The sequence below is a fragment of the Leptodactylus fuscus genome, chromosome 3 (assembly GCF_031893055.1).
Source record: "Leptodactylus fuscus isolate aLepFus1 chromosome 3, aLepFus1.hap2, whole genome shotgun sequence".
Classification (NCBI taxonomy): Eukaryota; Metazoa; Chordata; class Amphibia; order Anura; family Leptodactylidae; genus Leptodactylus; species Leptodactylus fuscus.
The window spans coordinates 187,691,184-187,835,362 of NC_134267.1; the positions used below are offsets into that span (position 1 = coordinate 187,691,184).

At 42.0% G+C, this 144,179-nt stretch overlaps 3 protein-coding genes across 3 annotated transcripts; 2 read left to right on the top strand and 1 right to left on the bottom strand.

Annotated features, from left to right (window-relative positions):
* The first annotated feature begins 29,268 nt into the window (after positions 1-29,268).
* Positions 29,269-66,594, top strand: SGPP2 (sphingosine-1-phosphate phosphatase 2). The gene is made up of 5 exons (XM_075268888.1): positions 29,269-29,552; positions 47,773-47,931; positions 55,217-55,396; positions 61,142-61,231; positions 65,910-66,594. The coding sequence occupies exons 1-5, from the start codon at positions 29,316-29,318 to the stop codon at positions 66,450-66,452; spliced, it is 1,209 nt and encodes a 402-aa protein (XP_075124989.1). The 5' UTR covers positions 29,269-29,315; the 3' UTR covers positions 66,453-66,594.
* Positions 66,595-68,413: 1,819 nt separating this feature from the next.
* On the bottom strand, positions 68,414-116,495 carry FARSB (phenylalanyl-tRNA synthetase subunit beta). The gene is made up of 17 exons (XM_075268883.1): positions 116,360-116,495; positions 115,732-115,787; positions 114,113-114,267; positions 111,874-111,946; positions 110,765-110,880; positions 108,654-108,804; positions 108,348-108,456; positions 107,422-107,492; positions 107,282-107,343; positions 106,615-106,666; positions 105,967-106,028; positions 103,067-103,274; positions 102,372-102,452; positions 102,148-102,240; positions 97,725-97,842; positions 88,691-88,843; positions 68,414-70,105 (listed from the first exon to the last, which is right to left on the bottom strand). The coding sequence occupies exons 1-17, from the start codon at positions 116,415-116,417 to the stop codon at positions 69,954-69,956; spliced, it is 1,770 nt and encodes a 589-aa protein (XP_075124984.1). The 5' UTR covers positions 116,418-116,495; the 3' UTR covers positions 68,414-69,953.
* Positions 116,496-120,173: 3,678 nt separating this feature from the next.
* MOGAT1 (monoacylglycerol O-acyltransferase 1) lies at positions 120,174-142,940 on the top strand. The gene is made up of 7 exons (XM_075268890.1): positions 120,174-120,230; positions 123,590-123,704; positions 133,659-133,837; positions 133,968-134,172; positions 136,625-136,799; positions 138,296-138,495; positions 140,754-142,940. The coding sequence occupies exons 2-7, from the start codon at positions 123,611-123,613 to the stop codon at positions 140,906-140,908; spliced, it is 1,008 nt and encodes a 335-aa protein (XP_075124991.1). The 5' UTR covers positions 120,174-120,230; positions 123,590-123,610; the 3' UTR covers positions 140,909-142,940.
* The last annotated feature ends 1,239 nt before the right edge of the window (positions 142,941-144,179 follow it).

A 144,179-nucleotide genomic window follows, 5' to 3' on the forward strand; every position in this document is an offset into this window, starting at 1 on the left:
TACTGATCCCTTGCCGATTCTTAGCCAATGCTGCCCAGATTCTTGCTGGTCTCTACTCCCTGGTCCCGGTTTTACACTCGGGAAATGCCTGATAAGGGCTCGTTCACATCTGCGCCCGATCTCTGTTCTGCAGGTTTCCGTTTCCTGCACAAAACAGAGCAGGAGACGGAAATCTGCAGGACTCTTTCATACCCATTCATTTGAATGGGTTTGAAAGATGTCCGGCCGTGAGCGGCGGTGAGCGTTTTATGCTCTCCGCCGCGAAACCGTTTTTTTAAAATCGGACACAGAGTCGGACATGCAGTACTCTGTGTCCGATTTAAAAAAAAATGGTTTTGCGGCGGAGAGCATAAAACGCTCACCACCGCTCACGGCCGGACCCGCTCTGCATGCAGAAGACGGAAAGCTGAGAACGAAGACCTGAACGCTAGTGTGAACCTAGCGTTAGGCTGAAATCACACTTATGTTGGAGCCTCTGTAGGTGAGATTGCCACAAAATCCACTTAAAATCGGCAGAGAGAAAAATCTGGCTGGTTTCAGTATAAAACATGAAGAAACCCAGCAGACCCCATTATAGTCTATGGGGGCCTCTGGTTTCCGCGTGTAACCTCTTTTTAAGCAGACAGGGTCTCCGTCTTTCAGGTCCCCAAATCACGGAAACAATGAATGCTAGTGTGAACCTAATATCGACCAGTCACTGGCTCCAGAAAGGACCCATTAAAATGGCGGCCAGAAAATAGAGACCACTGGGGATGCAGATAGAGGTGGATGAGTAGTGGGGGAATCTGTGATATGAATATCAGTTCCTTTATATTTTTAACCCACTCTGGACCTCCTAACACCATATTTTTCCACCCAGCACCCATACAAATGCTGCAGTTTATCCTACTCCATAAACATGTCCTCTTCATAGACATTCACTTCAGGAAGAGAAGAATTCATCCAGCCATCATAACTTGTACGATGCAATACAAGAAGAATAAAAATGTTCCCTCTTCAAGAGCAAAGCAAATGGAAGATTTATGATGGACATTTCCCTGTGCTGTATCTGGTTTAGATTATATAAAAAAGTTATTAAAAATTCTATTTAATATGTAAATGTCTTTCTGTTTCCACAACAAATTCTCTTAAGAAGTCACTCCACCCAAACGGCATAATTCCTCTGTGTCATGGTAGTTTATCCTTGGTTTGTCTCTACAACTAGTCTAAAGTGTAATCGGCCATTAGTCACATGCCACTTACCGTATATTGTATCCTTCTCTTTCATGAAAAATATTCAGAGGATTTCACAGACAAATTCTTCATACTAATACTAAAATACTAGTATCTTATACGCCATAGGATTGTATAAGGTCCATGGTTATGCATTGACTTCATTGTCCATTACAGTTGGAGGGCAATAAGCAAACTTACGCTGGGTTCACACCTGCGTTTGGGGTCTCCGTTCTATGGTTTCCGTCTTCTGCATGCCAGAAGACGGAAACCATAGACCGGGTCCGGCCGTGCGCGGCGGTGAGCGTTTTAGGCTCTCCGCCGCGAAACCGGATTTTTTTATCCGGACACAGAGTACTGCATGTCCGACTCTGTGTCCGGATTATAAAACCCGGTTTCGCGGCGGAGAGCCTAAAACGCTCACCGCCGCGCACGGCCGGACATCTCTCTCACCCATTCAAATGAATGGGTGAGAGAGACTCCTGCAGGTTTCCGTATCCTGCCTGTGTTTTAGGCAGGAAACGGAAACCTAAGTACGGAGTGCCGGGCCGCAGATGTGAACGAGCCCTAAGCAGAGTTTTTACTTTCATGGTATATGTAATCAATACACTGTATATGTGTATAGTGGAGAATCCCTTTAACTTCTGGCTTTATGTATAGGATGGAAGACTGTCGTTCTGTATCCCAGGTACAATGAATAAGCCACATGTCTCTTTTTTTTGTATTATTGTACCCACGATATCATGGGTAAGTTTCAGTCAACTTGCCTATGATTTAGTGTACCGTATTCCTCATGTACTGAACTTGTAACAGCTCAGCCCACCTCTCCCTGCCTCGTGTGCTTATGTTGTTGAGCTTTTTACTTCTAATCTCATGTTTATTCAGTTGTCCCTGCCTATCACTTGCTGATGGTGCCAATTGCCAACAGTCCTGCTAACCTCTTCCTTTGTGACACAGCCATCTACCTGCTCAATATCTGGTAGGGATGGACCTGGAGAGACAGTAGCAAGCTGTTAAAGGTCTTGCCCAGCTAATTTTTTTTATTAGGCCTAGTTCACATCTGTGCATGGGTTTCCGTTTGGGGAGTCCGCTTGGGGACCCCCAGAATGGAAACCTAATCCGCATAAAAAAGTGGTTACCTTATCAAACTGGCAAACCCCATAGACCAGGGGTGCCCAATACGTCGATCGAGATCTACCGGTCGATCGCAATGGACGTATGGGTCGATCGCGGGATGCAGCCAGGCATCCCCGCTGTCTGCTTCTTCACAGTGCAGGCTGAGAGTTATCTCTGGACACTGGCAGGCTGGGGCTGCGGCAGCCCCGCCTGCCAGTGTCCGTAGATGACTCTCAGCCTGCGCTGTGAACAAGCACTTGCAGGCGGCTCTTAGGGATGGAGGGGGCCGGGTTGCTGCTTCTTCACAGCGCAGGCTGAGAGTCATCTACGGACACTGGCAGGTGGGGCTGCCGCAGCCCCAGCCTGCCAGTGTCCAGAGATAACTCAGCCTGCGCTGTGAAGAAGCAGACAGCGGGGATGCCTGGGCGGCCACCTCTCACGAACCGCCCAGCCATGCCCACACACCCAGCCCCACCCACAGACACACCCCTCTCCGCCTACAGGCGCGTCCCAGCCCCGCCCACAGGTCCGCCCTGGCCCTACCCACAAGAAGTGGGTAGTCGATCTTAGGGCTTGGCCATTTAAAGAAGTAGCTCACATGCTGACAAAGTGTGAGCACCCCTGCCATAGACCATAATGGGGTCCATGTGATTTCCGCACAAAAAATGCGCAGAGAAAAGCACTGCTTGCAGGACTTTTCTCCACATTTTTGATGCGGAAAGGGGAACGGAATGGCCTGAATGCAGATGTGAACTGGGCCTTATTTAATACTGCTAATGAGGGGGTCCTTAAACATAATAACCTTTATTTACCTGTCACTGGTCCTGTGTCTACAACGGTGGCAGTTCCATGCGTCTGTATACAGGTTGACCATTAATGTCCCATTTGTGCTAGGAGACTACTTCAGCAAATCATAGGATTCAGCAGTGACCTCTTTACAGATGGCTTGTGACTGCCATGACATACCATTTGTGAAGAGGTGACCTCTGTGTCCAGCATGGGACCTATATACAGATGAACAGAGCTACCAATGATAGAAACAGTCAGTAGTAGTATTACATAACAACTTGTACAGTATAAAACAGAGAAAAACTCAACTGCAGTCTGTGCTGTTGGGACCTCTGCCTTCCAGCTCTTTCATTATGACAACAGCTTGAAGAAACATTCATTTCTAGCTCGCTGTCTTCAAGCCTTGATCCCTTGCTCTAGCGGCTGCAGAGATCGGTACAGGCATCAGGGATGATTGCCAATCCCTGCTGCCGCTTAGTGTAAGGGATCGGGGCTTGGGGATAGCGACTGAGAGACAAATGTTTCTGCCACATGCTGTTAATGTTAAATATGTGTGGAGGCTAGGGTTGAGCCAATCTTGAGATTTCAGGATCGTTTTTAAAATCCGATTTCCAATCATTTTCCATTCGATCCTGATCCCAATTCCGATCCCAATGCAAGTCAATGGGATTTTTTTTAATAATCGAATATCGGATTTTAAAAACGATCCTATTCACTACATAGCATGGAGTCTAAAAATTGAATGCTTTAATTGTTAGACTCCATGCTGTGTAGTGATTAAAAAAAATCCTCTGGCTACTTAGTCCCCCCTGTTGTCCACTTACCTGCACAGATAGCTGGTTCGGTCCCCGCTGTTCTCGCTCCTCTTCTCCTGTTCTCGCTCCCCTGTTCACTGGGATGTTGAGCCATGCTAACTCCAGTGCCGTGGCCAGCTGCGTTAGGTTACGTGGTTGAGCATGCATGCCGTGAACAGCCCGATCGAGGTGGTCCCACAGATTCTCGATTGGGTTCAAATCCGGGGAATTTGCAGGCCAAGGGAGTACGGTAAACTCCTCCTGGTGCTCCTCAAACCATGCACATACACTGCGAGCTTTATGACACGTTGCATTGTCCTGCTGGTAGATGCCATCATCCTGAGGAAAGACAATTCTCATGTAGGGCTGAATATGGTCCGCAAGGATAGATGCATACTAGTGTTGATCCATCGTGCCTTCCACAATGATGAGCGCACCCAGATGGCTGATGACACGTGCCTGCTGCGATTGGTTATTTAACGTTGACGTCAAAAGTAGGCGCTGGTCACATTAATATGACTGGACTGTGTAGTATGCTACTTGGTAAACAACATACAATATAATGCCACATTAGGAAATTATTTTCCCTATTTTTTCTTGTGCGTCTTATAGTCTGACGCATCTTTCTGTCTAAAAAAAATACCGTAAATATCATCATGTTAAGTTCGGACTTTTACTTGAAGGCAGAACGCAGTCAATGGACCTTTACTAAATGTAGTTGAGTACATCTAGTCTAGAAAGTGGGTTTTTGAAGTCTGCTGTGTTTCGCCATATGTATGAACATATAGCAAATGTCACAATTCTTTTTTTTTTTTTTTTTTTTTTTTAGCCAAGTACATATATGATAACTTAGAGCATTTATACAGACTTATCCAGTACAGGTTGCCGTAGCTGAATTTATATCGGAAATAAATAACTAAAATAAATCTGTACATGACACCAAATCTTGATAGCTGGTTATAGACATAAGATAGCTGTCGGGCAAAAGGAAGAAATCCTTGACATTTTTGTTTTTTTGTCAAATAAAACCTGATAGACTGGACTCCCACAGTGACTCAATGCTGCAAGCAATTTGTGCAACATAATTTATTTAGGGTTTTTTCTTGTGAGGGTCAGAAGATGGCTTGTGTCTTTTATTCCTCATTTTTCATTATGGCCCAAGAGCTTCAAGTTACACTTCTGGCTGCCACCATATTTCAGTATTAATATTATACTACAGGACTCCAGACACAGCAGTGGATTTATTGCTTTATATAGAACATAAAGCCATACACCTCCAACCTGGGGAGATTTATGAAATGTCTTTGTTGCCCTTAGCAACTATTCGCAGCACAACCTTCATTTCTTAGGGTAAATTCACACGGCAGAATTTCTGCGGCATAATCTGCAATTATTTCAATGGGAGGCAAAATGCTTCATTTGAAGGAGTCCTGTCCTGTCATCAAGCGGATTCCGCCTGATTGTCCTATTGAAGGGAATCTTTATGCCGCTGGCAGGAAGGTTTCCATCGCAGATTGTGAGTGATCCAATGTGTGAACTTATCCTTAGGCCCCATTCACACGGAACACGGGATGGTGTATTTTGGTCCTGATTTTGACGCGGGAAGCTGCATCAGAATAGGACCAAAATGTGCCTGCCGCGACTGTCGCAGCTTCCGACAGTCGCGGTTTCCCACTCTGGAGTAGGCCCAAATGAATGGGCCTAGTCTGGAGGGTGCTGCCGCGAAGCGGACGCCGCGGCTGAATCAGCCGTAGAATCTGCCTGAAAGAAAGGGCAGCTCGCTTCTTTTTTCCGCTAGTGGGAACAAACCGTTAGTGGAAAAAAGAAAGCTAGCGGTCTGCATAGACCTCTATTGTGAGGGGGTGGATTTTGAGGAGGATTCAGCGCCAAAATCCGCCCCCTCTTGCCCTGTGTGAACGAGTCCTTACAGTGCTCTTGAAATATAATAGATGTGCATCAAGTGGTTGTTATAGATAGTTTTTCTTTAGACAATTTGCCTATAATCTATACAGAAAACTGGCATTGCTGCTGTCTTTGTCCTGGCTATGGGAGACAAGGACAGTTTTTTTGTGATTTAATATTGTATCAATACTATTAATATATAAATATAATAAAATACATAGTAATTTAGTGGACAGTATTGTAAAGAATTGTTCTATATAACACTAGATCACAAATGACATTGCGTAACTTTCCTACTAGGTGTTGTTTCATCTACTGTACACTATGACTAATCCAGAATATCCATATCACACAGAAACAATAGGGAACTTGCGCCAGCTAGATAATGATGTGACTTTATACGTTACTGTGCTTAGCTGTTCATAATGAGACCTTTCACGTAGAAAACAGCGATTGTAGCTGCTGGCAGAAGACATCTATTTGTATCCTGATAAGATTACTCATGTAGTCAATGGGAGCTTGGCAATAAATGCACAGTCACTCCGACCTCAACGCTTAGCACAGATATGAAATCCTATGAACCTATTTAATCTATCAGTCCGATTTTCTCTTACCGCTTTGGCAGAATAATTACAGGTTGGGAGTATTCCCTGATTTATACCCTGCAATGTATGCTATTGTATAGATATACAGAAGCATATGTCTCTTATTGACTCCCATTGTAAAAAAGAAAGATATTATTTACTGTAGACTCTGTATAGGGAAATGCAGCAGATTATATTACCGTATATTCTCGAGTATAAGCCGACCCGAATATAAGCTGACCCCCCTAATTTTACCACAAAAAACTGGGAAAACTTATTGACTCGAGTATAAGCCTAGGGGGGAAATGCAGCAGCTACTGGAAAATTTCAAAAATTAAAATGGTCAGTGTTTTTGGGTGCAGTAGTTGCTGGGTGCTGGGGAAGGGGAGGGGGTGTTTTGGTTGTCTGTCTGCCCCTTCCCTGAGCTTGAGGACTGTTTTTTCTTCCCCCACTTGGAATTCAGTCTGGCTGAATATAGGGTATCTGCAGTGCTCTTATTAACCCCTTCCTGACGGAACAGGAGCACTGCAGATCCCCTATATTCAGTAGACCAGGCACTTTCAGACACAGGAATACCTAATGTGTTTGTGTTTCACAGTCATTTTCTACTTTTGTATGTATTCTAGGGAAAGGAGTGATTTAGAACTTTTATTTTTTTATTTTTTTCAAATCTTTTTTTTTTTTTTTTTGCAGTATTTTATGGGAGATTCTGTACATCAATATTGTGGCTGGTCATAGACCCCCACTCCTTGAAAAAAAAAAAAGGGGAGCTTTTTCAGCTCAAAAACTGGGCTGAAAAATTTGGCTTATACTCGAGTATTATACAGTAATTCAGATTGTGACAAAAGGCTGGGTGCATATGGTCCTATGACTAGGTTTATTGCACTAGAAGCTTTCCTTGTGCAAACTTATTCAGATAATGAGGTGTAAACTGAGCCTTGATGGCTTAACTTACTAGCGACTGATGTATAGACTTTCTACAATGGTCAATAATGGGCCTTATTCCGACAAAATTGGCTTTCTACATCAATTGCATAGGAATAGTGTGGCATCTACCATATTGTCTGAAGTAGGTGCCTAGCTGTGTACTCACACTATACTCACTCATTGCTTGTCTAACTCCAGCCCTCCATTACAATGGACGACAAAACAACCTGATTCTCCTGACCAATGGGGATCTCAGAAGTCGGTCCCCCACTGATCTGCAAGTGATCTTCTACCCTGAACTTGCATGAATGGGAAATCCCTTTTAATGGTATTTTCACATCTGTGTTGGAGTCTCCATTGTTGCAGTGTGCGCCCAAAATCAGCAGAAGAAGATGCCCTGCAATACCAACTTTTTCATCTAGTGGTTTCACTTTTCAAGAACGGACACAGAACAGACTCTTTTATAGTTAATGGGGATCATTGGGCTACGTATGTGACCTCTGTCATAGCGGTCTGTCTATCCATTGTTCTGGTCCTCCGACAGAACAGAACAACAGAAAGGTCAACGCTTGTGTGAACCTAGCGTAACCAAGATCAAGCGATGCCTGCAGTATTATATTGGAACATTTCTGATGCATGAGGAGATCCAATTTCTGATGCATGTACTCTTCCCATAAAAAAATAGATTTAAAGTGGGTAAAAAAATAACACAACAGAAGTCACTGATTTCTATATACGTCTATGATATAAAGGGGTAGTCCCTGAACATAATCAGATGTATATTTGTAGAAAATTAAAAGTTAAACATTTTTGCAAATGTAAGTCGTTAAAAATTCTGCAGAGTTTTAAAGATTTTCTCGACTATCTTAGTGGTGACAGTGTTGTGTCTTGATTGAATGACAATGGATACGACCACAAATGCAGAAATTTTGTATGGTCTGGGACTTGTCAAAAACTTTTCTTATTGTAGCAGGGTTATCAGGCAGGGACACTACATGTATCAGAAGATATCCCGGCCACAATAAGGAAATCATAACTGATTCTCTGACCTTAGAAAGTTCCTGCATTCATGGTCAACCGATCTAGACAACAACTTGTGACCACAAGATATTTAGAGAAACTTTGCAAAATGTTTAAATACTTATATTTGCAAAAATGTTTAACTTTTAATTATCTACAAATTGAAAAATGGTTATGTACATGGGAATACCCCTTTAACATGCAGGCTCTCATAATCAAAGTATACTGTTTATCCTTCCTGCCAAGATAATAGTGTTGGTCCCATTTAGTAAGGTTGTTGTGAATTGATGTATAAAGGTGTGGGTAATTTTGTGCATAATGTGTATCAATGGCAACTAGTAATTTAATTGTAAATTTCTTGGAAGAATAACAGAGGAACAGCACAAAACACATTTCTAGGAAAAGATGCTCCAGAATTGTTGTTTCATGTGGATGGAAAGTGTTTACTAAAACAGACGTGTCACAAGAGGTTCACGGTCCTCTCCTCTTTAATGTCTATTTTGCAGTAAAATGTTATGTTGCTATGGTTTTCAGTAGCCATGCCTTGGCTGAACCATTGCCAGCTTACCCTTAATCATGTCCGTTTAGCTGTCAAGCACCAAATGGCAGTCTATACACCCGCTGGTCTGCAATGGAGCATTTGATGGCTCTCCCCCCTACCCCCTTTTTTTTTTTATAAAAAAAAAAAAAAATTTTAAATTTAAAATTTCATTTTAATTTATTGATCAAATACAACAGGATATAATTTGTATACACATCATTTAAGGAGAATACCCAGCAATTGGTTGAGTATGTGACAGTAGCGGTTTTAATTACAAATTCAGGTAAGCTATCTACTGTACGCTGTCCTGACTATGAAGTCCAAGAATATTCCCTATAGCCATGCACTGTCTGTGAAATAAACACTCAAGACCCGGGCAGGTTAAAATAGTGGGTAGGCTATGGTAGGTCAGTGCAAGGTGATAATACAGATTTTGTCCATTCATTGTGAAGAATACAACTATGTGGCTCCGAATTTACATGGGATGAAAATGCGTGAGCTGCCTTCACTCAATGAGAGGATTTTCATGTATGCTAGCTCATAAATATTGCCTTGACCTTCTGGAAATGGGGTGACATTATTTCCATCTATTTCTAATCTGGTGCTTCCATGAAACAATCTATATAATTCACATATTGAGAAGAAAATATCTCCTTAGCAAGCCATCTCTAAGAAAGGCAATGCAGGCCCTCTCCTGTAGTATATTGTGTGCTAGCACTGTCTCTTGTTATACTACTGGGAAAGCATTGACCCTAAGGACATCTACTTAAGTGGTACTTTTAGGGATTCCATTTTGAAGAAGAGTGGTTTATTTGCATATTTGTCCTTGAACATCATCAGTTCTGTAAAATGCCAAGACAAAGAGGGAGGTTTCATTCTGAAGACTGGGCCACTCATAATAACAAGTGGGTCTACAGTGGCCTTCACATATAAAGATCTAACCCAGCACAATGTGTATGAATGGGAACTTACTCCAGCACAAACTCAAGGTTGTTCTATTCACATCTTTGTGTGTTTAAGGACCTCTTGATAGTGTACGTGGACATCAGAAACATACCAAGTAGCCTTAAATTAGGGGCCTTTATACTATTAGAATAATACAAAAATGACATAATTGAACTTCATGGTCTGGGACTTGTCAGGAACCCAGCCATTATTGTGGACAGGTTATCAGGCAGGGACCCTACATGTAAGAGAAGATAACCTGGACACAATAAGAAAATCATTGCTGGGTTTCTGACAAGTCCCAGATCATAGAAAGTTACTGCATTCATAGTCGTATCTGTTGACAACCTAACCAGACAACAGACTGTCACCACTAAGATGGTTAAAAAAAATCTTTAAAACTGCAAAATTTTTATATTTGCCAAAAAAAAACAAAAAACTTTTAAGTGTTTATAAATTTAAATATGGTTGTGTTCATGGCTAAACCCATTTAAGGTCCAGGGCCCCGGGTGATGTAAACTCCGCAGTTTGGCCGCAGCGGAAACAAGCATTTTACAGTACCTGCAAAATGGATGGGATTTTTAGCAAATCCCTTCCACACATTGCAGAAACATATATGCATCAGGCATGCTGTGATTTCCGAAACCATTACGTTTTTGGAAATCGCAGCATGTCAATTACACCTATGGAAACACTGGCAGTTTACCTATAGGTATAATCAAAGCAGAAAGCCCAAAGAGGAAAACTGTGTCTACCGCAGTTGTTCCTATCGCACTTTTTGGCTGCAGCCTCTTATGTGGAGCCTTAGCCTAAATCTTTTTATTTTCATCTATTACTGAACATGTCCACAGATGACACTCTTAGTATGATTAAAAATGTTAACCCCTAGATGTCGCTAATCTGGCTATTGACATCGCTCTATCTGATGCCCTCGAGTTGCAGTCACGTTAGTTAAAGACAGGAGCAGTAAGTTCCGGCATCTCCACGCTGAAGTTACTGTTGGGGAGTTACACTGTGATAAGAGAAGCTTTTAGGAGTTTTATCATCACTTTTAGCTACAAAATTTAACCCTTTATAGTAAAGTGAAACAGTTTTTGCATTCACATTAATGCTAGCAGAATTTTCTCCTTTGCCAGCCCCCATCATCACCTACGTCCTGGATGTTTGCTCTGTCTCAGCAGGGAGTCTAGCTAGAGATAACACCAGCAGTTTACAGCCCTCTACTATACTAAACTACTGGTTAATTTAATATAAAACCAATATTTTTTGTTGAAAACTATGATCTGAAGAACTAGACAGTCTAATTTTAATATGTTTATATTCAATAGCATATATAAAAACTATTTTGTTTTTAGTCAAAAGAAGCAAAATTTAGATTTTTTTTCCCCATTTTATAACATTCTTCCACTTCTAGCGAAAAAAAAACTTGGTTAACAAATAATACTACTTATTTTAAGCCTTATGTGTCCTTAAAAAACATGGTAAAAATAGTTGAGATAGGCAAATACAAAAGATACCAAACATACCAAAGTGCTAAATTTGGCCTGAGCATTGGGGCATCAATGAGGCTTGGTCCTGAAAGGGTTGAAATTCAGCAGTCCAGATACCATTTCATGACCAGTCACACTGTGACCAAACTGTCAATCCAAAAACATGTCGTTCCTTATTGCTCCCTGATTTGTTGGTTCTAGGTAGGTTGATACTTTCCTTTGAATAATCCTCAAGATATGTTGTGCTTATCTCAGATATCTTGGTGAACTCTGAACATTATGTCATGCACTATAAATGACTAGAAGTCTAACAGCCTGGAATGTTCTTTAGATATAGATATCTCCTATGTACAGTGTTTCTTTGAAAATTAGGAACACAGAATCTCTGTACTGTTCTACATGGGGCATCATCTTTCTATGTCTCTGTATACTTTGGGGATCACTAACCCTAGAAATGTCAGTCTGCAGCCTTTATTACATGATCCCAAAACAAACAGTATTGCAAAAACTTGAGGAAAATAAATAGTTAATATTCTTCAGCTTTACTCTTCATCTTCAGCTGTAGCTTAACAGGAGCAGAAGATAGAGTTGGGCAAAGCATTAAGGTTTCTGATCTAGCCAGTTATCTTCCATCCTGTGACATGAGTGTGATGAGGAGGAGAGGAGACATGGATGATCTACTGGGGCACATAGAGAAGATTTCATTATATATTTCTCAGTTTTAAATGCAATATGAGAATATTTGGAAAGAATTAGGCTACGACTAAGGTACACTTGATACCGAAACGCATCAGTCTGAACGCTCCTCCACACCATGTGAGTTAATTGTTTGTTCATAGCATATTTCTTTGGAATCTGAAAATGTGCATTCATGTATACTTTTAAAGAAGCATTTTTGTAAATAAAGTAGAAGTGATTTTTTCATATAATGGAGATTGCTGGTCCTCTTCTTGGAAGAATTGTTTTGTGTTTATTGCTCCTGGCCGTGGAGCCTTGACCGCTGCAAATCCTTTTTATTGTGGGGTGTAACACATACAACTGCAGGATTTTCTCTGTCATCGAGAGATATAGTGGGCTGTGTTTCCCTTCCCTCCCCCTTCTCCTTATCTTGAGAAGATAGAGTTGGGCAAAGCATTAAGGTTTCTGATCTAGCCAGTTATCTTCCATCCTGTGACATGAGTGTGATGAGGAGGAGAGGAGACATGGATGATCTACTGGGGCACATAGAGAAGATTTCATTATATATTTCTCAGTTTTAAATGCAATATAAGAATATTTGGAAAGAATTAGATTAACAGAAGAAGTTCTGAAATATTTTTCCTATTATTTTTGCGCTGCTTTGACTTGCACGGTTATGGTCAGTGCTCACTTCATTAAGATTTTACTTTTATGGATCATTATACTGCTCAAAACATCTTCTACCAGAAACATCCCATTTGTTTCATTAGATTCTACTGTCAGTGTACTGATGATCTGAGAGGTATACAGTAGTACAGGGAATAAAATCATTGAGAATATAGACATACATTAAATTTAGTGTCATGATCTGGGGTTTTCTGTACCCTAATGTGAAAGATATGTCATCACAATATATCCTACAAGCCACTTTCCATTACTCTATCATACTTTATTCTATATCGGTGAGTTCCTAAAAAGAAAGAAAAATTATAGCACAAATAATTCATGTTCCTGATAATTGCCCTGAATATCGGGCAGTGTAATAGAGGCTTTATACTGCATGAGAACAAGATCTCTATTGTACCAAGAAGTAATGCTTTAAATCCATGATTGACCCGGTTGCTACTGGAATCGTACGGTTTAATCTCTACTATTTTGTTTTTATAATGAGAGTTCTAGATAGTATTCCTGAAATCTCTGCTATAAAAAATGAAGTGTCTCTCAAGTTTTACCTTTTATACTTACAAACCTCAGCTGACCCAGATGAAGGCAGAAGCCACCTTTGAACAGCATAGACTAACTTGCCACAGAGAAGAAAAATTCCAGCGTGAAGATGGAGCACACAGAAGCAGCCAAAAAGGGGACGGTCCTGAGAAACATTCAGCTTCACTGTTAGGCAAATAGCACACGACGGGGTGCGGGACGCGGGCCCCTGATTGAATGGTATGGATGTCATCCGTGTGCTACCTGTGCTTTCGCAACCTCAGTCATACTTGAGTTTTGCGGCCTACACACTGATCCATGTAATATTCGGTCATGTGCATGGGTTGATAGAAATTATAGGGTCAGGGTATGTTCACATGGAGTTATGATAGGGGCTATCATAGGCATCATGTGGTAATCATTTCAGTTAGCTGTGTCTAACTATGTTAGTTTAGTCTAATCTCACCACTGTGAGCAGGCATTCTAGTATTTGTATACCTTCTAGTACTTTAAAGTCCCCTGATGAGTGGCGCAACACGGTGCCAGGAAACGCGTAGGGACTAGGGATCTATATGTATACCAGGGATACGTAGGGGCAGCTGTGGACTGCCCTTGTCAGGGCGGGAGTTATTTGGGCATTGAGGGTCAATGTGAGATTGCATTATAGGTAGAAATTCCTTGTTGGACCCCTGACCCTATCAAATTCTCCTAGCTGCGAGGCGACCCTGGTGAGACCGTTTAAAATTACCTTATATGACAGACGGTTTTGACTCTGCTACATTGGTGAGAATTGAACTGTGTATTTATTGAGTCCATTTGTATATTTGACTACTCATGGGTATGGTCTTAACATGAGGACCTTGTTTAAGGGACCTATTTTTTAAACAATATAAATAAATGTTATGTTTTAATATTTGCATCAGTGCTTTTGCCTATGTATCACAATATGTTGCATTTAGTGTGCTATTGACAGACTCGACAACGCACACTATAGCTCCATTTTTGCTTTATTTCCATTCATTCTGGCCTAATCAGGAGAACGATGCCACGACAGAAGCTGATGCGCTGCAGCGGAGGTTCACACAGCGGAAATTGGTTTCCGACATCTGAACATACCCTAAGAGTGCTGTTTGAGAAAAACTAAACTCACTAAACTAAACTCACATATAGTCGTGTGCAAGGGGCCTTAGTTATACTGAGTGCTTTGCACAGTGATAGAGGGAACTGTGTGTTTTCCACACTGGCCTTGATATTCCCTTCCCCGCCAGAGTTTGCACCTAACTTATTATAAGATGAAAGTTTTGTCATACATAAGGCACGTCCTCTGGACATGTAAACAGTAATATACACCAGCTCCATATATGGATTTCAGGTATAATTTACATTAGAAAACTGGTGTAAATGATGATGAATCTGATGGGGTAGATGTCCCTGTCCTCACCATGCCTGCACCACGCCCCCTTTGAGTAAACAAGTGTAGGGGAGCATAGAATATAAAAAGATGCCATTTTTGCACAAATATTCCAACTTGCACTAAAAATTGCTAATTTTTCATAGCTTGTATGACAGTATGCTGGCCCACAACCCATGGTAAATCAGCTCCATAGTGTGCTGTCTTATGCTCTGCACTCATCTTTTATAGCGAGCCTGGGAAAATGAGCAACAAGTAACCCCTTCACTGCCCTAGATCACCAGGCAGCACTTAGGGAGGGTTCACACGGAGTTACGTGCCGCGTGAAGTGGCACGTAGACACCGCGTGAGCTTTTGCGGGCCGTTCACACTCCCATTGATTTCAATGGGAGCGTGAAACATATACGCGGCGCTATTTTGTGGCCGTGATTTTGCGGCCGCAAAATCACGGCCGCAAAATAGCGCCGCGTATACGATCCACGCTCCCATTGATTTCAAAATCACGGCCGCAAAATAGTGCCGCGTATACGATCCACGCTCCCATTGAAATCAATGGGAGCGTGAACGGCCCGCAAAAGCTCACGTGGCGTCTACGTGCCACATCACGCGGCACGTAACTCCATGTGAACCCTCCCTTACAGTGTATGGTGCTATTATTGTAAGGAAATTGCAGAATAATGGATTATGATTTGGATAGTGCATATTATTTTGGCATTATATGGAAGTTAGAGATGAGCGAACACTAAAATGTTCGAGGTTCGAAATTCGATTCGAACAGCCGCTCAATGTTCGTGTGTTCGAACGGGTTTCGAACCCCATTATAGTCTATGGGGAACAGATACTCGTTAAGGGGGAAACCCAAATCCGTGTCTGGAGGGTCACCAAGTCCACTATGACACCCCAGGAAATGATGCCAACACCTCTGGAATGACACTGGGACAGCAGGGGAAGCATGTCTGGGGGCATCTAACACACCAAAGACCCTCTATTACCCCAACATCACAGCCTAACAACTACACACTTTACACACTCAATACCACCTCTCTGACAGTAGGAAAACACCTTGAAACATGTGTATTTGGCACTTGCAGTGAGGAGAGCTTGTCACCAGCAGTGAATTTGGCCCTTGTAGTAAGTTGAGGTTGGCACCAACATTTGTTTTGAAAATCAGGGTGGATTGAGCCTCTAACCAGCAGAGTTTGGGCAAATTCATGGTGGAGGGAGCCTCTAAAAACCCCAGTTTGGACCAATTCATGGTGGAGGGAGCCTCTAACCAGCCCAGTTTGGGCAAATTCATGGTGGAGGGAGCCTCTAAAAAACCCAGTTTGGACCAATTCATGGTGGAGGGAGCCTCTAACCAGCCCAGTTTGGGCAAATTCATGGTGGAGGGAGCCTCTAACCAGCCCAGTTTGGACCAATTAATGGTGGAGGGAGCCTCTAACCAGCCCAGTTTGGACCAATTAATGGTGGAGGGAGCCTCTAACCACCCCAGTTTGGACCAATTCATGGTGGAGGGAGCCTCTAAACAGCCCAGTTTGGGCAAATTCATGGTGGAGGGAGCCTCTAAAAAACCCAGTTTGGACCAATTCATGGTGGAGGGAGCCTCTAACCAGCCCAGTTTGGACCAATTAATGGTGGAGGGAGCCTCTAAACAGCCAAGTTTGGACCAATTCATGGTGGAGGGAGCCTCTAAAAACCCCAGTTTGGACCAATTCATGGTGGAGGGAGCCTCTAACCAGCCCAGTTTGGGCAAATTCATGGTGGAGGGAGCCTCTAAACAGCCCAGTTTGGGCAAATTCATGGTGGAGGGAGCCTCTAACCAGCCCAGTTTGGACCAATTAATGGTGGAGGGAGCCTCTAACCAGCCCAGTTTGGACCAATTAATGGTGGAGGGAGCCTCTAACCAGCCCAGTTTGGACCAATTAATGGTGGAGGGAGCCTCTAACCACCCCAGTTTGGACCAATTCATGGTGGAGGGAGCCTCTAACCAGCCCAGTTTGGACCAATTCATGGTGGAGGGAGCCTCTAAAAAACCCAGTTTGGACCAATTCATGGTGGAGGGAGCCTCTAAACAGCCCAGTTTGGGCAAATTCATGGTGGAGGGAGCCTCTAAAAAACCCAGTTTGGACCAATTCATGGTGGAGGGAGCCTCTAACCAGCCCAGTTTGGACCAATTAATGGTGGAGGGAGCCTCTAAACAGCCAAGTTTGGACCAATTCATGGTGGAGGGAGCCTCTAAAAACCCCAGTTTGGACCAATTCATGGTGGAGGGAGCCTCTAACCAGCCCAGTTTGGACCAATTAATGGTGGAGGGAGCCTCTAACCAGCCCAGTTTGGACCAATTAATGGTGGAGGGAGCCTCTAACCACCCCAGTTTGGACCAATTCATGGTGGAGGGAGCCTCTAAACAGCCAAGTTTGGACCAATTCATGGTGAAGGGAGCCTCTAAAAACCCGTTTGGACCAATTCATGGTGGAGGGAGCCTCTAACCAGCCCAGTTTGGGCAAATTCATGGTGGAGGGAGCCTCTAAACAGCCCAGTTTGGGCAAATTCATGGTGGAGGGAGCCTCTAACCAGCCCAGTTTGGACCAATTAATGGTGGAGGGAGCCTCTAACCAGCCCAGTTTGGACCAATTAATGGTGGAGGGAGCCTCTAACCACCCCAGTTTGGACCAATTCATGGTGGAGGGAGCCTCTAAACAGCCAAGTTTGGACCAATTCATGGTGGAGGGAGCCTCTAAAAACCCCAGTTTGGACCAATTCATGGTGGAGGGAGCCTCTAACCAGCCCAGTTTGGACCAATTAATGGTGGAGGGAGCCTCTAAACAGCCAAGTTTTGGGAAATTCATGGTGGAGGGAGCCTCTAACCAGCCCAGTTTGGACCAATTAATGGTGGAGGGAGCCTCTAACCAGCCCAGTTTGGACCAATTAATGGTGGAGGGAGCCTCTAACCAGCCCAGTTTGGACCAATTAATGGTGGAGGGAGCCTCTAACCACCCCAGTTTGGACCAATTCATGGTGGAGGGAGCCTCTAACCAGCCCAGTTTGGACCAATTCATGGTGGAGGGAGCCTCTAAAAAACCCAGTTTGGACCAATTCATGGTGGAGGGAGCCTCTAAACAGCCCAGTTTGGGCAAATTCATGGTGGAGGGAGCCTCTAAACAGCCCAGTTTGGGCAAATTCATGGTGGAGGGAGCCTCTAACCAGCCCAGTTTGGACCAATTAATGGTGGAGGGAGCCTCTAACCAGCCCAGTTTGGACCAATTCATGGTGGAGGGAGCCTCAAAACAGCCCAGTTTGGGCAAATTCATGGTGCAAGGAGCCTCTAACCAGCAGAGTTGTGGGAAAGCAGGGTGGAGGGAGCCTCTAACCAGCAGAGTTGGTGGAAATCAGGGTGGAGGGAGCCTCTAACCAGCAGAGTTGGGGGAAATCATGTTGGAGGGAGCCTAGTATTAGCAGAATTGTGCAACGCTTATGGTGGATGAGTATGAGGATGCGGAGGAATTGGAGAGGTTGAGTACAGACATGGAGTTTCATGTTGGGGTGCTTTACACAGGTGGGCACAAAAATGAAGGCTCTATCCAGTGGTGGTTCATTTTTATCAAAGTGAGCCGGTCGGCACTCTCAGCTGACAGACGGGTGCGCTTGTCAGTGATGATGCCACCGGCTGCACTGAACACCCTCTCAGATAGGACGCTGGCGGCAGGACAGGACAGCACCTCCAAGGCATATAGGGCAAGTTCAAGCCACAGGTCCAACTTCGACACCCAATACGTGTAGGGCGCAGAGGGGTCGGAGAGGACAGGGCTGTGGTCGGAAAGGTATTCCCGCAACATGCGCCTATACTTCTCACGCCTGGTGACACTAGGACCCTCCGTGGCGGCACTTTGGCGAGGGGGTGCCATCAAGGTGTCCCAGACCTTAGACAGTGTGCCCCTCGTTTGTGTGGACCGGTGAGAACTTGGTTGCCTACTGGAGGAACTGCCCTCCCTGCCGCCAACGTCACATGCTGGAAACATCTCCATCATATTCTGCACCAATTGCCTGTGGCAAGCATTGATGCGATTGGCCCTCCCCTCTACCGGAATAAAAGACGAGATGTTGTTTTTATACCGGGGGTCAAGGATAGCAAAGATCCAGTACTGGTTGTCCTCCATGATTTTGACAATACGCTTGTCGGTTGTAAAGCACCCCAACATGAACTCAGCCATGTCTGCCACAGTGTTAGTTGGCATGACTCCTCTGGCCCCACCGGAAAGTTCAATCTCCATTTCCTCCTCATCCTCCATGTCTACCCATCCGCGCTGCAACAATGGGACGATTCGAAGTTGCCCGGAAGCCTCCTGTATCACCATCACATCATCGGACAACTCTTCTTCCTCCTCCTCCTCCTCCTCCTCCTCCATTAAACGCAGTGAAGCGGACAGATGTGTGGACCTACTCTCCAGCTGTGACGGATCGGATGCTATCCCTAACTCCTCTGTGTGATCTGAGTTATCCCTGATGTCAATCAGGGATTCTCTCAGAACACACAAGAGCGGGATTGTAAGGCTCACCATCGCATCCTCAGAGCTCACCCTCCTTGTGGACTCCTCAAAGACCCGTAGGATGTCACAAAGGTCTCTCATCCATGGCCACTCATGGATGTGAAACTGAGGCAGCTGACTTTGTGGCACCCTAGGGTTTTGTAGCTGGTATTCCATCAAAGGTCTCTGCTGCTCAACCACTCTATTCAACATCTGAAACGTTGAGTTCCAGCGTGTGGGGACGTCGCACAAAAGCCGGTGTTGTGGCACATGCAGGCGTTGCTGGAGAGATTTTAAGCTAGCAGCGGCTACTGTCGACTTGCGAAAGTGGGCGCACATGCGCCGCACTTTCACCAGTAGCTCTGGAACATTGGGGTAGCTCTTTAGGAAACGTTGCACCACTAGGTTGAAGACGTGGGCCAGGCATGGAACATGTTGGAGTCCGGCAAGCTCCAGAGCTGCTACCAGGTTCCGGCCGTTATCACAAACGACCATGCCTGGGCCCAGGTGCAGCGGCTCAAACCATATTGCCGTCTCATCGAGGAGGGCATCCCTCACCTCGGAGGCAGTGTGCTGTCTGTCCCCCAAGCTGATCAGCTTCAGCACAGCCTGCTTACGTCTACCAACGCCAGTGCTGCAACGTTTCCAACTCGTAGCTGGGGTCAATCTAACAGCGGAGGAGGAGGCGGTGGCGGAGGAGGAGGCGGTGGCGGAGGAGGAGGCGGTAGAGGAGGAGGAGGAGGGGGGTGTTCTTCTCGTGTCCCTGCCAGGAATGTTAGGCGGGGAGACGAGGTACACCGGGCCAGTTTGGGAAGCAGTCCCAGCCTCAACTACATTCACCCAGTGTGCCGTCAGTGAAATGTAGCGTCCCTGTCCGCATGCACTTGTCCACGCGTCGGTGGTCAAGTGGACCTTTGTGCAAAGCGCGGAACTAAGGGCCCGCCTGATGTTGAGTGACACGTGCTGGTGCAAGGCGGGGACGGCACACCGGGAGAAGTAGTGACGGCTAGGGACGGCATAGCGAGGTGCCGCAGTTGCCATCAGGTCCAGGAAGGCGGGAGTTTCAACAAGCCGGAACGCCAACATCTCCTGGGCCAGCAGTTTAGCGATGTTGGCGTTCAAGGCTTGCGCGTGTGGGTGGTTAGCAGTGTATTTCTGCCGCCGCTCCAATGTCTGAGAGATGGTGGGTTGTTGTAAAGAAACGCCTGATGGTGCCTTTGATGGTGCAGGAGAAGGAGATAAGACAGGACCAGGGGAGGATGAGGTAGAAGTCAACAAAGTGGCGGAGGCAGATGAAGTGGTGTCCTGGCTCGTCCTCTGGAGTGCATCGCCAGCACAGTCAGCAGTGGCAGTGGCAGAGGCAGAGGCAGTGGCAGAGGCAGTGGCAGTGGCGTGAACGGCAGGCGGCCTTTGTCCTGCCGTTGCTGCCTGCCACTGATTCCAGTGCTTGGATTCCAAATGACGGCGCATTGAAGTGGTGGACAGGTTGCTCTTCTCAGAGCCCCTAATCAATTTCGAGAGGCAAATTGTGCAGACAACACTATATCTGTCCTCGGCGCATTCCTTGAAAAAACTCCACACCTTCGAGAAACGTGCCCTCGAGGTGGGAGTTTTTCGGGGCTGGGTACGAACTGGAACATCTTGGGAGATTCCGGGTGTGGCCTGGCTTCGCCTAAGCTGCTGACCTCTGCCTCTGCCTCTAGCTACCCTTTTTGGTGCTGCACCTGCCTCAACATCCACACTACTTTCCCCGCTTGACATCCCCCCTGTCCAGGTCGGGTCAGTGTCCTCATCATCCACCACTTCCTCTTCCAACTCCTGTCTCATCTCCTCCTCCCGCACAATGCGCCGGTCAACTGGATGCCCTGACGGCAACTGCGTCACATCATCGTCGATGAGGGTGGGTTGCTGGTCATCCACCACCAAATCGAACGGAGATGGAGGAGACTCTAGTGTTTGAGCATCTGGACACAGATGCTCCTCTGTTAGGTTCGTGGAATCGTGACGTGGAGAGGCAGGTTGAGGGACAATGAAAGGAGCGGAGAACAGCTCTGGGGAGCAGGGACAGTTTGGGTTATTGTTCTGTAAAGCTTCGGAATTTTGGGAGGAAGGAAGACAAGACTGTTGGGTAATAGGAGGAGAGGAGGCAGAGTCTGACTGGCTGCTGGACAATGTGCTGTAAGCGTTCTCTGACAGCCATTGCAAGACCTGTTCCTGGTTCTCGGGCCTACTAAGGTTTGTACCCTGCAGTTTAGTTAATGTGGCAAGCAACCCTGGCACTGTGGAGTGGCGCAATGCTTGCTGCCCCACAGGAGTAGGCACGGGACGCCCTGTGGCTTCACTGCTACCTTGCTCCCCAGAACCATTCCCCCGACCTCGCCCACGGCCTCGTCCACGTCCCTTTCCGGGAGCCTTGCGCATTTTGAATTCCTAGTTAGAAATTGGCACTGTATACCAGTAGTAAAAATTGTGGGTGCACGTAACCCCAATATATTCTTTGAATTCCCAGTCAGACACTGGCACTATATGGCAGTAGCAAGAAATGAGGGTATTTGTATTCCCAATATACTCTTTGAATTCCCAGTCAGACAATGGCACTGTATACCAGTAGTAAAAATTGTGGGTGCACGTAACCCCAATATATTCTTTGAATTACCAGTCAGAAACTGGCACTATATGGCAGTAGCAAGAAATGAGGGTATTTATAACCCCAATATATTCTTTGAATTCCCAGTCAGACAATGGCACTGTATACCAGTAGTAAAAATTGTGGGTGCACGTAACCCCAATATATTCTTTGAATTCCCAGTCAGAAACTGGCACTATATGGCAGTAGCAAGAAATGAGGGTATTTGTATTCCCAATATACTCTTTGAATTCCCAGTCAGACAATGGCACTGTATACCAGTAGTAAAAATTGTGGGTGCACGTAACCCCAATATATTCTTTGAATTACCAGTCAGAAACTGGCACTATATGGCAGTAGCAAGAAATGAGGGTATTTATAACCCCAATATATTCTTTGAATTCCCAGTCAGACAATGGCACTGTATACCAGTAGTAAAAATTGTGGGTGCACGTAACCCCAATATATTCTTTGAATTACCAGTCAGACAATGGCACTATATACCAGTAGCAAGAAATGAGGGTATTTGTATTCCCAATATATTCTTTGAATTCCCAGTCAGACAATGGCACTGTATACCAGTAGTAAAAATTGTGGGTGCACGTAACCCCAATATATTCTTTGAATTCCCAGTCAGAAACTGGCACTATATGGCAGTAGCAAGAAATGAGGGTATTTGTATTCCCAATATACTCTTTGAATTCCCAGTCAGACAATGGCACTGTATACCAGTAGTAAAAATTGTGGGTGCACGTAACCCCAATATATTCTTTGAATTACCAGTCAGAAACTGGCACTATATGGCAGTAGCAAGAAATGAGGGTATTTGTATTCCCAATATACTCTTTGAATTCCCAGTCAGACAATGGCACTGTATACCAGTAGTAAAAATTGTGGGTGCACGTAACCCCAATATATTCTTTGAATTACCAGTCAGAAACTGGCACTATATGGCAGTAGCAAGAAATGAGGGTATTTATAACCCCAATATATTCTTTGAATTCCCAGTCAGACAATGGCACTGTATACCAGTAGTAAAAATTGTGGGTGCACGTAACCCCAATATATTCTTTGAATTCCCAGTCAGAAACTGGCACTATATGGCAGTAGCAAGAAATGAGGGTATTTGTATTCCCAATATACTCTTTGAATTCCCAGTCAGACAATGGCACTGTATACCAGTAGTAAAAATTGTGGGTGCACGTAACCCCAATATATTCTTTGAATTACCAGTCAGAAACTGGCACTATATGGCAGTAGCAAGAAATGAGGGTATTTGTATTCCCAATATACTCTTTGAATTCCCAGTCAGACAATGGCACTGTATACCAGTAGTAAAAATTGTGGGTGCACGTAACCCCAATATATTCTTTGAATTACCAGTCAGAAACTGGCACTATATGGCAGTAGCAAGAAATGAGGGTATTTATAACCCCAATATATTCTTTGAATTCCCAGTCAGACAATGGCACTGTATACCAGTAGTAAAAATTGTGGGTGCACGTAACCCCAATATATTCTTTGAATTACCAGTCAGAAACTGGCACTATATGGCAGTAGCAAGAAATGAGGGTATTTGTATTCCCAATATACTCTTTGAATTCCCAGTCAGACAATGGCACTGTATACCAGTAGTAAAAATTGTGGGTGCACGTAACCCCAATATATTCTTTGAATTACCAGTCAGAAACTGGCACTATATGGCAGTAGCAAGAAATGAGGGTATTTATAACCCCAATATATTCTTTGAATTCCCAGTCAGACAATGGCACTGTATACCAGTAGTAAAAATTGTGGGTGCACGTAACCCCAATATATTCTTTGAATTACCAGTCAGAAACTGGCACTATATGGCAGTAGCAAGAAATGAGGGTATTTATAACCCCAATATATTCTTTGAATTCCCAGTCAGACAATGGCACTGTATACCAGTAGTAAAAATTGTGGGTGCACGTAACCCCAATATATTCTTTGAATTACCAGTCAGAAACTGGCACTATATGGCAGTAGCAAGAAATGAGGGTATTTGTATTCCCAATATACTCTTTGAATTCCCAGTCAGACAATGGCACTGTATACCAGTAGTAAAAATTGTGGGTGCACGTAACCCCAATATATTCTTTGAATTACCAGTCAGAAACTGGCACTATATGGCAGTAGCAAGAAATGAGGGTATTTATAACCCCAATATATTCTTTGAATTCCCAGTCAGACAATGGCACTGTATACCAGTAGTAAAAATTGTGGGTGCACGTAACCCCAATATATTCTTTGAATTACCAGTCAGAAACTGGCACTATATGGCAGTAGCAAGAAATGAGGGTATTTGTATTCCCAATATACTCTTTGAATTCCCAGTCAGACAATGGCACTGTATACCAGTAGTAAAAATTGTGGGTGCACGTAACCCCAATATATTCTTTGAATTACCAGTCAGAAACTGGCACTATATGGCAGTAGCAAGAAATGAGGGTATTTATAACCCCAATATATTCTTTGAATTCCCAGTCAGACAATGGCACTGTATACCAGTAGTAAAAATTGTGGGTGCACGTAACCCCAATATATTCTTTGAATTACCAGTCAGACACTGGCACTATATGGCAGTAGCAAGAAATGAGGGTATTTGTATTCCCAATATACTCTTTGAATTCCCAGTCAGACAATGGCACTGTATACCAGTAGTAAAAATTGTGGGTGCATGTAACCCCAATATATTCTTTGAATTACCAGTCAGAAACTGGCACTATATGGCAGTAGCAAGAAATGAGGGTATTTGTATTCCCAATATACTCTTTGAATTCCCAGTCAGACAATGGCACTGTATACCAGTAGTAAAAATTGTGGGTGCACGTAACCCCAATATATTCTTTGAATTACCAGTCAGAAACTGGCACTATATGGCAGTAGCAAGAAATGAGGGTATTTATAACCCCAATATATTCTTTGAATTCCCAGTCAGACAATGGCACTGTATACCAGTAGTAAAAATTGTGGGTGCACGTAACCCCAATATATTCTTTGAATTCCCAGTCAGACACTGGCACTATATGGCAGTAGCAAGAAATGAGGGTATTTGTATTCCCAATATATTCTTTGAATTCCCAGTCAGACAATGGCACTGTATACCAGTAGTAAAAATTGTGGGTGCACGTAACCCCAATATATTCTTTGAATTCCCAGTCAGACACTGGCACTATATGGCAGTAGCAAGAAATGAGGGTATTTGTATTCCCAATATATTCTTTGAATTCCCAGTCAGACAATGGCACTGTATACCAGTAGTAAAAATTGTGGGTGTATATAGCCCCAATTCTATTGCTAGGGGACTTGCAGGGTATTTCTGGGGTGAAGGTGGGGGGGCACACCGTTGGAACGGGTATCGGGGTATATATCGGGTATACGGGAATACACTGACAGTGTATTCCATTCAGGATCCTGGGAAAGCTGGGTTGCGGCGATTGAGCCCGTCAGTGCCACGTTACACTGACAAGCTTCTCCCTGGAATTTAGCTCTTACAAGAGCTGTTGGTTGTCTTCTCCTTCCTATCCTAGCCTGTCCCTGCCTACCCAGAATCTAAGCCCTAGCTAGCTGGACGGAAACCTCCGTCCTCGGTGAATTGCAAGCTCAGAATGACGCGAACCTGGGCGGCGCTGTTCTTTTAAATTAGAGGTCACATGTTTTCGGCAGCCAATGGGTTTTGCCTACTTTTTTCAACGTCACCGGTGTCGTAGTTCCTGTCCCACCTACCCTGCGCTGTTATTGGAGCAAAAAAGGCGCCAGGGAAGGTGGGAGGGGAATCGAGTAATGGCGCACTTTACCACGCGGTGTTCGATTCGATTCGAACATGCCGAACAGCCTAATATCCGATCGAACATGAGTTCGATAGAACACTGTTCGCTCATCTCTAATGGAAGTATGTGGGTTGTATATATGGCAGTATTATTTTAGCACTGTAATGCAGGTTGTTCTTGCATTTATTAGTCAATACTTTAGTGGGGAAATATTATTGGGACCTTCTATGGTAATGTTGGTAACTGAACAATGAATGGCAGTTAATTCGGGCATTATTATGAAATTGTGAAAACACTATACAAACATAGAAAATACACAAAATTTATAAGAGCCCGGTAAAAACAGCAATATATTATATAAAAAAAATCACCAACTCTTGGCAATTATAGAAACCTGTCACATCATCAATGTAATGGAGGTCATTGAAATGAAGCACAATCCCTGGTAGAAAGCCATAAACGTGTTAAAGATTTGTTCAGTGGCATCATTCTCATCTTATCTAACACCAGGCGGTATCATCTCCATCTAAAGAGCAAAGTGCATATTTACACTTGTAGGAGGAGAGAGAAGCCGTGACTGGAAAGAGCTGCTTCCCTATGATGTCAGTAAACTTGTCGTCTTTAGTACATTGCTCTCCGATATACTGACTTGTAGATTATTTCAGAAACTGGTGGAAGAAAAAAAAAAAAGCAGTTTTTGCAAATGCAAATTTTGAAATAAAAAAGCAGACAAAAAGAAACATATATACTGACATAAACAGCAGATTTCTGTACAAACAGTTTAGGAGATGTGAATTTATCTCTTTATCTGAAGAGCAGCTGTCACCTCTCCTGACAAATCTGTGTTAGGAAATACTTATGTCCCCCACAATATGAAAATTTTGGAGCGACGTTTCTTGGAACTCTACATTGTGTCGTTCCTCTGTTATTCCTCCTAGAATTTCTGAATAAATCGATAACTAGGTGTTATCATTGTCCTTATCAATTGGAAGTGTACCTACACAGTATGTTCACACTAGCATTGACCAGAACAATGGAGAGGTCACATATGGAGCCTGATGGGCCCCATTATCTATAATGGGGTTTGTCAGGTATCCGTTCTTTAAAACTAAAATCAGTGGATGAAAGTCAGACTTGCAGGACTTTTTCATATGGCAATTTTGGACTCACACTATAACGTAGTCTCTAAACTGAGACTTCAACACAGATGTGAACGTATACTTATGATGTCAGCGACACTGACGGGACACTGTCAGATGGTGTAGGGACATGCCAATCATTTGTGCGGGCAATGAGCGGCAAGCACACGGACCCCATTATAGTCTATGGGGTCCATGTGCTTTGACAGAACAGCACATGCAATTGCACTTGAATTCCATTGGGGGGGGGGGTCTCCATGCGGACTCCTTCCGGACAGAATACAAACGCTAGTGTGAACCTACCCTAACAAGCTGCAGAGAAAATGCAGCACAACATGCACTGCAAGTTTTGGACACAGAGAGTGTCCGCTATTGCTGCATGTCCGGCAATGAATTTCAGCCTTTGAAACCTGGAAAAGCCACAAGGGAAACCCGTATTACAAACCAGGCAATTTTAGTTCAAAGTGTCTTTTTGGCTAAGAGTGAGTCTTTTTGCCGAACTGAGCTGGGGAATGTGGGGCTGGAGATTGGGGAAGGGGCGCAATGAAAATGGGGGTCTGGGGGTGCAGGGGGGAAGGGGCAAGGGGGAATGGGTGCGAGGGGGAAGGGACATAGGCGAGGGAGGGCTGGGCCATGGGGGGGGGGGGGCTAGGGGCAGAGGAGCAGGAGAGAGGGGGGGCCAGGGGAAAGCGGTAGGCAGAGGGGCCAAGGTAGCAAGCAGAGGGAAAGGGGGGCAGGGGCGCGCAGGAGGACAGCGAGGGGGCACACGCCACGCATCATACACAACACGCGCCAACACGAACCCACAGATGAAGTCGCAGGTAGATAAGGCTGGATTCACACCAGTCCTCACTTTCTATTTGGGGAATCTGTCCCCCATTCTGCTTGAAAAATGTGGAGAGAAATGTCCTGCAAGCATTTTTCGGACAGAAACCTGATAGAACCCATTATAGTCTATCTGCGGGTAACCTGATTGGGTTTCCAGGTTTCAGTTTTTTGGGTTCCCAAGTGGGTAGGTGGAGCGCAGGTGTGAAGTTTCCCTTCTGTTATATCCAGTTTTGACTATGTCTCAAAAAATCGCTACAAAATCTGCAACAAAATATGCTGCGCTTCCGCAAAGTGGGGCCTCAGCCTTTCCCCCATTTTGTTGGCTTTTTAAAAAAAAACAAAAAAACAACACTTTAGCTAGAAAATATACAACTTTGTATGTGCACAGCTCAGTAATTAGACATCTGAACTGGTAATGAGCTGTGCACCTGTGTGTACATGCCCATGGACTGTATATCACATGACCATGGACTGTATATTACATGCCCATGGACTGTATATCACATGACCATGGACTGTATATTACATTACCATGGACTGTGTATCACATGACCATGGACTGTCTATCACATGACCATGGACTGTATATTACATTACCATGGACTGTGTATCACATGACCATGTACTGTATATCACATGACCATGGACTGCATATCACATGACCATGGACTGTACATCACATGACCATGGTCAGAGTTTTATCCACTAGAAGTAACAGAATGAATGACAACAAGCAGAAATCTAGAAAACTGTGAGGAATTGATACAGAAAGTATATTGGAAAATTGTATAACTTTTTATTATACAAACAATAACATTGGTCTCTCAATATTGGTCTGAAAGTGGCCAACCCCTTTAACCAGTTCAGTACTGGGCCCATTTCTGGTTCAGGACCAGACACATTTTCAGGTTTTTCGTATGTAGGGTTTTGAGGGCTATAATTTTTTTTTACCATTTGAGTTATCCAACTAATTTCTGCGTCTATTTTTTGTTGCCACATAAAGCTTTATTTTTAAGTTTTTATTTGTGTATGTTTTTTTATTAATTCTATCTGGAAAAATATAAACAAAAGAGGAGGGAAAACATGTCCGGTGGAAGTAGAAAAATATGACGCTGTACATTGGCGGGTGTGCTTGGTATTTCTTGTCAATCCATTCATTTGAACAGGTTTCAGTTGCTACATGGTCACATGGGCATTGGATGTGATGTCACTGCTCCAAGAAGAAGTTGAGTTCACCCTACATGGTCTATCTGAAAGATAGTTCAGCTGTACGATAGTCCTGCATAATCTCTTTAAACTGAATTTAAATTGCTTATGTGCTTTTTTTTATTTGTGAGGGAAATTCTCCTATTTCATGCAATGTGATTGTAAACCTGATCTAAGTAAGCCAAATATGAGTTGTGCAACAAAAAAACATCAGATATTATCAAACCTTTCCAAGTAATGGTCTGACATCTAACTATTGCAGCATGGGGAATGGGAATGAATGAGCTAGCTTTATCTCGCTTGCTCTGGTATAAGAGGACTGGTTGGACTTGTCTTACCAGAGCGATAAAGATGACAGTTGTCACCTAACTTATGTATGTAACCTGTGAATGTAATAGCCCTGGCAGTGAATGGGTTACTGCCACAGATTAATCAGCAAGGTGAGTGAGGTGTGTGCAGGCACTAGGACCGCCTTGTACACCTGTTTCCCACGGTGTGTACTCTGCTGTATCTATGCTGATCAAAGGGCAAGGTAAGCTCTGGATCTATTCTGCTGCCTCCTATCCAGTTTCACTCACATAGATATGGCCCTGCATCTGCTGAAAACTTTACAGGACCCTCAGCTGGTGGCCCAATTCCAAAGGTTTTGTGGTTTGACCCTACAGCCAAAGGGTGAGGCTAATGGAGCAGCTCCAGGGTATAGCACTCCACAGACCATCCAAGGAGGCAAAGGGAAGACTGCAGGGGTCAAGGGTGTTCCCCAGGAAAATGGCCACAAGCCCTACATCAATGGATCATATACAAATGGAACACACAAGCAGGTAAGAAGATTACCTTAGGTGTTATTAATAATAATATTAATGATTGAGCACAGGTGCATGCCACTAGGTGATAGTCTACAGAATTTTTATTATAGATGGCTTCTTACACTATTTGCTGTGTCATGTTACAATGACATTTTTGTCTTTCTGTGCTGGAATGTACCCGCAGTCCATTGAGTGTATATTCCCTGCAGCCATCAGCCCATTTACTGTATACTGACTGACACAATTTGTCACTTTGTAGCAGACCTGTGTGTCCTCATGCAATGGGTGTTACATGGTGACAAACTCTACTCAGTACTTTGTAACCTAAACAATAGTTATATAGAGGTGTGTTTATTGGGATCTGATCCTCTCTACAAAGTGTCATTAAGATTATATGACAGTAAATTAAAGCTGGGTCATTTCACTGGTTGTAAATGTCACTTTCTATTAATAAGTAAAAGCAGAGGTCAATAACCCGTAATACTGCCAAATCTAAACCTCCAGTACAAATGCCACACTACCCAAAGGTACATTAATGCGTACCGAAACCTTCAAATCGCTATCTTTGGCACTCCCACCAAAATGAATGGAGTGGTGTGCGCTGCCTGACCACTGCTCTATTCACAATGGGGGACTGATAAGTGGGGGTCTCAGTAGTTGGACCCCCACTAATCTATAGAATGAGAGATAACTTGGTTTGTAGGAAAGTCTTTTAAGGGTCCATTCACACGGAGGTAAATGGCGATGTATTTGGTGCTGAATTTTCCACGCTGAAAAAAAAGCCACCCCATTGATTTCAATGGGTTCTGCTAGCTTTTTTTTCCACTAGCGGAATTTTCAATGGGTTCCTTTTTCTGCTGGCAGGAACCCATTGAAGTCAATGGGAGGCTTTTTTTCAGCGCTGAAATTCCACTGCAAATTCCTCACCATTTTCCTCCATGTGAATGGATCCTAACAAATATTGTAATACACTTTTAATGGATTTTGGCTCCTTTCCCTGAAATCCTGAGCTGAAATCCACTTCTCTCTCTTTTATATTTTTTTGCCATGTTTCTCTCATTGGCCTCTCAAAGGAGTATGGGGGCTCTTGTATTATGCAGGGAAAAAGAGAGTCTGGGGAGGTCACATCAAACTGTTATATCTCAGTCATTATAAAATGTAATGTCAGTGCTTTCGGTGTCCTATGATGAGATTGTGATATTGGCATAACTGATGATATATTGGGAAATAATACAGGTAACTTCACTCTTGGTGTCGTATGAGAGAAGAGAATCTTATATGACACTAAAAGTGCTATTCCACATTTTATGGCTGAGATATAAATGTTTATATTGAACCTCCAGACTAGTTTTCTTGCTGTATTAGAGCCTGTATACCGTACTCAAGTGACAGAGACCAGGCAAAGAATACAGAAGAGACAAAGTAGATTTCAGTGCAGGATTTCACAACAAGGAGCTAAAATCCATTAATAAAATTCATTACACTATTAATAATGTTGCAAATTGTGGCAGAAAATCAAAAAGTAGGTACACCTGGACATGTCAGTATAGACCAGGGGTAGGGAACGTACGGCTCTCCAGCTGTTGCAAAACTACAACTCCCAGCATGCATACTTGCTCTGTTGTTCTTGGAACTCCCATGAAGGTGAATGGAGCATGATGGGAGTTGTAGTTTCACAGCAGCTGGAGAGCCGAAGGTTCCCTATCCCTGGTATAGACCATTTCATCTGCTTCATTTCTGTCAAAAGGAGTGGTGACCGAATGGCTGGTGATATCACCTGCCACCATATGTCATGCCGCACTGTCAAGGCCTCTTATACCGTATTGAAATGACTCCATAGGAAGTAGTCACTTGTATAGTGAGATAACCAAAACAGAATAGACATGCAGAGCGTGCAGTTCACATTACATTGCTCATGGACTTTTTGTCTCTTTGGTGTTTTTGTTCCATTTTTTTGGATCTTTTCAAGGTACTTTTGGACACATTTCATGATATTTCTGAAGTTTCATAGGAGAGATTTAAGAGGTGTGTGCAGATTCCACCCAGGTGGTTTATACATATATCATACTCTAAAGCTAAGCTTGCTAAATACTCTTTTGAACACATGGGAATGTTGCAACCAGGATAAGTAGCAGCATAAAATTCTCTTCACTGTGCACTTTATAACCACAGTTTGGAAAAAAGATTTGTTCTTTGCTAGATGCTTTTCATAAGTGTCATGGCAGAATGGTTTGATTTTTGACCAGACTTACAAATACCAGATTATCAAGTCTCTTATTACTACATCTAAACCTTCCACATGTCACTAAATGCTACACTATAAATATATATATGGGAGTGCAATGTCAATAAAATGTATATAAATAATCAAACTACAACATGGGCGTGAAAGTGCATCCAAAGTACACATTAGCCAGTGACTTTATATAGTATACACGCCCATGTCATTGTAAAAAGTTCATCTGGGAAACACGAGGTCAGCATCTATGTAGCTTGATGCAAAATGTGGCAAACACAGTGGGGAGAATTTATAAAGACTGGTGTTTCCTATGCCAGTCTTAATCAGAACCCCTGCTGTTACGGGATGGGATAGAATTATTAGGGTTTATTCAGACAGTAGAAAATAAAGAGGAGATAAGAAGGACTTCCATCTCAGATTCCTCTTCACGTTCTGGTCCTCTGTCTCTGCTGCAATTTTCACTCGCTGAACCCCCCCAATATGAATGGTCTGCTGATCAGTCGCAGAATCAGCTGCAAGATCCAGCGGGCCCTTGTTTTGTTCTGTTTTCATCTCCGGTAAATTCAGGGCAGGTTTTGCTGCTGGTTAGAGATGCGTGAACTGAATCGTAATGAGCTGAATTCGACTGAAATGTTCCAAATGTTTCGGGTTTTCACCTGAGACCCGGAAGTGAAATGATTATGTTCTAGGGTCTCCTCAGACCTCACAATATACTAGGTGGAGGCCCAGGGGAGGTGTTAAAAAAATAAAAAATAAAAAAAATAAAAAAAAAATCAATTATACAGTATACTCTGGATAGAGTGACAATATGGTACCGGTTGTAAGAAAAACAATTTAAGACTAAGGCCCCACTGAGCGGAAACGCAGCGCTAAAGTGCTGCAGAAAGAACCGCCGCGTGAACGCATTGTAGTTTTTCCAGCAGCATTTATAACAGAAAGTTCATGGAGTTCTCCACCACGGACTTTCTGTTACAATTATATCTATAGGAAATGCCAGCGTTTCCGTAGATATAATTGACATGCTGCGATTTTCAAAACCGCAATGATTTTGGAAATCGAAGTGTGTCCGCGCTGCTTCCCCCCCCCCCCCCCGCAAAGTGGGCATGGGATTTGCATGAATCCCATCCACTTTGCAAGTACTGTAAAACGCCATGATTTTTACCTGTGGCCAAACCGCGGCATTTCCGGCCAGTGTTGCAGAAAAGCTTAATAGTGGCTTGAAAAGACATGGAAATTCTAATGGAAGCTTTTATACTCCTCCCTTTTGCTATATCCACTTTTTAGTTTGCCTAAAAAAAAAACCTGTAAAATCTGCAACAGAAATAAAGCAGCTTTTACACAATGTGGGGCCTTAGCCTTAGGGTGAATTCACACTGAGTAAACGCTAGCTTATTCTGAACGTAAAACACGTTCAGAATAAGCGGCGTCTAAAGCAGCTCCATTCATTTCTATGGGAGCGGGGATACGAGCGCTCCCCATAGAAATGAATGGGCTGCTTCTTTCACTCCGTGCAGTCCCATTGAAGTGAATGGGGAGTGCCGGCGTGTACGCTCCGGCATGAGCAGAGCTTGCCGTATACGCCGGCACTCCCCATTCACTTCAATGGGACTGCACGGAGTGAAAGAAGCAGCCCATTCATTTCTATGGCGAGCGCTCGTATCCCCGCTCCCATAGAAATGAATGGAGCTGCTTTAGACGCCGCTTATTCTGAACGTGTTTTACGTTCAGAATAAGCTAGCGTTTACTCAGTGTGAATGCACCCTTAGGCTGGTTGCACATGTCCGTGTGCTGCAAGCAAGCCGTGAATTAAAGGAACGGGTGGTGCACGGGGGAAACGTGGATGTCTCCCTTGTGACGTCCGTGCACTTAAGGCTTTGATTTCAAAAAGTAGCAAATTCTGAACAACAAAAACAAAACAAAACAGCTTTTCTGCAACATTTGGTCTCGGGTTCAAATGCTACTCTTGTCATATCCCTTTTAGTTCTTGCATACCACGTCATTGGAAATGGTTCTAAAATATGTATATAGGTGACATTATTGGTATTCTACTGGGACAGTAAATAGGAGCTATAATTTAATGTACTATTATGAGGATTCTTCAGCATAGATGACATCCCGATGCTTGTATATACAGAGGTTTTGCATGATGTTGCCATGGTACTATATAATCTTGCTATGCCGTCCACTGAGGGGTCTCCTCTGTGTCTGCCACTTTCTAACCTTGCCAGAGGACAGCTTAACGTCTCCGATCACATAAATGAGGATAGTGTTTGATGGTTGAGACTACACAATATCCTTTTCACAATGAGAGCAACAAGAATGTCACACACCATTGCTGGGTAATGGGTATAGAGCAGAGACTAAAGGATTGCCACACTCCCCTTGAAGTAGTGAAAGTCTCATTCTGATCACATGATCACCTTCCTGTCTTCGTGAACTCTGTCACATCTCACAACGTATAGAGTAAATGCCATTTGGGTATTTCATCTTCCTTGACTGAAATGCCAGGCGTCTCTTCCGTGCTTCCTGGTTGACATTTCAGAAAACAAAAAAAATACAGTTACAGGTTTATGATCATATGTCGGAGATAGCCATTATCAGACATTGCACTTGGAATTAATATATGGGGGGGGGGGTTACAGGTTTATCATATTTATGGCTTCACAGTCCTGTGTATGTTGCATTTAGGTTTCCTGCTGGGTGACATTATAAATTGTGTTTTGTCTACACCAAAGATACCAATCCGCAGGGTACCATGTAATGTGCTCGGCTCTTCCTCGTCTTGTGGAATGTGGTTGAAAACCAACCTTTCTGGTCTGGTCACAGAAATTTCCCCTTTATAAAAGTTGTCGAGGTGTGTACCTTGTGCAAACACATATAACTGTGTATGGTTAAAGGAATAGTGAACCTAAAAGAGTAGCTGTATAATAAGAAAGTTCTTTGCAAAAGTCATAAACATATATCTAGAATTCACCCTGCCCACTAAACTTGTCTTTACTAGTCGTATTCTTGCTACACAATACATTATGGAAAAAGAAATCTTTGCACAATGCTATATGGCCATGTGTTACTCGTGTGCTATTTTGGTGCACCTTGAAGAGGACCTTTCACCACCTCTACCAAGCTTTGAGTCCTTTAATAGTCACTGTTCCACCAATTCTGGCATATCTGGCTTTTTTTTTTTCTCTAGCCCCCATCATTCCCAATTAGGTTCTCGACTGTCAGATGAGTGGTTACAAGCAAGAGCAGGAAGCTCAGAATCACACCCCCTTGACTGTTCTGGCCCAGGACCACCCACCTGACATTTGATGCCTATATCAGGCACCAAAACTAACAGCATTTACTGCTTGATGACAGTGTAGGCTATTGTAAAAATTCCAATTGTGCCAGAATCCATGGAACAATGCTTGAAATAATGAAAGAAGCTGAACATGGCGGCTCTGAACGGTCCTTTAAGGATAACTAGCTACAGTGTACTGTGTGGCTGCCCTTTGGAAACTCCTTTACAAATTAGAAGATGGCTGCTGTGTATATGGAATATATGATGGAGTACATGATGTGTGTCACTGGGATGAAGTTTTTCGGGTCCATCAGAATAAATAATTGTAAGGTCATACTGATTCTCTTGTGCTTATAGACACATGCAAAAGCCAAACTTATCTTTTTAAGGATGCACCTCAGTCGCTTCCTACAGGTGCAATACTTATGGCATTGCATAATCCACTTCGCTTTCAGTGCATGCCTCAAAGACAATGGTCCCTACAGAATGAAACTTCTCCTGCAGGATGACATCCACGAACACTGGGGGGCAATTTATGAAGACTGGCCCATCAGACGCATGGGTGTAGCTCTATTGAGTATAGCGGTATCATTCACGATCGGGTCCTGGACCCTGTGAAGACCCCAAAGGGTAGGTGGGGACCTTATTAAATATTTTGTAGTGGGGCCAGGAGCAAGTTATGACTTTGTGCATATGCCAGTCTTAATAAAGTCTCCATATAGTGCAAAGCACGACTGAATTATTCAAAGGTCCCAGCCTCTTAATATATTAGACCCACTGCCATGTGCTAGAATGGTCATTTCAGCCAGTCCGGAACTTGCATAGAGTTCCAACGTAATCTCAGTTTTCTGCCATACGTTATAATGAATATGTCAGGTTGAGGTATCCCTGCCTTTCTCTGCCCACTGTCGCAAAAAGTGGAAATCGAGATCCAGAACGAGGGATGTGGCATATCTCTGGTGCAGAAAAGGGCCTTGCTGAAAACTTATATAGATGGGTTAATAAATTCCCTCCATTGTTCCCGGTCTGGTCCAGTAACTAAACTGAATCAATGGTCTGCTGTTATGCTAGGTGCTTGGGGGTACAAGGGGTACATCGTGCAAAACAGTGGAGAACAGTCATCATACACAAAGGCATAGCCATTTACAGTGTAACACAACACTATTAAACAGTGCCAGTCCAACCATATAGAATTAACCCTTAGTGCTGGGGTCATATAGCAATGAGTGGGATCTGTATACATTATACATCACAACGTGAAAGGTAAAACAAATCCTTGCATCAGTCAACATGACCCATCATACGGCCTAAAATACCGATATTGACTTTGGTCTGTTCTAGGATACACAGCCGTCCACTGTTATAGGGGACTACGCAGCTGTATTCTGTTACACTGTGTTCAGCTCGGGTTGTGACAAGGGGTAGAAACCCAATAATATAGGGCACAATATGTCTATGTATATGGATTCCTTGTCTATGCCCTGGCTGAACATAAGCTGTGGCTACATGACACTTCCCACAATAGCTCCCTGTGCTGCTGCTGCTACTTTGCCGGTCTCTCCAGTGTATTTATAGCATTCGTTCTACATTTTGGGATCCATATGAGGGAGTTATAAGTGGAAATGATTCGGGTCACAGAGCACAGCATTAATGGGGAATTCATGGCAGCCCTCTTGTAGCATGTATTCTGCTGACGGTGCAGAAAGCCCAGCAATTGGGAACACAGCAAGACAATGGGTGCATGTATATTCTTTGTGCTCCTTTGGATCGACCATCCTAACATTTGTAGCTGAAGGAAACTGCCGAGAGCTTGGAATAGCAGATCCTCAGTGTTCTGTCAAAGTGGCTACCTAAGGCTGTGTTCACATCTGGCTGTAGGCTGGAGGAGGTGCAGTCTGTGCTATTTGGCTGGTAAAATGATGGGCAACCATTATGGAAACCTGTTGGCTCCCTTTATCGTCAGTATGGTGTGCTATGTATGGTTGGTTTATGTTATATGACTAATTCAGCAATGCCACCTATAACAGAGCTGAATCACAGAAATAATGGTGTGAACCTAGTCTTACCTATGTACATAAAATTACTTTTTGGCATAGACTAAATGCACCCCTGGTGTCTGAACTATATGCTCTCACTCATACTGTATGTGTTTCTTAACTCCAGCTAACCTTCTGTCTAGCTCAAGCTGGGATCACATCTGCGCTGAAGTCTCAATTGGAGACTCCGAAACAGAAACGGCCAAAAATCAGTGGATAGAAAAGTCCTGCACGGATGTTATTATGGTCAATGGGGTCCGCCTGTGTCCATGTGTAACTGCTGTTTTAGTCGTCTGCCTCTCTGTCATTCAGGTCCCGCGGCGGTAGAATGAAGCTAGTGTCACATTGCTGAGGGTTTGCTGCAATATTTCAGTGTAGACATGCACTAACAACCTAAAGAGGAATTTCAGCTTTAGTGTGTATAGCTTAGATAGCTTAGGTAATTGTCTGCACTAATACACTGTAACACACCCTTCGCTGTATGAGCAATTCTTGATTTAATTTTACTTGAGAGCTATGTGCTTCTTTAAAGACTTCTTTTTTTATGCTTTGTTTGCTGACCAAATAAATAAACTGAAGCAATTTTGCAATAGGTTTTAACCCTGCTTGTCACGGCAATGGAATGCCAGCCCCAGATCTCGTTCTGCATGCCGGCAATACTACCAAAACTGGCTGTGCCCATGTGCTGCTGGGAAAATGGCGCCTTGGTCAGCTTTGATCGAGACACCAGTGGGCTTAATGCCTGTGGTCAGTGTGGGCACTGGGTATAAATAGCAGACACCACTATCTATTCCCCTCATTCTTGGTTACTGTCTTGTATGGTAGCCATACAGCCATAACATGTCTAACATGCCATAACACAGAGAATGCAGCAGAATGAGCAGAACATGCAGAGCTGGCCTTAAATTTCCAGTTGGCTCCATTCATTGCTTTTAGAATAAAGGGAATTCTGAAAAACACATCGGTGCTAATGCTCCAGTATTCCTGGCTGCTGTGATGGAGTATTTGACTATGTAGATCTTGTTCTTGGCAGGGAACAAAGCCTGAGCCTGGAGCTGTCACTATATCATACCCCATCACTTACAGCTGGCAATATATCAGGATGTGGAACAGGTTGAACTGCTTCAAAATGTCATCATTCCCCAGGGGGACGCTGTCACCATGCTCCAATCCAGGATGTCTAAAGGCCTCTCTAACAAACCCAGTGGCTCTTTTAAGGGTCACCAAATATGTAATAAAATAGAACTAATATCTTATAGTAAACCTGCAAGAGTTTGCTCACAGTGGTGCAGATACACTACGACTATTCTATTGTCAGGTAGTGGAACAGGAAGCATTTGCCTCCCACTGAAATAAATGGGTAGCAGATTTATTTATTTATTTATTTATTGTATTTAATTACTCCAACGTAAAAATTCTACTGTGTAAACTTACCCTAAGGCTTATTCACGTGACTTTTTCAGTTTCTCAACCATAAAAAAAAAAACAGACAAATCAGTTTGTCTTAACTGACCGTTTTTTTCCTGTCCATCAAAAAAAAAACGTACCAACAGTTGTTTTCAAGGAGGCAGCGGAAAGTTAAAGAGGATCTTTCATGCCCGCAGGTACATGCGGTTTTATATACTGCTAGAAAGCCGACAGCGTGCCCCACTTCAGGACTGCACGGCACCCCCAGTAGCCTAAGTTAAGGATGTCTCATCCCAAGTCCTTTCCTTAGGCTGCTGGGTTTTGTTTTTTTTTTGCTGGACAACCCCTTTAACTCTCATTGTTTTTCGAAACTGTAGTGTGACTGCTGTTTTTCACTCTTGTGTGAATAGGGCCTAAATCTGCTCTAACCTTGTGGCGAATTAACCAAGCCAAGGAAGGATGATTTATTGTCTCCACATGCAAAAATTGCCTCCCTTTCCCTTGGCTGCTCCAATGGTGCAAACATTACCCCTCTCTTGCTGCCGCGCTACAGGTCTCAGTATATCCTGAAGAGTAGCATAGCCATTCACAAAGCATATACAGAAGAGACATTAACCAGTGATCTCTCTCTTCTGCCTGGCCTCTGACCAAAATGTGAAGGAAGAATACATGCAAAATAATGCTGAGCTACCAGTAATGCTCCACCGTTAGTGAATTGCAGAAAAGCAGGGGTTCACTTTAAAATCTTTTTCTCGTCTATGTATTGTACTGCACAGTATGTCTCCTGGCATCTTTCCCATTGTATTTATATTATGTAGAGATGATGCAGCTAATGCTTTTAGAGCCGGGCATTAACAGTAAAGCATAATGCATAGGTTAGAGCTGCAGCTCTGTCTTGATGAAGATGGATGCAGTCTGCATATTGTGCGCTTACATGATTTTCTTGTGGTTTAATGGAGTTAGGACCTCATTTTTTTCCCTTCCACACCTACGGAGTCTATATTTGTGCTTGACTAGCCATGTATTCAAAGCTCTCTTCTAGAAAATCAGCCAACTAGATCTATATAATGGACATCAGATACTTGCACTTAAAGGGAAACCATTAATAAGGAACCTGTAGTTACTAAACTAGAAAGGATTGCAGCGACACAAATAGAGGTGCTGCATATGCTAATAAGTGTAATAAAACATTTCATCATGGGCTGTGCTTGCTAGGAAGTGTCCAAATATGTCCAACTTTGGAGTATGAAAGGTAATGGTAACAATAAATCTGAAGAATCGGATTTCTGTTTTGGTGCACATTTCTATTTGAGCCAACCATCGGTTGTAAAAGTACAAGAATCACATCGTGAAATGGGTTTGATCACTTTGCAGTACACATAAGAGCTTATTACAATGGGGTCCACTGTACATGTTTAATACACATGGGTTAATTGGCGACAAGGGCCGTGTTGTAGAGCGGGGGCACTTCATATGACTGTCAATGAGCTAATCCTCTGTCTGAAGATAATACATCTCTGTGCTGCTGTATGCTACATTCATTATGTACCATTAAATCACATCTGTCATCCTAAGTATAAGATAACAGTGCAATTATTAGGCTGACTTCAGCATGTTCTAGTCTTCGTCCACTCCCTTCTGATACAGTATCCTCTTCAATTAACTCCTTTTATGCTGCTCAGTCGGTGGTTCGTGACAAACCACAGCAATGCATGTCTTTTGCTTTGTAAGTGTCTGCAAAGTTAAAAATCGTGACCATTTTCTTGTAGAAACCGACCTCCAAGGCAATAGTGCAAACCACTGAGCCACCAAGAAACTAACCGCTGTCTAAGGATTGTGTCTAGTATTGCAGCTCATCTCTGCTTAAGTGAATTAAAGGAATCCTATCATTCAGAAGTAATTTTTTGTTCCTAACATGTCGGAATAGCCTTAAGAAAGGCTATTCGTCTCCTACCTTTAGATGTCTTCTCCGCGCCGCTATTCCATAGAAATACTGGTTTTTGCCAGTATGCAAATTAGTTCTCTCGCAGCAATGGGGGCAGGCCCCAGTGCTCTAACAGCACTGGGGGGTGTCCCAAATGCTGCCAGAGAACTCTCCAGTGCCGCCTCCATCTTCTTCAGGAACATCGTCTTCCTGTGTCTTCTTCTGGCGCAGGCTTTGAAACTTGTAGGCCTTGGGCAGAGCCGACTGTGCATGCCCACAGGCCACAAGAAAATGGCCGCTTACTTACTGTGTAAGTGGCCATTTTTCTTGTGGCCGCGGGCACAAAAAAATTACTTCTGAATGATAGGACCCCTTTAAGTTTTGTTGCAATACCAGACAGAACCCAAGGACAAAAGAGCGCTGCTTGGGGAAAAATTGTTGATCCTTATTGTGAACAACTTGTTGAATAGGAACAAACAATTTAAGTTCCCCTGGATAGAAAAAAGAAAACTCACTCTAGCTCCAGCTGCTGCAAGGTAGTTCCTTATAGATCAATGCCTGGTTTTCTAAGAAGCCTACTGACACTAGGATTAAATAAAACCAAAACAGCTGTTCTAATAGAAAACGAGACTCATTTGCAGACGGCTGTTTTGGGATTATTGCCCCTCATCAGTGCAACTAATTTGCATATTCCTCTCCCAGAATTCCTAGTGAGCATGTATGGTCTGTGAGACTCTACATCCTGAAAGGTGGCCTGTAAAGGGGATGCCTCCCTAAGGAGACATAGGGTAAAAAATATGCAAATCTATTCTCCAGGATGTAATTAGAACAGTGCCTCTGTATGCTGTTCTCTAGGGACAGCCCCCTTAACATCATGCATGATGTAGGTTAATAAGCCTACTGACATGATGCGGGGTTTATTGCAAAATTAGTATTTCTATTCCAAAAGGAACAGATTCCAATAAGACATAGTACTCCTTCCAAAACCTTGACAAACATTTTTATTGCACTTTTCTCACAATGCTCAAAATGCAGGGAGGGCTGTGGAGCAGGGGAATGGCTGCCATACAGGTGCTCGTTCACAACACCCACAAGGACGTTTTACAGGAAAACAATTTATATATCAGTATATTTTATCATGTGGGACGAAACTCATGCAAACATGGAGAAAACATACAATGTTCTTAAATGTAAACCACCATGGAATTAATGGTGCTATATAAATAAACAATAATAATAATATACAAACACTCAGGTATCGCCTTTGCTCGGATTCAAACCTAGGACCGCCAAAACAACAATGATAACCGCAGAGCCACCTTGAAGCTAACCTAGAAGAAGATACTACCATTAGGATCAGACCTGTACGGTTTTAGTTTAGGATCTGCGCCAATGCTGTATGTTGTGCTTCTATACTCCTTTGTATATGTGTGATGTTTTTGTGCCGTGATCCAATTTGCACTGGACACGGCTCCATGCTTGTGAACTTGTACTGTAGTCTGCTATGTTATTTTTTTTTCTTATAGAAGTCTATGGGATCCATTGTACTGTTGATCTGTCATATTCATCATGTCTTCTGTAATACCAGAAACCCTAACACCAGCCTGAACACCGCCTTAGAAACATTCCTGAAAATATCTCCTTTAGGCTGATGCCCCATGTTGTAGAAACACAGATTTATTTTTTTTTGTTGCGTTTTTTTTGAGCCAAAGCTAAGAGTGACTTCGAAAATCTGCACAATTCACTCCTGACTTTGGCTCAAAAACCACAACAAAATCTGCAACAAAAAAATCTGCGTTTCCACAATGTGGGGCCTCAGCCTTAAGGCTCTGCTGCGTATGGCTCACATTACTGATATAAATGCTAGTAAGATCTTATTAATCATATTATTACAATTAATATAATTTCCTGAATCGTATTATAGATCATGTTATGCAGGGCTGGACTGGCACAACATACCAGAGAATGCTCCGGTGGGCCCCGGCTCTGTCTTAGAAATACCGACCCCCAGGGTCTAGCGGAAGGCTGACCCATTTGAAGCTGATCTGGAGTCTGTTTCTTACCACTAAGGAAACTTCTTAATGTAGCTGATTCACAAATAATCTATATTATTGACTATGTGCTATGTGTATAATAACAGCAATGTGCTGAAGAGTGGACATGCATGTTATATATAGATGGAGAATAGGTCAAAGGAATCCCAGACCGACGCTGTCTTTATGGATCATTTTCCACACTAATACCACATCATATCCATTTTATATATTACATCTTATTACATGCAATTCCTCTTGTAAGATGCTTGGCCCTGCTCCTGATGGACACATTATAAGCATACTAATAAATTTGTCTTGCAGTGTCCTTTTCCATCAAGCTAGTAAAATTTCTATACAAAAATATATTCATAGTTATTGGGTGACGGGAAATGGTTGTCGCACTGTGTTCTATGTATGTGCCATTGGATGTAGTGTTGGATTAGTTATTCAGGAGAGGTTTGTCAATCAGGAGCTTGGAAAAGTTTGGTAACAATTTCAATACATTTTTAATCTCCTGACAAAAGAGGGACAACTCAAGGACAAGGGATGTTTGGGAGTATGATTATGTAATGCTTGTCTCTGAAAGTTATATTTTTATGTTCTATGAAATCAGTGGCGTAACTAGGAATGGCGGGGCCCCGTGGCGAACTTTTGACATCTTAGTTTGAATGGAACAAGGGTCCAGAGACATGATATTACTCCACTCATTTCTATGGCACTGCTGACATGGCAGACTCCTAGAAATTAATGGAGAGGCAGCAAGGCTGGCCCACTACTCCTCCATCCAGCCTGGGGTGCAAGGCAACACTGTTTCTGTGATTGGTAGGGGTCCCAGCAGATGGACTTGCACCGATCTGCAACTTCAGGTTCACAAGCTGTTGAACGGCCAAGTGCAGTGTAAAAGACTCTGCAATCAGCCCACAAGCAAGCAAACGCCCATTTGTCAGCTGATCACATGTTTTTTGTGGTATTAAAAATGTCTCTGTTTGGTAACACATCGGCCTGGGTATACAGGAGAGGTGTTGGCAACAATAATGGAAATAAACAGCCACATAAACAGAACAGTCTTAAGTTATGAATAATTGTTTGTGTGGCCATTCACCCTCTAACAATTGCCCAGTGTCACAGGCAAACCGGACTGGAAAATCTGGTCCATCAGCCAAATTTCCAGCCTGAACCCAGTCATGAGGCCAAGGCTCCTTGTATCACAGCTTGTTATGCTGGGAGTCTCTGTCCTTGGCTTCACTGTCCGTACTGTATATAATATAGACAGTAGGGCCATGAGGAGCAGGGACTGCTAGCATTACAGTTCACTATGATGCATGGAGTCGTCATCCTATCAATGAGATGGGGCCCAGAAATACAGCTGATGTACAGGCCAGATTTTCTGCTCTGGATTGTCCCAGGTAGTAGTAACTAATAATATATAATAATAATTAATAATAACTTGTATAAATAACATGAACAGACAGTATCAGATTTACAATGTGAGAATAATCTAACATATCAAACAATAAGAAGGCCCTGCTCCTGAGAGTTTACAATCTATGAGGAGGAAATAGGTAGAAACAAAATAGCTCATGACCTTATTTTTAATAAGGTCATGAGCTATAATAAATAAGCTGTATGAGTCGGTCACCAGCCAGTATCTATGAAAATAGTGCATGGAGTGCTGAGTAACTTCTAGATGGCGGGGACAGGATCTGTGGAATAAAGTAGGAAGGATCTGTGAATCTGTCACTCTGCATTAACCCCCTACATCCTGGTGCTTCAATAGATGCATTGCGAATTTGACATAGACTGCAATACAGTATTATTGCAGTCTATGACACAAGCGATCTGAAGATTGTATGCTCAAACCCCGTAGGGGGTCTAAATTGGTCTAATAAATTGTAGGCCCTTGCGGGCAGGGCCCTCTATCCCACTGTGCCAGTCGGTCATTGTTAGTATTATATTTGTTAATATATTTTGTGCACTGTATGTAAACCCCCAAATGTAAAGCATCATGGAATTAATGGTGCTATATAAATTAATTATGTATGTGTATATATATATATATATATATATATATATATATATATATTGAAAAAAACATAAAAACCTAAAAGTTTAAATCAACCTCCTTTACCTAGACCACATATAAATCTGAATAAATAAAGTAAATATAAATAAGTAAACCTAAACACATTAAAAATTCCTAACAAAAAAAATACCCAAATTATTAAAATATAAAACATTTGCTCCATGTGGTAAATGCTGTAGCAGAAAAAAAAATCAGACTGAATGTGATTATTTATTTATTCATTCATTTATTTGGCTGATTTACCTCCCTAAAAAAATGGAATAAAAGAATCAAAAGATCCAAACCTCATACCTTCCCCAACATAATACAGGGTTAGGCAGAGAGGTATGGATGATTTGAAATAACAGTTACACACTCATTTTTCAAATTTTATTTTTGCAATGTGTAGCTTGGATGTTGCCATTACAAAAATCAAGTGCTTGTTTACCACTCCTGACAAATGAAAGTGAGCTTCATCACTCATAATCAAAACAATATTGTCAACCATGTTTTCCAACATTGTGTCTGCAAATCTGAATAGTCTTCCTAGTTCCTAGTCGCTTTGCTGTTGGACAACCATCAGCTTATAGGGATGAAAATGCAGGTCCAGGTGTGAAATCCGGCGAACTGATCGGTTCTCAAAAAACCTGTTTGTTGAACGTTATTCACTCGCTTCATTATCGTGTCAAGCTTCAGAACACGACCATGACGGCCATCGTTGAATTGATTCCGGAAACGTCTCTGTGTTTGAATGACAGAACGGCCCGTTTCGGTAAGGGTGTTGTACACAAACACACGATGCTCTATCGACCACGTCTCCATTGCTACTGAAATGGCGGCTCCTGGCGAGCAGATACCCCCACTCTTTATCCACCAAGGTTATCCGCACTTTGCATGGCGCCCCGTTCAAATCATCCATAGCTCCCTGCCTAACCCTGTATCAATAAATACTACATATTGTTCCACAAAAAAGACACCTTACACAGCTCCGTACACTGAAATATAAAAAAAAGTTTTGAGATTTTTTTGTAAAGTTATTAAAATATGAAAAAAACTATATAAATTTGGCATCACCTTGATCATACCAACCCAGAGAATAAAGCTGACATAGCATTTTTACTGAACCGCAGAAGCCGTAAAAAAAGAAAGTGGTGATACTGCTTTTTTTCTTTCAATTCCACCTTAATTAAAATTGTTAGATTGTACAGAATAATAAATGGTGCCATTTTGAAGTACAACTTGTCACGTAAAAACAAGCCCTTGTATGACTACATAAATGGAAAAATTTGAAAATTCTAGCTATGTAGGTAGTAAAAACCAAAACGCAAAAATTAAAAATGTCTGCATCACCTTTCACCTGTCATTCCCTTGTGTTCTATCCTCTAATGGGCTTAGATATTGCAGAAATGGCAGCCTAAACGATTGCCATGTGTTGGCTGCATTACCGCATCCAGCCACCGGGGACATAAAGTGAGACTTGCATATACAAATATCTATTATTTATTTTATAGATTTAATTTACAGGAATAATATTTATGAGGTCGGTAAATGGCTTAGTAAAGTGTTTGCTTTCAGCGTTCTGTAAGATTGATAAATGTAGCTGTTTTCTTTCTTTGAGCATAGTGTTAAATGCCATTAGTTTTGCTCTGACAATGAGCAGCTTTATGTGATCTCTAGTGCTATGGCCCTGGCATCAGTCATGCTCCCATAAAGCCGTCCCCACCCTTTCCACATAGATCCTTGTTATCTCTAATGTCTTAAACTGATCCCGAGACTTCCTGCCTATTTGTTCAGCAATTCAGATGAAGTCTTGGAAAGGAAGGAATTAATGTGCCAGCAGCTGACACTGTGCTTCCTGGGTTAATATGGACGCTACTAAAGCATTAAGGATGCCTATTAAGTCTGTAGCATCACATGTCACTAGGAACTTAGATAGGGCACAGGGCCACAGTCATAACCAGAACATACACTGCCAGGATTTACTGACCTAATAAAATCCTTTCTAACTATCCCTTATCTAGATCACTCTTCATACTTGTATCAGGGTGTAAAATTTACTGGCGGTTTATTCCAGTTCACCAATATGGTGCTTTTGTAATCTGGTGTCATAACATAGATATATAACCTGTACTATATACTAGTCCTATAATTAGAGGTTATGCGCATTGGGTCTCCGCATTCAGCTTTTTGAAGTCAAAACCAGCACTGGATTAAAAAAATAAATAATAAAAAGTGACATCTCTTCTTAAGGGTCCATTCACACGAAGGAAAATGGTGAGGAATTGGGTGTGGAATTTCAGCGCTTAAAAAAAAAAAAAAAAAAAAAAAAAGACGCCTCCCATTGACTTCAATGGGTTCCTTTTTCTGCTAGCAATGGGAGGCTTTTTTTTCAACGCTTAAATTCCTCACCATTTTCCTCCATGTGAATGGACCCTTATAGTTTTTTCCCTTTTATGATTCGCACCTGGTTTTGAATCCAAACACTAAACAAAAACCAAAAGCTGTACACACAACCTTAAAAGCCTTGACATTTCCAGTAGTTACAATAGGATTATTTAGCATTAGCCATAAGATCATTCAGTTTTTTGCATGATACTCTTGCATCTTTGAGAACAACAGGATCGGTCAGTTGGAAACAGAATGCCGCAGATTTGGGAGATCGACATACACAAGCACCGTACACATGGTTGGCCGTAGATGCCAAAATCCACCAGTTCTTATCTAATGCACATGTAATTTGTGTTGGTTGGTTAAAATGTAGCACCAGTTATAAAATCACTTTTCACAAATGAATTTACAGGTAAATATTAAAGCAATAGGTTTACTTCTCCATTTATTAGGCTGTTCTTCTCCTCCTTATCTTCACCCGTGCTGTTGGTTTATAGAGCATCCATCTGTGTATCGTGCTCACACACAGAAGTCTATGGAGAGGGGAGAAGGAGAAGTCTTATCTTGAAGATACAGAAGTGTCAGAGAGTATCAGTATAGCAGCAGTTACTTCCATATCTTTTCCTACAACCCACCTCCCTTCATAGACTTCGCTGTAAAAAGTAATCCAGCCTATAATTGGAAAAGGGAACGTATTTCTTCAATAATAAGTATTACTAAGTGTCTTATATTCACTGGTACTATTCCTTTATGATAGGGGATTTTATAATTGGAGGTACACTATAAGTTTTATACCAAATGGACATACCAGATCTTCTTTCTCATCATTAATACTAAATATTTCTCTCTTGTCTCTTATGCAGGGTCCAGTAAGGAAGTGTGTGGTCCACAACTACTCGCTCTATTACCTCTTCAGATTTGCTGCTGCACTGGGCCAAGAAGTATTTTATATCACTTTTCTTCCCTTTACATTATGGAATATAGATTCTTTTATTGCAAGACGACTAATCATTGTTTGGTGTGTAAGTATCTTTACTTTCTGACATTCACATCTTTGTGCTGCCTAAAATATTTAAGTGGTTGTCCAACTCATTTATATTAGCTGCTTTTATCAACCACGCTATATACTTTCAGCCTCACTCCATAGAAGTGAATGGGATGAAACGGCAATTACATTGTATGGCTGCAATGACACACACAGCGTGTGATGTATACTGTAAAGGGGTCACAGCACTCACGTATGAGCCGTGGCCCACTCAGAGCTGATCGTCAGGGGTCCCAGGTTTTGGAACTCTCACTGTGGACAGGTCATCAATACAAATTAGTAGGACCCCTTTAAAAACCCTTTACCCATTATTTAAATTGCAGTAATAGATTTTACATGATACTCTGTATCTCACCTGTAAGCTAATGGACATTAAATATAACACCTCTGACTTACTGACTTGGCAGACAAGTGCTACTCCATGGGTTGCTGCACAGGGTCCCTTGACCTAATGGGCCCCTATCACCTTATCAGAAGTTTTCTACTATAGGTAACTGCCTAAGTCAATGAACTTCATGGCTAATGATTACTTGTGGATTGTTAGAGAGACATAAAGACCTTTCTGTTTTGAGCTATTGGAAAACAAGGGTCACATAACCATTTATGCACAGGAGTCCTCAGCTATGTCCGCCCCCTGTGTTACTCAGAATTGCAGTTCTTCAGTAAAAGAGAGCGCATTGTAAACCCAGCCTAAATGGCGATGACCCATTCTCTAAAGATAACCTCCCCAGCCAGGCCACTGCATTCTAACATTACATGCTGCCATATTCAGAGGGGCTATATTTTTGGGAACCCCTTATTAGATATACTTGTATTCCCCATAAAGTAACACTATTATGGTATCCTTTGTTTTGTTCTTCTTTTTTTATCTTTTAAGAACACTAGTTTTGTTGTCCCCCTGTTATATCTCTTACAAATGTATAAGTCCATTGAGAACTAGGATATAATACAAGGTTTCTTTATATCTGTCTGCACTATAATAATATTTTATTTACATAGCACAAACATATTCTGCAGCATGTACAGAAATGACAGAGTAATACATTTATATCTATATGACAGTATTGTACCTTCCTGCCCATGCGTCTAAAATGCGCAGGCGTCATGTAGAGCTTACTTATGGAATGCCCTCATAGAGATCATTAGGCCCAGGGCTGTCAAAATCAACAAGTCAACCCCACTCCTCAGTATGCCAGGGCTGACCGGATCAGAACAAAATGATCCCTATTCTTTTGTCAGCACTGATCGTGGTGCTTCTGGGGTTAAGTGGCTAGGCAATGCATGTAGGCAACTTTGCATTAAGAGGTTAAATAGTAAATTTTATTCCGAATACACTTACTATATATTAATTATATATAATATATGCGCTTCAAATACATACACTTCTATACATTTACCAATGTGACACTAATATGACACATCCATGAGGCTTGTACCACTACTCGGGGACGGATGTCTGAATCTTTATGTGGATGATGTTTGTATGTATATAATCTTATATATATATATAGTGGGTAATGAAACTTCCTTGTGAAAATTGATTCCGATAATAAACTATGACACTAAGAATATATAAAACACCTTAAGGAAAAAAAATCCCAGGTCAGTTTTATGATATTGAAGTGATTTGATAGACATTGAGCTGCTCATGGGAATTGTGGGTCTGCCCCTCTTTTTTTCCCTCTGTGCTTATGGGATTTCTCTTATTGCTAATACTTGTCGTTTTGAGAACATCGTATTACCCTGATGATTGTTTTCTTGGCTTATAGAGGATTGCTAGCAATCATGGTGATATGTAATACATGATGTTTTCATGCAGTCAGCACATCATATGCTTTACACCTTCAGACTAATCTGCACACTTTCGGAATTGTGTATATGAATGAAAATATATATGTATGTATATATATTAGAAGATTGTTGGGGAAAGAGATAAGAGCCTTATACATCGATACACCGAGGGTTACTGTTACCCTGGCAAAGATTCAGTTTATTTCATTAGCCTTGTAAATACTGTGTGGCCGAGGACGACATTATCCATATGGTTGTCTAAGTGGTGTTAGCAATACTGTGAATGTATAAATGTAGCTATACCAGTTAGATGTAGTTACATATACAGTATACCCCATTGACGGCAACCTTAATAGTACCAGTCCGTAAGTAATGCTATTACCTACGGGGGACGCTATTACTGTAATAGTGCCCTAATACTAAAACCCCCCCCCCCCCCCCCATACAGATAAATAATTCTATTTAGTTTCTTAGAGTCTTGTGTACTATGAATTTATTAAAAGTGGGTTTGCTTTAAATTTCAACTTGTCTGATCTTTTCTTAGGGTCCATTCACACGGAGGAAAATGGTGAGGAATTTGGTGTGGAATTTCAGCGCTGAAAAAAAAGCCTCCCATTGACTTCAATGGGTTCCTTTTTCTGCTAAGGAACCCATTGAGGTCAATGGGAGGCTTTTTTTTCAGCGCTGAAATTCCACACCAAATTCCTCACCATTTTCCTCCATGTGAATGGACCCTTATTCTGGAGGAGATGAGCTACAACCAGAGTTTTCTGGCATTGGCTCACTCCCTATTGTGAACTCATGCTCCGATGAGGCTGCATGTGGATGGGGAGATCAGAAGGAATAGCCATTGATCAAACGAGTATATGGTTGACGGCTATTGAAATTGTAGGTGAGCTTTTATTATCCGCTCAACATTTCCTATGATCAACGATTAATTTTTCTAGGAACTAAAATCCTATTTTAAAAAGAGTCTGTCCTATATATATCATCCATATTCTGCGGAATTCTATATAGTATACATCAAGTATCTATCTATCTATCTATCTATCTATCTATCTATCTATCTATCTATCTATCTATCTATCTATCTATCCATGTGCGTAAGGCTGCAGGATAAGTGGAAGCCTGGCCTTTTATAATGCGTATCATGTACTTGTATACCTAACAACGGGCACGGCAGGTTGTCTCCTACCTACGCCATTACTACGCACATACTGTGATCTGGCTGTCTGCTTTCCAGTCTATGCCTGCACTCACTTCCTAGGCTTCTTTCTCCAGCCAGACTTATTTTTAGCGACTTCGTCAGCCCAGAGTCTTCTCTGGTTTTGTTGCCATAGAAACGTCTGTTAGAGGTACCGAAGTCACAGCCAAAGGCATCTTCCTATGTTTTCTATGCAGGGAATAGGCCTATGATTGCCAATCTCCTCAGTCCAGCTAAGGGTAAAGATGCAGAATAATCCAGCAATGAGCTAATAAGCATCTGGCAGGGAACGGCCCGGCGTATCAACCACTGGGGAGATAGATGTGTAGTATTCTATAAAAGGCGGAAATTGTATGTATATTAATATACAAACATACAATCTACATATTAGATGTTATAATAATAGGGATCAGTGACCAACAAAACAGTCATCAATAACTATCTTGTTAAAATGATCAATAGATTTATATAGACTATCTATCTATCTATTTATCTATCTATCTATCTATCTATCTATCTATCTATCTATCTATCTATCTATCTATCATCTATTTATCTGTCTGTCGGTCTATCTATATATCTATGATCTATCTATCGTATCATCTATCACTATTATCTATCACCATACACAAATTAAGAAATGTACTTCTAGTAGAAAAAACCCCTATGACATGTCGCCATGTTTTCCCACAGCAGTCTCTGTTACAATTAAACCTATAGAAATATATACAAGGATTTCCCTTTTATGAATATTTAAACTTTAACTGAATTTTTCCAGGTTTATGTAAATCAATCTATAAAAATGAGTTGTAGAAAGAAAACTACGCTGTTAAATTCTACTCTATTTTTAAGGCGTTTGCTGGCAGTGAATGAGGACACTTGTAAGCAACCCGTATGTGTCATAACATTTGTCTGATGTCACTTTGTGAGTGCAGATATCTTGTATTGTTGGTGCTAGTGGGATTTGTAGTGTGATGTACTTAGGAAATATACGTTGCTTTTTGTACTCCCACAAAACCAATGTTACATGTACATGGCTATTACATGGTGAAGTCTTCTACTAAGGCTACGTGCACATAAATGTGTGCATATACTGGGTCTGTACTAAAACGGCACACATGGCACATGGATGATTTCATACAGGGAGCCTGCGCTGAAAAATGGACAGATACAGGACCTAACCTTTGCCCTAGGGCTCATGTCCTCATACACAGAACAGTGATAATGCATAGGCTTGTACAATGCCAAAATAATGGCTAGAACACTGACACAAAACATTTAATAAAATTTTAAAACTCAAAAATAGCTGTTTTTCCCCTTACATTGAAATATATACCATATTTTTCGGACTATAAGACGCACTTTTTTTCCCCCAAATTTCGGAGGAAAATGAGGGTGCGTCTTATAGTCTGAATGTGGGTTTGCAGCATGGCCGCGCTACTGCCACCGCTGGTTTTCTTCAGCGGCAGTAGCGCGGCAATCCGCAGGCCCCGGCAGCTAAGACAGTCCCCGGCATCTGCTGTAATAGACCGGCAGATGCCGGGGAGTGTCTTAGCTGCCGGGGCCTGCGGATTGCCGCGCTACTGCCACCGCTGGTTTTCTTCAGCGGCAGGAGTGTGACAATACTGCAGGCCCCGGCAGCTAAGACACTCCCCGGCATCCGCCGGTCTATTACAGCAGATGCCGGGGACTGTCTTAGCTGCCGGGGCCTGCGGATTGCCGCGCTACTGCCGCTGAAGAAAACCAGCGGTGACAGTAGCGCGGCCATGCTGCAAACCCACTGCTCCTCCGCAGGTCCCGACAGTTAGTTAGCCCCCCCCCGGCCTCATACCTTTAGTGATGCAGGCCGGCTCCTGCACGGCGAGGCCGCAGGAGCCGGCCTGTTCCGATGACAGCCGGGAGCCTAATGAAGGCTCCCAGGCCTGTCATAGATATATATTACTATCGCGGCTGGTCTATGACCCTCCGCGATAGTAATGTATAGAATCTCCCATAGACGGCAATACACTTGTATTGCCGTCTATGGGACTTGCAATCAAATGATTGCAGGTTCAAGCCCCCTAGGCGGGGGATATTAAAATAGTAAAAAAAAAAAAAAAAAAAAAACACTTAAAAAAAATATAATAAAAAATAAAATAAAAGTTCACCTCCTTTCCCTAGAATACATATAAAAGTATAACATTACTGTGAAACATATACATTAGGTATCCCTGTGTCTGAAAATGCCCGGTCTACACCTGGCCCCACAAAAAATACGCCCTATACATCCCCGTACAGCTGCAGGGTCACCTGTCAATGTGGCCTTGCAGCTGTTCCAAAACTACAACTCCCATATATTAAATATTTTACCATTTTTTGCCTGAAATTTTTTTTTCCCTATTTTTCTCCTCTAAAACCTGGGTGCGTCTTATAGTGTATATATACGGTGTATATGTATGTATGTGTAGATAGATGGATAGATTTTTTTTTTTGATTTTTTTTTTTTTTTAAAGAATTGCCACCTTTAATAGTCCAGCCATCTAATAAAATAAATAAAATTTGATAAACAAGTTGCAAAAGTTGTATGTTCCTCAAAATGGTACAAATGAATACATGAATCCCTGGTAATACTGCAAAAACAATATCTCACACTGCTTATGCTGGGTTCACATCAGCGTTCGGTGTCCGTAGTCAGGTTTCCGTCTTCTGTCGGCAGAAGACGGAAACCTGTCAGACCGGGTCCGGCCATGAGCATCAGTGAGCGTTTTGAGCTCTCCGCGGCGAAACCGTTTTTTTTTTAAAGCGGATACAAAGTCCTTCATGTCCGACTTTGTGTCCGGTTAAAAAAAAAAACCCCCAAAAAAACGGTTTCTGCACGGAGAGCTCAAAACGCTCACGGCCGGACAATTTTCAAACCCATTCAAATGAATGGATTTGGAAATTATCTGCAGTTTCGGGCAGGAAATGGAAGCCTGTATGAACGGAGACCAGGCGCAGATGTGAATGAGCCCTTAGTTGGCAGGAAAAACTGACAAGTCTCTGAATATGGTGACAGAAAAAGTGTTGTTTGGTTTTTTTTTGGTTTTTTTTTTCCCCTAAGTGTCTTTTTTAATGAAAAGTACTTACAAAATAAAGTCTAAGAATGGAGTATCCTTGTAATCACATTAACCTTAATTTGTACCACATATTAAATGTTATAAAAACTTGCAGAATTATATTCTCTGCCCACCCCCAAATTTATGTACATCAATATGGTATGTTCAAAAATATAGCTCATCCTATAAAACCAGATCCCTCCTTACAGCTCTGTTAACAATTGAAGTTATGTGTAGTGGACAGCAGGGGTGAGCTTTATATCTGTGATTTATGATTCTGCTGTTTTTAGCTTGGATAGTGATATACAATGAATATTTCTGTAAGTGTAAGGATCGGCTCTCCTGACCTTGTTACACAGGTAACACTATATACGTAAGTAAGAGCGTTTAGAGATGAAGTGTTACTTGGCTGCCACAAAGTACACCCTACATCTGTGAATTTCTACGCCTCTTATAATAAATTTAATACAATCTGTTGAACCATCTGTTGTTAGTTTTAAAGCTTCTGTTTACTACATGTCCTTGTTAAACCCATAGACACCTTTTCATTTATTGGATGTGAGGTTTGGACACATGGGGCGAAGTTTCCCAGTCTTTTTGGTTAGTTAGCATGTAGCCTCCAGAGTAGACCATAAAGCAGATAATTATCGTATGGAAATCAATGGAAAGTATTGATCGTATATGAAAATGTAGTCAAAGGTCTATAGACATCACAAATTTTACATATTATTTTTACTATTTGTATCAGCACATGATGGCTCCTTCACCTAGTGGCCCATAAATTATGATCATAACAATGGCAGACACTTACCTTGTTCCATATCTAAGATCCAATATGCTGTAGAAGTAACAATAATCCTTCATTGGCTCATTATTGGTTGCAATATTAGATGACGACAAATCCTAATGTCTTTTGCACAAATATAATGTATGGCTAAATAACATGTATGCTGACTATAGACATTAAAATGTATTCACATACGCTAGAGATCTATCATGTATTATGTCCCATAGTTGGCCAACATGGTCCATCCAGCAGTTCTACTGGTCTGCACATGCATCATAGGACTATCAGCCTTATAAATGCTTCCATGATTATCTCTGTACATAACACCCAATGGTTGGCAACAGGTAAGTTCTTATAAATGGATGGAAAAAGTAGACTGCACTCATATGTCAATTTTCTCTTTCAGATTGTCATGTACATAGGTCAAGCTTCTAAAGATCTTCTAAAGTGGCCTCGTCCTTCGTCCCCTCCAGTGGTGAAACTTGAAACTAGAGTAGAAGCTGAATATGGCATGCCATCTACACACGCCATTGCTGCCACCGCAATCTCTTTCACTTTCTTGTTGGCCGCCTTGGAGCGATATCAGGTTGGAGATGGTTTCAGGATTGTTTGACTATGGACGGATTGATTTCCACATTGAAACAGCAGAAAATATTATTTGATGGATAATCCATAAAAAGAAAAGCTCCACTTTACATGATGTTTCCAAATATTAGGGAACTACTTAAATTGTTGTATGATGGTAAGCAGGGACGCAAAGTACTTGTCAGATTCTTAGAGTCTAGATCCCAGCTAAAGACCATTGTGTAGTCTACTGAAGAAACCATAAGTGGATACACATGAATGCTATCATTCATGGCACAAAATATCTGTGAGACTAGATATCATATAACATAAAATCACATCAGGGGGGAACCCTACCATTCCTAAAAACTAGATTGCCTGCAAAAGTGGCTGTGCAGATCACATACTGTAGCAGTTTCTATATTAATATGTGTGTGTGTGTATGTGTGTGTGTGTGTATATATATATATATATATATATATATATATATATATATATATATATATATATATATATATATAATGTTTAACCTTCCCTGGCCTCCTGCCCACGTACTGAGATTCCTGGACAACTCCTTTAAGACCAATGCACAGTTTCTATCTTTTTTTTTTTTTTTTTATGTATGGTTCTTTTTTGTCTGTATTCTTTTTTTTAATAATAATATATATAGTATAGTATCAAAAAACAACAAAAAGCCCACGTTGTCAGTATATATATGGATCAGAAGGGGTTCCGTATATGCAAAGAAAATGGAGACCTCCCAGTCTAGGCAGTATACAGCAATCGGTAGATAAAAATCCAGCACAGAAAAAGAACTCCAAAGGTAAGTAAAACTTAAATTTTAATGGCAAAAAATTCCATAAAATCACAGAGATCCAGCAAAAAAAATGGAGAAAAAGACTTACAACGACATATCACGGGATGAAAAAAGAACGAGACAACAGAATCAGAATCAGAATCAGAGCGTTGACCCCTTACTCATGGCACTGAGAACAACTAGTCCAATAATTTTGCTGCATTTGGATAGGTATTTGCATTAATGAGATGTTTTATGATTGTTCTTAGAGTAAGGTATTTATTTATTTGTGTTTAGTCGCATTTCACATGTAGTTGTTTTTGTGTTTATAATTATGTCTGCACAGGATTTTCATGTTTGTTAATTAGTCTACTTTAATTAATGGAGGTATTTATTTCTTGCTTGGACTAGCTGTTCTCAGTGCCATGAGTAAGGGGCCAACACCCTGAAATGCGTAGGCGGGTGTTTTACCACGTTTTCTCGTTCTTTTTTTTGTCATGTGATATGTCGTAGTAAATCTTTTTCTCCAATTTTTTTGCTGGATCTCTGTGATTTTATGGATATAATTTTTTGCCATTAAAAGTAAAGTTCTTTTTCTGTGCTGGATTTTTATCTACTGATTGCTATAGCATAGTATAATATAGTATAGTATAGCATAGTATAAATGTAGGTATAGGAAGCTATTTATTCACATCTTAAAGTGCGATGCTGACTGTGCTAATGCTGGCTGGTCTTTAGTGGAGCTGAATAACGTCAATTCAATAGGTGTATTTTTAACAATTTAGATTTATTTTATGAAAGAAAGATGGCCGAAGTCTAAAGGTCAGATAGTGGGACATCAATAGCCCCGGACATATATACAATACAGGTGTATTTAGAGCTACCCTGAGCTCAGTAAGTGAGGTGGGAATGCTACCTACTGCTAGATGTTCCCTCATAAAAAAAAAAAATCAGGGGGGCCACACGGTGGCTCAGTGGTTAGCTGAAGTCCTGGTGTTCAAATCCCGCCAAGGGCAAAAAAACATCTGCAAGGAGTTTGTATGTTCTCCCCGTGTTTGCATGGCTTTCCATCCTATATTCCAAAATAGACATACTGATAGGGAAAAATGTACATTGTGAGCTCTATGTGGGGCTCACAATCTACACAAAAGAAAAAAAAAAAAAAAAAAAAAATCAGGGTCCAAATGAAGTCTGCCATATACGGGGGCTTTCAGGTGGCCATAACCTGAACAACTTGTCAGTAATAGAGAATCTCACTTGTAAAAGCCATCTATCTACCTCTAGTTGAGGCTTATCTTCCTTAAGAATAAAAGGATTGGTTATGTGCAAGTTCACAATCCGCCAACATCTGCCATCAGAGGAGAGTCAGGACTCCACCATACACATGACGTGGCTGGCAGGTGTGACTGACTTTTATCTAATGCGTGATTATCTTACAAGCTGGTAATCCTTATGTATTATTGCCTACTATTAAATAATAAACCCATTCATGTCTATGGGACTAAGTGACAGTAACTGAAGACAAAGGTTTATTATTAATGATCTGTGTAAAGTTCAAACAACTTCGAGGAAACAAACACATAAGGCCTGGTTCATATCTGCGTCCGGTATTCCGGAAGTCGGGAAGTCCACTTGGGAACCAGAGAAAGCTACCCCATATTCTATAATGGGGTCTGTGTGTTTTCTGTGCGGTGTCCGCACGATTCATGCGGAGAGGAAATTAGTTCATGAAGTACTTTTCTCTCCATTAGACTTGTGCAGACACCGTGCGGAAAACACATGGATACATATAGTCTATGGCAGACCCGGGCAAAGTCCGGCCCGCGGGCCACATCCGGCCATCTGACTGATTCAGACCGGCCCGCACAGCTTGACTAGGGGAGGTGTCTAGGGAGGCGTGTCTAGGGGGCGTGTCTTAGTGCCGGCAGGAAGATGGAGAGATGTGGAGCGTCATAAAGTACTGAGAGATGTAAGGTGAGATGTAGGGGGGAGAGTGTGTGTGTGTCTATATGTGTCTGTCTTTTTGTATGTGTGTCTATATGTGTCTGTCTGTGTGTCTATATGTGTTTGTATGTGTGTCTATATGTGTCTGTATGTGTGTCTATGTGTCTGTATGTGTGTGTGTCTGTCTGTATGTATGTGTGTGTGTCTATCTCTGTCTGTCTGTACATCTGTGTGTATCTCAGTAACCTAGGGGCAGAGATCAGTGGCGTAACTAGGAATGGCGGGGCCCCGTGGCGAACTTTTGACATGGGGCCCCCCCGACACCGAAGATCTCGACCGAGTCCCTCCTGCGCGCTCTATTATGTCCCATAGTGGCCCCTGCACACAGTATTATACCCAATAGTGGCCCCTGCACACAGTATTATGTCCCATAGTGGCCCCTGCACACAGTATTATACCCAATAGTGGCCCCTGCACACAGTATTATACCCAATAGTGGCCCCTGCACACAGTATTATGTCCCATACTGGCCCCTGCACACAGTATTATGTCCCTTAGTGGCCCCTGCACACAGTATTGTGCCCCATAGTGGCCCCTGCACACAGTATTATATCCCTTAGTGGCCCCTGCACACAGTATTATACCCAATAGTGGCCCCCTGCACACAGTATTATGTCCCTTAGTGGCCCCTACAGGACTAAATACTGTCACCGCTGACCGCTATACCAGGACAAATTGTGGATAAAAAAAAAATCTGGTCATGTGCATTACAATTTAGTAACTCCATGCGCCTCATATTAATAACAGTTAACCCTATCATGTCCCTCACATTAAGCCTTGTGTACCTCACATAAGAGTTACTGATATGTGAGAGACATGGAGGTAATAATAAAGTATCTTCATTACTATTACCCCCAAATGTCTCACATATCAGTAACTCTTATGGTGAGGCAAACAGGGGTTAATGTGAGGGAGATGATGGGGTTAACTGCTATTACTATGAGGCACATGGAGTTACTAAAACACAAGTAATCCCCCCAAATGCCTGATAGTAATAAGTAACCCCAGTACGTACCTGTGTAGCTTCAGTTTCATTTTCCTGGAGCAGCTTCTTCCTCTTCTCTTCTGTGCTGGACGGCAGGGATAAGCCCCGCCTCCTCCTCTCATTGGTGGGCAGAGGACAGCAGAGAAAGGGAGGGGGGAGAGAGGGGGGGAACGTCCTGCAGCGCTGACAGGAGCCAGACCTGCAGCTCCTGTGTCTCAGCCGTTGCTGCAGCTTCGGGGCCCCCAGTTGGTGGAAAGTATTCCACCAACAGGGGGCCCCGATCATTATACTCGGGGGTCCGAAAAGACCTCCGAGCATAATGATAGCAGCAGTAGCAGCTGTCACCGGGCCCCTAATGTCCCGGGCCCTGTGGCAGCTGCTACCGCTGCGATGGTGGTAGTTACGCCACTGGCAGAGATGGTAGGGGAATGTTATACTAGGGCAGAGATGGCAGATGGAGGGTGGGGGGCATGAAACTGGGGGAGAGATGGAGGGGGGACATGAAATGGGGAAAATAAAGGGGGATATGAAACTGAGGGAGAAATGGAGGGGGGGGGACATGAAACTGGGGGTAGATGAAGAGGCCACTTAAACTGGGGGACATTAAACTGGGGACAACTGGAGGGGGCATTAAACCGTGGAGGAAGCTGTAGGGGGACCCGTCTGCCTCTAGTTGCCCCCAGTTTAATGTCCCGCTCCAGCTGTCAATTTATTGCCCCCCCTCCAACTACCCCCACTGTTTAATGTCCCCCTCCAGCTGCCCCAGTTTCATGTTCCCTCCAGTTTCTGCTGGTTTATACTGGGGCACCAGGAGAGGGACTTAATACTGTGGGGCAGTTGGAAGGGAACATTATAATGTGAGGACATATAATGAACGGGTGACTTTAGGAGGATTATACTTTGTGGGGGCACATGGAAAGATGATTGGGAATGGGCTGAGTCAATGTAGAAGTGGGTGGAGCTAAATTTGCCATGGCGCGGCCCTCTAGCATAGTTTCAATTTCTTATGCGGCCCCATGGGAAAATTAATTGCCCACCCCTGGTCTATGGGGTCCGTGTGCTTTTATTGCTCACCACTTTTTAATGCGTTCGGTATTCCGTTTGGGGTGTCTGCTTGGAGACCCCTGAACAGAATACCAAGCACAGATGTGAACCAGGCCTTAGAATTAGTTTATCTGAATGGCCTGCAGTGGCGCTGTAGTTGGCATCTAGACTGGATGTCTAAGGTTACCGAGGACATTGAAAAGGTCCTTCATTATTGCTGCTTCTGGAAGTAGAACAGTGGGTCTTACCAGGGGTGTAACTAGAAAAGGTGGGGAACCAGAGAAAGTTACCCTACTCCTTCCACAGAATAATGTCCCCTTTTCTGGCCCAATACAGTATAATTCCTCCTTTACTGATCCCTCACATGATATGTTGCCTTTATCTTTACCCTTCACCTTTTACCTACCTATGATGAAGATTTGCAGAAAATTGATGTGTTTTTGGTAGAAAGCACTTACATTTTTACAAACCCCATCCAGAGAGTGAGACAGCAGAAATTTCTACAATAAATCTGCTGCATGTGAATTCATACTAAAAAAGATTCAGTCCTTCTGTCAGTTATATTTTCTATACTTCTAAGGCTATGTTCACATTTGCATTAGAGTCTATGTAGGTGACTGTCGCAATGTCTTCCTGAAATCAGCAGACAAAAAAGTTGTGCACACTTGGCCCCAATGGACCCCATTACAGTTTGTTGGGCTATGTATGTAACTGCTATTTTATCTGTTTTTTCAGCCGTTTGTGTTCCTTTATAGGTAATTAATTGTTTATTTTAGTCCCATGTAGCAGAAATCAATAAAATCTCCTCGTAGTTCCAGTCATTGATGTACATCACAATGTAGCCAGCTTATCTGAACCGACTGGAAAATAAGATGTCGTTGACAAATATGATGAATTTGGAGTTCCTCTTTATAACTTTGCTTTTTTTTTTCCTGCAGTTCCCCTTTGTGCTGGGATTTGCGGTGGCTCTATTCCTCTCCACCCTCGTGTCCCTCAGCCGGCTGTACACAGGAATGCACACAGTGCTGGTAAGTTGCAATAAGATAATATTTTTTTGCACGGACACAAAGTCCTGCATGTCTGACTTGTTTCCGTGCAAAAAATCCCCCCAAAAAGCGGTTTCCCCGCAGAGAGGCTGCATATGGACACCGGCAGTTTGCTTTAAAAACCCATTCAAATGAATGGGTTTTAAAACTGACCCCCGGGACGCCGTCCCCTATCCAGTTTCCCTGGGATGTAGGATTTAGACCTAAGCGTGAACGACACCTCATTTAATAAACGGATGGCAAACTGATGAACAACGGACATTTAAAAATGGACAAATTGGCAGCAAAATCATGAAAAAATATGCGACACACCGATAGAAAATGGACACTAATAACTACCAGTTTTATCAGTTTTCAACCTCGTTTTTTTTCACTGTCATGTGCACGTAGCGTTATGCACTAATACTGTGTACACGGCATGTTCTAACCGTGATCACTGGCCAAATGCCAATTCTCCTTCTATGTTCCGCATGGCTGTTGTACATTCACTGTAAAAGTTGTCTTATCCGCCAGGCATGGCAGTTTTATTAGTAAAATTAGTTTACGACTCTATAAAAATGAGCAGAATCGTGAACAAATACAGGCATCATTTATCAAAGCAGGAAGTGGAAGGCTTTAGGCTGGACATTCACATTTACTGGCTTGTAAATGGTTTCTTTGGGGGTTTATTAGCGGAGATCTGTAACCATAAAGACCTATACATTATGCTGTGAGCATACAGGGAACATGGAGGTACAGGTCTCTGCTTTCCCATCACTCAGTCCTACTCAGGATTGTGATGGTGCTACAGCCATACTACCGTCTAGCCAATCTCTCCACTACCCTGCCTTAGGCTTCATGCATATGGCCGAATCTACAGCCCGAGGCTCTTCCAATGTTCCCTTCTGAGACTATATATATATATATATATATATATATATATATATATATATATATATATATATGAGAGAGAGAGAGAGATATAATTATATAGTATTTGCTCTTTAAATATCAAAGTTCAGACTGCACACGGAGACAAAGGCAGATGCCAATGTTGCAGACAGCTAAGGTTTTTTTTGCTGATTTTACAGTTTCTTTAAACCATAGTCAAGAGAAAGAAAGGATTGGGAAATCTAAGGGAAAAACGTATACTCCTGGCTTGGCTTAAAAAAAAATGCAAAAATACAAAATCTGCAACAAAAAACCCCCCAGAACATGTGGTCTCAGCCAAAGTTGCTCAGGGTTGGAACTTGTGTATCGTACAAACTACTCAGTCAATGTAAACTTGTTGCCATGTTCCTATAGCCATGCCATGATGACTTGAATCTCATGACTTGTCTATTGTCTTGCTGTACACATCAGTCAGTCAAGACAAGACAAGCATAGATGTTTTTTTTTTTTTTGTTTTCTACAATTTTTTTCTAATGCGTATGACCAGTTAAACTTGTTCAATCCCTCTTTATCTAACTAATTCATTTGGACCCCGACAGTATTGGAAAATGGATTTTTTTTTCTGAACAACCCCTTTTAAGAGTCTGTCAGCAGGGTAGAGCATATTAAGCCAGCAACACAGTTACATAGGTCAGGTTCATCTGAATGTAACATGTTTTTACCAATGAAAATCCATGCCTCTGTTACCAAGACATTCCTTTATATCACAATGTGCAAATGAACAGTCTGGAGCACCAAGGGCGGCTCCATTGCTCCACACTGCCCTAATGCTAATACTCCCTCCTCAACTCATTTCTTGGAGTATCAGGACCAGGGAGCTATGCTGAAATCACATTCAGGGTAAGTACACACTGAGTTTTTTGGTCAGGATTTTGAGGCTGTATCGCCTCAAAATCCCGGTTAGTTCTTTTTTTCCGGGAGCCAGTTTGTTCTAGCTCCCAGAAAAAGAAGCGACATGCTCATTCTTTCAGGTGGATTCACCTCGCGACATCCACCTGAAGACACTCCCTCCCGACTAGGGCCATTCATTTGCACTGCACTGGCATCCAGTCACAGCTACCCGTATTTTGGTCCGGAACCGCCTCAGGTTCTGGACCAAAAAACTGCGTGTGAACTTACCCTCAGGTAAGCCTCACAAATCTAAGGCTCCGTTCCCACGGAGTAACGCGCCGCTCATTCTGACACATAAACACGTGTCAGAGTGAGCGCTGTGAAACAGAATCCCATTGACTTCAATGGGTGCTGTCTTACACGCACTACACATTGAAATCAATGGGTTAAAAAGCCTCCCATTCATTTCAATGTGTTGAGAGTGTAAGACGGCGCCCATTGAAGTCAATGGGATTCTGTTTTACAGCGCTCACTCTGACACGTGTTTACGTGTCAGAATGAGCGGCGCGTTACTCCGTGGGAATGGAGCCTAACTTTGTTGCTGGTTTAATATGCTCCACCCTGGTGACAGACTCCCTTCATAGAAGAGCTATCAAGTGAAAGATGGTAGATACCATACATCATTTTATTGTCGCCATGCCATTGATCAATTTGACATTTTTATTATTGAAATCCACCCATCCAAAAGTTAGAATTTTAGTGGGGGGCAAAAGTGTTGACAGATTCCTTATAAGTGTATATGCAGCAGTGCATTTTTAAGGTGGTGTTCACATTTGCGTCACTGTCTGCCCACCATGATTTCATTAAAATTCCAGCAAAAACAGCTCAGGGATGGCTTGCCAGCAGTCAGTTTAAAAACGCATTGAAATGAATAGGTTTTTAAAGCAAACCGCCGTTGTCCATATGCAGCCTCTCCACCATGAACCCGTTTTTTTTTTTCATGGACACAAAGTTGGACATAGTAGCGCCCTTTGTGGGTTACTTATATGTAATTCTATTTATACATTGACAACTTACAGCAACCATTCTTAAACCAGCACAGTATGTTATATCATATAAATGCAAGATCCTACTCTTTCAACATGACTCTGCCATTCACCCCGATGGCAGTGTTAAAAGGGATTGACCTATACAGTCATCTTTGTTAAGATGTGTGACAACTTTGAGTCTATGTTCTTGACCCTGTTGCTTCTCTTCTAAATGCTAGTAGGTGACTTGCTAAAAAGAATAGTCTTCTTCCATATCTCAAGACTTCTTTAGTGTGCCTTGTCCATTGCCATTCAAAGCCCTGGGCAAGAGAAGCACATAATGGCTGTACCATGGATATTTCAATGGAAATGATTACTCAGGGAGGAACAATGGCATTCATTGGTCCCATCACAGCAGGGGTGCTGGGTAATATAGTAAAATCCAGTGATTTGCTGCCTTTTCCAGCAGGGAACGGATTAAACTTCAGAGACACATACATTACCATAGTTCATGTGGCTACCAGGCAATTGGAAATTGTCAATAAGTCTTGAAAGCAACGCTGGAGGAGTCATAGAAAGGATTTTTAAGAGGGAATCATGTGAAGGTCTCGTGAGATGGTTTCCATGAAATCCAAGCTTTGAAATTCAGATGGGAATGCTTTCTAGAATTACAGTATTGTTATAATGTCAGCTACTAGACTGCATGTCAAAGGACAAGCCCGATGAGAGTTGCGGGGAGGTTCACAGAGAAATCATGTCACTGTATCTGGAGGAATTATCATTCCGGCACGCTGGCTGCAGCATGGAAACCCTCTCCTTCTATAATACAATGTAATATGCAGACTGCTTACTTTACCAAAAATCAGGCGAAATAGACTTTCAGATCATTTAAGTGTTAAAAAGAATCATTTCCCATCAACCCACAAAAGGTTACCAGTAAATCTACAGCCTTTATATATCCTGTCAATGGTACAGATTTCATTTAGTCTTATTTTTCTGATGGCAGACTCCCTTTAACATGTTTTTCCAGAAACCTTGTCTTATTTGCATAACAATCTCTTTTTGCAATATCCAAAGTAGCATCAAGTGCACTGGGGTAGTGGCAGAACAGCCAGATATGGTAGCAAAGGAAGGTTGGAGAGCAGAGAGGATGTCAATATAGCTATGGGCGCTGGGTGGGGTTTACAAAACTGCCTGCTCCGCCTTTCTTCGACATACTCTGCCCCTGCCACCCACCATAGCTTGGTTGACGGTTCTGTCACACCCCCATTGCACTTAACACTCCCTTGTATTAAGTGCAAAAAATGCAGTTTTCATGATATTGAGCCAAGTCTGAAAACATGACAGCAAATAGGAACACTGGACTGGCTGCATGGCCATTTTTCTGATGTTTCACTGTTTTCCATAAAATAGTAAAAAAAAAAAAAAAAAAAAAGCTTTAAAAATATGAAATAAATAAAAGTTCTAAATCACCTCCTGTTTTTTTTTCAATACAAGGTGATCTAAGCAATAGATATCCCCCAAAATGGTATAACTAAAAATTACAGCTGGCCCCGCAAAAAAAACACTCTATGCATCCCCGTACAGCTGCAGGGTCACCTGTCAATGTGGCCTTGCAGCTGTTGCAAAACTACAACTCCCATATATTAAATATTTTACCAGTTTTTGCTTCAAAATTTTTTTTCCTATTTTCCTCCTCTAAAACATAGGTGCGTCTTATAGTCCAGTGCGTCTTATAGTCCGAAAAATACGGTATATACAATGTACTATATCTAGACTAAACCTGTTTTTGACCATAAACCCAATATCTGTATTCCATAGAACCATATGTATAGTGTCATGAGTCTCATCTTTCGCCTTTCTATTTACAGGATGTGATTTGTGGAGCGGCCATCGCCCTATTATTTATAGCGGTGACTTTTCCATTCTGGGATTTAATGGATCATCTTCTTTTGACCAACCCAATATGTCCAGTGATTGCTGTGGTCTCTGGCTTTCTCCTGAGCTACAACTACCCAAAGTTAGACCACTACAGCACTACTCGAGCAGACACCACCGTTATATTGGGTGTGGGAGCAGGGACCTGTGTTGGTGTTTGGATCATCGATTTTATAGGACTAACTTATGTGCCTTCTGGAGTTTTCCCGCTTGCTATTCCTCCATTAACTTATTCCATGCTGCTTAAGCAACTACTGAGGTTTGTTCTTGGCGTCACACTTTTGGTGATAACAAGGTACATCGCTAAGACATTGTCTCTCAAAGCCCTGGGTTCATGGTACAAAGTCTCGACAAAGGACGTACTGGTTAGGCAAAGGCTGGAGATTGAGGTGCCCTACAAATTTGTGACTTATACATCAATTGGTGTGATTGCCATATCAACCGTTCCTTGGATTTTTTATCTGCTGAACTTATAAATGTCCTCAGAAGCGGAAGACCAACATCAAACATAAATCTGACCAAAGTGCCCAATCCTATAACTATATATTGGTTTATCTTTGACACCTCCGATGTATGTACTGTGCAGGGTTAATGGACAGCATGGATTTCCAATTGTTCACTGAGACCCCATTCAACGCACTAGTTGTGGACACTTCCCAACTCCATCACTTCTCTACTATGTGCGACATTTCCAAAGAAATGACTTTGGGGGAAAAAAAACACCTATTTCAGAAACATTGGGGTTAATTTTATCAAGTTTTGCCTTGGTCTACAAGGCATGAAAAAGTTGCAATTTTGCCCTGCTTGTCGTCTTAAAAAAATGGATATGGCAGGGATGAAGACACTTTGGCCTGAGAAATTTATTATAATTTACACCAGAAATCTGAAGCAAGTTCTAGCTGATCCCAATTGGTGTAAGGTTCCGTTTCAGGGCCCAAGATCTTCATTGATGCGTCTGAATTATTAAAAGGCCAGAGCCTCTGGCACATCTCATGCCAGCAAGCAAAGGGATTTAAAAAAAAAAAAAAAAAAAAGTTAGTCTTAAATCGGCCCCATTAAAGGGATTGTCCAAAATAAGAGACGGATAATCTATCCTTAGGGTAGTTCATTGATATTAGAATCTGCACAGTGTACAGATCACAGGATATGGAGTTCTCTGCTTCCGGCACATGGTTGGCAATGCTGGAAGTTGGTCCCCGACAAAGCTGATATTGATGACTTATACTAAGGATAAGTATCTAATCTTTTTATGCAAGTATATGTCAGATCCATATTCTGAGATTGCGGCCCAGATCCTGCAAGATTACTAAAATCAAAAGAAATGAGATGAAACAGGATAAATATTTTTTATGCACAATGTGAAGGTTTACAGTATTTATACTGCACTGAATTTGTATTACGTGTCTGTCTGATGCCGTATAACTTACAGCTAATGTAATGAGCGGCTTATGAAGCAGCAGTATATTGTTTGTCTGTCTATTATGGTCTCAGGTCTGTTATGAATGTACATAAAGCTTGATTATGGTGATACTATGACGGTGACTGTACACATGACCCAGATGGTGAGTTGTATATCGTCTACACAATACCTGCTCTAATAAATGTATGGATTTCTTAAAGGTGTTGTACATGAAAACCAAATCTGTTCATAAAGTACTTAAACTTTGTAAAATATATTATTTTGCAATGATATAAAAAAAACCTGCAGACACTTCTACACGTGATCCCCAGGACAGAACTTCATAAATTGATTTCAAGGGGCAAGGATCTCTGTTCTGAGGAGAAGACGGGAGGACAGAAAATGTACATTTTCTTAGTTGAGTTTATGTAAAGGACCATTTAGTAATCTGTATTATATAACCATACTGCCCTTACTGTATCAGGAATCAAGCCACAATGTACTGACTGTCTCCCCTGCATTGCGATAGAGAGCAGCTGTTTGAACCAATGATGACAGGGGGGTGTCTTAGACTACCCAAAGCCCTAACTGTATGTATGATAACTTATACAAGTTCTGTATCTTCAACTACTACATTCATGTGCCTGTATTCTCAGTCAATGTATGAGCCATTATATAAACATTATATAGCGGAAAACCTACATGTGAAATTTGCATCTCTTGAAGGAATTCCAATCCATTTCTCATCATATGGACTCTACACAGACCAAATATACAACGTGATCACAGTCTAGACATTAAAGGTGATGTGCACTTTCTGCTATATTATATAAGTGGAGTATATTTCATAACCAAGATGGAGGTAAGGTGGCGTACTACAATTGTTATACATGCACTAGCACTGAAGTCCTGCAGGTGGTTTAATATTTTTATCCATGGGGATATTGCTGGTTTCAGGACTCCTATAAATGTGCACTGTTAGGTCATTTTTTTGCCAGAGAATAACCCCTCCATGTATACAGTATACGGACTACACCGCAATGTAACAAATGTACTTTATTACAAAGCACCTAATATCATTTACAGGAATAAATATAACTATTCTCTAGGTCAGGGTTGCATGGATTCTGCTAAAATTTAACCCAAAAGATGCATATAAGTTGGATATCCCTAAGGGGCCACATGGTGGCTCAGTGGTTAGCACTGCAGCCTTGCAAAACCATTTTGCAAGGAGTTTGTATGTTCTCCCCGTGTTTGCATGGATTTCCATCCCATATTCCAAAAAAGACATACTGATAGGGAAAAATGTACATTGTGAGCTCTATTGGGACTCACAATCTACATTTAAAAAAAAAAGTTAGATAGCAATAGATATGAATGTATGAATATATGGACGTATAATGCGGCGTTCAAGTTGCCATTTGACATTGGAGCCCATGGCCTACAGGTTATGTAGTCCTCCTTTATTACTCATAGCTGGATATTGTGCTGATACCATAAGAGTATCGTCAACATTTTAACAATAGGTTAAATGTATTAATCAAAAAAATAACTTGTTCAGTGAGAAGATATGGTCTATACTTTTTTAGATGCAGGAAAACTTTACGACTAGAGATGAGTACTATTCGAAACTCCCGTTTTGAATAGCACGCCCCCCATAGGAATGAATGGAAGCAGCTGGCACCCAGGGGGTTAATCCACCGGGAGAGTCTGCGTGCTGGCCGCTTCCATTCATTCCTAACGATGTGTGCTATTCGAAACGGCCGTTTCGAATAGTACTTGCTCATCTCTATTCACAACCTCTTTATATGCATCATATTGAGAAGCCCACAAAAGTATGGAGAGCTGGGAGCTGTAGAGAGCGATGGCTGGTCATAGACATTAGATTGCTGGCAAATCTCATCTAATACACCCTGGTCAGTAGATGGGGGAGGTGTTACAGTCATGTTGGACATTTCAAAGAGCAATTTCAGGACAAAGAAGAACTAGATAAATTGAATTTTGACATGTTCTCATGGAAAACAAGTTACCACCAAAGCTATCTGGCCCCATCAGTGTATGGCCAGCTTTAGAAGATCTCTGCTGTACCTGGTAGATGAATATTCCTGGTAATATGTCATGATCAGCTGAACTGATAATGCTTTTAGTCTCTTTTTTTAACCAATGTTTTAACCCATTTAATCCCTGTCACCTATTGAAAGGGGTTGTCTAGAAATTTTTATGTATGGTCTATCCTTAGACTAGGCAATAAATCTCTGCTTGGTGGGAGTCAGCCCCCAAACAGATCAGCTATGCAAGGCTGCCTCCAATGGCCATACTATACACTGTAGAGAGCTGTGTATAGTGGCTGGATGCTGAGCTGCAGTACTGGCTCCTGGCCACTATACAGTGTATGGCGCCATCTGCCTCTGTGCAGTGTATAATACAAGAGCCAAAGTGGTCCTGATCAGCTGATCCATGTGAGGCCCGCACATTGGCCACCCATCAGTTATTTATGATCTATGCTAAAGATAGGTCACTTAAAAATAAAAAACCTGGACAACCCCTTTTAAAAGCAATTTCCATTGCTGATATTAGATCACAAAAATGGCTCAATATTCATTTCCAGGGCTGAGCAAGGCAAAGTCAAATCAAATTTTGTGATGACATCAGGGTGCAGGACGCCCAGTTTTCCTACGGATTTTCCATCAGCCAATATTTCCGCACAGCGACCAGGAAAGAAAGCTGGATCTGTAAAAATAAAAATTGCAATGTCTTAGAAAAAAAACTGCACAGTGTACATATAGTAGTAAACAAGACAGTAATGTATCACTACATAACCAGACAAATATACCACTTCGTACTATGGGAAAGCTGGGTGAAAACGCTGTGGGGAACAGTCATGCAGAAAACTTGGCAATTGTCATTACATATCTATTAAGTGTACTACTCGCAATGGATTTCTCTTGGTGAATTGCTTGCTTTTCCCCATAGAGGTGAGGGACATATCACCACCTTTTCCTGTAATCTGTGTAATAACCTACATTGTGACTGATGGTTGAACAATGTCATGTATACGGCAGTGCATGCAGCGGACCTTAGCCCTGGCTGCAGCTTTCCACTAACCATCAGTGATCCCCGCAGGACCAGACGGTGATTAGTTACCATCTCATGGTAATAAAACATCCCAGTATGAAGCCCTGCTATGTGCTGCCCTGCTACAAGACTCCCATCAGGAGGACAAGTAGAAATAATTGGAGTAAAAAGAAAGAACGTGGCACTTTGCAGTCCGACACCAAGCAAGAGCTGACTTCAGAAATGCTCCTTTTTGGGGGCATTTACTTTGGAAAGAAGTGTGAAATTGGTGCAGCTAGCACACAGCCGGCAATAGCTGTGAAATGGGCTTAGGATCCACCCGCAATAAAAGGTTTAGGATAATACCCATTCAGCCTGTGGCTCTCCTGCTTTCAGATCCTATACTGATCATTAAGGCATTGTTCTAATTACCCAAGGAAGTGACAAAGGCTCAGTCACAGCAAAGACAACAGAAGCAGCGTCACCCGGCACACAATCCACCGTACTGTATATAGAGCGTCACCCGGCACACAATCCACCATATTGTATATAGGAGTGTCACACGGCACACAATCCACCGTACTGTATATATAGCGTCACCCGGCACACAATACACCGTATTGTATATAGGAGCGTCACCCGGCACACAATCCACCGTACTGTATATAGGAGCGTCACCCGGCACACAATCCACCGTACTGTATATAGAGCGTCACCCGGCACACAATCCACCGTATTGTATATAGGAGCGTCACCCGGCACACAATCCACCGTACTGTATATAGAGCGTCACCCGGCACACAATCCACCATATTGTATATAGGAGCGTCACCCGGCACACAATCCACCGTACTGTATATAGAGCGTCACCTGGCACACAATCCACCGTATTGTATATAGGAGCGTCACCCGGCACACAATTCACCGTACTGTATATAGAGCGTCAACCGGCACACAATCCACCGTATTGTATATAGGAGCGTCACCCGGCACACAATCCACCGTACTGTATATAGAGCGTCACCCGGCACACAATCCACCGTATTGTATATAGGAGCGTCACCCGGCACACAATCCACCGTACTGTATATAGAGCGTCACCCGGCACACAATCCACTGTACTGTATATAGAGCGTCACCCGGCACACAATCCACCGTATTGTATATAGGAGCGTCACCCGGCACACAATCCACTGTATATAGAGAGTCACCTGGCACACAATCTACCGTACTGTATATAGAGCGTCACCCGGCACACAATTGTCTGTACTGTATATAGAGCGTCACCCGGCACACAATCCAACGTACTGTATATAAAGCGTCACCCGGCACACAATCCAACGTACTGTATATAGAGCGTCACCTGGCACGCAATCCAACGTACTGTATATAGAGCGTCACCCGGCACACAATCCAACGTACTGTATATAGAGCGTCACCCGACGCGCAATCCACCGTATTGTATATAGAGCGTCGCCCGGCACGCAATTGTCTGTACTATATATAGAGCACCATCCATCACGCAATTAACTGTTCTGTATATAGAGCATCACCCGGCATGCAAGACACTGTACTGTATGCAGAGTGTCACCCGGAAAACAATCCACCATATTGTATATAGAGCGTCACCCGGCACGCAATCCACTGTACTGTATATACAGCATCACCCGGCACACAATCCACCGTGCTGTATATAGAGTGCCACCCAGCACGCAATCCTCAGTACTGTATATACAGCATCACCCGGCACACAATCCACCGTGCTGTATATAGAGCGTCACCCGGCACGCAATCCATTGTACTCTGTATACAGCATCACCCGGCACACAATCCACCATGCTGTATATAGAGCATCACCCTGCATGCAATCTACTGTACTGTATATACAACACAGATATACTGTAAGCCACAAGTGGGCACTACAAAAACTGCTCAGTACTTCTAAAACGCTGCATTAACTAAAATGGAAGGGTCAGCGAAACTGTGCTTAGTCAAATCATATGTAGTAACATCTGCTAGTGGCAAAATAAAAACTGCAGACAGCATGTAAATGTTCAGTCCCTATAGTAGCGGAACGTCACAAGTGAATGCAAATGTGCTGCGGATATCATTTCTACATCTGTACTGAGCGCATTATTAACTACCGTATTTTCCGGACTATAAGGCGCACATAAAATACTAGAATTTTCTCAGAAATTGCAAGTGCGCCTTATAGTCCAGTGCGCCTTATATATGGATCTGTCCTACCTCTAATGAGAGTTGCAGAAACTCAATTTGAAGCTGTCTCTTCCCCAATACAACTGGTTGGGTCTTGGTCGTGCTGTCGCTGGTCTCTCCACCACGCCGAAGTGACCGCTGTGTGACTGCTGCACTGTGTGGCACGATGTTAGGACAGCGTCCGGCCATGTTGGCTGCTGGCCACGCCCCCTCGCTGCCTTACGTGTTCTTCACAGCAGTCTGTTGTGTGGGCAGGGCCTGGGCCGCAGCCCCGCCTAGTTTGTGTCACACTGGAGAGCTGGGAGCGCATCATCCCCCGGAGCTGCTGCTGCTTCTGTCCCCTGTGTCTCACACAGAACAGAAGCAGTAGCAGCTCTGGGGGATGTTGCCTTCCCCGCTCTCCAGGCAGCCGCGGGCAGGAGGTCTGTGGGGGTCTGTGCTGAGGGCACCGGCATTACTGGCAGTGGTGTTGGCTCTGTGCTGGGTGCCCGGGCAGTGCTATGAGCCAATCAGAACGTCTGCATCAGAGCAGGCCCCGCCCCTAAGACGTGTTAAGCCCCGCCCAGTTTTGGTAAACTTGTGGGCCCCGCTCACACAGCAGCCCAAGCCTCTGCCCACACAGTAGATAATTTTAAAATGGTCAATTTATAAGTAGCTCAACCCCTATACAAGTGTGAGCACCCCTGCTGTAAATGGTTTGAGCACTACGGTCACCGTATACAGAAGCTGTGATATGTACAGCTCTGTGTGCAGCAGCCCAGTGACATAACTGTGCTTCATTCAATATCCAATGTACAGTGTCTTATAATTCAGCACATCTTATAATCTGGTGCATCCTATAATCGCACCCTATATGGTGCGCCTTATAGTCCGGTGCGCCTTATATATGAACCTAGATGCCTTAGCAGGCATTTTTTGCAGGTGCGCCTTATAGTCCGGTGCGCCTTATAGTCCGGAAAATACGGTACATGAGGACATTTGGAGCTCAAGATGCTTGAAAAGTACTTTTATTATAACAGAGGGGATAAGGAAAACCGAAAGAGAATGATGCACTAAAATGCCTACAAAAACAGTAAAAAGAAGAGGAAGAGGAAAAGACCGCACATCCCGATTATTACTGGAAGTCTTCTGTGCTTCAGCCTCAACTACAATGGTGACAGCTAAACCTTTAGCAGACATGGTGGCTGCTAAATTTCAACAGCACCCCTGCCGCGGCATAACAGGACCCCAATCACTTGTTATAGTTATCAGTCTACTGAAGACCCCCAGGCCTGCCATGCTAACAGCACCACTTACAGTGTGACCATAAAGTAGTGACACAACAGTATGCTGCAACACAGAAGTACTGCAGGTTGTTGTATGAGTAAGCAATCGCATGGTCAATCCCCATAGGGAGATGAGGAATAAACGTAGAAAAAAAATAACATTTTTTTTAAAAGGATTAAAATTCAAAACACTCTCTCTTTGTCACATTACATAATCGGTATGGTGGAGTCCCAAACTATTATAATATGCAGTTTCATAGATTGAAATGAAACGATAAAAAGAAGAAAAAGGAAAAAAAAGTTTCTTTTGTTAAACTACTTCCAGACTGCTCATAGGCTATATATGTCTGTGTGGTCTACTCTGAACCCTGCTAGGCCACATATATATGTATACACGTCCTCGGACGTTTGTCCTTGCAGTGTTAAGCAGTTGTACAAAATTGTGCAGCTGCCAAAGCAGGGAGCCGGCTGTTACTACAGCCAGAGTTCCTACAGAGAAGGCAGGAACGGTTTACTACTGTCCCTGCCTTCCCGATTGTTGTGCTCAATGCCATGATGTCACCGTGGAAGCAGAAGTGGAGCCACATGACCACCAGGGTCAGGAACCACATGAGCTCCTGGGTCCTAGAGCACTCAGATCAGCTCTGCAATAAGAATGATAGGAGGGGCTATTATGGCCTTATGTGGGGTAGAATGTGTTTTTTAACCACTTCAGTACCTGGCCAATTTGTGGTCCAGGGCCAGTTACATTTTCAGGGTTTTTTATGTGCAGTTTTGAGTTATGTAACATTTTTATCATGTGGGTTTTTCAACTAATTTCTGCATCTTATTTTGGGTGACACATAGGACTTTATTTTTATGTTGCTTTTATTTTTACATATGGTTTAATTTTTATTTTTTTTATATCTGGAATAATATAAACAAAAGATGAAGGAAAACGTGTCTTTTTCAGTTTTTTTTTTTTTTAAATTTAATAACACAAAATGCTACTAAAAAACTTGTTAAGGGTCCATTCACACGGAGGAAAATGGTGAGGAATTTGGTGTGGAATTTCAGTGTTGAAAAAAAGCCTCCCATTGACTAGTCAACGCAACCACCTTCCGAATGTAAAAACCAAATGGGCGATTGGGAAGTGGTTAAACACATAACAAAACAAAAAGAAACGCCACTGCCACACCCATGTCACAGGTTCTACACCGGCCCAGTAATAGTATGTGTTACCTGTGTACAAATGTCCATAATGGAAAAGAAAAGCCGTGTCAGGCTAAGGCCCCATGCAAGAATCATTGCAAAAAATGCTGTGGAAAAGACCGTCGTGGAAACGCATTGTGTTTTTTTTTTTTTTTCTTACCAGAGAGTCCACAGAGGAAAACGTTTTGCCCCTATTACACCTACACAGAAAACAACAGTATTTCGACATGCTGTGATTTTCCAAAATGTTTGCGTTTTTTAAATTGCAGCTTTTCTATTGCAGATTTTTTTTTCTACAATACGTGGATGGGATTAGCTAGAATCCCACCCATTTTGCAGGTAATGTAAAACGCAGCGGTATTCACTGTTTGTTTGCAATGTGGGGATTCTGTCTAAAAAAATTTTGTAGTAGCACTTTGTTTTTCACATTTTTTTAAGCAGAGATGTTTCTTCCCCTTTTTTTGTTTACATTTTATCAGATATTGAAATAAACAAAGAAACAGTGAAAAACAAAAACAAAATTAAAGCCCTATTTATAACTGAAAAAAGATGGAAAAACCATTCGAAAAAGCTAAAGAAAAATGGCCTGGTAGCCATAGCACACAACTCAAACATTTCAACCTCCAGCATAAATGGAGCAGAGCATGAGCAGAGCTTGCCGTATACGCCGGCACTCCCCATTCACTTCAATGGGACTGCACGGAGTGAAAGAAGCAGCCCATTCATTTCTATGGGGAGCGCTCGTATCCCCGCTCCCATAGAAATGAATGGAGCTGCTTTAGACGCCGCTTATTCTGAACGTGTTTTACGTTCAGAATAAGCTAGCGTTTACTCAGTGTGAATTCACCCTAAATTTGGTATAGCTGGAATTTTATTGACCCACAGAAAAAAGCTAATAGGTCATTTTAATCACAAAGTGAATGCCATAAAAACAAAACTCCCAAAAATATTTTTTCCCATTCCACCTCACAAATATATTATTATTTTTACTATTTATCAATACATTGTATGGAAAACTGAATGGTGCCATTAGAAAATACAGCTCATTCCACAAAAACCAAGTCCTAATATATCTACATATTTCAACGAAAAAATACAAAAGTCACGGCTCATAGAAAGCAGAGAGGGCCGAAAAATTGAAAAACAGAGAACTGGCATCCCTCAAGGAGTTATTTCTGCTTGAAATGCCAAAATTCTCCATATATTTACTCCAAGAACACACCCCTCTCCTTACATGTCTGGCACATGGGGAGTTGGCTGCCTTTCACTATGTGTGACGTATCACTGCAGCGGCCAGTGTACTTACATAGGCAGGTAAGTAGATGTGGCGGGGAACGGTAACGTCAGTACTGGACAAAATGTAGGGATTTCAAAAGAGAAGTATAGAATTTCCCAGTGTATAAAAAAAGAAAAAGAAATCATCATTGACTTCAGCTGAAGAAACCAAAACTTCTTAACCGCAACTTGCTGAAAAAGCAAAAAAAAAATCTTTATAATTGAAGTTTACATCAGATTAATGTGTGGAATTTCTAATTTCTTCTGCCTGAACCTCAGACCTGTCAGCAGAATACAACATTCTGTCAACAGACCAAAGAGCCATTATCACAAAGATCCTGCGGGGTAGAGAGTCCCTACAATTCATACAAAAACATTAAAAAGTGAGTGAGCAGAAGCTTAGCTGACATGAGGACGACTTGCACCTCACAGTCATGGCTCCTGTCTCTCCCGTATAATTAGTCCCCCCCCCATATATGAGCCCTGACAGCTGTGTCTGCTCATCACAGACTCCGTGCCGTAGTCATGTATGAACAGATGTGTCGTGACGGCTGAACTCCACTACAACAGGATAGACACTCATTTCCCTAAAGCCATGTATGTCACCTTATTTTCCAAAGTCCATTGGGCTGTGAATAATCACATAATTACAGCTTCTACAGCCAGTCCTAGGACTATGGGCCACCTTAACCCATGAATGGCAGGCCCCTGAACTCATTGGAGACCCGGTCACCATTACCCCCGGGCATATAAAGAGTTAAGAGCCGGAGGGGGCCAAATGTCATTTGTATCGACTAATCTTTATCACATTTTATGCACAATTAAATATCAAAGGGATGGTTCTTCTTATCCGCTGAAATCGGGCATTTTGGTTTCTTTCTTGTGTGAGCTTCAGAATGAAAACTGGGAATAAAAAAAAAACTTTAAGGTAATATTATAGGCTTAGACATACCTTAGCAGTCCTATAATTTGATAGGATGTGCGGAAGTGGGGGCTTACAGGCAGCAATTGAGAAGTCGCTTGAAAGGCTAAAATCTAAGAAACACTTAAAATGTGCTTTCATGTGCAGCTGAGCTCTGCTGGTAACATTTCATGTCTGATCCACAGCCACCCTCGCAGCTTCAGCCAGACGGGGCCATTGTTGTACACAGCCGCTCTTTGGCCCAGAGGTTGTCAGGTACATAAAATACACACATATAAGAATGTATCTGGGGTGACGTAAGATCAAGGGGAAAAGAATTTTCTTACTAAGGCTAAGACCCCATGTAGAGGGCCGCAAAAAAAAAAAAAAAAAATATTGCGCCGGAAACGACTGGAGTGCTTTTCACAGAAAAGGTTTTCTCTGCGGACTTTCTGTTTTAATTATTATTTGGGTCTTCTGGGAGTAGCAGTACTCATTGACAACTTCAGATCTTCTTCTGGGTGTAGAAGTACTCACTGGTACCTTCAGATCTTCTGGTTGTAGATGTGCTCACTAGTAGCTTCAGATCTTCTGGTTGTAGAGGTGCTCACTGGTACCCTCAGATCTTCTGGTTGTAGAGGTCCTCACTGGTACCTTCAGATCTTCTGGTTGTAGAGGTCCTCACTGGTACCTTCAGATCTTCTGGTTGTAGAGGTGCTCACTGGTACCTTCAGATCTTCTGATTGTAGAGGTCCTCACTGGTACCTTCAGATCTTCTGGTTGTAGAGGTCCTCACTGGTACCTTCAGATCTTCTGATTGTAGAGGTGCTCACTGGTACCTTCAGATCTTCTGGTTGTAGATATGCTCACTGGTACCTTCAGATCTTCTGGTTGTAGAGGTCCTCACTGGTACCTTCAGATCTTCTGGTTGTAGATGTGCTCACTGGTACTTTCAGATCTTCTGATTGTAGAGGTGCTCACTGGTACCTTCAGATCTTCTGGTTGTAGAGGTCCTCACTGGTACCTTCAGATCTTCTGGTTGTAGAGGTCCTCACTGGTACCTTCAGATCTTCTGGTTGTAGAGGTCCTCATTGGTACCTTCAGATCTTCTGGTTGTAGATATGCTCACTGGTACCTTCAGATCTTCTGGTTGTAGAGGTGCTCACTGGTACCTTCAGATCTTCTGGTTGTAGAGGTGCTCACTGGTACCTTCAGATCTTCTGGGTGTAGCAGTACTCACTAGTACCCTCAGATCTTCTGGGTGTAGCAGTACTCACTGGAAACTTCAGGTCTTCTTTTGGGTGTAGATATGCTCAATGGCACCTTCAGATCTTCTGGTTGTAGATGTGCTCACTAGTAACTTGAGGTTGTCTTTAATCTCTCTAGAAGTGACCATTGACTGAGACGTTGACATGATGGTCATTTCTTGTTTCAGTCAAACAGTAGTTCCCCATTTCCTTTCACTTCTTTAAGGTTTTTTTTTTTTGCCACTTCAAGACTTTCAATATTATTTTAGCAGAGTAGCCTGTACCTTGCAGTACTTCTCTATATACCTTTCCTTCTCCAATCAACTTGTTAATCAAAGTACATTTTTCATCACAACAGGGATGATTCAATCACATGCTTGTCTGCATTGCTGGCTTTGTTTTTTTTTTTATCCTACTACTCTATTACACTTACAGACAAATTATTTCCTATGTCACTTTCACCAAAAACATTCATTTAATCAGGTTAAAAATGACGGACCACTATTTTTTTGAACGCTACTATACCTAGAAACATTGATGCCATTTTGAAAGCAAAGAATTGGTCACAAAAGATTTCTCTTTTCTTCTTTCACTTTTGTATATTAGTTTTGTTAACTGACAAAAGTTATCTATTAAAACTTTTGAAAGTGTTCTTCCCTGGCTACATTTTTACACTCCTGCCTAAAACCTTTGCACATTGCTGTATACGGAGGGGATGGAGGTCAGAGTTGACTGGCGGCAGCTATGTTAGCTGTATGGGCCCGTAAAGTGGCTGCACCTCTAATTCAGCGCTGTCGCTCCTATACAATATTTGAGCCAATGTGCAGGAAACTACTGGAATGGAGATTCCAAGGAAAGTCTATGAGAAATAAAATTTGCAATCTGATTGGTTGCCATGGACAACTGCTGCACTTCTCCTTTGTACTAGTTCTGATAAATTCCAGAAACACGAATGTGGATACCACGGGGAAGAGACACAGTCCATGAAGAACATGGAAACTACTCCAGTTATAGTTACGTAGATTGGTCTTCAAAGTGGTTGTACTACTGATGACCTACACTTACGCAACTAGTCACTAAGCCGTATAATGCTTGCCAGTGGCCAACCCATACTGTATAATGCTCTCCCTGATCCCCCCTATAGTAAACCAGTCTACCCAGTAGCACCCCCACAGTATAATCGTCTCCCTAGTGGCACGCCCACAGTATAATGCTATATCTAGCGCTCCCTCTCCTCCAGTGGTAAAATGCTCCCTGGTTCCCCCACACACAGTATAATGCTTTCCCCAATGCCTCCCCCCACAGTATATATGATGCTGCCACCAGTGGCCCCTACCCCATATAATGCGATCTCTAGTGGCCCCCACCCTTTATACATAATTACATAGTAGATGAGGTTGGATAAAGACATTAGTCCATCAAGTCCAACCTATAACCCTACAATCCCCTACAGTGTTGATCCAGGGGAAGGCAAAAAACACCATGAGGCTCATGCCAACTGCCCCATTTCAGAGGAAAACAATTCCTTCCCGACTCCAAATCTGGCAGTCAGTATAAAAACCCTGGATCAACGTGTCATCAACGTGTTTATAACGCTCTCGCCAATGGCACAACTCATAAAATTACCTTTTCAAAAATCTTTTATAATTTTGTCGCTTCACATCAGTCATTAGATAGCCGACATAAAAGAGTCTATCGTGTGCCCTTTTCCTTTTTTCTAAAAAATGGGGAGAGTTTCCCAAAACGCGATGTGCCTAAAATGCAACTACTTTGATAATTTTAGTTTTATAATATTAAAAGGGATATTCATTTTTTTTTTTTAAACCTATGGCTCAGAATGGGTTAAATAAAGATCATTATTCACTTTCAGTGATCTCCTGCTGCTCCCATACTGACACCAGTGTCCTTTTCAGCCCATCACTAGCCCAACCCAGGGGTCTCAATTTTTATTAACCCATTGTGACCACATATTAAAACAATTTTACCCCTGATTGAGCACTTTGATATATGTAAACCAATGAAGAAGCGACATGTGTGAAGATTCCTCCCATGGCTAGTAAGTTGCATCAAATATATTACACCATGTGTGCCATTTAGATAAATTTGGCATAATTGTGCCATTTTTTTCTAGCCCGCCTATGGCTGATTAGACGGATCTCACCCTCTGTCTGTGCCATTTATTAAGCATAATCCTGCCAGCGACCAGAAGATTCAATAAGCGTTAAAGTAACAATGCCAACTCATCGAACTTATTACTAGGTGGTGCAACAATGCGAAGATGAAAAACAAAGCAGCTACATAATCCAATAATGCTAAATAGTGTCAGGGATAGGGGGCTAGTGGCTGGGGGTGTTATACACAGCAGGGAGAAGGGCGGGGAATTAGAGAATAACAAGATTGCTATAAATATAATATGCAATGCAGATCAAAGGCCTGAAGTGTACAAGAGACCCCACAGGGAGCTAGCAATAATTACCCATGAAACTGTACCTACTGTCAGGGCTGTATTATCAGGGGCCGGCTCTCCCGCTGGGCCCCCGTAGCCGCTTGCTTTAAATCTCATTTACTTTTCTATTCTGAGTTTCGCTCGCTTCTCTTAATTATTACTTAACACGCCGTCTGCATTTCATGCCTGCTTAGGAAGCCAAAAACATACGGGTTCCTTGCAGCGGCCAGCAGCCATTACAGGTGCAGCTAGTGTAATCGTGCCTGCTGGCTTCTAAACATTGTGATACCAGGAGGGGGCCATCCACTCTTATTTGGTGTTAGGGTGGAGAGTAATAGCAGGTGCCAGTACCTTAATACACCTGACCATGGAAAATCATTTAAGTCAGACTTACATGCTGGGCCATAGAGTCCTTCACCCCTCTAGGGCTATTATCTTAAGATATAAAATACAAAAAAAAAAAAAATCCCCTGTCCATAAGCACTGTTAGGGAATATGGGAATATATATCACATAGAGGAGAGGGGGATCCTGAAATTTCGCAGCAATTGTAAATATGGGACACAGAGGAGCGGGCGCTCCGATATCTCTATCCCTATGCAGATAAACTGTTCCAGCAGCCTCTGGAAGTTCCAGCAATAATGAGATGCAATTTCTATTAATAGAACCATGTTGGTGAACCTATGGCAAGCACGCCGTTGTCCTGATAGCTCACTAATGGGGAATCCAGTACAGAGCATATACTATTGTGTGGGGCCTACTATGGAGCATATAATACTGTGTGGGGGCCCACTGTAGAGCATATGATACTTTGTTGAGGCCACTGTGGGCATATAATACTGTGTTCAGGGGCCACTGGGAGCCACTATGGAGTGTATTGTATTTTCTGGGGGCCACTGTCGAGCATAGAATACTGAAGTGGGGGCCAATGTGGAGTATATAAGATATATCCAATATGTAAAAATGTAGCTGGCGAATTTTTACATATTGGATATATCTTGTGGACGGCGGGTTCTGAAGTCACCTGCAAGCCGGGCTCCCTTGAGGCTCCTTACATACGTGTCAATACGGTGAGCTGAAATTTTCTTCTTTTTGGTTTTTTGGATATTATGTGGAGTATATAATACTGTAGAAACAGTGCAACGTAAATAGTGAACATTAATTGTTCAAAAGTACCAAATACCAACATCTACCTTTCAGTACAAAGTTGTTCATATTATTAAAAGCTCTGTAAAGCCCCATTTACACAACTGTATTTTAAGGATCCGCACAGTATTAAGGTTAAATTGCCGTGTTGGCACTTTGCAATAATTTAGTGGGTTTTGGGTGTCAGTTTTGGTACTCAGTCTCTAAAAGGTTCGCCATCACTGCCCTAGAACTGCTGATTTACAGTGGATGGGGGTGGATAGGGTTGCAGCGCCGTTCCTATTACTTGAATAGCAATAGGATGAGCACTCTTGCCACCCACTGCTGTCACTTGCTGAGCTGTGCGCGGTCCAGCTGTTAGACCGACACAGATCACATACAGACAATATACTCTATAGATAGGTCATTAGTATAAAAATCCAATTGGGGACAGAAATTAAATGGGCACCTCTTGGTAAATAAGTTATATACTTCTGTCTAACTTTGCAGCAGCCCTTGATTACGTTCTCTTTATACCAATGTGTTTGTGCCAAAATGTTGGTACTATTTGTTACTTTGTACTTCAATCCTGCAAAGACATCTCCTCTTTACTTCTAAGGGCTCGTTCACAGAGTTTTTGAGCAGCGGATTTTGACGAGGAATCCGCCTCAAAATCCGCAGCCAAAAATGGCTCCCATTGACTTCAATGGGAGTCACTCGCTTCTTTTTTCCCCTAGCTAGTAGCAGAAAAAAAAAGCGACATGCCCCCTCTTCCCGCGGGTGACTCCGCTGCGGTGTCCGCAGCGCAAGACTCGCTCCCAATTAGGCCCATTCATTCTGGCCTTATCCGGAGCGGAATGCCGTGACAAGATATCGGTGCACTGCATCGGCATTCCGTCCCGGCTAGCTGCGCGGTATGTTCACACGCAGAATCCATTAAAAAATGTGCTTGCTTGTACGGCCACTTGGTTTTTGTCCACTTTGCATCCACATCTGAGCACATTGTAGTTTCCATGATAATCCTAGCAGTTCCTATGTTCCCAATGCATCTGCAGTATAAGTGCACCTTATCTGCCCTTTGCTTTCTGTGTGTTACAGTTGCTGTCCTGGATGCAAAATGCAGAGGAGACAATGTCATTACAAGAGACAATTCCTGGACACCTCAGCCTTTCTGATAACAGAATTAGACAGAAGCTGAAATACGGCTTGGGTTACAATCCCTGAACCTCGCACAAAAACTTCACATCTCACCGTGACAATTTCTAGAGCTCCCATCCCATAGAGAGCAGCAGAGGTTACGACCCAGGTTAGGGGTCTGCTGCCTAAGTAAGTTAAAGGGCCAGAAGGTGCGTGAAAAACTGACTATTATACATATGCTCAAAATAGGAGAGACAACTGTGTACATATGGAAGAGAAAACAAAATCCATATTGTCCTCATGTCCCAAGATAATGTTTGTGTGAATTCCAGGACATGAGGGCCGTACCTGGATATACCCAGTCTCTTTATGTCATTTTTAGTTTGCAGACACTTATACATAATGCTCATTTATTAAAGGATTAGGGCAGGGATTTACCCAGATGATTTTCTTAAAGGGGTGTCCCAGGAGAAAACACAGTGGCCAACATAGAACAGACACCCAAGTGATGAACCAGTTGTAACTGAATATCACTTTATTTTACCCCACCCCTGACCCCTAATGGGTTTTCCGTATTCTGTCTGCATCTGCAAGAACAAGACTTGTACAGCATGAACCTATTGTCAGTGAATGGGGACATACAGATTTTATGTTTTTGACACAAACCTATGGTCCACGTGAAAAACCTTGCAGAACGTTCCTTGGGAAAGAGTAGCCCATGTTATCATAGAGTCCGAAATTTCCTTGACAATACACAGTGGCCCCCCTTTATTTATTATGCAGGGGCATGTTTGCAGGGGCACCACAGACGACAAACTGCCCTTACTCCAGTTATAGACGTCCACGGCATATCCACAGTGAAATTTCTCTCTATCTAATGAATTCCCCTTAGGGCAGTTATAAATTCTGCAGCAATTTAAGTCTATGGCACACTGCTGCAATACCAATAACCGCCACTAGTAAAAGTACGGTAAATGAGCAGTGCAATGACTGGCAGGTAAACAATGCCAAGGGCTGCACACTCCAGGAAACAGGTGATCCATGGGGCTCCTGACAGACAGGCTATCAATTTTAGATTGGTGAGGGTCCATCTTAAGGATACATCATCAATTTTGTAAAGGTGGAAACTCCTTTAAGCCCCCACATAGTGGTCAGCAGTCAATAGAGGTGCAGCTAATGTAATTGTGCCTGCTGGCTAAACACTGTGATACGCTAAATGCACCAGGAGGGGGCCACCCAATCTTAGTTGGTGTGCTAGGGTAACAGCAGGTGCACACACCTTATACACCTGACCATGGAGAATCATTTAAGTGAGATTTTACATGCTAGACAATAATATAGTCCTTCACCCCTGTAGGCCTATCACTTTAAGATCCTATACTGTGCAGGTCACTCAAATACATAGGCTTTGAAAAGTATATAAAAAACTCCGTAAGACAAAAGGGTTGTCTTAGCACTAAAAGACCTGTCACCATTAGGGAATATAGCACAGGAGAGGGGGTCTTGCTCGGAACAATACTTTACAGATATAGCAAAGTTTAACTTGGCAAAGCAAATTATCAGTGTCAAGTTACCAAATCACAGAGTCACTATGTAAGGGTAATTCTCGCTCTGGTGGATCTGACAGACCCATGCATTACAAAGGGGGTCATTCACTTATGGCTGACATATAATGGCTACAATTCCCTTGCAATGGCCTGTCCAGGGAACATGTAAGGTTAGCAGTAGATTCTGGTAGAAAAACCCGGGCACACAATGATCAGCTTGTTTTCATGCTCTGACATTCCTTACAGCAGGTGGACTGGTCTAATATACACTAATGTAACAGGCAGAACATATTGTAACCCTCCAGTAGGGACTCTGATGGTTGGCTAACCTATTATCCTATAGCACCAGTCTAAGACCATGGGATGTTCTCTGTTACTATGTGTAATTCCATGTGCTGTGGCCAGGCTCCATTTTAAAAAGGAAAAATTCGGTACTTTTGTGATGGTAGTGATTTTGCACCATGGTCAATACTAAACAATACTGCCATACTGTTTAACTGTTGTTTTATTTTCTTCTCTCTTTTTTTTCTTTTTATGTATTGTATCGGGAGTAGGTTTGCTGAACATTTTTATAATATGCTTTATTAACCTATTGTACTTGCTTTTAGCAGAAAACAGTTTCTAAAGTTCTCTCTAGCAACACTCTAAGCGTTACCAGTATATACAGATCTAACAAATGCTAAAGGGGGTGTCACTTCATATAGCTGAATCTGCGGTTTTATATTACCTAGCAAAGTGCTCCTGGTGTCATATGAAAGCAGAGAGTCTATATTTATAGACTATATATTGTAGCTTTAGACACAAAAAAGCAGAGAACCACTGCTTAAAAACAATTAATTAATATTATTTATATATACCGTACATACTCGATTATTAGCCGAGTTTTTCAGTACAGTTTTTGTGATGAAAAAGCCCCCCTTGGCTTGTACTCAAGTCAAGCAAAATAAGAATTTTTTTTTTTTATTATTTTTTTTTTAGGGGGGGGGGGGGGGGGGGGAGTCTATGACCAGCCACAATAGTAATGTATAGAATCTCCCATAGAATAGTGAAAAAAAGAAGCTTTAAAAGAATATAATAAAAAATTAAATAAACAAAAATTCTAAATCCCTCCTTTCCCTAGAATACATATAAAAGTAGAAAATGACTGTAACACACATACACATTAGGTATCCCTGTGTCTGAAAGTGCCCGGTCTACTGAATATAGGGGATCTGCAGTGCTCCTGTTCCATCGGGAAGGGGTTAATAGGAGCACTGCAGATACCCTATATTCAGCCAGGCTGAATTCCAAGTGTGTGGGGGGGGGAACCCAGTCTTCAAGCTCAGGGAAGGGGCAGACAGACAACCAAAACACCCCCTCCCCTTTCCCAGCAACTACTGCACCCAAAAACTCCGACCATTTTAATTTTTGCTGCTGCATTCCCCCCCCCCCCCCCCCCCCCCTCGGCTTATACTCGAGTCAATAAGTTGTCCCAGTTTTTGGGGGCAAAATTAGGGGCTTCGGCTTATATTCGGGTCGGCTTATACTCGAGTATACACGGTATATTGCAGTATAGAAAAATCACATTCATTATGCTTTCCTTCCTTATTACTTCTGCTATAGCAATATTGGTAGTATATGAAAGATTGTGAGCTTTGACAACGACAAAAGCCCTTTTCTGGGTGGTATAAAACTGGTGATACATCTACTTAAACTGATAACCCCCCTTTGGCATTTGCTATATATATATATATATATATATATATATATATATATATATATCTGACAATAGAGGGAGAATGCTTTGTTAAAGCATTACTAAAGATAACTTTAGAAAAAGTGTAATAGGTTACTAAAGTATATCACAAAAATGTTCATCAAACCCATTCCTATAAAATAGTGGAAGGCAAGAACCAGAGGTTCAAGATGAAGTGGAAAAACTGCGCTCCCTGGTTGTTGATAGATAGTGACACAAAGACCAATTGTCCACGTATGGATTTATTGAGAAACAAAAGCACAACGCATTTCGGACCTTCAAGGGTCCTTCTTCAAGTGCAAGAACAAAGCTAAAAGAGAATACATACATATACACAAGTAAAACCTCATGGAGAGAAATGCATCTTGCCTAGTTAGCTAAAAAAGTATGAAATACTGAACATATAATATAGTTCAAATAAAAAACATATAGCATTGAAATAAATAAACAATAGCAAGAAGAATTACAGTTTAAAAAATAGTGAGTCAAGCTCAAAGCAATACTTCCGATTAAAAAATAGGAGAGACTCAATCCTTCATCATAAGTATTGTGACCCCCTTGGATGAACATACCTTAGCAGAAGCTCATTTAATATACAGCCTTAAGCTTCAGGCATAGTCATAAAAACATATTGGTATAGATGTAAAATACACTTCCAAGATAACATATTGAGGGGTCGAGACCTCTAGAGATGGAACTATATCACTATTAGGGGGATGTTATGGCGATATCAGGGTACTCTATGTCAAAAATACACGCACCACAACCTCTGGGACGCCACTGGAGCTCCATGCGTCTCCATAAGCAAAAGGGCACGCGCGGGAAATACCCGGCTTTATAAGACAGTGACACGATCCAGACAGCTATGCATCTAGCCTGACGTGTCAAGGTAAGACATCATTTATGTTTATTTATGGTAATGCTCTACGAATATGTAGATGAGAGAACTTTCTCTCCCAGCAGTAAAGAGCCATTAGCTCTTTTATATCTGTTTTTGAGGTCTGTTTTTGATGGTCTTTAATTTTAAAGGGACAGGCAATTCAAAGAGGCAAACCGAAAGTGTATTTTTGACATAGAGTACCCTGATATCGCCATAACATCCCCCTAATAGTGATATAGTTCCATCTCTAGAGGTCTCGACCCCTCAATATGTTATCTTGGAAGTGTATTTTACATCTATACCAATATGTTTTTATGACTATGCCTGAAGCTTAAGGCTGTATATTAAATGAGCTTCTGCTAAGGTATGTTCACCCAAGGGGGTCACAATACTTATGATGAAGGATTGAGTCTCTCCTATTTTTTTATCGGAAGTATTGCTTTGAGCTTGACTCACTATTTTTTAAACTGTAATTCTTCTTGCTATTGTTTATTTATTTCAATGCTATATGTTTTTTATTTGAACTATATTATATGTTCAGTATTTCATACTTTTTTAGCTAACTAGGCAAGATGCATTTCTCTCCATGAGGTTTTACTTGTGTATATGTATGTATTCTCTTTTAGCTTTGTTCTTGCACTTGAAGAAGGACCCTTGAAGGTCCGAAACGCGTCGTGCTTTTGTTTCTCAATAAATCCATACGTGGATAATTGGTCTTTGTGTCACTATCTATCAACAACCAGGGAGCGCAGTTTTTCCACTTCATCTTGAACCTCTGGTTCTTGCCTTCCACTGTCTTCTCTCCGGGATTCCGGTACATCGTGGATTCTGCTGCCACTCTCACCTGGATTGTTTACTAACTTAAATCCACATTGGGGTTGTGATATCCCACAACCCTTCAGGTGAGAGGCCAACTGGTCTGAATTAATATTAATGAATATTGTCTACCACCATTTTAACAGATCTACTACGCTTAGAGCGCTCGGTGTCTTTTTCCTCTATTCCTATAAAATAACAACACAAAAAGTGAAACCATTACACTTTAAGGCTGAGTTTACGCAGAGTTTTTTGGTCAGGAATCCACTTCAAAATCAGCCTCCAAAAAAACTCCCAATAGCATTCCATTTGGAGGCTGATTTTGAGGTGGATTCTTGACCAAAAACTCTGTGTGAACTTATCCTAAGAGTGATACACTTTTATCATTTAGTCCTAGCAAAGACAAAATGAAACAGTGAAAACTAAAGAACTCCCATGCATTCCTATGTATATGTTGTATGTGATATGAACATCTCTTACCTTCCGCGGCTTTGATCCGGTATCCTTTTTCTGTGCCAGGACTGACTGCTAAAAGCTGCATGATGCGGTCCAGCAGGCCATGAATGACCTCAAAGCCTGGGTTCTTGTTGTAGTACACCGCACACAGATGACGGTAATTCCGAGCTCCAACATCTAAAAAGCCAAGGAAAGGAACAAAAGTATTAATTATACCAAATCTGGTATCTTAAAGAAGAAATCATATTCAGATGAGAACATCTAGACACGATTGTACTCTCATGTGCTCATACTGTAACATTGCCAAATGAGTATCTGCCGTGGCCCCCATCTCTGTGAAAGTGAATGATAGAGTAGGAGAACTACTAGGTATAATATATATCTTACACTATGGTAGGGTTCACACTACTGTTGGTGTCCGCTCAGAAGGTGTCCATTTAAAAAAAAAACAAAAAACAAAAATGGACACCTATCATAACGGACACAAATGGACAGTAACTGATGGCCATCAGTTAAAAAAAAAATGTTAAAACCCCCCCTCAATAATAAATAAAAATGGAAAGAAAAATGCTGCATGTAGGATTTTTTTGTCTGTTTGAAAAAACGGACATGGTTGTAAACAGACACTACAGGACACAAGATAAAATCCCACTGAAATGAATGGAAATTGCAAACAGACCAGCTAATGTCCACTGCTAAAATCTTGCACGGACAATAGCCGAGGACACCAATAGTAGTGTGAACGCCCCCTGAGAGCGAAGTGGCATCAAATATGGTCACCATTTGATACTAGACTGCTTAATTATAGATCTGGTTAGCTGTATTTTGTAATAAATTGCAGAGCTGGGTAGATAAGATGTCCAGAAAGGAGAGTTGGATTATAGTGAACTTATAATGGTTGACTTCAGTGGTTGTCATTTTTGGAAAAGACAGTAGACAACTTAGGCCGTCCCACTGGTGCCGTCACCCGGAAGACTCTATAGATGTTGCCTGATTTCACAGTACCTACACAGAGAATGACTACAATTGAAGCCACCATACTTAGATTGACAATTTTGGCAGAACTGGAAGACCATCTGTTTCCTAACTCTCTCCCGGCAGTAGATGTAGGGACAGGTATGTTAGATTTCAACATGCCCAATCCTTATGTTCTCAAGGGAGAGTAGTTGCCACCACAGGATTTTGGCTGCAGAGTGTGCATGTACACATAATAATACCTTCTACCGTCATCTGGTCACATCGGTATCAGTGATCGGTTTTAGCAAATCTAATTGATCCAAGCATTTTCTGCATTTACATTACAAGTGGCTGTGTTACAGGAAAAAACTGCCCCATGAAATACCAGTGTGGATAAGTCCGCAGCAGTATTTGGATGCATACATACTATAGAGGAAATAAAAGAAAAGCAAGCAATAGATCAAAAATGGAGGAGAGCATGACAAGTAGCAATCTTCAAGATAAAGAATAAGAGCTGAAAATAACAGGAGAATGGCGTAAACGGTAGACATACAAGATAAGCAAAATCCCAAATCAGCTACAGGCTCGCTCTTTGTAGAAGTAAGAAGAGAAATTGGGAACAGACGTAGGAGAGTCGGACTCCATCTGTACATTGTCAAGCTTCAAACGCTCGGTATCTGCAGCGCACTCTCCATGTCCGGAGGACGGAGGCCCAAACCACTTTATCTGCTCTTATAACAACCCCTGCAGTGAAGGGCAATTACACAAGCACACCACATCTATACATGACAGGAGGCTCCGCAAGCATACATTAAGGGCGAACATGTAAGCTCCTCAGACAAAACTCCACATATGTACAATGGCCCACTCGTATCTGTACATCTGCAAAGTCAAAATGTTTAGAAATGAAAGAAAGATGAAAAGAGTGAATAAAAATGGAATTATTGCCAACTATGCTGGAGAACTGAAAGGGTTAACCGCTGACAACATGACTTTCTCTGTTCTGCCGGGTGACTTCAGACAGACTGGTTGTCAGGGAATCCTATAACCTTCTTTATGTCCCTGGAAAGTCAGTCTGACCTTTCCCCACATCTCATTGCCATATTGAATATTATAACCAGGAGGAAAACCTTTCTGCAGCAGTGACAGGACACACAATGGCTAACCAGAAGCATTTCCTTCACCTACTTATTGCTGCCAATTATACTATAGGTGGTAACGTCACTGACCCGCACTATCCGGTGAGGAAAACTACACTTCATGAAGGAGTAACTTTCATACTCTCACTATAGTCTTCTTTATCATTCAGGTTCCTTTCTACCACCTCTGCTCTTAGTTGACAATATCATGAAGTTTTAGATTAGACTTAAGTTTACAGAAAAAAAAACATAGTATTTTTCCAAAAAAAACTGCCCAATTGCTTAATGCAACTTTCCTACTCAATGCAATGTAGCACAAAAATGCCATATAGAGAGATTGGCGATTAAAGGGGTTGTCCAGGAATGGAGCAACCAGTGGGGCATGTCAAATATATATTTTTCTTAAAAAAAATAAAAAATAAAAAAAAATAAAAAAAAAGCATACTAACCGGTCCCTCTTGCTGTATTGTCTGTTAAGTTTTGTGCAGATGCCACGTTCCCAGAATCCTGAACCTCACAAGACCAATCAGTTGTCTCAACGGAGAGGGATTGGTGATGTCACATTCATCACCGATTCCTTATCAGCGACTGCTAAGGCCACCAGCATCAAGACTGAAAAGATGGCGGCAGCCAGGAATACCGTATATACTCGAGTATAAGCCAAATTTTTCAGCACAGTTTTTGTGCTGAAAAAGCCCCCCTCGACTTATACTCGAGTCAGCAAAAAAAAAAAAAAAAAAAAATATATATTTCAGGGGGGGGGGGGGGGAGGTATATGACCAGCAGCAATATCAATGTATAGAATCTCCCATAAAGGCTTTAAAAAAAAAAATTAAAAGTTCTAAATCCCTCCTTTCCCTAGAATAGACACAAAAGTAGAAAATTACTGTGAAGCACATACACATTAGGTATCCCTGTGTCTGAAAGTGCCCGGTCTCCTGAATATAGGGGATCTGCAGTGCTCCTCTTCCGTCGGGAAGGGGTTAATAGGAGCACTGCAGATACCCTATATTCAGCCAGACTGAATTCCAAGTGGGGGAAAAGAAACAGTCCTCAAGCTCAGGGAAGGGGCAGACAGACAACCAAAACACCCCCTCCCCTCCCCCAGCACCCAAAAACTCCAACCATTTTCATTTTTAAAATTTTCCAGTAGCTGCTGCATTTTCCCCCCTAGGCTTATACTCAAGTCAATACATTTTCCCAGTTTTTTGTGGTAAAATTAGGGGCCTCGGCTTATATTCGGGTCGGCTTATACTCGAGTATATATGGTAATTCTCAGATGTATCATCAAGCCACATTAAGAGGCAGGTTATGTCAGAAGTCCCAAGTCTGAAGGAAAGAAGGTTCCTCCACAAAATAGATGGGGATTCGTTACTGTTAGAGTAGTAAGATATGGAATTCTCTGCTGGAGGAAGTTGTCATGGAGAAGTCACACAAAGCATTGAAGAAGGGCCTGAAAGTCTTTTGTGAGTTATAGTTCTTAGATTTCTGCTGATAGGAGAAACAGGCCTTCACCTCATCGTGGTCCTTTACCTCAGAGATCCCAAAATCATGTAATACTTCATAATGACCAAAAACTACAAATGAAGACGATCACTAACCTTGAGAACTTGTTATAGCGGGATGTCCATATTCAGGGTGACCTTCAGAGGTTTTCTGGGTAACAAGATACTACTGACCTGCCATAATGATTGGTCATCAATATCAGATTGATGGAGGTCCAACACCCGATGACAGATGTCAGGCCGCAGCACAGCTCTCTCAATGGTCAATGCCTGCTTTTAACTGCTGATCAGTGGGGGAGCTGGACCTCCATCAGTCGGATACAGATGACCTTATCCTAAGGGTAGCTTCAATATCTTTGACCAGAAAACTCCTTTAAATGAACCAGACATGCTAAGACACTTAGGAAGCTGGATAGGTGCACAATTTGGACAGCACAGGCTGTCAGTCACTGATACGACCGCCCCGTGACTAGATGACACGACTGAGCTTAGAAGAAACAGCGATACATAGAAATAAAATACAAGTTATTGTAAATCTCTTCCCATAAAAGTATCTGCTCAGCTCCTCCGGCTCTATGCCATGCTACCTGCTAATAACGCAGCATTTGCAATGTGAAAGGTTCCCTTTGAAATCAACAGAGAAAAGACGCTTTTGGATTTTTCCGATAAATCTCATCCTCTGCGTTCTTTTCCTGCCAATTTATTGCTGATTTACTGCAGAAAGTAAGTCATGTCATTGACCATACCGGCTTGACAAGTGACAGCAACTCTTTACAATAACAAAAAAGCTCAGAGGCATTCACGTCCCTCCACCCACTCCTCCTGGCAGCTCATACAAAGTGTATTACTCAGACAGGCGCCAGGGAGAATAAAATTCATTGAGGTTGAGAAGAAAATTAGAATCTATACATGTTATGGGCACTGCAGAAAATAAAAAGTATCTGATATAACAGGTTGTGTTCTTAGCCAGGGCTGGTACCCTGCAATGTGACTACAAGGATAAGGGGAGGGTCCCTGCTGGATTGGATGTAGTCATTCTGTACTAACAGCCGGATATCTTTTGACAGCCCAGGGTTAATGGAGTCCAGAAGCAGAGAGTACACTTACTGCATATTCATCACCTCCCGATGGTCAGAAGAGGACTCTGACATTTATCGCTTTCACAGATACACCTCTATGGTGAAATATAACACCCCATACAGAAGTAGTAACTTAGACAGGTATTCTTTACTGTAAGGGCAGTAAAGCCTTGGAATTCTGTCGGAGGTAGTTGCTGCGGTTTAGCCAATTAAAAAAGTTAAAATGGTCTTGGTGCCTTTCTTGAAAGCAATATTTTAAGTTTTCGGTACTGGATTTCTATATATGGGTCACTGACGCAGGGGTTAATTCTAACTGCTTTGCTTGTTTTTAGGTTAGTAGTCATTATGTACCCTCATTGCAGTTGTATAATATCAAAAAAGAAAAACACATTGGAGAACTCCATATAGCTGGATGTATTCGGGGTGACCCTTACATGAATCAGATCTCAGGTCACTGATGTGACTCCAGCTTGTCCCAGAATAGTAAAAGATAAAGAGGAAACATTCTTTACAAACATATTACCGATGTATGATTCAGCTTCGCACTACAAAGACATTCCATATAGGCTTTCCTGGAAACAAATGTATTAAAAGGGATCGTACCAATGAGGCCAAAGTGATTCAGATATTACACAGCCGATTAACCTTCAGGCCTGTTACCAAATATTGGGCTCCATTCTTCTGTTATTAAGGAGACGTCCCCTTCTTTGAACACTATAAGTTGCTGCAGATGTTGCCCACTTCTAAATACAAGTCCTACAATGTCTTCCCCTCTACGCAAACATTTAAGACATCCGGAGCGATGTGGTTATCTGACAACCTTATAACATTAACGTTATCTAAAATAGGGTTGTACAGCTCAAGACCCCCAGATCACATGCAGACACTGACACTCTTCTGTGGGACATGTTTGTCTGTGTTCAGACAGCTCAGCATGCAGTTAAGGTCTATCACTGCATATCTCTGAAGAAGCATGGGAGCGCCCCCTAGTGGCTGATCATAGACATCTTCGATTCCAGAGAAAACAGGAATATCATGAAGCATTTTGAGAAGAGACAGTTAAGCGATAACAGTGCAGGGGAGCAGATTTACTAAGAGAAATGTGCCAGAATTCAGGCGTAAAGGCCCCACCAAAGCAAGTTATCCTTTATCCATAGGGGTGGTCTCAATGGGACCACTTAAGTATGTTGGATGATAGTTGAATCTTCCATACTGGAAGATCATGAGGGCCCAACTGTTCAAATCCCACTGATAAGGAGAAAATGGGACTCCCACTGAAATGAATGTAGTGCACATGCTGCCCAGCCACTGCTCCATTCAAAATGAGAGAAAAAAATCCCTCATTGTGATGAGTGGTGGTCTCAGTGGTTGGACCCCCATCGAACTGCGAATCATCCCCTATCCCAGGAGTAGGCAACCTTCGGCACTCCAGCTGCTGTAAAACTACAACTCCCATCAGGCATACTTTCTCTGCTGTTCACGGCATTGAATGGAGCATGCTGGGAGTTGTAGTTTCACAGCAGTTGGAGTGCTAAAGATTGCTGACCCCTGCCCTATCCCATGGATAGAGGATAACATGCTATGATGTGCACCAAAATCCTCCAGCATCAGGCCCTACAAGAAATCAAGCACATTAATAAGTCTGTCCCACTGTGTAGCTGGATCTTTATGGGCGATGCTAAGGGGGACATTGTAGTTATGGCCAAACAGGTGAGAGTTCCAGATATACTGCTGAGACTTTCTGCAATAAACATCTCAGAAAAGAACACAGCTTTAGGCTGGGGACACCGTGTGAACACACTACCGAGTTTCCATAACAAGAATTGGGCAGCATGTGCTCCTGCAAACGGCCATAGCAAAAAAAAAAAAGGTTTAAGGCCGGTGCGAAACCTGCAGCAATAACTAACATGATGTGGGCTTAAAACTCACTGCAAAGATTTCTTTGCCCTGCAGGGTGTAGTCTCACCTTGCGGATGGTATTTATAGAAAACCCATGTTTTCAGCCTTCAGGCTAAGGCCTCACAGGACATCCCACAGCAAAAAAGTGCTGTGGGAAAAACCGCCGCGACAACGCATTGTGATTCTTCCCGCAGCGCTGTAAACAGAAAGTTCACAAGGGTTTTCTCTGCGGACTTTATTAATTATACCTATGGGGAAACCATGGCATTTCTGTTGGTATAATTGACATGCTGCGATTTCCAAAACTGCGCTGGATTTAAAAATTGAGGCATGTCCGCACCGCGGTTTTTAACGCAATGTGGGCATGGGATTCCCTAGAATGCCATCCACTTTGTCCTGACTGAAAAATACCACGATTTTTCCGCAGCGTTTCCGCCATGGCCAAATAGCGGCGTTCACGTATCATTAGGCCCCAACCTAAAGGGGTTTGCTAGTGGGATAAGATGTTGTAGTAAAGGGTCAGAATTAGCTTAAAAAGGCTCAACACATTTACTCACCACACCAATCCCCTGTGATGTAGTAACTAGACTGATGGTCACACTGGGATACAATAGGGAATGCCGCAGAGCCAATCACTGGTTGCCTAAATGATGTCCCCTATCAGCCAGTGATGCCCCCTATCAGCCAGTGATGCCCCCTATCAGCCAGTGATGCCCCCTATCAGCCAGTGATGCCCCCTATCAGCCAGTGATGCCCCCTATCAGCCAGTGATATAGATCCTTCTACAGTTTGAGAGGAATGTCTGCCTTGTTTTGAATGGGCTCTCAAGAAGATTCTGTTCTGTCTTCAAGCTCAAACTAGTTAGAATTTTTCTTACTATCATAGATTAAAATACTTTAATAACACAACATTAGAATGAAATGGCAGCAAATAACAGCGATCAGAGTAATATAATAACCAATGAATTGGGGAGTACTGCTACCTATCTGCCAGCAAAGGTACTGCAAGGAAAAACAATTTGATGTACCAAGACAGCCATTGAACTTTTCCTTAAAATTTTTCAATTTCATTTCCTTTTTAAAAGAGAAGAAAAGGCTGAATTGTACAAGCTTAAAACCGGTCTATGAAGCCCAATGTAAGCGTCCCTTCTCCTAATAGCCAAAATGCAGTTTTTACCGCGATAATTGCTATTGGTATCGCGTTATCTATTCCGTCTGATGAACTGACCGTAATAGGTCTTAGTGAAACGCGTTGAGGAGTTTTTTATAGTTCTATTTAGGGGCGTTAGTTCGCTGTTGGACACATTGAAACAGCAATAGTACTTAATGTGTTTAGAGTGGCTAGACACCGCTTATTATCCAAGCGGACATTTTTTATCACTCCACATGCTTGTTCATATTCATGTCTTCCTCCCGACACAAGCTAGTGGACTAGTATCCATTGTTATGTCAATTTTATAATATTGGTACATTAAAAGTTACATTTTAAGTTACTCCTACAGTGAATACATAATAGCCAAAATGGCACAAAAAATGTGAATACAATGTACAATACAAGAGTGAACCTTGGCCTTACATACGACAGCATAGTCTCATAAAATATCCAATTTCATTGAAGGGATTTCTCACTTATAGAAGTAAATAGATATCACTACAGCTGCAGGGACCTCCACTGCATCTCCTTCACATCAATACTCCAGCCACTGTGCTGAATACCGAAATATCAACCCAATCAAAATGTGCAAAGAAAAGCTAGAGGTTTATGCCACCAAATTGAGACAATTGGCGGAGGTCCTAGAGGATGATGCTTTGAATACCCCATAAAACACCATACAGATACTAGTGATGTCCCGTGGGTCAAGTATGGAGCCTCTCTGTATTTATTCTACACTATAGTCCTATGGCACTTCACTTGTAGTTACATTTTGGATGCTAAACAGACCCGAGCTGTCACATACAAATCTCAAATCTATTTAGTCAGCCAAAAAAATCATAGACACACAGTCCATCTGTATGCTTCTCTATGCAGCCTACACAGTCCGGATGTAACAGATATTAACTTGCAGGCAACCATTCAGATTATATTCCTTTTTCTCAAAACATGCCTGGAAATAAGTCAAATAGCAAAGAGAAATCCTGATGGTGACACGATTCTCACATTAGCCTTATATTTCTATAAGGATACCTGGTCCGCGATACCAGACAGTACAGTAAATGTAACCTACACTGTAGTTTACCATTTGAGGACAAATAATATAATAATAATAATTATAAATGTTATTTATATAGCGCCAACATATTCCGCAGCGCTGTACAATTTGTAGGGTTCAAATACAGACAGAAAGATACATTACAAAGAAAATCATTTCACACAATGGGACTGAGGGCCCTGCTCGCAAGAGCTTACAATCTATGAGGTAGAGGGGGTGACACAAAAAAAAAGCGCACACCTAAATACATGTGGAGATAAGAGCATTTACCTTTAGTGTTGTCCTTCATCACCACGTCTGATATTTCAAACAGTTTTAAAGGGAGTGGCATTTTGCGGTTGGCAGCAATGGTTTTCAACAAGCCGGGCAGCAATGTTGTACGAGCCACCTAAACAAAGAAGGCATAAAAATAGGTGTGACACAAATATTGGAAGCCTAAAATCACATTAAGGCTACAGGCACATGACCGTGTGCTTTGTCACAGCTCTATTCACAGCCATGTTTACAAGAGGTAGCACGCTCGCCTATTCTTTTCTAATGTCTGTATACAGATAATGTCGGCTCTCATGGTGTCACAATTCACTATGGAGACCTAACTGGGACACAAAAAAATCTCTGGCTTGGGCCACCCCTGCTTACACTGGCCATTACCATATCATTACCAATATGACATACACTCACCGGCCACTTTATTAGGTACACCATGCTAGTAACGGGTTGGACCCCCTTTTGCCTTCAGAACTGCCTCAATTCCTCGTGGCAAAGATTCAACAAGGTGCTGGAAGCATTCCTCAGAGATTTTGGTCCATACTGACATGATGGCATCACACAGTTGCCGCAGATTTGTCGGCTGCACATCCATGATGCGAATCTCCCGTTCCACCACATCCCAAAGATGCTCTATTGGATTGAGATCTGGTGACTGTGGAGGCCATTGGAGTACAGTGAACTCATTGTCATGTTCAAGAAACCAGTCTGAGATGATTCCAGCTTTATGACATGGCGCATTATCCTGCTGAAAGTAGCCATCAGATGTTGGGTACATTGTGGTCATAAAGGGATGGACATGGTCAGCAACAATACTCAGGTAGGCTTTGGCGTTGAAACGATGCTCAATTGGTACCAAGAGGCCCAAAGAGTGCCAAGAAAATATTCCCCACACCATGACACCACCACCACCAGCCTGAACCGCTGATACAAGGCAGGATGGATCCATGCTTTCATGTTGTTGACGCCAAATTCTGACCCTACCATCCGAATGTCGCAGCAGAAATCGAGACTCATCAGACCAGGCAACGTTTTTCCAATCTTCAATTGTCCAATTTCGATGAGCTTGTGCAAATTGTAGCCTCAGTTTCCTGTTCTTAGCTGAAAGGAGTGGCACCCGGTGTGGTCTTCTGCTGCTGTAGCCCATCTGCCTCAAAGTTCGACGTACTGTGCAGCGTTCAGAGATGCTCTTCTGGCTACCTTGGTTGTAACGGGTGGCTATTTGAGTCACTGTTGCTTTTCTATCAGCTCGAACCAGTCTGGCCATTCTCCTCTGACCTCTGGCATCAACAACGCATTTCCGCCCACAGAACTGCCGCTCACTGGATGTTTTTTCTTTTTCGGACCATTCTCTGTAAACCCTAGAGATGGTTGTGCGTGAAAATCCCAGTAGATCAGCAGTTTCTGAAATACTCAGACCAGCCCTTCTGGCACCAACAACCATGCCACGTTCAAAGGCACTCAAATCACCTTTCTTCCCCATACTGATGCTCGGTTTGAACTGCAGGAGATTGTCTTGACCATGTCTACATGCCTAAATGCACTGAGTTGCCGCCATGTGATTGGCTGATTAGAAATTAAGTGTTAACGAGCAGTTGGACAGGTGTACCTAATAAAGTGGCCGGTGAGTGTAATCACATGTACTGGTACCCCACTAGTAAAGGCCATTTTCCCTGGTACTCTCACATTACCCACCAACTCAGGGAGAAGTGAAAATTAGAAATATAACCTATAGTGGGGGAAACTACTAAAAATGCATGTCATATAATGGCTATGAACAGTGTTATTCTTCATGTACACATACAGTACTAATGATTTATGCAAAGCTTGTTGAAGATTAGGTATGCTTTAAGAGGGAGTTACTATGTAAGTTCCAATGAGGAGAAGGAGAGATATAGAGATACAAAGCCATATACAGCATTTAACGAGTCTACCAGGAGAAAAACTGGATACTAATTTCTAACAACCCAATTCTATTCTGAAGAAGAGCTGGCTATACCATATTGCTGATATCTTTCGGTCATTTCCCCCTCTCCATAGAGTTCTATTGTACAAATTTGATCAGTTACGGAAAGAGGCAAATAAGTGAAGACACAAGCACTTTTCTTATTATATAACTTGATATCTTCACCTGAACTATGGATTTATGAAAAAAAATTCTGTTTAGTTATGCTTTAAGCACCAGCAGTATATAAGCCACATGCTAATAAAGTGTGGGCGTGAAAATAAATGCTGGTGATAAGATCTTCATTTCAGGTCATTATTTTGCTTTGCTGAAAACACAAAACAGAACTGAGTGGGCGTTATATTAATATCTGAGTCATTGGGCAAGGTCTCCGAGTCATCTCCTCACTCACTGCTGATGATCCCAACAGTCTCCTAATGAGGTCATTAGCAGAGACATCAAAAAGACAGTGATGTCGCTCAGTGTCACCTCACACTTGCAGCTTTATTATCCACAATAGAGCCTTAAAGGGGACATGCTACCACCCCATCTTTACCCACTCCTCCTCCTGGGTGCAGTTGTCTAGTGGTCTGTAAACTGGTGGCTCCAGGCACTCAATTTTAAGAGTGGTACTCCTTGTGATGTCACGTCTGCTACACCACCATCAAACACTTTAGACATAACTATCGATTCAGTGATTTATGGCAAATTTATGATGACTGATATTACTCATGCCAATCCTTAAAGGGGCTCTATCATTGGGAAAAGTCATTTTTAACTAATCAAATCCTTGCATAGTCTTTAGAAAGGCTATTCCACACCTACCTTTAGTATGTAAATTGCCTCAGTGGTTTCTGAATAAGTCCGTTTTTTTATTCATATGCTAATTAGACTGGTGCACGATGCATCGTGCACCCTTTTTGCTATTGTTTCCTATGGGTGTATACAGTACAGGCTGCTGCTGCTGATGATGATGACTCAGCTTCCTGTTTGCAGACACATCGGAGATAATAGCAAAGACGAGTGCTTCTGGGAACTTCCTGTGCTGGCTGGAAGCTCATTAGCATATGAATAAAAACTGACTTATTCAAAAACCACTGAGGCAATTTACCTACTAAAGGTAGGTGTGGAATAGCCTTTCTAAAGCCTAAGCAAGGATGTGATTAGTTAAAAATGACTTTTCCCAATGATAGAGCCCCTTTAAGATAAATCCTAAAGCTATGAGGGCTCATATATGATGCGCCGCACAACTCCCCACAAATGAGGCACACTTCCAGTCTGTGAACCTCGGGGAAAATGTGCACCAATTCGGAGATTTTAAAAACTCGCTATTTATTGGACAAAATCGTGAACTGCATAAAAATTGCAACTTTTCATGCCTTGTACTTCAGAAAATTGGTGCACAAAGCATAATACGTTTGTCCCTGTGTATTCCACATTGTTTGGGATTGCTCTCTGATTCGCCCATTTTGGTTGGAAGTCCAGACTATGATGACAGATGTTTTTTCCCCTGTTGTTTCTCTAGATCCTATGATATATCTCCTTAATCTTCCTCTTCGCTCCAAGAGTAAACATTCCTCCGTACTCCTTTTATATATATGTACCGCTGTTAAATCCCTAATAGCCCGTCAGTGAAAGTCCACCCATCCGCCTTCACTTCCTTTTCTTCTGGCCCATATTAAAGATGTTAAATTCTTGGAGTTCCTTACGGCTACCCTGAACAATACGGTCGAAAAATTCAGAGCTATCTGGGCACCTTGAGACTCGCACTGTACTACCTGTGGTCCGATTCCACTCCCTCTCTCATTGTGTTTTCCTGTCTTTGTCTGTTTGTCCCCTTTTTTCTTTTTATTATGGCTATTGTTTGCGCCTTCTACGCGAATACGGTTTTATCGCCTTACACTGGGTTCACACCAGCGCCCGGTCTCTATTTTCAGGTTTCCGTCTTCCGTCAACAGAAGACCATGTCTGGCCATGAGCGCCGGTGAGCGTTTATGCTCTCCACAGCAAAAGCGTTTTTCTTTTAACCGGAAACAGAGTACTGCATGTCCGACTTTGTGTCTGGTTAAAAAAAAACAAACAAAAAACAGTTTTGCTGCGGAGAGCACAAAACACTCACCGGCGCTCAAGGCCAGACGCTTTCCAAACCCATTCAGATAAATAGGTTTGAAAAATGACTGCAGGTTTCCGTCTCCTGCTCAGTTTCGGGCAGGAAACGGAAACATGCAAAACGGAGACCAGGGTGCAGATGTGAACAAGCCCTTATGGTACGTTTTGTCCGTCTTTTCTGGTTTTGGCGGAATTCTCCACCATTGATTGTCTGTTTATTGTTTATTTGGAAACTTTCAATAAAAATTACAGTCTAAAAAAAAAATAATAAACTGTCCCAGTGGGTTTAGAGGGTCAGGTCAGTCACAGTCATTGCCTAGTACGATGCCATTGTCCTCCAGCTAGGAATTCCCAGTTGTTTTCATAACTGACCTGGAACTCTGCAGTCTTGGGATTTGCGATGTGTGCGGCATTGGTGGCGGAGACAGGTATACCCAGTTTATCAGCAATATCATCCACTGAACACTGTGGTTACAAACAGAATAAAAACAAGGCGTCAGGCTCATTTCAGACAGAATTACTGTACAGAAATATCAGACAACCAGGCAGAGGAATAATTGCAATTCGATGAGGATGACAACACATCAATTACTTACCAATGCAAATGTAAGAGCTTCGGTAAACCCAGCGGCAGCCAAGTCCTGACGCAGCAGTTCTGTCAGCTTGTTTAGAGGAAGCTGGAGATAAGAATTAAAAAAAAAAAAAAAATAGTAAAGAAGCCATTCAATGAAAACCTAAGGAAGAAGATACTGTGGTTACAACATCCGTGCCTCTTACACTTACTAATACATTATATTTGCTCCGTTCACATCTTAACCTTTAAGAACATCAGAGTTATCCATCTGGAGTATTCCCTGATATATGGCTGTGAGGTATGCTATGGTATAGTATACAGTTGTATATTCTGCCCACTTATTCCTGTATATTCCTTTTCACAGAAAAGCATGATAGGCGTGGTGACTTATACTTGCCCACTATATGCCAAAAGAATGATCTTTTGGTATACACTGGATTCATGGGGCTTATGGACACAAGAGATTATATGTCAAGGAATACTCCAGCTGAACACAGTCAAAGCCTAACCGGCTTCACAGACTGTGCCTCACACATAGCTGCCAAAAATCGACAAAACTTCAACAATACCAATCTTAAAATAAACTGCTAACCTTAAAATAATAAGAATATAGCCTTGAAGGAGAAGTGCTGAAGTATTTACTAAACCTGACATGTCTGTGCAGCCACCAGCTCCTCTATATAGCATCTATCAGAAGAGACCAGCGGCCGCCCTTACCTGGTTAGCAATAGTGTAGGTTTTAGGGATGATCATTTGGATGTTATTGTAACCAAAGGCGACGGCTGCATCCTCTATAATGTCACAGGCATGAATAATGTCTGCTCTTGTAGGAGGGATCTCAATCTCCAGCTGCTCCCCATCGTCCATCACATGAGACTTCAGACACATTCGTGTAAGGAGTTTAGCCAACTTGTCTGGTGTCTCCCTGGAGATATAGAAAGTTATGGACGTCATAGGATTGCTGACTGTATAGTGATTCTTTATTACCTACAAGTACATGGTTAAAGGTGTATAACTATGACAGGACTATGACATAATTTGCAGCACAGTACATTGTGTAATGGCTGTATTGCAGCTTAGACCCATTCACTTGAATGGAACTAACCTACAGGATGGCCGTGTGACCAATGGACATGATGTTACAGGCCTGAGAACACGAAGGGGAGCTCGATATAGTAGAATACCCTGAACCATAACGTGAGATGGACATTTTGGAGAGAAAAGTTCAAATTTTTAAGATATGTAACATTTATAAAATAAAAATGTTTTTTACAAAGTACTAAAAAATTAACATTAACATAGATATATGCAATCTATCTAGAAAATGCATTTTCATACAATGAAAAGGAATTACACACTTTGACTCTAGATTTGACATCAGTTTGGAGGAAATCTTATTTCCAGACATATTGCATCATCACATTGACCATTGCCCTGCTTTAGACACAGATTACACAAGTACTATATGTGGTCAAAGTGGACACCCTTTATACATACAATGGGGGGGGGGAGGTGCTGCATTTAAGAAAACAGTTTTCACAAAAAAAAAACCAAAAAAAACCCCACATCTCATGGTAAATGAAACCTTGCATATCAAATCTTAATCTAGGCTCAGAGGACACAAAGGGGATCAAAGAATCAAGTACATCATGGAGTCTCAGGCTTGTCTTTACTCAGATACAATTATCCCAGAAAGACACCAATTACTAGTTAAATCCTCATAGTGTATATTTACTGTATATAGTGGCAATATATAGTATACAATATATAACATAATAAATCTAGTGAACTAGGTCTAGTTCAGAGGAATAAACTTTATGAATGTGTACATATATTTTATAATATTCACATAATTATTTATTGTATTGTTTATATCAGTGTTCCTCAACCTGTGGCACATATACCATATTTTCCGGACTATAAGGCGCACATAAAATACTTCGATTTCCTCAGAAATCGTAAGTGCGCCTTATAGTCCGGTGCGCCTTATATAAGGCTTGAAGCGGCGGCACGCGAGGAGTTAAGCGGCGGCACGCGAGGAGTTAAGCGGCGGCCGCTGGCAAAGTCTCCATGCCGCTTCCATACATTGCAATGGGAGCGCGCTATTCAAATAGTATTCGTTCATCTCTAACTATTTGAATAGCGCGCTCTCATTGTAATGTATGGAAGCGGCATGCAGACTTTGCCGGCGGCCGCTGCTTAAAGGGATTCTACTAGAGATGAGCGAGTACTGTTCGGATTAGCAGATCCGAACAGTACTCGCTCAACTCTAGATTCTACCATTAAAAGAACTTCTTCCCCCTAACCACGTCGGAATAGCCTTAAAAAGGCTATTCGTCTCTTACCTTTCCCATAGCCAGCGCCGCCTTCTCCCTGAGCTGTGTTCGCGCCTTCCGTGTCGTCTTCTTTGGGCCTCATGGATGACGCATGCGCAGTCGGCTCTGGCTGCAAGAGCCTGTTAGAGCCGACTGCGCATGCGTCATCCATGAGGCCCAAAGAAGACAGAGACGGAGCTGCGGAAGAAGGCGGCGCTGGCTATGGTAAAAAGGTAAGAGACGAATAGTCTTTTAAGGCTATTCCGACGTGATCAAGAAGGAAGTTCTTTTAAAGGTAGAATCCCTTTAACTCCTCGTGTGCCGAGCGCTTCCATTCATTTCAATGGAAGCGTGCCATTGAAATGAATAGAAGCGGCTGGCACGCGGGGGGTTAAGCGGCCGCCGGCAAAGTCTGCCGGCCGCCGCTTTCAATCATATAAGGCGCACCGGACAGCGCTGCGCCTTGTAGTCCGGTGCGCCTTATATATGGACCTAGGCAGGACTATAAGGCGCTCATGGGTAATGCGCCTTATAGTCCGCAAAATACGGTACCTTTGGGAATACTCAGGAGTATACGCTACAATGAGAGCCCCTCCCCCACAGAATATAACTGGAGGAGGTTGAGGCTCAGGAAAGTTGAGTGAACATAACAAACAGCGCTACTCATCTTCCCTGGTTTCTGGTGTGGGCACCTGTGAGTAACAATGTTTGTTAGGTTTACTCACCTACCATGGACCTCAGCTAACTATACTCTGAAAATCTAAAGAGATGTGAGGGGCTACTAAAAGACATTTACATGTAGAGACCATTACATTATATCTGGGGAAACCTTGGGGGCCATTATATTACATGTGGGCCACTGAACAGGCCATTCTTCTAATTGTGAGAGTCATTATGCTACCTGTGGAGTCACGGACAGAGACATTTTACTGTGTGTTGGGGGACTGAAGTGGCAATTATACTACTTGTGGGGGCACTGAGGGGGCCATTACCTAATTGTTAATGAAGGCTTATTTTATTAACATTATTGACTTCACTACTTTTTCGGTGCTCAGTTGGGACATCTGCTGATTTGATCTGATGGGACACACACTGATCCCCAAAACTGAGTTGCCTGGTGTTGTTCCCAGCAGAGAGATGCATTCACAGTCACTCTCAATTGAAATCAATGGAAACTTGCAAACTGCCGAGTGTGCGTATTTGGTGTAGATATTGTCCATCATTTTAGTTGACTGGCAACAACACCTAGTGGAGCAGATTAACAGGAAATCTCTATGAACCATACAATGAGGAAATCCTTACTTGATCCCAATTTTACTGTTTATTTTCTCAGCTGCAACAGTTTCTTTCCGGTACGCCAGCTCCTGTAACCCAAACAGGAACACAGTATTAGAAAAACGTTACGGCTTCCCTCAGGGTTGCAACATGGCCTATTTGTAACTTGGAATCATTCAAGTTATTGGAATAGAACTGGAATATCAGGCACAGCCACTACATGATATATGGCATTGTGCCTGATATTCCATGAAGAGGTTGCAGTTTGTCAGAGCACTGCAGCTTCTTCATACAGGGGTACTAGGACTCAAACCCTAACAACCTGATATTCAAGGACTATTTATTAAAAAGAATATGCTTCAGGAGGAAATGCTAATATATCAGGTCATACGGGGATCAATATTCATATCACCACTAGGATTTACCGTCAATGTTGTGACTAGTGGAGTCCGATCGTGGCCCCTCTTATCATAAGAACAAACCAATGTTTAGGGTCATATAAGCTGTAGCATGAAGGGCACACAGCTCCTCTCAATGGCAATTTAGCAGTGACTTTTTCTTCTCTTTTTGGGTATTATGTCAGTAGGTTGATAAAACAGCCAGCGCAGTAAAACAGAATACTCATCATTTTTGATTGGTCTCAGGAAATATTTAAAAAATATATTAAATTCTTACTGGGTAAAAATAACTTTTTCCATCAGGGTAAATAACTTCTGCAGCCTCCACACTGAATAGAAAAAAGAAAGCTTCAGGAACAGAATACAAGATAACTGTACAATAGGTTTTCTGGCACGCTGTAGCTTAAACCCTATGGGACTAGCGTAGTCATTGCACTTTACCATGGTCTGTGTTGTAATCATACAATGACCTTCTAAGTAAAATAGACATTTAACAGACCCCCATCTAGCTGGCAAAAGTTGACCAGAGCTATTCCACATGACCCACACATGGCACATTTGACTTGGCTAGGCATGCATGGCTAGGTATGGGAGTAAATCACTGCCATACACCCCTGGTGATGCCCAATTTACCCTGAGAACATGCATTAACATCTCTCAAAGCCAAAACTGGAACATTCCCATAGACATTAGAGAATCGGCTGTTCCCACCAACATTCATTTTATACCTAAGACAAACTTTACAGTGTATTTATTGGAATAAGAATAGTAATCCACCTATTCACCTACAATATAAATCCCATAAGCATGGCTGTGCACCACACGCATCTACCTTATATCTGCACAGGACGTATCCCTGAGAGCCCTGATAATTTATGCATGCATGGCCATATGTAAAGTTGCTGCATAACATTTCAACACGCCACCTATTCTATTTTACTTACGTGAACGGTTCACTGCAGTATTCACTGAACATCGTGACGATCATGTCCAGCACAATTTTAGCCTACAAAATAAAAAAAGTTACACAAAGAATCCAAAACGTTATTACCACAAGGACAGCAGGTTGTGGGATTTCACCTACCTTTGTAAGATCCGTGGCTGTGCATTCAATGAAAACATTGCGGGTATTCAAAGTGATCTTTGTGTGATTGCCTAGAAGTCAAAGTGAAAATAATCTAAATGGTATATTGCAGTAATGGTTATATTATGTCATGAGACTTTTATGAACTGTACAAGCTGCTGAGAATAGACATTTTATTACCATGGTTAGTGAGGGTGGATTCATACCTGCGCTCGGTCTCCGCTTTGCCGAGTTCCATCTTCTGCCCAGGAAACTGGACAGGAGACGGAAAACGGCAGGCAGTTTTTAAACCTATTTGTTTCGCCGCGGAGACCAGAAGACGCTCACGGGCGGACACTGACTGCTGGGTTTCCGTCTCCTGTCAGGGTTTCTCAGGCAGAAGGCAGTAACCCACAAAGCGGAGACCGGGGCGCAGGTGTGATCCCGCCCTGACAGAACTGCAGGTAAATGCTCAGTTATAGGACCACTTCTCAATAAGGCTGGCCGTACATTTAGCTTTTAGTTTTTCATATGGCATGGAGACACGAGTTACAGTAAATTAAGTCTTCAGCCAACCGGATTTTTAATCTTTTTCCGAGCTGGTTGGCTGCGCCAAATGTGCACAGTAATCGGGGATCAACTTTAATCTGGCCATTATCGCTTTTCTAAAGCTGGTTAAACACATTAGATAAATTTCAGCCAGGCCTGCCAAAAGTTAGTGTGCTCGGCAGAAAATGTAATAGGTTTGGGGACAGCACATGAAGACTCTGCCATCTGCCGATCCATTATTCCCACATGAGATAAGCTGCTGCCAGAGGTGATTGACTTCCATGTTTATGGCAGGGAGAGAGAACATTTAGCTATTATTTCTTGTGTGTGGCCGGTTCTAGGCCAACTAAGCTTTTCCTTTTGGGGCCGTATAAACATATAGTTGCTAACTGTATTACCATTGATGATCGGGGGCATAGAAAGCAGCACTCCATTACTGTCGTAGATCACAGGATACACTGGTTTGTCTTCAATTATGTGCAGGAAATGCTTCAGATGGCTGTCAGTCTGAGAAGAATGAAATCATATTAGTGCATTGCATGACTTAACATGAACTAAGCAGTCAAAACACAGACATATTAAAAATACTGATAAACCCTGACAAATTGTACTGCTTCCAATGTATTATGACTACGTTTTCCTATATACTATTTACCAAAAGTATGATTATATGCCAAAATTTGGTTCTATGAAAAATCACTCACCCTATAGAGCTCCATCACCTCTGGTGCAGTGTACTCCTTGCTTTGGTTCAGTGGCTTAAATTTAATACTGGGGGGAGGCTTTGCAGTGTAAATAAATGGTCCTGTGATGGTGTCTAGGTCATGAGTTCCAATTGCCACCAGTGTTCTTCGCCTAAAACACAAAAGAGATTGCCAATAAAATAATTTTGTAATTATATCATCCATGATAACTCAGGCAGCAAACAGTTATTTGCTGCCTGAGTTATTGTCTTTAGTAGGGTTGAGCGATCGTGTTCGGAAAAAATCGGATTCCGATCGGCGATCGAGAAAATTTCACGATCGCGATCGGAATTCCGAACAAGATCTGTTTATCTGGAATCGAGATCGGTGATCTTTTCCCACAATGCATTCACACTGAGTATATAGTGTATACTCAGTGTGAAGGCTCCACTGCGGTTCCATAGGAATGAATGGAAGCAGCCGGCACACAGCCTTAACCCCCTGCGCGCCGGCTGCCTCCATTCATTCTAATGTGAGACTAAAGCTACTTACCTCTAGAGATGGCTGGTCCGCTGCTCTTCGCTTCGCTGCCGGTCCAGCTGCCATCTTCTTCTACTCGCTGCCCCCTCCCTGCCAGGTTAGGAGAGTGTGGGCGGGTTAGGAGAGTGTGGGCGAGTACAGGGCGGGGAGACGTGATGTTTCCCCTCCCAGTACCCGCCCACACTCTCCTAACCCGCCCACACTCTCCTAACCTGGCAGGGAGGGGGCAGCGAGGCGGAGAAGACGGCAGCTGGACCGGCAAAGAAACGAAGAGCAGCGGACCAGCCATCTCTGCAGGTAAGTGGACACCAGGGGGGGACTAAGTAGCCAGAGGATTAAAAAAAATCCTCTGGCTACTTAGTGATTCACTACACAGCGTGGATTCTAACAATTGTTAGATTCCATGCTGTATAGTGAATAGGATTGCTTTTAAAATCCGATCTTCGATTAATAAAAAAAATCCCATTGACTTGCATTGGGATCGGAATTGGGATCGAGATCAGGTTCGAATGAAAAATGATCGGAAATCGGATTTTAAAATCGATCCTGAAAAGTCAGCATCGGCCCAACCCTAGTCTTTAGCAAATGAATGACTATTACAGAAAGTTAACGAGTAACAGTAATGTGACATGGACCCTCAGTCAGACACTTTGATTTCTTGCACTGCCATAGCTGCTACATTCAGATGTGATTGTTCATAAAAGGATAGAAGTGGGGAGTTAGTGAGAGTGCTATTATCTCAACCACCAACCAATAAATCCCATTCAATGTATGAGACCTTGACGGCACTTGGCAGCCCTGTCAGCGACCGACTGCTTCACCCCAAGTGTGAGCAGGAGCTCTATTGGAGGTTCTTCCTCCCAACTGTGGTCAGACTGTATAATCAACATCAGGCTAAGCGAAGATCACTTCGCACAGAGAACTAAATGATCTTGAAGTCTCCTTTTTCTTTTCTCCATCTGCTATGACTCCTAGTATTTTTCTCCTATCTGCTATTCTGAGCTTATGAGTGTCCCGTTTCCCTTTACAATTTTTTGCCCAAGACTTTTTTATATATCCTTTGAACAGCACCACCTATATACCACATCACTTTGCCTGCTATTCATACCTTGTTGCCGTATACACATTGAGGTGTTGTATTTTAACACAGAACGGTGCCACTACTTTCATATATCTTTTTAGTTTATTTTACGATTAAAATATTATCTTATCTTAATAAAATTTGTACCCCGAAGAAAACCTGGCAATTTTTGGGCAAAAGTGACATTCTAATTTTAGTGAGACCTGACAACTATCTTAATTGTGTGAAGGCCTCGGAACCCTTTCCTACACAGATGACATCAGGGAAAAGAAGAAGTATTGTGTATGCTGAAATGTATCATGCTCAATCTTCTGTTCCTCCAGGAAATAAGTCACCACCATAGGTACACTGAAGCAGCTTAGACCCCTCTCCTCACTGAAAACACACATATGCTTGGCTGTGCTGACCGAGCAAGTGTACAAGGGAGTTGGTGGAAACGGTATTGAAGGTGTATGGCAGGAATTACAATAAAACTATATTTCCATAGGCCACACTTGGGAAATTTAGCTACCTGCATATGTTCTGGTGAAGTTTTTCTTGCAGATCAATAAAATTTTCATATCGCTCCTGGGTGAATGTTATGTTCCGGAGCACAGCGGCCACAGCGAAGGGGCGAACTGCAGCGGTCTAATACACAGGATAACATAAGCATTAGTCAGATACAGAAACATTAAAACTTATTAAAATGTACATCCAAGTTAACTGCTAAAAACAAGAAGCTACAAAAGACACTGCAGGTTAAAATACGAGCAATACATCTTATGATCTACACTGGATTTTAAACATTATGATTGGTATTGATATCATAGAGAGGGAACCATCCCTAGGACAACCCTCTTACATTTTACTACCTCTGCTGACCCTATCTATCTAGAGAAAGCAGGTCCACGACCCCTGTTTTGTGGCTGCAGGGGGTGGAAAGTCATCTCAACCAGTCTCAAGATGGATATAGAACCCAAAGGTGGAACCTGTATCTATTGTTCATTTATGGCACATCCTGTGGATATGTTATTAGTGTCCCATATCCCATATGGATATACCCTTTTAAGAACCTGTATAACAACCAATTATGAAGCAGCACTAAATCCTATATAATATATTCAGTAAGGAGTCTTTAAAAGGGTGACCTATGCTCAATTACTCAGCATGTTTGTCTGATGCATCAGAAGATACTTTCTGTGGATTTGTCCCAGAATAACAACTATCACCAAAACACAGGATCCCGTATCCCTGTTTCAATGGAATGACCATCCATTCAATCACTTTGGGACTGATTGAGATACAAGAGTACTGATGGAGTTTGTCTTCATAAGTCTTACAAAGACTGAACAGAGCAGTAGCAGACATGGACAGCCACCACTTCATACAAGTTGGGGATAGAGAATCCTAAATGGTCAGAAACTTATGGCCTATTCCTAGCAGTGTTTACTACTTGAAAGCAGAGCCATAAAAATGAGAGTGAACAATGCTAAAAAAATAAAAAAAATTAAACGGTAACCAAATTTAATGATCTCCTAAAAGCTAAAGCATGGCATCTTCCATACGGCTTAGTCAGCTTATATGCAGCTGTGTATAGCATATACAGTAGCTAAAGAACACTTTGTAAAGAAAAAATCTCACCTCCTCTGTGATGAACATCCTTTGTAGTTGATTGTCAGGGGGTGTAATCCGTTTATATCTAGGAGCATCAATCCTGTAAAGAATAAAAACATTAAAAAAATGGGTAGAGAAGAAATATTAGATAAATTAAAGGGGATATTCCAGAATCAACATTTATCACTTAGGGAGCCTTCACATGGAGTTACGCCGCGCTCATTCTGATCGTAAAAACACGTTCAGAATGAGCGCGTAAAAAGCAGCTCCCATTGACTTTAATGGGAGCTGGCATATGTGCGCTCCCCATTGAAATCAATGGGAGGCTTTTTCCTTATTGCTTTCAATGTATTACGCGCGTAATACATAGGGAAAAAAGCCTCCCATTGATTTCAATGGGGAGCGCACGTATGCCGGCTCCCATTAAAGTCAATGGGAGCTGCTTTTTATGCACTCATTCTGAACAGCGTAACTCTGTGTAAAGGCTCCCTTATACCGTAAATAACTGATCAGTGGGACCTTAAAGAAGTTTTCCAGGCTAAACAATATTTTCTAAATTGGGCTGGGAGAGATGAAAGAAATAAAAAATATATATATATATATATATATTCAACTGTCCCTGATACTCCAGTGTGTTCTGCAGCTCGGCTACCTTCTTGCTGTTGAATTTCTTGCTGATTGTAACATCCCGACTCCTTTCTGCAGAGGCCCCTGATTAGCCACAGCACTCACGTGGGGCGGCTACTTCTGCCGAAAGACAACAACGCAGCTGCAGACCTGGACTGTGCAGGGGGGTAACCAGAGCACTAGGGACAGGTGAGTATGATTTTATTTTTTTCACTTCCCCGGCCTAATTAATAAATAAAATTTTAGCCTGTACAACCCCTTTAAGCAAACCTAAGAAAGAGGGTCAAGCATGTGCATGCCATGCCATTCAAAGCCTGTCAATGATAGCTTACTACAGAGCTTGGCAATCTTTAGCAGTCGTGATCAACATTCCTTTATGGAATGGGGTGGCAGTGCGCATGCTCAACCGTTGGACCACTCAAGCTCCGTCTAATTGTGGATGAGGAACAGGGAACACAGGACATTAAAGTTCTGTCAACATAGACACATTGATAAATGTTTAACCTTGATCCATAGAGTATGCCATAAATGTCTAAAAAAAAAATATGTGGATCCCAATTCTGTCTAGAAAATGAGAGTCCTCCAACCCTCATCTTGTGGTCACAATGAATAGAGAGATGGTCGTGCAAGAGGGGCTCTCTTCTCACGTCAATGAAAGTTTCAAAAAGAGCCAACGTAGAAGAAATTAAAAGAAATACAGAGCATTTATATCCATGGAAATATTGTAGAACTGGGATGCACCTTTATGGGTGATTACTTGGCTTTTCCTAACAGCAAAGTTAGGCCTAGTTCACACGGGCACAAAATAGCGTATTTTAGTCCTGATTTTGACGTGGGAAGCTGTGTCAAAATCGGGACCAAAATACGCCTGACAGTCGCGGCTTCCCGCTCCGAAGTAGGCCCAAAATGAATTTGCCTAGTCCGGAGGGTGCTGCTACGAAGCGGACGCTGCAGCTCTATGAGCCGCGGAATACACCTGAAGAAAGGGCAGCTCGCTTCTTTTTTCCGTGAGCGGCAACATGCTGTTCACGGAAAAAAGATCACTAGCGGTCTCCATAGACCACCATTGTGAGGGGGCGGATTATGACGTGGATTCCGCGCCAAAATCCGCCCCCTCTGTCCCCGTGTGAACGAGTCCTTAAGCTCATTAGGGTAACAATAATCCCATAGAAAAAGCAAAACTTCCTGCTGACATCATCCATCTGCAACCTCTCATCGGTGCACAGTTATTAATTCATATGCAATTTGTTCCTTCAGCTGTCTAGTAACATATACAATGGCGGCCAAATAAACGGCACCATTTTAAAAAATGTAATGATTGTAGCGAAAATGATTTCTTGTCTTTTTCCATTTCCATCCACTTCTCTCCTGGACGACGAGTATTTGGCAATTTTGTACATGTCACGTGACATTTTTCAGTCGATTTCGTAGTAGGAGGTATACATATCATCTGCAGGGTCTCAATTTATATGCATCACATACATTTGACAGAATCCACTGGTGGTGCATTTTTTTTGGCCGCCACTGTAGTATTCCCAATGTAAAAGAAGAAACCTGTGGACATATTTTAAATGCCCTGTGCAGCATTTTTGTGTTCATTTAATGCCTAACTATGTCTGATGTATAGTGACATAGATACCTTTCTTTAAATATTTGCAGTCCACGAACCAGCCCCTCCAGACACAGTAGATCATAGCGGTTGGCTGGCACATCAATCTTGAAGAGAATGACATCAGATGCTCCATCCACTTTTACATCACCTTTTTCTTTGCTGAGGATTTCTTTTTCTGAGGTCTGAAACAGGTAAACAAATTATATATATATATATATATATATATATATATATATATATATATTATACACAGTATATATATACCATGTGCAGAGGAATAGCTATATTTACTGTTATATCCAATAAATCCTCTCCCATGCACCATTCATACTTGCAGGAGAAGAGAAAGCTGAGATTTAAAATCCTGTCTAGAAGGAAGGTACTTTTAGCAAAATAAAGGTCCTTCACTGGCTAAAAATTGTGATTTTGTATTAGTGTGTGTTATCCATAAGTATCAATTTGTTTAAAATGGAAGAGAATGGGAATGAGAATAAAACAATTACCAATACCTTGCACTACCATTCTGATGTATCCTGGATTTCCACTAGTTTCTGCTTCCGGAACCTGTCTCAGTACAGCAGGAAATGCCTACTTAGCCAAACTTTATTACGACAGGTTTACACCTGCTTAAAAAGCGATTACCTGCAGTAACCAACGATCCCCATAGACTATAATAGGGTCTGCTGGATTTCTGCCTGAAAAAATGCATTCCGCATTTTTGAAGTGGATTTGGGGACAGACACCCCGAACGTACAGGAGACGCAGGTGTGAACCTAGCCTTAGAGACATGTCACCATTATGGCCAGTGATTGGCTGAGAAGGTATTGCTAGTTAAGATAGAACCAGGAAGAGAGACAAAGGTGTGGACCTAGAAGAGTGAGGGTGAACAACTAAATCCCACACCAAAAGAAACCCTTAACATAAAATCTCAAAAACCACCTCCAATTCATTTCAATGAGAGTCAGAAGCAGTTTTTTTTTCCTGTAAAAAAAAAAAGCCTTGAAAAACCCAATGAAATTAATGAGAGGCAGGAAAAACGAGGTGTTGTTTTTGCAAAAACCGCTAGCATTTTTTTTTTTTAAGTGGCATTTCCAGGTTCATATGGAGTGCTGGAGTTAAAAACAAAATAAATACGCCAAAATGCACATCATAAAAATGCATGATGTAAAATAAAAAAACATTTCCAAATTTCTGAAGCAGGTTTACAGGGTAAAGTGGGATTTATGGTGTAGGACAAGAAAGGAGGACAAGCAGGGGCCTGGAAACATTGGAATGACAGTGGTGGGGATCAGTGAAACCAGTATATTTTTTTTAACACAAATGTAAATGTATCCTACTGGACTACTCTAAAACCAGTAGGAATAAAAGTCATTTGGAATACTGGGCTTTACTTCAGTCAATTGTTTTTTCTACTTTACTGAATGGTTTTAATTGCAACAAAGCTTAAAACACAAGGTTTGTATGGATTTGACATCAGCTTGTAAGGCTTCTTGGTTACTTCTACGAAGTTACATAGAGGAAACTATCAAACTTGTAGAAAGGATATACGGAGTCGGTGTCCATTGCAACAAGTCAGATTCCACCTCTAATTTCTCAGATGTATTCAGACCTGGTACATTTTCTGCCTGTATACGGCTAATACTTACAATCTCATCCAATTCCAGTCCAAATTCAAAGCAGAGTTCATCAAACTCTTCATCAGCTGGAAACAGAAAGATAAGGCAATATAAGAATTGTCCATAAACACATGGGAGGTGACAAACTATAAAAGGGGAACCTCAGTAGTAACAAATTCTGACCGATACACTGGACAGTGAATAACTGCGGGATTGGCAGGGGACAGACTGCTGGGATCATAAGAACAGGGGTCTCTAGTCCATCCATTTAAATACAGTCATAGTCGCACAGGTACACTGCTCCATTCAGCTCTATGGGCTGCTGAAATGAGGCCAAATACAGCGCTCAGCTATGTCCGACAGCCCATAGAACTGACTGGGGTGACACTGAGCATGTGCGACCACTGTCCATTCACACAGGGGATTTGGGAGCCCCATTCACATGATCAGTGATGTCCCAGCACTCACAACTCCATTAACCAGATATTTATATCTAAGACATCAATGGCGAATAGTAAAAGTGGGGAATAAACCAGTGAGATATCCCATAATAATACACCCTCCAGGGGATCTGAGAAGGTATGCAGCCATAGAGACAGGAGCCCATAGTAACAGTATATATGCCATCCTCCCCTGTACTATACACAGCACTACATACTGTATGTCCGGCCCAGGGCCTGGTACAGGAGATCTCTCTTCACACTGACAGTCGGCATGGTTCAGCAGCAGCAGCAGCAGCAGCACCGGCATAAGGAAGGACCTCAGTGCCAGGAGAGTAAACTTTCCCCATACAGGTCTGTTCCTGGCGCCTGAAGAAATATAAATGAGAACACCAACTTCCAGTGACTATTTAACCCACTGTGAATTATGTGTGTTAGATACAATCCTATAATTGTACTCAATGGAATAAATATGTCTCTTATATGTCTTTTTTTTATAGTTAAAATTAGCGCAGGCATTGTATTAGACACCCATCCACGCTTTACTCTGTATTGCATCACTTTCACGTCTTGTAAGGCCGGCCATCTAGTTAAACCAATCAGAATAGACCAGGCAGAACTCGACCTATCGCTGAACAGGGTTATATGGAGGCTTGGAACGCAAGACGGGGTCCTGATAAAGTCGAGGAGTCTTCTTCTGGGTTGTAACCTGACCAGAAGCAGCTGAGGGCGGTGTGGAGCGGGTGTGTGCTCTGTGCAGCTCTCCAGCTGTTGTCTAGCACGGCTCCCTGCATTTACTGTACCTGTGTGTCAGTGACTTCATTACTAGCTGACACTTCTGCATAGGCAGTATGGCTCCTCCAGGACATTGTCCAGTTTCTTATATTGGCCCAGAGTTACCAATAGTTAGTATGAACTTAGAATTATTAGAGTGACTGCAGCTGAATAATAAATCTGATGTATCCAACAATTGTTGTGTTGCCCTGTGTTATGAGTGTATGTGAATAGAGATGTGTCGCAATCTTGAAAATGCCATGAACAGCTATAGACAAAGAAGATTTATTCAGACAGGCCTATCACAATTCCTAATGTAATCCATTCCGTAATTAGAATCCCTAAAACAAACCCTCCTCTGGTCCCGCTCCCACATTACCACTAAAGATGAGCGAACAGTATAATATTCGATGTTCGGTATTCGTTTCGAATAGCCGCTCAATATTCGACTGCATAATACTGTGTAGTGGGGTCACTATGGGGCTTAATACTGTGTGCAAGGGCCACTATGGGGCATAATACTGTGTGCAGGGGCCACTATGGGGCATAATACTGTGTGAAGGGGCCACTATGGGGCATAATACTGTGTGCAGGGGCCGCTATCTGGCATAATATTGTGTGGAGGAGCCACTATGGGACATAATACTGTGTGAAGGGGCCACTATGGGGCATAATACTGTGTGGAGGGGCCACTATGGGACATAATACTGTGTGAAGGGGCCACTATGGGGCATAATACTGTGTGGAGGGGCCACTATGGAGCATAATAGAGCACGCAGGAAGGGGGAAGAATCGGTCAGGGTCTTCAGTGTCGGTCATGGGGGGGCCCATGTCAAAAGTTCGCCACAGGGCCCCACCATTCCTAGTTACGCCACTGAAAGACAGGTAATTTACACTGGACTCACATCTCTTCCGTAAGTGATATCATTGTCTGTAAAGTGCTATAAAATATGTTGGTACCACATAAGCAAGAGAAATAATAATAAATAAAAATTTTTAAAAAAACCCAACACTGCTTGATTTTTTTCTTTCGCAATATCCTTGGTGCACGCTAACGCATGTACAGGAGCAATATGATATTGCAAAGCATTTTTTCTGTGTAATTGTAATGAAGGGTATAATATTGCTGATATACAGTGTTTGGAAGTGACATCTGTCCTGACCACACACAGTGTTGTGCAGAATTATTCAGAAACTAACATGCCAGCTCCATTATTCTGCATTGCAACATGTTTAACCACAAATGAGTAAAAAAGGAAGCGAGATGTTACTTAAAACTGTAATTGGACGTATTTCCTTTTGCCCTGGTAGAAGATATTGGATTGCATTCTTATTGTTCTGGTGTCACTATAAACTCCTTTAAGTATTTTTTATTTTTATGGTCGAGTGGATTGGTTGACAGAAGCACAAAACACATCAGGAAATAAATCAGTAATTGTACTAAATCACAAGTAATGATGAATGTGCTCACTTAGAAATCCGGTAGGTTTGGATTTTAGCAGCCATTGTATTGCGCTTGTTGTAACACACTGCGACCTCATTCACTATCATTAATTGGTAAAAAATTGGCTGTGTTTTTCTAATTCTTCATAGTTGTTTTTATTTTTTGCTTAACATTTTGGCGATGCAGATTCTTACGTCACAAGATAAAGAAGAAACCATAGTTCATTGTGAAACAGGATCTATTGCAGTATACAGTTCTGGGTTTCACAAAGATAGATATAGTTTCCCTTGGTGCGTCAGACTGCTTGTTTGTATATTGTAAAATAAATTACTATCTCTGCAATGGGAGTACAAATTTTCATGGGTAAAATAATGTTAGTTCAGGTGAGCCTGTCCTCTCTAACTATTGCTGGTTTAATATGCTTCACCCTGTTGGCTGACTCCATGAAACGGAAATGTAGCTTTTTTTGTTCCAAATTGTGCTGCAGTTTTTTGAGACAAAGTCAAGAATGGCTAAAAAAGTATTCGGAAATATATAGAAAGCTCTTATACTTCTACCTCCTGCTCAATCCATTCCTGGCTTTGGCTCAAAAAATGCAACAAAAACTGCAACAAAAAAGCTGCGTCTCCTCAATGTGGGGCCTAAGCCTTAGGCTAAGGCCTCACTGGGCGGAAACGCAGCGGGAAAAAAGCCTGCGTTCTACAGTACTTGCAAAACTGTAACGGTTTTGAAAATCGCAGCATTTCCACGCTGCGATTTTTTCCGCAAAGTGGGCATGGGATTTGCATGAATGCTATCCACTTTGCAGGTACTGTAAAACGCCGTGATTTTTTCCGTGGCCTTTCCGCTGCGGTCGAATCGCGGCGTTTCCGGCCCGTGGGGCCCCGGCCTAAACAGCAGAGGACCATAATTCCTTAGGACTTTCAACATAGCCTTTCAGTTACCTTTATTGCACATGAGAAACTCGAGCAAAAACACGAAAAACTAAACAAAAAACTCATATGAATTTCTGCAGCACAAAACTTACAAACACATGTACTTGAGTGTTTTTTTCTGCGACAGAAAACACATGATTTTCTCTGCATTTTTTTTTATGCTGCGTTTTTTTGCTCGGAGGAAAACTGAGCAAACTTTCTGTTTAAACAGAACTGCAATGCATTGGTTTTTCCTGCAGTGTTTTTTAGACGTCCCGTGGTGCCTTAGCCTTACACCAACTTTTCTAAAGTGGAGTTAGCGAGGTAATATATCATCAAATACGTTCAAAAGCTCTTTTTTATTTTGTATTTTTTTTAATAGGCTGAGGCCCCACTTTGCAGAAAAACTGCTTTTTTGAGCCAAAGCCAGGAGTGGATTGAGCAGAAGGAAGAAGTGTAAGAACTTCCTAGATATTTCCCATTACTTTTGTAGCCATTCTTGACTTTGGCTCACAATTCTGCATTTTCACAATGTCTTACAACAGAATTCTAGAGAGGCAACCACAAAAGAAAAATGGGTGCTCCAGCAGGTGTGACCCTTCCCTAATTTGCTCATTAAGCATAAATTAATTATATACAAGTTCTTCATGTTTTCAATACGGGACTACTCTTAGAACAATAACATGGAATATGTACTGTATATAGATGGAGCCATTGACCAATGTTTTACTTATCTTTCTATGACACCAAGTAACAGCACAGATGGTGCAATACCATGAGCTGGTTCTCATATGGTGCAGGAGGGGTTAAGATACGCATCAGCTGGGTGTCAGACTCCCAGCACCTCCCCCGGTGTCTAATGTCAGCTCCACAGAACAAACCTCACTAGTACTAGGGAAAGTATATCCCACCCATGCAAGGAAGTGCAGCAAGACTTCCATGTCCCTAGTATAGGAGGTGAGTGACTGCCATGTGCTGCACTTTCTTATGTGATGTATCTGTTTGCTGCAGAACTGTATATTATTGACTGGACCAAACTTTACTGCCTGACTTGCACTGAATTCCATCCATATTTAGCTGCTGAGTTGTGGTTGTTTTTCACTATGTAGAGCCTACGTTATGTCAGAGCTAGCAGAGATCAATTCTCTTATGACTAAGTGTGTAGAAAACGTAGCACTCCAGAGTAGCAAATCTTTAGAAATTCTCTTTTCTATCAATTTTCCAAGCTGTTGGTTATTCTGGTAACCGGCAAATCTTTTCTATCATCCCTATTTCAGTCTCATAACCCTAAAGAGAGAGGGTAAAATGTAGCAGAATACCTGCTGATAGTGTGTGTATATATATATATATATATATATATATATATATATTTTATTGGTAAGTAAAGGTATATTTATACATTCAGATGGATCGTAATAGGAGAGAATACATACATAACAGGAACCACTGTTTACATTTTTTTTTTCCAATCTACTCTTGATACATTAATTTTAAAAGCTACATACAAAAGCTGAATCTCTGAATGTACTCTTAGGACTACATATATTTTTTTCTTCCTTTTCATTCCTTAAAGAAGCATTAGAGTTACAACGCAATGGTCTTCAGGTAAGTATATTAGTCTCCTAATATGTATATTAGAGGTTTAGTGTGTACACTGCAGTAGAGAACTATTATGATGTTAGTTATTAACTTCGCTAGAAAGGTGTTCTACATAACCGTTGATGTTATTTATCATAGTTTGACAGCAATAGACATTAACTGTGGCAGAGAGACAGACACAGAGCCCCCTTCATCTGTGTCCATTGACTCTACTATAAACAATATGGTGGATGCTGTCAGAAAAGTAAAAAGCATGATGGAAGACAGCTTCTTGTGTTTTTTTTGCATTGGGGTGGATGCAGAGAGACACACAAAGGAGAGGCTCTGTCTGCATCTGTCATTTAATATACATTCCTCACAACTTGTGACAGATCAGAGCAATAGACAGTAAATAACAGTAGTGTGAACCTAGTACAAGCCCCTTCTGTGAATTCATTGAATGTGTAAGGTTATGATCCCACCACATTACAAGATTCAGCTCTTATCTTGGCACTTGGTCTCGATGAATACACTGTTTTAATTTTTTTTTATTTTTTTTTCCCTCTCTGGTGTGGGAGGTTGGGTATGTTTTCTTTACATGATATTGAACTTTGATTTCTGTTACTTTATGATAAGAAATATGGTATTAAAAATGTTGATTTGTATGTGTTCACAAGGAGGAATTTGCAATGAATTTTCGCCCCCAAATCCGGGGCAGATTCCTCAGGGAATCCGCCTCCTTCTGTTTTCAATGGCAAGCAGAGATCGCGGCAGGAAGTGAAAAAAGAAGCATCTCGAGTCTCCGTGCTGATTTGGCCCATTCATCCGTCGCCATCATTCAAGCTTCAACAGAATGCCAATGCACTGTATCTGCAGCCCATCATTGCTAAACTGTGGCGAAAATTCCGGCGGCGGAAAACGAAGAGGAATTTGTTTCCTTTTCTGCCATGTGAATATACCCTTAATGTGCCTGAGCCTAAATTATAATTTTTTTTTTATTGTGCAAATTAATTATATTTTGTCTGTAACCATCAGTTTGGAGTTGGAGAAGCTCTGACATGGTTAATGACCATGACACAAGAATTATTATGGTAAAACTGGAAACAGGTTGCAGACAAAGAACAGGTGTAGCTCTATTCAGTTACGCTTTACCATTGTGTAGTCTCAACTTCAGGTTTTTGCTTAAAATGACTGACCAAAACAATGATGTTTGTGAGCCGTCCCCAGCGGTAGGTGCTGTCAGCCATAGTGTAATCCCTTACCTGCATGAAGGGAGCTGTAACAGAAAAATAAACGAATGACAAATCAAGAAGTTAATGAATATTGAACCGATTTAGATTAACCCCTTTAGGACCAGGCTAGTTGTTTAGTCATAACATTTCTATTTTGCCATCAACATAGACACCTGAGGGTTTATTTCTTGTGGGGCAAGTTTGTAATAGCTCTATTTAATTTCTCATATAATGTCCTGAGAAGTGCGGAAAAAAAAACTTTGAAATTTTAAACGTAATTCCGCCCTAGGTTTTACAGGTGTTGTTTTTACCGCATTCACTCTTTGGTAAAAAAAAAAAAAGTACTTGCTACCTTTAGCCCCCTTCCATTCACTCCTATGGGCCTGTACACATAATTGTGAATTGCACAGTCTTGTGTGCGGGCCGACAGTCTGGGCCGCAAAATATAGAACATAGGTCCTGTTTCTGTCCAGTTTTGCGGCCCTGCTTCCGTGGCTCCTATTCAATGAATGAAAGTGGGATCCCCACTGATCATGAAAAAAGGGGATCGAATATGATTAGGGAGAGGTCACTCATGCACTGCTGTTCTATTTATGTCTATGGCACTGCCAAAGGGAAATAGAGTACAGCAGTTGTCTGTCTCCTGCAGTCCTATAGAACTCAAATAAACACGTGGCCCCCATTCTTGTGATTGGTGTGGGGCCCAGCAGTCAGATCCCCAATTATCAGACAGTTCTAAGCCAGAGGTGATAACTTGTATTTACCAGAATACCCTTCTAAATATTGTAGGTGTCTAGGAATCTGCAGATCACACTAGTGTACTTCTCACTGCAATGTAAACCTGTTCATTAGTTATATCTAATGTCAAGCACATGCAGCAAAACGTTAGTGATATTGGCATATTCTCTAGATGCTTGGGGCCAAAAACAATTGGCATCTACTGAAAATAGCAGATTGTAGTCATTCAGTCTGCTTGCCAATAGAGAGCCACATATTATATAGCTCAGGTTATTTTTCTGAAAAGCTAAATTAATTGATAGTATTTGCACAAACAAGACCTCAGACCAAGAAGCCACGGGTGTAGATATATTATTCCTATACATGCAGTCTCATCCGCAGGAGTTGCTGAGCAAATTGATATATAGTTTTGTGAAAAAGATTCAGTATTCTATTCAATTTGTTTAAATTCCAATTTATCCGAGCCTAGGAGTCCAGTGCCTGGACAAGTTTCCTTGTATACAAAAGTGGACAAAATTGTTGGTACCCCTCATTTAATGAAAAAATAACCCACAATGGTCACAGAAATAACTTGAATCAGACAAAAGTAATAAGAGATAAAAATTCAATGAAAATGAACAAATGAAAGTCAGACATTGCTTTTCAACTCATGAAACAGGCCCGGACAGAAATGCTGGTACCATGGGATGCATTCAGTGGACAAGGATCACAAGTGGAAACTTTTCATATACTAATGGTATAATCATTTATCTTGTTCTTATGTTCTAGAAAATCCTTACTCTTGTCAGGATGAAAGTGGAGTTTGCGCCTCTGAACATCCCATTGGTCAGGCGGATCCAAACACTAGCTGTCTTGCAGTGGGTTTTCTCATTTTTGCTGCTTGGTAAGTCGCATATAAACTGCCATGTGTGACCACATGCTGACATTTTCAATGAATTATGCATAAACTGAAATATTGTTACTAGAGATGGTGATTCCGTTTATCAAAGGTCATTTGTCAGACAATAAATCTGAGACATCCTATTAAATACAAGGTAAAGTTGCATGTGCAGGACCCTCAGACTGTCTGAGCCATTCAGAATCTTGGGGAGGGGATTCCAGGGGCTTATTGAGGATTCATTATGGTCATGGCAGCATACAGGCAAACCTTGTTCTCTAAATGGATGCAATAAATAGAATGTGCTGTCTAAGCCTGTGTTCACACTACCGATATTAACGCTCGTTGCTGTTATCTGTCCTAGTACCTGTTTCCATTGATGCTGATGTATACAACATGGACGCCGGCTTCCGTCGTGTTTAGTTATGTTTGTAATAGAAGAAAAAGTACTGCATGCAAGAAAGCTTCTGTCATGTTTTTTACATTGGGATGAATGAAAACGGAACCCAACGTAGGGGGCTGCACCTGCATCTGATATTTAATGTCCATTGCTCTCATCCTGTGATTGAGTGAGCCTGGGCGGCAGGATGGACAGGAATAGCACCTGTCCAGAGTTTTGCCCCATACACGGTCCTGTGTTAAAGGGATCCTATCTTTCAAACACTTTTTTTTGCTGAGTAACACGTTAGAATTACAGTATTGTAAGTAGCCATTTTCTCGTGGCCTGTGGGCATGCGCAGCTCTGCTCTGCCCGAGGCCTAGAAGTCTGAAACCTGCGCCAGAAGAAGAGGACACTGCTGACAAAGATGGAGTGGCGCTGGAGAGAGTTTTCTCGCAGCATTGGGGACGCCAATGCTGCATACCGACAAAAACCGGAATTCCTACGGAATGGTGGCTTGTAGAAGACGACAGGTAGGAGAAAGATAGCCTTTCTTAAGGCTATTCTGATGTGTTACTCAGAGAAAAGTGTTTGAAAGATAGGATCCCTTTAAATACACGGTTGTGTGTATAGTGACATAAAAATGAATGGTTTGGTGTACTAGCAATGAAAAACAGGCCTAGCACACTGACAATCCATGGTTCTGTGTATGAGTCCTACCTGAAAAATGGCCACCAGTGCCTCAGACTCTTCTATGCACACTGTGTTTGTTAGCTTCAGATACCGCTGCTGGTCCATCCAAGAGCTGGAAGGGTTTGCATAAGAGACACTGGGAAAACTAAAACGAAAGTTACCAGGTATTTGAACTATGCCTTATGTACAGCGATGCCTCCGGTCTGTGCCAGTCGTTACATTGGCTGCCTATTCAATATAGAATAAAATATAAAGTTATCACTCTCATCCACAAGGCTCTCCATAATGCCGCACCACCATACATTTCCTCCCTCATCTCTGTCTACCGCCCAACCCGTGCTCTCCGCTCACTCAATGACCTAACACTTACATCCTCTATTATCAGAACCTCCCACGCTCGTATACAAGACTTCTCCCGAGCTGCACCACTTCTCTGGAATGCTCTACCCCGGACAATCAGATTAACTCCCAATTTCTACAGCTTCAAACGCAAACTAAAGACACATCTTTTCAGACAAGCCTATCACAATTTCTAACGTAAACCCTTAACCCTCCTCTGTCCCCGCTCCCACATTACCCCACATGATATGATGCTATCTCATGCTAACTTCATAGGTCCAAGCATCATCCACATGTTAAAGGACACAACTGTTGACGGCTCATAAAGTTTTATGTTTGTGTAATGACTGTCACCTCTATTACAAAAGTGTCTGACCTCTGCATAAGCAATATCGCCCCTGCTACCTCTTGTGTCACCCCCCCTCTACCTCATAGAGTGTAAGCTCTTGCGAGCAGGGTACTGAGTCCCATTGTGTGAAATGACTTTCTTTGTAATGTATCTTTCTGTCTGTATTTGAACCCTACAAATTGTACAGTGCGGAATACTGTATGTTGGCGCTATAGAAATAAAATTTATTATTATTTATGTATTTGTATATTGAAGAGATGCTTAATTTAGAGATGTGTATAGCAGAGTCAACCTGAACTTCAGTGATTGGTTAAACTGCTGCAGCGTGTGATATATATATATATATTTTTTTTTATTTTTTTTATTTATTTTTTTTTACAGAAGACAACAAAAACTAAAGATATTGGGAAAACACTCTTCAATAACTTTTTTGTACTTTTTTTTTACTTTTTTTTTTTTTTTTTTTTCCCCTCTCTTCGGTAATGAGATATGACGCTGCAGCAGTTTTGGGTTACCTCTACTACATCTGTATGGCAGTATCTGGAGATTTATTTTTTTTTTCTTTTCTTAAATCTTTCTTGTTGCGTCCATGATCTCTTGAAACAAATCATGCAGAACTCTATGGCAGCTTTTCTTTTAATGTGTGACTTGTAACAACACAAGGTCACTTTCCTGCCTCACCTTTATCCTACATTCAAAGCTACTGTCACTTAAGTTATAAATAGAGGTAACAAGATGTTCTGTGTCTTTTTGGAATCAAACTATATTCATAACTCTGTTATAGGTCTATTGCTATTTAACCCCAGAAATCATCCTGCATCCCTAGCAGCTAAGATAAGGGGAGATGTCTATAGAACTGATAGTCATTGATGATTTTCTGCAAGTGTCAGCCTATTATTAGGTCTAGTGGCCAGAGTGAAAACTGCAGAATTAAGTACTTTAAAGAGGACCTTTCATGTCCTCTAACACTGGTGGTAATATATACTGCTAGAACAGTGGTATAACTAGGAATGGCTGGTCCCCAAGGTGAACATTTGACTTCTCCCCCCCCCCTCCATCCCCCGCACAAACCACATTCCTGCACACCCTATTATGCCTCATAGTGGCCCCTGGACACACTATTAATTATGCCCCATTGTGCACTAGCCATGTACAATTATTATAATGATCAGAGACCCAGGGGAGGATACAAACATAAAAAAACCAATGTTACTTACCTCTCCCTGGCTCCAGTGCACTCCCTGCTACTTTTTGGCCATCTTCAATGTTGGACCAGATGTCACGTGAGCCAGGTCTGCGTCGTGACGCATAAGGATACGCGCGTATCACATTGAAACCAATAGGGAAAAAAAGCAGCCCATTCATTTCAATAGGGAGCGCACGTATGCCGGCTCCCATTGAAATGAATGGGATCTGCTTTATACGCGCTGATTCTGAACGTGTTTTACGTTCAGAATCAGCTCAGCGCATACTTAGTGTGAATGCACCCTAATACTGCTTGTGCCAGAGGACGTGAAAGGTCCCCTTTAAAAATAAATGTAGGTAGTGACATTGGGAACTCTTAAAAATCAAAAATTCTTCACAATGTATAACATAGAAATTTGGTTTAAAAATGGACTATTTCTTGGTGACTTACTACCTTTTTTAACTTTTTTTGTTTGAACACTTTTTTTTTTTTTCCATGTCAATATTTATATATTGCTTTTAAAAAGTAGTAAATCCTGCAATTTTTCACTCTGGACACTTGCCAGTTCGTTAGAGGATCAACTCGTATCACAGACAAGACAGACATTTGAAGTTAACACCTATATAGCTAACACCACTGACCCATCATTATTCAATTATTCATTACATCCACTACTTACAATATACGATGTTGCAGCTTATCTATTCCCCTCCTCTGCACACAGAATGTCTAGAAAAGACCCCATGTTCTTGTTGCCTATGACAATAACGCTGCTGTAAAGCACATCACTAAGTGCTGTTAACAGAACAGATATAAAGCTCAGGTAACATGACAGACTCATAATCCTATACAGAAAAGAAGACATTACAATAAAAGTGAAAACAGATTAGCGAAATGTAATATTTAATAAATATGGCAATTGGGCGATCCATTCCCATTAGGGTGTTCAGTGGGGTGAGACATAAGAATGTCGCTCAACCACAGAACTAGTAAGATCTATTTATATCTTCACTTACAGGAGCTTTGAATGTAGGATAAAGGTGAGGTTGTCACAAGTGTTACCCTGAGCGGTGTGAATGATCGTGAATTGTACCTCTTCATATTAATGTTATTTAACTACTTCATGACAAGGCGCTGCTGGCACCTTAACTCAAATAAGTCCACCATGAATGGAGATTATGCTTTTATATGGCTAAAGAACAGTTTGCTTTTTATTTAGGGCAAAAAAAAAAAATTTTCCAGACCCCACACAGCATATCTCTGCAGAAATGACTGGCGATAAAGCATCTGGAGTTTTTTTTTCCCGAAGCGTTTTTTTTCACAGGAAGTGAAAATCAGACTTTCTACTTCTGTTACACCTACACGGAAAACTCCAACATTTCTATAAGCATAATTGACATGCTGAAAATTACAGAAATGCAAGTCGCAGCACTTACTTTTTATTTTTTGCAATGTGTATGGGATTAGCCAGAATCCTATCCACTTTGCAGGTAGTGTGAAATACCTTTTTTTTTTTTTTTTTTTTTTTTCTGCCGCAGCTCCAGGCCTAAATATGATCATGGTATTAGCCAAGTAAATAAGAGACGTTCATTTGCAGATGGCCCTTGTGATTCGTTACTGGACCTCGTTCTGCTGTAAGGGGTCTAAGATATAGGACGAAGCAATTTTGTAGCCTGCACAGAAAACAAGTGGTTAATTATGAAGTAAAACATGTTGTCTTTCTCTGGAATGCTATTATTGGGTAAGTTGGTGAAATATCTGCAGTGAGTGATGGCTCGCCTGTGTTGGGCCAATGCCAAATAATCTACACATTTCTGGGATCCTATAAGTCTAAGGAATCTCTTGAAAACACTGACTCCTGAATGTGATGTCCATTCCTGTATGCTATAGTCATGGTGCAGATAACCACAAAATCCCACTCCTCTAATAATTCTCTAGTTTTGAGTTCAGTTGAGTTCATATCGTATATGTACATTTAGTATGTATACTGGGATAGCTTAAATAAGATGTACTTCATTAACAAAAAAAAGCAAACCTGCAAGCTGCAGGTTTTTTTTTTTCTGTTTTATACTGGGAACACTCCCAATGTACACACTACACATCTCCATAGGGTTACATTAGCCAGACTGAGGCTAAACAATAAAAATCAATTTTCATTCACACCCTTTCTTCTAAGCCAGGCCACTCCTGTTTCTGCCAAGACCTAAGAAAGACTCTCTCAGGTTGACCTAGCTGACAAACCTACATATTACACACAGACGCAGCTCACCGAGAAAAGTTTATTGCCATCCCTAGCTCTAAATGAGCGCTGTATACACAGCTATGGAAGTCGCCATGATGGCGCTCGCCTCTGATCCGGCAGTCATATTGATCTGCCAGGTGTCGGAGACCATTAGGGTTGCTAGGTCCAGATCAAGTCTATAGTTATGGGCAGGAGGCTGTATTCCTCCTATAACTGGGGCTAAATGTATCACCCCCAGTTACAGTGAAAATTGGCTCCCCACCAAAAAAAAGTTTACAGATGCCACCAAAAGTCAAATATGACCTTTCAGTCACATGACCATGGACTGAATGTTATCCACTGAAAGTAGAGAGTAAGGATAATGAATGAAAGCAAGCAAGCAGAAATCTAGAAAACCTTGAGAAATTGATACAGAAAGTGTATTGGAAATTTGTTCAACTTTTTATTATACAAACAATAACATTTCTTAATATTGGTCTGAAACTGGACAACCCCTTTAAAACCATCACAGAGAATCAGATGGTGACCACATCATTCCATACTCTCAACCCCCCCCCCCCCCCCGCTCCCAAATGAAAGGCAAAAGGTCATTCATTTGGCCTTTTATCTAGTTAATGCAATCCAGTGGACACGTTTAGTGAGTACACTGGAAGCTTTCCTGGATGTACATGCTAAACATCATCATAAACGTGATCTCTGGTGTTTGCAGTCTCCCCCCCCCCCCCCCCTTCTTTGCTACTGATGAGTCTCTTGTGAAATGTTCCTTCCAATAACCTTTCTTCTAGTTACACTTTTAATTCTATTACATTTAACTATTTTTGTTTTCGTGAATATGGCTTATAAGGGCTAGCTCACAGAGTTTTTTGGCAGCAGATTTTGACACAGAATCTGCCTCAAAATCTGCGTGCCAAAATGACTCCCATTGACTTCACTGCATCAGCATTCCGTCATGGCTAGCCGCACAGTATGTTCACATGTTTAATCCATTTGTCTATAGCAACCAAAATCCAGCTTTCATTTCACAATGGACTTCTTGAAAATAAAAGATGGAATCTGGTTGACTTTGACATCTACTCCACTGTTCCTTGGCAGCTACTCTACTTTTCCTTTGTGACACTTCTGATTAAATCCTCACCTTTGTTTGTTCATTATATTAGTGGTTAAGTGAATGTGACGTGACCTAGCTGCACACAAACAGAGGACGCTACTATAATAGGAGAGCTGGTTGATGAGATATGCTTTTCATGTAAAGTAACCATACACCTTAAGGAAGCATTAGTCACCAAAAGGTGAGGACCTTTCACCACCTCCACCAATTCAAGTTTTTACCATCTGTTAATATACACTCCTCTTCACTGATTCCAGCACAGCTGGAATTTTTTCTCTATCCCCTGATATTGTCCTACCTATCCTACCTCTTGTGTCACCCCCTCTACCTCATAGATTGTAAGCTCTTGCGAGCAGGGCCCTCAGTCCCATTGTGTGAAATGATTCTCTTTGTAATGTATCTGTCTGTATTTGAACCCTACAAATTGTACAGCGCTGCGGAATATGTTGGCGCTATATAAATAAAATGTATTTATTATTATTATTATTATTATTATTATTGGGCATAATACTGTGTGCAGGGGCCACTATGGGGCACAATAGAGTGTGCAGGAATGTGGGGGGGGGGGGGGGAATGGGGTCGGTCGGGGTCTTCAGCAGGCGTCGGTCGGGGGGCCCCATGTCAAAAGTTTGCCACAGGGCCCCGCCAGTCCTAGTTACACCACTGAATGTCAGGTAGGTGGTGGTGGTGGGGGGGGGTGTGATTCAGAGCTCCAAGCAGAGGCAGCCATTGTCAGAACTCAGAATCACACCCCTTGTCTGATCCTGTCTGACACTGCCTTCCTGACAGTACAGAGGCAAAATAGCCTATCAGACACCCACAACTAAATGCATTGTTTGCTCAGGAATGAGCGAGGGAAAAAAATTCCAGCTGTGCTGGAATCAATGGCGCAGCAGCTATCAAATGATGTTTAACTGGACTTGTTGGAGGTGGTGAAAGATTTTTTTTTTTTTTTTTTTTCTCACCTTCCAAAAAACCTATTTTATTAATATTTTTTAAATTAAAATTTTAACTGTGCAGTACAATGGCTTATGTATTGTGGGGCAAACTGTACTTTATAATGGTACCATTTAATGCTTTACTTGATATGTTGGGAAACTACTATAAAAATATTAGGATGGGTCAATTAGAAAAGAAAATGCATTTGCAGTTGTGTGTTCCTTTCTTTTTTTATGGGTTTTGTTCATATGAAGTTCACTGTGCAGCCAAAGTAACAAGCTAACTATATTTTACCGGTTGGTATGATCACAGTGATGCCAAATTTATATAGTTATGTTTTAATACCTTTTCAAAAATTCTAAACATTGTGCTGTCTGGAAGAACCGCACCATATACTGTGTAGTGGCCTTGCCTGGTTACTGCAGCTCTCTACTATTCACTTGGATAGAAACCAGCTGCTACACATTGTGTGGCCCTTTACTTTTGGCTGATACACTCTGTATTGTTCTGTACGTGGTGAGTCGTGCGGTCAGCTAGGTCAGGTGCCCACCAATCTGGTTTTGATACCTTTCCTTAGGATAAGTAAATCAATAGTATAGTGCAGAAAATCCCTTTTAACAGCATATTTTTATGAAAGGCAATGGGATTAGAAATATTAGAAATCAACATTGCAACCCCTGTAAAGAAATCCAGAAATATTTAGATTAGAAAACAAAACAAATCCTGTAATTCGGGATCTTGCAGCCATACTCGCATCTGTCCCCTAACATACCGAACATTAGCATGAAGGAAAGGATGGATGACTGCAGGATCATATATTATAGGTAGAGATGAGCGAACACTAAAATGTTCGAGGTTCGAAATTCGATTCGAACAGCCGCTCACTGTTCGAGTGTTCGAATGGGTTTCGAACCCCATTATAGTCTATGGGGAACATAAACTCGTTAAGGGGGAAACCCAAATTCGTGTCTGGAGGGTCACCAAGTCCACTATGACACCCCAGGAAATGATACCAACACCCTGGAATGACACTGGGACAGCAGGGGAAGCATGTCTGGGGGCATAAAAGTCACTTTATTTCATGGAAATCCCTGTCAGTTTGCGATTTTCGCAAGCTAACTTTTCCCCATAGAAATGCATTGGCCAGTGCTGATTGGCCAGAGTACGGAACTCGACCAATCAGCGCTGGCTCTGCTGGAGGAGGCGGAGTCTAAGATCGCTCCACACCAGTCTCCATTCAGGTCCGACCTTAGACTCCGCCTCCTCCGGCAGAGCCAGCGCTGATTGGCCGAAGGCTGGCCAATGCATTCCTATGCGAATGCAGAGACTTAGCAGTGCTGAGTCAGTTTTGCTCAACTACACATCTGATGCACACTCGGCACTGCTACATCAGATGTAGCAATCTGATGTAGCAGAGCCGAGGGTGCACTAGAACCCCTGTGCAAACTCAGTTCACGCTAATAGAATGCATTGGCCAGCGCTGATTGGCCAATGCATTCTATTAGCCCGATGAAGTAGAGCTGAATGTGTGTGCTAAGCACACACATTCAGCACTGCTTCATCACGCCAATACAATGCATTAGCCAGTGCTGATTGGCCAGAGTACGGAATTCGGCCAATCAGCGCTGGCTCTCCTGGAGGAGGCGGAGTCTAAGATCGCTCCACACCAGTCTCCATTCAGGTCCGACCTTAGACTCCGCCTCCTCCAGCAGAGCCAGCGCTGATTGGTCGAGTTCCGTACTCTGGCCAATCAGCGCTGGCCAATGCATTCTATTAGCCCGATGAAGTAGAGCTGAATGTGTGTGCTTAGCACACACATTCAGCTCTACTTCATCAGGCTAATAGAATACATTGGCCAATCAGCGCTGGCCAATGCATTCTATTAGCTTGATGAAGCAGAGTGTGCACAAGGGTTCAAGCGCACCCTCGGCTCTGATGTAGCAGAGCTGAGGGTGCACAAGGGTTCAAGTGCACCCTCGGCTCTCCTACATCAGAGCCGAGGGTGCGCTTGAACCCTTGTGCAGCCTCGGCTCTGCTACATCAGAGCCGAGGGTGCGCTTGAACCCTTGTGCACACTCTGCTTCATCAAGCTAATAGAATGCATTGGCCAGCACTGATTGGCCAGAGTACGGAATTCGGCCAATCAGCGCTGGCCAATGCATCCCTATGGGAAAAAGTTTATCTCACAAAAATCACAATTACACACCCGATAGAGCCCCAAAAAGTTATTTTTAATAACATTCCCCCCTAAATAAAGGTTATCCCTAGCTATCCCTGCCTGTACAGCTATCCCTGTCTCATAGTCACAAAGTTCACATTCTCATATGACCCGGATTTGAAATCCACTATTCGTCTAAAATGGAGGTCACCTGATTTCGGCAGCCAATGACTTTTTCCAATTTTTTTCAATGCCCCCGGTGTCGTAGTTCCTGTCCCACCTCCCCTGCGCTGTTATTGGTGCAAAAAAAGTGCCAGGGAAGGTGGGAGGGGAATCGAATTTTGGCGCACTTTACCACGCGGTGTTCGATTCGATTCGAACATGGCGAACACCCTGATATCCGATCGAACATGTGTTCGATAGAACACTGTTCGCTCATCTCTAATTATAGGCTTTGTCCTACAATGGAAACACACAGATCCGCAAATGCGTGCTTAGTCTATAAAGCTTTGTAGTGTTATGATATATAAGGAACTGTTCTCAATCTCTACACTGCTCTTCCTGTAGCACAATGCTGTGTTGGAGTGTTCCTCTTGTTGGTTCTTGCAAGACTCTGGCTCGTGTTGGCACTCTATGTTCTCTGGCTGTACCTTGACTGGGAGACCCCACAGACTGGAGGACGCAGGTGCGAGTGGGTACGAAACTGGACCGTCTGGAGATACTTCAAGGATTATTTTCCAATAAAGGTAATCCTAGTAAAGGATTGTGGATACAGTACTCTATCTATCCTCCATTGAGTTCTGCCATATCCTCCTCTCTTATACTGACTGCCTATAGATGCTACTTTACAGCTGCAATACCTCACTATATTTCCAGATAATCAAGACAGCCGACTTAGATCCAAAGCACAACTATCTCCTGGGCTTCCATCCTCATGGTGTCCTTGTTGCTGGAGCCTTTGGGAACTTTTGCACCAACTACACAGGATTTAAGGAGCTTTTTCCAGGCCTGACACCTTACCTGCACATACTCCCCTTCTGGTTCCGATGCCCGTTCTTCCGAGAATATGCCATGTGTGTAGGTAAGTTAAAAATAATGTATTTAAGTTGGTACTCCAATCCTTGAATTTTATAACATGTCAGAAGTTTATGTGACTGGGGATTCAAGAGCCTAGGTTGTAACCAGTATTTTGGTGGCGAGATCTTCGTGCTTGCTAAATAGGTGCCTGCTCTGAAAACTGATCAAGGTCTCTTTGGGGTGCTGGAAACGTCAGGTTGCCATTAAAGTTGATAGTGTGTTCAGCTATGATAAGAGATTGAGTTAAAGACATAAGCATTCAAAGACAAAGGAGTGTCTGTACCCCTTAATTTAAAGCATCTGGATGGGGTCTTTGCCAGGCACCCACACTATCTATTACATGAGTTACAAAATGATATAACACACTGCTTAAAGTAACTCCTCAATTGTTCTGCCCTTGCTGTAATGGAAACAAGCCCACCATACTGTGACTACCAGCTGAGCCTGTGATTGGCTGCTGCTGAGGGGGGATTACTGCAGGGGGTGGAGCAAATAGCAGCTTGAACCAGTGATGAGACTGGGGGGGGGTGTCTCAGATTACCTCAGACTGGCTATAGGAACTGTAGATGAGCTGTAGTCTCAAATCAACACTCTGATTTTAATAGAGCCAAGGAGCAACTCTAAAGCTGGCCATACACATTTGGGCTCGTTCACATCTGCGTTCATCTGTCCTTATTGCAGGTTTCCGTTTCCTGCATAAAACAGATGCAGGAGACGAAAGCCTGCAGGAAACTTTCTCACCCATTCATTTGAATGGGTGAGAAAGCTGTCCGGCCGTGAGCGGCAGTGAGCGTTTTGCGCTCTCCGCCGCGAAACTGGGTTTTATAATCCGGACACAGAGTCGGACATGCAGTACTCTGTGTCCGGATAAAAAAATCCGGTTTCGCGGCGGAGAGCCTAAAACGCTCACGGCCGGACCCGGTCTATGGTTTCCGTCTTCTGCCATGCAGAAGACGGAAACCATAGAACGGAGACATGAACGCAGGTGTGAACCTAGGCTTCAGACTGCTATTGTTTCAGGAACATATTAAAAACTCTTTAGGATTTTTTTTTTTATGTACATGGAATATCATGACACATATATAAATTTGTGATGTAAAAAAAAAATAACACAAAAGGCTGCGTGGGATGAAAAGTTGTAGGTTTATATATTGAAATTTGCCACATCAGCAGTTTACAATCTAATGTAGATGGCCAGCTCTCAGAGTATAAATGGCAGGCGAGTGTCCCTTGTACATACTGGCTTATATGTAAGCTTTTTAAGACCAGGCAGCACAAGCTGTAATAGCAGTGGGTTATTCACTGGGAAATATCGAGCAGCCAACCTGCTGTGATCTACAGTAGCAGCACAGTGCCTGACATTTAGACAAATCACAACTACACGCTGTCAGAGATGGTTTTAAGCCCGCTGTGTTCAACATTTGTGATGCAAACATTAAAAGCGTGGGGGACCAAAAAGAAATTTGTAGGTGAGCTGCACAAAAAAAAGACTTTTTGTTGGGGGTTGGTTTTAGATGCTGCACAATTTCCCTGAGAATAATTCTGCAGTGTGTTTGTTCCGCGAGGCCTAAAGGATATCAACATATCAAACGTTAGACATAGTATAAATGTAAAGGAGAGAAATCCATTCCTCCTAATTTAGTGTAAAGGACAAGAGGGTAATGACAAGGGCATGTGATTTAGTATGGACGTGTCACATGGCATCACCAGATAGTGGGACAATGCCAGTCATTATCACTACTGATTTGTAAGTGTGTGCCCAATGTTTTGCATGTGATCCCTCAAGTTACAGCATGCAAATAATGACTGCCTATGATGCTCCCCCTGCTGTTTGTGAATGTCTGGCATAGATGGCTGGTTGGGCCTAATGAATAAGTGTTGTGAGAAGGTGAAAGGCAAAGTGCTGGAGTCCCGCTATATCAACCCCAGATTCCTGACGTGTTTAGGTCCAGGACGGATCTGGAATAGGTTTCAGCCCCAGGTGTGGGTCAGAGGCTTGTTACTGGCCCATAAAAGGCTGCAGAGCCTGCACTTCAGGGCAGATCCTGGGAGGAGAGGAAGTGACTGGGTCGGTCCTGTAACCCTAAGTCCAATTTGTACGTGTTTTTCGTGTGACTGGTAGTAAGCCACACGTATAGTTAGGTTATTACTTCTGTTTAGTTAGTGGCTCGGACGAGCAGGAATTTGTTTTACTTTAGCTTGAAGTTAAGGCTGAATTTTGTTTTGCTTGTTCCTGAAGTCAAGGTTTATTTATGTTCCTGTTTTTTTTCTAAATTAACTTGTTTGCACATTTTGTGTCTTGACTGTTTGGGTTCGCACCACTGCTTCTACAGAGCTAACTTCCCCAAAATGTATATGTTTCTATAAAGCCGAATATTTTTGCACAGTGGAGGCTACAATGTATGTGAATTACCGTAAAGGTTCTTTACCATGGCTGCCTTTTATTGTGTTTACAGGTCTAGTGTCTGCATCCAAGAAGAGTGTGACCCATGTACTAAGCAGAGAGGGGGGAGGAAACGCTGCAGTTATAGTAATTGGGGGTGCTGAAGAGTCACTGGATGCGCACCCTGGAAATCTGACCCTTCATATACAGAACAGGAAAGGATTCATCAAAGTGGCATTGAAAAGAGGGTGGGTTTTAATGTCTGTGATGAGTGCTGGAGTACTAATGTCTAACATGTAACATATAGAATAGTGTGAAAAAACCCCAAAAACAAAACATTTTGCCTAACGCCCCATTAGGGATGTATGGTGGATTGTAGTTGGAGGCTGAGTCTATTCTCAGTTATAGGACAGTAACAATGGACTTTGTTAGTGTGATGCCCCTGACCTTGCCAAATACCGTTGTATGTACTATGGAACACGGATGTCATTTCGGTGCTAATTAAAGTGACCATCCAGTTCCATATACCAATTTCCCTGTTGATGCAGAAGGCAGAGCTTGTACCTGGTGCCCTCCTTTTTTTTTTTTTAATCCTTCTAGTGATTTTCCTCCAAGTACCAGGCTTTTTAATCTCTGTAAAAAAAAACTCTAGCAGTTTCTCACACTATTTCCTACACCCCTATGCTGTCAATTGCTCAATCCGAAATCTGGAGGGAGTGTTAAACTACTAAAGCACAGCCTACATACAGTAGTCTGAGACGCTCCCCTAATCTTAGAAAGCAGAAGGATACAATGAAAGCACTGGGTATATTTATTGTGAACTAGTCACTCATTATAACATCTTTATAGTGAACTGGAGAGCTGCTTTAATGTGTGTGTTACAGAACAATATCACATTATAGAGGAGATGCCGCATCTTTGTATTGAGCACCTTTCACTGCCCCAGTACAGCATGCTCTAGCTTGACTGATAGGTAGACTGATAGTAACAACATGTCGGATCTGTGAATGGTTTCCAACCTTAACCACTTTATTTCTACATTCTTACATGGCAGGAATACAATACTGAAGATGCTTTTTAAATATATATGTTATAGGTAAAGGTGTATTGGCCTATAGATGTAGAAAACATCAGATTAGCAGCTAGAGTGTCATTCATGCAATTTGTATTATAATCTGTCACTATATAAATAGTGTAGAGTTCTGTGGCATGCTACATTAGAGGGGTTTTCTAGGACAAACTTACCAATGACAACCTATCCTTAGGATGGGTCATCCATATGTGATTCGCAGAGACCTGACACCTGGGACCTCCACCATCTAGCTGTTAGACTGTCACTTTCATCAGTCACATGGTACAGCGGCAGATAAGTCCCAAGTGAATGGTCCTGAACTGTAACAGAAGGCACGTACCCTACACAAAGTATGGTACCGTGCGTTATATTCAGCTACAGTACTCCCTGAAATGTTGCAGCCCATTTAACCAACTGATCGGAAAACCCTTTTAATTTTCCAGTGCACCAGCTGTAAGTTTATTGTAGAATGTAGTACATCTGAATATTGGATAGCTTGCTAAAACACGGCATACCATTTTTTTTTTTTGTTGTTGTTCCATTTGAGTGTTAACGAGCACATTACAGCGATAAAGATAATACATTTGTTATATATATATATATATATATATATATATATATATATATATATATATATATTATCCACAATAACTTTTCTGCTTTCCCTTTCAGAGCACATTTGGTGCCAGTGTTCTCCTTTGGCGAGAATGAGCTTTTCCTCCAGGTGTCCAACCCAAAAGGGTCTCTGCTGCGCAGTGTCCAGGAGAAGCTGCAGAAAATATTGGGCTTTGCTCTACCTCTCTTCCATGCACGTGGGATCTTCCAGTATAGCTTTGGATTATTGCCTTTCAGAAAGCCCATTCACACAGTCGGTAGGTGACAATAATGCCATACGATAACAGGGCAGTAACACATGCTTTCCAACTAATATGAGGTTCACTTTTGTTTTAATACTGAATTTGTAAAATATTTCTGAATATGTCCAAAGAGGGAATACTGTTGACCACTACTCTAATAATAATAAAACAAAAAATATCCAGTTAGCTATTGGTTATAGGGAACCTGTCACTATGAAAATGCAGTCGAATATACAAACTCCATGTAATAGAGCAGTTGGAGCTGAGTAGATTGATGTTATAATTTTGTTGGGAAAGATTTGGTATAATCTGTCATTTTATCAACTTATTTCTCTGTTCTTTCTATGCTTAGAGTAATTGAATCTAGTGGGCGGTCCTAACCGTGAGTGTGGATACGGAGATGGTTGGCAATCACTGCTAAGACGGCCCATTTGACTCAATTACTGAGAAATAAATGGATCTACACTCACCGGCCACTTTATTAGGTACACCATGCTAGTAACGGGTTGGACCCCCTTTTGCCTTCAGAACTGCCTCAATTCTTCGTGGCATAGATACAACAAGGTGCTGGAAGCATTCCTCAGAGATTTTGGTCCATATTGACATGATGGCATCATACAGTTGCCGCAGATTTGTCGGCTGCACATCCATGATGCGAATCTCCCGTTCCACCACATCCCAAAGATGCTCTATTGGATTGAGATCTGGTGACTGTGGAGGCCATTGGAGTACAGTGAACTCATTGTCATGTTCAAGAAACCAGTCTGAGATGATTCCAGCTTTATGACATGGCGCATTATCCTGCTGAAAGTAGCCATCAGATGTTGGGTACATTGTGGTCATAAAGGGATGGACATGGTCAGCAACAATACTCAGGTAGGCTTTGGCGTTGCAACGATGCTCAATTGGTACCAAGGGGCCCAAAGAGTGCCAAGAAAATATTCCACACACCATGACACCACCACCACCAGCCTGAACCGTTGATACAAGGCAGGATGGATCCATGCTTTCATGTTGTTGACGCCAAATTCTGACCCTACCATCCGAATGTCGCAGCAGAAATCGAGACTCATCAGACCAGGCAACGTTTTTCCAATCTTCAATTGTCCAATTTCGATGAGCTTGTGCAAATTGTAGCCTCAGTTTCCTGTTCTTGGCTGAAAGGAGTGGCACCCGGTGTGGTCTTCTGCTGCTGTAGCCCATCTGCCTCAAAGTTCGACGTACTGTGCGTTCAGAGATGCTCTTCTGGCTACCTTGGTTGTAACGGGTGGCTATTTGAGTCACTGTTGCCTTTCTATCAGCTCGAACCAGTCTGGCCATTCTCCTCTGACCTCTGGCATCAACAACGCATTTCCGCCCACAGAACTGCCGCTCACTGGATGTTTTTTCTTTTTCGGACCATTCTCTGTAAACCCTAGAGATGGTTGTGCGTGAAAATCCCAGTAGATCAGCAGTTTCTGAAATACTCAGACCAGCCCTTCTGGCACCAACAACCATGCCACGTTCAAAGGCACTCAAATCACCTTTCTTCCCCATACTGATGCTCGGTTTGAACTGCAGGAGATTGTCTTGACCATGTCTACATGCCTAAATGCACTGAGTTGCTGCCATGTGATTGGCTGATTAGAAATTAAGTGTTAACGAGCAGTTGGACAGGTGTACCTAATAAAGTGGCCGGTGAGTGTATAACAAGTTATACAGCATTTTCATGGTCACATGTTCCTTTTAAGTACTTTCTTGTAGACCTCTCTACATGTCAATCACTTTCAGTGAAGGCCTTGGGTAACCCCTCCTAAACATAGGTAAGCTTTTCTATAAAATGATACTTTTACTTTTTTTTTAAATTTTTTTTTTTTTTTTATGGCCTATCAATATCTGATCATGGAGAGGGGCTCATCCAGCCCCCTTGTGGATCAGCTACTGATCCTTGTCCAATAGAGTGTATGGAGTCATAATCAGATAGTTCTGTGCCTGGTTATTTCAGCCTTAGCAGTGATACATAGCACGTGGGAAAGAATTCTACTTCTAGTCTTCTGAAATATTTTGTGTCTATATAGGTATGTGAATTGTCAGAGGATTATCCTCATAAAAGGGATGGTCTATAAGGAAATGCTTATCATACATCTGAAATCCATTCAGCTTATGCCATGCTACCCTACATCAAATATATCTGAGGTGTACCTGGCTTTAATGTCTTCATTCTTCCTGTACAGCCGTCTTTGATACTGTCAATTTAATTTCTCTCTGTTAATAATTCTATTTGTTCTGAACAGTGGGTAAACCCATCCCAGTGGTGCAGACATCAAACCCCACACAAGAAGAAATTGAAGAGCTGCATCAAAAGTACCTTCAAGCTCTTCAGGATCTCTTTGAGGAGAACAAGGGAAAGTATGGTATCCCGGAGCATAAAAGTCTCATCTTCACATGACCTCCATAGATCAGGCTCTATTTGTGGGACTGGAAGCAGGATCATCCATGCAGATCAGTAGGATTGTAATACTGGTGTGTTCATTACCCTGGCACTGCCATCGCTGCACTTGTAGTCACTCATTCATGAAGTATACTCCACTATATGAAGCTCTATATGCTGTGTATATGAAGAGGGTGGGAAACTGTTAAAGCTAGAATCACATGCTATATCAGCCCAAGTGGATTTGCCAAAAATGTTGCCTACCGTTTAACTCATTCCCCATTACTTCTATAACCTAGATATAAAAATTAGCTATTCAGTAAATGACAATTATTCACGGTCAGCAAGAATTCCTACAGAGAGCATTCCATAGTAATGGCACATGTTTGTAAAAGACGGGTAAATACTTATGTATACAGATATATGCAAATGTAATGCTTCATTCTACTATTCTGAAATAGTTTACAGCTGACACTGCAGCTTTTCCCATTTATTTAGCACTACTGTATATTTGCAAGGTATATGAGAGCTGTTTGTAATGTTTATAAGGCTAGGTTCACATCTCTGCCGGAGTCTTAGCCGTAGAATTCGACAGAGAGAAAAGACCTGCACAGAAGACTTTTCTCTATCTGTTTCAGTATAAAAACCAAAGGAGATCCAATGGACACCTGGCAGGCCCCATTACAGTCTGTGGGGTCCGTAGGTAACAGCTGTATTAGTGATCCAGGCCTTCGTCTTTCGGGCCCCTGGCAGAACCGCACGATGGAAAGCTTTGTGCAGATGTGAATCTAGCCTAATACTGTAATGTATCTAACACAATCTAATGTAGAATGTGTTACATACATTACTGACGACTTGGGCACGATTCACACCTGCGTGTAGGTTTCAGCTCAAGGAGTCCGCTTAGGGACCCGCCAAATGGAAACCTATCCACATAAAAAGCAGTTACCTACGGAAACCCGTGAACCCCATAGACTATAATGGGGTCCGTTTGGTTTCCGCATGAAAAATGCTTGCAGGACTTTTCTCTCTGCATATTTCATGTGGATAAGGGAACAGAATGGCCCAAACACAGATGTGAACTGGTCCTAATTCTGTTTATAAGTTATTAGGGTCTTCTTGCTCTCAGGTTTTCTTTTGAAGACTGCGCAATGTTTCACTGCTCTTTGCTGCAGTCATTTTACCTTCTACCTTTTTGCAGTATAATGGTGCAGATTTATTAATACTGTATAAAGTAATGACCCGTGCAACCTTAGACTAGACCGACTTAGATAGCATGGTGTCTAGCAAAATAATGTGCCAACATTTTGGTATATGCCCCTTTTCCATCAAGTCACTTCCCCACTATTCCCCAGCAATAATGTTATTTTTAGCACAATTCTGCTCTGTACTGTCAGGTGGGGGGTTCTGGGCTGGATCAGACATACAGTGACCGCCCACTTGACAGCAGGAAGCATATATGCTAAAATAATAAATTGTTTGGCTTCCACATCTTGTATATAAAACGGCAACTTCTACAAACCTGTCAATCATGCTAGAAATGCGTGGTCTCTCTACCAACCACTAGGTGGCACAATTTCCAAATACATCTCATTTTAATCTTAATTGGGCAATATTACAATATCGCTTCATTTTCAGGTTTGGGCAGTTTTGCAACAATGTGCAGGGAATGGTTTTCTATGAAGTAGTGCGGTATTCTATGAACACTTGTGTCTTCTGTAATGATAAAGGAATGCTCTCTTGGAAAATGTTAGAAATCCCTGTGGAAAATTACTTACCATATGCTGAAAAAGCATTCATGTCCGAATTGTAATAAGACACCGCTGCTATAGTAATGGAGATGTTGTGCTTTTCCAGACTACAATATGATTTACTGTATTGTATATGTGCAAAGGATTCTATTTTTCTATTTATGAATAACATTTCTGGGCAAACATTATGACTGTATAAAAGGACATTATATTGTACAGAATGTAGCTGGTAACAAGTATCTGCCTCACTGTATATGTCTAAGATTTATATTGTAAGAGTATTGCATAATAAAATGCCTTTCTGGGATATGTGGGATTATTGTAATGTTTCATTCATATATATAGCACACATTGGATGCTTTGTGATGTATACTCTGCAGTATATACTGTATATTAGTGTACAGAACCTGGAAAAGTACAAAAAAATAAGACCACAAAATTGGATGAGATCTATAGTTAACATTAGAAACACTGTTTTATTGTTTCAAAGCAGAATAAGAACATGACAAAACAGCAGGCAAGGCAAAAAGGTGTGCATGCATTACAAAAAGCAGAAGAGTAATAATATAGTATAACAAAAATAACCGCAACGAAAGTAAGGAGTTACCATCTGCTGAAACCATGAAGTATACAGGGACAAAAAATAAAAACAGGGAGTCCTACATAATGTAGTGGGGAGAAGAAGAAGGGACGGGGAGACCATGGCTCCATAGCCACACAGGCCCAGGATTAGATAAGAGCTGCAAAATCTGGGCCTCTAAAAAAAAAAACCCTGCTGGGGCTACAAATAGTGCAAAAAAAAAAAAAAAAAAGCCTCTGTGCACTCATAGGGTGACACATTCCTCCACCCACATTATATGGAGAAATTCCTCCAGTCACTCAGACCTAGTTGGGCAGACCATGGATTTCAGATGGTGGGAAGTGACCATTCTGGTGGCAGATAGGAAGTGTTACAGTTGGACTTTTTAAGTTTGACTAAAGAACCCAGTAACAAAGAGAGGAGCGCGACCTGCAGGGCATCAGAAGGGGCCTTACCCCAGAACAAGCACCGTAAAGTTGCAGAACCTCACCCCAGATGTCTCTCTTTATTTTAGTCTGGTTTAGCAAGAAACTCTGAGGTACGAGGCACTCGGTGCCTTATCTGTATTACATTGCTCTACAGAATAAATAGTCTGCATTACAATGGACAGTTCTAACAAGCAGCAACCATCCAGACCTAAGAGTATCTGTAGAAATATGCTGACATGTCTCATTGTCTTCTGTGCTATTTTGGAACAAGAAAAGAATCTTTAAGAATGCTGAGGGCGCGCCTTATTGAATTGTGTTTTATATAAAGGCTCAGCTGCACAAAAGTCAAGATGACCTCTAGATGTTACGCCTTGTCCCTGAGATGACACGGTTTATGGCAGCTGCTACAGGTACCTTGTTATGAGGGCAATATTAGTGTCTGCTGGCCTCTGCTTTTAAAGCAGATACTTTTTTTTTTTTTTCCCTTATATAGTGCAGAATAGGCTTTTACCGAATAAAGTAGAGGCTTT

Coding starts and splice junctions, on each gene's coding strand:
- FARSB (XM_075268883.1), bottom strand. CDS start 116,417: ATGCCGACTGTCAGTGTGAAGAGAGATCTCCTGTACCAGGCCCTGGGC. Junction 108,805..110,764: donor CTTCACCAGAACATATGCAG/GTAGCTAAATTT, acceptor TTTGTGTTTTAG/GCGAAGAACACTGGTGGCAA. Junction 97,843..102,147: donor CCAAGACTGCAGAGTTCCAG/GTCAGTTATGAA, acceptor TTCTTTGTTTAG/GTGGCTCGTACAACATTGCT.
- SGPP2 (XM_075268888.1), top strand. CDS start 29,316: ATGGCCCTGCATCTGCTGAAAACTTTACAGGACCCTCAGCTGGTGGCC. Junction 29,553..47,772: donor CAAATGGAACACACAAGCAG/GTAAGAAGATTA, acceptor TCTCTTATGCAG/GGTCCAGTAAGGAAGTGTGT. Junction 55,397..61,141: donor CCGCCTTGGAGCGATATCAG/GTTGGAGATGGT, acceptor TTTTTCCTGCAG/TTCCCCTTTGTGCTGGGATT.
- MOGAT1 (XM_075268890.1), top strand. CDS start 123,611: ATGAAAGTGGAGTTTGCGCCTCTGAACATCCCATTGGTCAGGCGGATC. Junction 134,173..136,624: donor AGAATATGCCATGTGTGTAG/GTAAGTTAAAAA, acceptor TTGTGTTTACAG/GTCTAGTGTCTGCATCCAAG. Junction 136,800..138,295: donor AAAGTGGCATTGAAAAGAGG/GTGGGTTTTAAT, acceptor TTTCCCTTTCAG/AGCACATTTGGTGCCAGTGT.